Genomic DNA, 141,854 nt, shown 5'->3' with positions numbered 1-141,854 from the left:
TGTTTATGATATCATAATTATTATATATTATTTTAAAATATTTGTTTATTTATTTGCATAGAAGTGTTGAAGCACCTATTGATCTTTTTTTCAACAATGCAAGTCTGTTTTTCTTTCGTCTTATTATTGCCCATATATAAGACACAGCACTCAAAACAAGCATAAATAATAATAAGAATAAATTAAATAAAATAAAATAATATATGTATAGTTTTATTTAATAAATATTTATTTATTTATTAACATATAAAAGTGTTTTAGCACAGAATGGTCTTTTTTATTAAATAATGTGGCCATGTTTTTCTTTTCTTTTTTACTATTATCCATATGGCATGCAAAAAAAGCACATCAAATAAAGATAATTATGATAATAAAAATATTTTTAAATACATATATTAAAAATGTACATTTTTATAAATATTATAATAATCACATTATTTTTAAATATATTTTTGTTTATTAGCAATGAAGTTTTCTATTTAGGTTTTACTATTACCCATATATGACACTCAGCACTCATGTAAACCAACTAGAAATTAATATCTGCCAAGAATGTTTGTTAAAATTTCACAAGATGAGTTCATGGAAAACAGATGGACCCTTGTGTGTACGGTGGCCGAGAAGTGCAAAACAAATCACGATTCTGAAAACAAAATAACAAATTACAAACGCAAATGCAAATCTAAAAAACAAAATAACAATTCAAAAAACACAACAACAATTCCGAATACATAACAATAAGAAAACACAATGACAAATCTGAAAACAAAATAACAAATCAGAAAACAAAATAACAAATCAGAAAACACAACGACAAATCAGACAAACCGGAAGAGGTAGGTATAGTTTGAGACAGCGCCATTGGTTTGGGAATAGATTACGCATCGCTGATTGGACGAGACATCTGTCAATCAAGGTGTACAGGAAGAACGAGAAGAAGAACAGCAGAGTTAGCTAAAGCATCAGTTCCAGTGGTGCAGATGAAAGAGCGTGTGTCAATGTGTTTTTGGAGGCAATCGACCCGGGTTCGAGTCCTCTTTTTGCCGAACTTTTTTTTTCTCCCTTTTCAAATCTCGTATTGCATCGGAAAGGCATTTATTTTCAATAAAAATTAAGGAAATAATCCAAAAGTTGAAAATAAAGTATCGGGTAGGGTTAGGGTGGGTGTAGGGAGAGCTTTATTGTACCAATAAGGTGGCATCCATCTGAATTAAAATTATAATTTACACTCAATACGTTATTATTGCATACTGGTTTTTTTACTACAATACTGAGGTTAGCTGCTATCGCTATTTGACAGAACTATGCCAAATTTACCGTCACTCCCATAAACACCGTATTAGAAACACCCTCGCATTAACGTTAACAAGTTTTTATTGTATTCTGATTCAAAGGTAATATAATACAGAGTACAGTGTTGTAAATGTACAAGTGAAAATAGCAGGATTTTGTGCTATGTATACCACTTGTTGCAAATAATGGCAATTATCTGCACCTCAGTATTGTAGTAAAAAAAAACAGTATGCAATAATAACGTATTATTAACTCTGCTGTTCTTCCTGTACACCTTGATTGACAGATGTCTCGTCCAATCAGCGATGAGTAATCTATTCCCAAACCAATGGCGCTGTCTCAAACTATACCTACCTCTTCCGGTTTGTCTGATTTTTCGTTGTGTTTTCGGATTTGTTATTTTGTTTTCGGCTTTGTCATTGTGTTTTCTTATTGTTATGTTTTCTGAATTGTTGTTGTGTTTTCTGAATTGTTATTTTGTTTTTTAGATTTGCATTTGCGTTTGTAATTTGTTATTTTGTTTTCAGAATCGTGATTTGTTTTGCACTTCTCGGCCACCGTACTAAGCCTAATAACACAAATCTGACACTTCCGAACAAGTATGGCAGGCAGCGATACAAATTTAGTGTGCTCAAGTGTTGATATGTCGTCCTCTTAGGTAAGAGCAGCATTAACCTCTAGTCCAACTCAATTATACAGTTTAAAATCATCACAATTCCAATCTCATTTTAATCATTCCATCCTGTACATGAGCAAGCATGCTAAATAAGAAATTCAATTTCCTCCCTGTTATCTGAATACATTGCTCCCCATTGAGAAATTAAGCTGACGATACATCCTCATTCCAGCAAGTCAAAGTTAAATTTGTGCTTTGTTTAGACTACAAGCGATTTTCATTTACTTATACAGAAATAGTTTATGGAAACTGTGAGTGTATCAGGAATCCAATTATCATATCCATGGAGAATGATGGTGGCCTGAAAGGTGGCCAATCTTTTTAATAGCCTTGCGTCACGCTTGATCAGGAACACATTTATGCACTCGCCAGTTAAAACACTGGTCTTCTGTCCCTCTCATTCACAATTTGCCTCTCAAAATCCATCATCTTTTATTATTTGTCCCATGTAATACATGTCAATAATACAATTTTGAGTACATTTTAAAACAGTTATATAATCGTGACACTCCACTATAAAAGCTTAGACTATTTGGTTTTAAACTTAAAATGTAAACTTTAATTATAAATTATGAATACATAACACTTATAGATACATCTAAACATTTCAAATAATAGCCATGTCCCCTTTAAACTCATTTTAAGTTTCCTTCGTTCGCACCTAATATCCCAACTATTTCTACAAGCAACAGTAAAAAGACAGGCTGCAAATACAGTGATCTATCGACCCCTAGTGGCCTTAAAAACCACCATCACTTTCTATGCACTCAACAAAATGACTCGATTACTCCTGAAAACCAATCATTTACAACTATTAAATAATGCCTTTATTGAATGACAGTCTCAGACTTAAATCTGGACATTAGTTTAAGGCAAACAACAGTTTGGTACGGTATTGTACATAACTGAATAATCCCAAAAACACAGATAAATTGCAGTAAAAACAATTGTGTTAATAAATTGAGCATATAAATTGGTTAATACTGCAGTCATGTCTCCTTGAATGAGATTGCCTTTACAGTATGTGAACAACTGCTACATACGTTCCAGCTATGTCAATTGTTCTAGCACAAGTATTAATTACAAAATGTTTTATTAGTCCATTTTGCATGCTTTATTACTATTTAAATTTGTAAAATTGGCATTTTTGATACTTGTTAAAACCTAAATTAGAGATGACAATGCAATGCATGCATAATTACACTTTTTTTAACTATATTTACTTGGTCAGTTAGGTTATTCATTATTGTTTTACTTAAAAATATATTTTTTAAAACTCATGAACTATGGGGAAGAAAAATCTGACATTACTTTGGTGGAAATGCACCAAAATTAATACATTCACAAGATGTAGAACATCATACAAAAAAAATTTATAAAATCACTTCAAAGCAAAGGACATAATGACACTGGAATGTTACAGTAGAGATTGGAATAGTGAGACAATTCTTCAGATGAGGTCAAGCTCAGCTTTACTGTGTAAAGTCAAGTGGCCTAGAGTTTTAGTGTGGTCCGAGGCTAACCCCACAGAGGCACTATATATATACTTCACTAGTGACTATTTACAGCAGGGGTGTCAAACTCAGTTCCTGGAGGGTCGGGGCCCTGCAGAGTTTAGTTCCAACCCTGCTCCAACACACAAACCATGTAGTTTTCAAATAAGCCTGAAGGACTTGATTAGCTGGATCAGGTGTGTTTAATTAGGGTTGCATCTAAACTCTGCAGGGCTCCGGCCCTCCAGGAACTGTGTTTGACACCCCTGATCTACAGTAACGTGTATTAACAGGACAGCAGATCTACAGACTGGACACACTACTGGGGTGTAAGAGGCCGGTTTTTCTTTTCCTGCCAGTCTTTCTCTCTCAGACTCAGTTCTGTCTCTGTGAAAGCTGCAGGTCCCCAGTTTGTGATTTTCTGAGGGTACTTGGGACCTGAAAAGACAAAACATACAAGATGAATAAGGTATGGATATCAGTTAATTCAGTAGACAATTCTATCCACATAATCACAAAATTAGAATATTATGAATGAATCATTAATTCAGTCAACTGCATTTTTAATGCTGCTTGATGTTAAGTAAACAATAATAATAATTTATTATACAATATTAATGCTAATATAATAATAAGAAGACATCTATTTTTTATTATACAACAATAATAATTTGTTTTGCATTTAAAAAATGATGGACCATTGCAGAATGATTTTTCAGATTTGGTGTAAATGGGTTCATAGAGATGCATTGTTTCATATTATTATATTTTATAATGAATGATGTAAATAAGGCTTAACCTATAATGGCAGTCATTTGTGAAAAGATTAGATGCTGGTAAATAAATGTTAAATAAATTAAAAAATAAAAATCTTGCATTCTTACAAATAATTAGAGTAGAGAAGGGTAGGTTACCTGGCTGAATGAGCCGTATGAGTCCTTCATGATGAGCCACCTTGTCCTTCCAGCTCTTTGTGTTATTAGCAGCATCTGCTAGTTTCTTCATCACTTCCTGTTCACATAAAACATCCAATCTCACCATCAGAGGTAGCAATATTTAAGACTGTGCACATTGCTCTATTCAGCCACTAGAAGGCAATCTACACAGAGCAACAAAGATCACAACTTCAGCATAACTAACCTCCAGCTATGTTATTCTAGCTTCTTACCTCATATTGCTCTAGTGCACCCTGTCTGTCATCCTCCAGCTGCTGCAGCTGCTGCATGGCAGACTGCAAAGCACTCTCCTTCGCCAGCTGCTCTCGTTCCAGCTCCTGTTTCTCCGCCTGTGTCTGGGAAATGGTCTGCTGTTGATACAGGTGTATCTGCTCCAGCTCTGCACGCTTGGATACCTCCTCCTCCAGCAGCCTGCAGCAGACACAGATGCATGCTCACATTTAAAAAACATCAAATGATATTACGTTCTTTTCTTTTCTTTTTACAAGCTTTTTAGATCTTTATTAGACAGGCAGTAGAGAGAGACCGAAAAGTAGCAGGAGAAAATGGGAAATCCTATATGTTACAATAGGTGCCTCAAAAAAAGTCACTTTGATCAAATATGTAATAAAAACAGTTATATTGTAAAATTTAAAATAATTTTAAATTTGAATAATCAAACTTCAAGCCTTTCTAAACTTTTTAAAACCTAAACAAGGCTTTGTCAAGCTAACATTCAAATTTGGTCATGACAAGTTCTAAATTGCTCACAACTCTGGCAAGCACTGACAGTTACAAATGCAATGTAAAATAAATTTATAGAAATAAATAAAGATACTTTTTACCTTGTATAAATTCACAGGTGACCTCAAATAGACTGTATAAAGCAAATACATATACATAAGTGTCTCTGTGTGTGTGTGTGTGTGTGTGTGTGTGTGTGTGTGTGTATATAGTAATAGAGCTGATTGTGCCATTTTTTGTGAGTTTGGGTAAAGTGATGAGCTGGTGATGGGTCAGCACAAATACAGGAAGAGAGTTGGGTTTCGCGGGGTGAGACAGGGAACAGGAACTGCAGACTTGAACAGATATCTCAGACATCCTTATGTGTTTGTGACGCTACTCAAACTTCCCTCGTTACAAGGAAATGGACAGCCTTTTGTCGGTTACCCCGTTCCAGGTGTCACATGACCTTACTCTGAAAGTTTCGTTGTGCCGTAACTGTGTCTATAGTATAATAATATGTTGCTTTGCCTCTGCTGGCCAGATTAGACTACATCTTAAACCTTATTCTCACATACACTACGGTGAGGAACTGAACAAACAGGCTTGCAAGAGACAGACTGGGCCATGATCATTGTATTACAGACAGCATGACCTTGTTAACACATTCAGTTTAATAATTCACGTGCATTTAATGGCTGTATATTAGCATAAAGTAATTTTTCAAAAGTTATAAAAAAGGCAGTAATCAGATATATATATATATATATATATATATATATATATATATATATATATATATATATATATATATATATATATATATACACACACACACACACACACACACACACACACACACACATATACACATATATATATACACACATATATATATATATATATATATATATATATATATATATATACACACATATATATATATATATACACACACACATATACACACACATATATATATATATATATATATATATATATATATATATATATATATATATATATATATATATATATATATCTCAGTGGCGTTCCGTCAACATAAGCTGCGGAGTGGGGGTTCAATCTTCAACTGGCTGGCAGCAACCATAAATTTTCGCCAGATTTTGTGTTTTGTGCTTAATTTTCTTATTGTGAACCTGTTCAGTTCTTTACTTTTACATGGTTTATGTTTTAGAGGATTTTAGCCAATTAAAGTGTTTAAATGGCTGTGATCCCAACTGGCAGCTGATTCTCGCTCAGTCAGACATGCGCAAGAGCGCACCATGTTTAACGCGTTCCCTTGTTCCATGGAATTCTAAAAATGTTATTCCCCTAGCTACAGTGGAAGGAAAGGAAAACACATAAATCTGCCATAAATCAATGGTTCCCGATAGTGTACTGCCAGCTGCTAGGCAGCCACTGGCAGAATCAGACTGGCAGTTGCCACCAGCCACTGGCAGTGGCGGCTCCTGTCAGCCAGTTGAAGATTGAACCCCTACTGGGGTTGCGAATGCTCCGCATACACAGGCACAAATATGTGTAGCCCCAACTCATAAAAAACGAATTAATGCGATGAAATGTAATTGAGTTGGGCCGACTCAATTTGATCAAATATAAATTAAATTGATACATTGAAGAAGTGATTTTTTTATGCTTGTTGAAACTAATACATTTAACTGGTAAATAAATCATCAGGCAGACATCCTTCTACACTCAAAAAAAAAGATTAGTTGGATTTACTTAACTTCAGGCATTAGCCAACTTGTTAGGCATTGCATAAAGTAAAAAGTCGTAAAGTCGTGACGTATTGTCAAGTATGGTGACCCATACTCGAAATTGGTGCTCTGCATTTAACCCATCCAAGTGCACACACACAGCAGTGAGTAGTGAACAAATGCACACACACACACACACACCGTGAACACACAGCGCCCGGGGAGCAGTTGGGGGTTCGGTGCCTTGCTCAAGGGCACCTCAGTCGTGGTATTGAGGGTGGAGAGAGCGCTGGACATTCACTCCCCCCACCTACAATCCCTGCCGGCCAGGGACTCGAACTCGCAACCTTTCGATTACGAGTCCGACTCTCTAACCATTAGGCCACGACTTTCCCCATAATAAGATGGTATTGTTACATCCATGGCATGCCCATAGGTTTGTTTTTTTGTTTTTTTTAATTATTAAAACAACTTTGCTTCATGTTAGCAGGTCCTCAACCCAAGCACATGCTCTACACTTTACCAGAATGGTAACCCCCCAAAACACTAACATACCAGAAACTCTTTTAAATACAAACATAAAAGAGCATTAAACATGAACAAGTCTCCCAATTTTATCATCTAAATAAAAAATGCCTAAAATAACATTTTATTTCAAGATTTACTCTCCTTATCCACCACTGTGCAAAGCATGATGGGAAGGGGAAATCCACTTCCTAGTTACACAAGTCAAATCATTTATGTTCTTTCAAAATGAAAATACTGAGTTGAGCCAAAACACAACTGTTTCAAGTCAGTTTAACACAATGCAATTGTATAAATGGGAAACCTAACATAATGGTGTTAAATGAAAAATATATTTTTTTAAATAAACTGAATAGTGTTGGAGAATATTTTTTTTGAGTGTAACTGTATATTTCCTTCCTTCCACCACGGATTCAAATCTCAGTTTAATAGCTGAGCACAAGCTTCTATTACTAATTTGAAAACGTCACTTTGGAACTGTTGGGTACGTCTTACAAGGTGTTGTTGAAAGTAAAAATAAATTCCTTGTTTATAACCCTGTTTCAGTCTCTATCAATATGAATGCTAAAACCATTCAGAGAATTGTCATGATTTAAATATATTTACCTGGCCTGTAGTTTTCTGACAGCTTCCTCATCTTGTCTGGCCTGTCTTTCTTCCTCCAGTGCATCTTCTAAACGGTGGTACATGTTCTCCAGCTCTCGTACACGCTGCAGGTACTGCTCTAACTCACTGGACTTTTGAGCCACCTGTTCCTCCATTTGCTGCCGCACCTAAAACACACATACAATTATATAATATTTTTTGACTTTCTTTATTCTGCAAAACACAAAAGATGATATTTAAAAGAATGTTTCAGCTGTCAAAAGAATATTGGATCCCATTGATTTTCATTTGACAAAACAATTTTAAAAATAAAAATATCTTTGTGTTCCACTGAAGAGAGTAAAGTTGGGTCTGGAACAACATTAGAATGATTAATTATGACAAATTTCATTTTCAAGTAACTATCCCTTTAAATAGTTTTTTTCTTTATCAACGCAGACAGCTTGGTTTTATGTGACACTGTTAAAATGTTGTGCTTCCACGTTTCCAGTTATAACTGTAGAAAGCAGAACTTATGCTGGCGCATACTTCCTGTAATATTCCAAATATGGACCTGTGGAGCTGAAGTAATCCAGCACATCATTGGTCAGAATAACCTCTCTAGGTACATGATATCAAAGGACATAGAAGAGTCAGTGCTGCAAGCCATGTTAACAATATGCTAGCCAAAGAGTCACAAACCAAGTTTAAGGAGCAAGCAACTACCATTTTCTCTTTCTCCATTTCCACCCGGTAAAGATCCTGCAGCTCGCTCTGGGTCTGCAGACGTCTGCGTTCTTCTTCTGCTGCATTGGCTGCGGCCTCCTCCAGTTTCTGCAAAACACAAAGACTTTCTTCATTTGTAAAGAAATCAGACACACATGTTGCACTGGATTTAAAGAGTTGGCTATAAAAGGAGGAAACACGCTAATTTTCCCCATTGAATTATAATACCACTACCCAGAATGCAAGTGTTCAAACCATCAAGATTACGGCCAATAAAACTTTGTATGCAAACTTTATGTAAGGCTGCTATTCATTGACTATAGCTCAGCTTTCAACACTATAGTCCCCATCAAGCTGGCATCTAAACTCACAGACCTCGGACTAAACTCCTCACTCTGTGACTGGATTCAAGACTTCCTCACCGGCATGACCTCAAGTGGTGAAAGTTGGCCAGTTCACCTCAAACTCCATCACCCTCAACGTAGGAGCCCCACAGGGCTGTGTCCTGAGTCCCCTGCTCTACTCTCTCTACACGCATGACTGCGTGTCCTCTCACAGCTCCACATCTATTATCAAATTCGCTGATGATACTGTGGTTCTGGGCCTCATCTCCAACAACGATGAGGCCGCATACTTGGATGAGGTAGAGAGACTCACATCATGGTGCCAGGACAACTGTCTCTCTCTGAATGTGAGCAAAACTAAAGAGCTGATCATGGACTTTAGGAAGAGACAACAGCAGCCCTACACTCCTCTTATGATCAGTGGGACCCCTGTGGAGAGGGTGAGTAGCTTCAAGTACCTCGGTGTAAACATCTCAGAGAACCTGACTTGGACTACGCACATCCAAACACAGGTTAAGAAAGCCAGGCAAAGACTGTACCATCTGCGACAGCTGAGGAAATTCAGGGTCTCACCAGCAATCCTGAAAACTTTCTATTCAGGGACCATATCAGTGCATCTCAGTGTGGTATGGAAACAGCTCCAATCAGGACTGCAAAGCACTACAGAGAGTTGTGCGCTTAGCTGAGCGCATCTCAGGGTCTGCTCTCCCCTCTCTGCAGAACATCTACCTCAAACGCTGCAAAAATAGAGCTGTCAAAATCATCAAGGACTCAAATCACCCTGGTAACCATCTATTCACTTTGCTTCCATCTGGTAAGCGCTTCCGTAGCCTGATGGCAAAAACTGAGAGACTTAGGAGGAGCTTCTTCCCCCAGGCCATCGGGCTCCTAAACTCTAACTCTGTGCCATAACATCACATGACTCCATGTTAACATCACTATATCAATAAGCTATTCATATTTTTTTCTACCTCATATTGCTGCTATTTAAATACCCTGTACAACTTTTTTGCACATTCTTTTGCACATTCGTCTTATATTACTATTTATGTCAACAACATACGGACCTGCACATTTATATTTATATTTTTTTATCTTTTATTTTTTTCTACTTTTCTTTTTCTTAATATTTGTATTCTATACAATTGCACTGTCCTTGGAGCGGACCTGATTTACATTTCACTGCTGGTTATACTCTGTATAATTGTGTATGTGACGAATAAAAGTCTTGAATGTTGAATCATACAGCAGGGGCCTTTCAGAAAACCAAACACACAAAAAACTACTAAACCTGACACATCCATCACACCCATAACCCTTTTACACAGTGCGCAAAAAAAAAAAAAAAAAAAAAAAAAAAAAAAATCACACTTTATCTGTATGTGATAATTTTTTTCCTTTTAACAAAACAGGTTTTAATTAGAAATCAAATAATCTTTGAGTTAAATGCAAATGAACGACAGCAGTATCCTCCGTTAACACAGCTGACCACAATCTCACCCCTCAATCACTTTCTGTATGGTTGTGGTCAGATGGCAGGTCAGTGTGAGATCCCAGGTGGCCGTGCTGAGTGACAGGGCAGGAGTTGTTTTAGTATAAACTCCTCGGGGTTTGGAACGGCCCTCCCTAGCTCTCTCCCCAGGCACCTATTGTCCTGCTATTTATTAAAGGACGGGGGAGAGGCACTGACACATCAATGCTGCACTGTTCTCCATGCAGACAACAGTTCAGACACAATTAGATCAGACAATGAGAACTTGTCATCAGCGTAAATCAAATGATTGTTCCCAGTTAGCACTATATGTACTGTGTCAGATGGGTTTTCAATCAGAGAATATTGTGTTTTGTGTAATTTACTGTAATCAGCTGTCAACTGTTAGACTTTGCAGTTTATTTGTGGTTTATATTGCATACTCTTTTAAATGATCAAAAATTCAAATCTTTTAATTATTGTTTTAAAATTTTATGCTTTTAAATGGTTTTCAAAGACAACTATTCAGACCAATTCATCCAATTAAATTTCATTTTGTACAGAAATTCACACGTTTTTAATGTATTTTAACATTTCATATATATATATATATATATATATAATTTGTTTTTATTTATTTTTTTAAATATAAAACAATGAAAAACAAAAGTTTTTGCATATTGCTATAAACAGATATCTAGTCAAAGAATCAACTCTTAATTACTGGTTTATATTTGTACGTGAAAATGTACTGTAGTCTTAAAGTCTAAAAATGCAGGTATATTAATAAATATATAAAACACTATTTAAATGTGTTTTTGATTTGTCTGAATTTATAGACCTAAAGTAAAACAATAATTAATATATATGAAACACATTTAAGTTATTAAACATGTTTAATGTTTTTTTTTGGTGTTTATATATATATTTTTGTTATATAATAATATAAAATTATTAAAAACGTATTCAGTAAAGTATATTTTTGAATGTTTTCAAATTGCTTATTTTGGTTATTTAAAATTAGTCGAAGAATCTAGTCTTAATTACTGGTTTATATTTTTATGTCAGACATTTAATTTAATATTTTGTAAAGTCTATAAACGAAGAGAAATGACAAACAAATCCCTTTCCTGCACACTACTCAATATTTGAGTGCTAACCCTTAAGATCTTACAAGCTTTTGTAGATTAACCAATGTGCTGAATCTGTAGCACAGTCATGCTTATCTTACTGATTTAAATCCACTTGCCGATGACAAAACTCATAGGGGATAAGCCTGGATAAACTCTGATTTAACAATATTAAAACACTCAACCAGAAAAGATAATCAGAATAACGAGAAATTAGATGAAAGAAGGTTAATAAGGGTTAAATGCAAAACCACAATTCCTCACCCAGCCCCCAACTCTCACACATACATGCTCAATCCACATCTCGATATATGGTGTGAAACCACACACTTGAGCTAATCTAATTCCAGCTTCACTACAGGCTGTTTAGGATGAAACAACTTCTGCTGACAGGTTTCTGTAGAGGGCCTGAATAGGGAAGGTGGTACTTGAAATCAAAGATGAGAGTTTCAGTGAAATCTGAATTCATGAATAGCAGAGAGAGATTACAAAGAGCCACCATGGGTTCCTGGGGAAACACTGTTTCTTGAATGGTCAGTGTGGCAACAGACACAGTTCCTGTTTCACTCGTTAAACTGCCATGCAGGAGGTATGTTTGTAGTTTTGTTCCAATACCAACAGTTACAGCACTTTATCTTTTCTTTTTAATCGCAAAATGTTGTGTTACCATTTCCACATGCATAACTAAATACCAGTCTTTCTATAAGTCCAGCAATCTGTGTTTCCTGATATGGTGACATCTCAAATTAATTATTTTTTTTTATCACCAAATAACAGCCATATTCTGTATATTAAACTGTAGAAGGAACAACGTGACAAACCATCCAATTTCCACTAAAAGTGCTGGGAGAGACATGTTTGTGAGAGTTGCTAGAAACACAGGGAGATTGGAAGCTCAGCAGCTGTTGTTGTAGAACATTACAGACCTTCCTCATGGCCTCCAGCTCTCTCTGTTTGCTCTCATTGGCCGTCTGCAGCTCTCTCATCCTGAGCTCCAGTTCTTCCTGCTCAGCCTGTTGTTTCTGTCGTAACTCTCGCCGCTTCTGCCGTGCCTCGTGGTGTGGAGCTGGACGTCCCACCTTCAGGAGTGTGATAGAAGTCTGAATAGCTGAGTGGGCATAAAGGACAGAAGTTATATACTTTAATGATTATAATACTTTATGAACATAATGTAATACATGCAGGATATATACAGTACTAAACACTGGTTAAAAAATTCAAATTCAAAGCCTTTCAAGCAATATGTCGGGGAACAGGTTTCATTGTCAGCCGTAGACTGAATCTTAGTTCTAGCATTTTTATTTTCAGTTAAATTCGATTGTATCATACTGATTGTGCATTTCTTAAAACACTGAATGTGTGCTGGACTCTTGTTAGCTGTTTTCCTTTTTTATCCAGCCCAATCCATTCATTAACTTTTTAAATAATTTTATTTTATAAAGAAATTCATGAGCTGCCATAGTTTTTAATAATTTTAAGCAATTTAAACATTAATATTTAAGGGTAGTTGACGTATCAATGTGTCCTATGGTGTGACGGAAAAATGTAAATAACCTCTAACATTGAAGATAAACCTCTCTCATGCTATTTGTAACTCTAAGAATGAAGATCCATTTTTTATTTTTCAGTAAAAAAAAAAAATCCTATATTTTTGCTATGTCACACCATAGGACACAGTCCAATTTTTATTTGTCAACTAATAAAAATGTTTGAAATCATAAAATAAAACAATGTAATTTCAGTGTGACCAAACATTTGACTGGTAGTCTCTATTTTTTTCTGTGAAAGCCACAATAGAATGAATCATCGGGATGATTCAAATCTCACCTTGAATCCACTCTTGTTTTTTCTTTTTATCGGAGGCACTGATTTCAAAGCTTTTGTCTGAACACTTGACATAGAAAAGGCACTTCTTCCCCTCCTTATCAGGTAAGGACTGCAGAGGAATGCGTGAGGTCATCACAATAAGAGGAAAAGGAAATGTATCCATGAGAATGATGTCACCATAGAAATGACACATTTAGTGTTACTTACAGTAAAAGCCAAGCTGAAATAATATTTAGAACAAATCATTACGGAAAATTATTCTTTGATGAGCCCTTACCTCAACACAACAATTTCCATCTAGTAATATGTCTCCTTTCTTCTCTGTAAGATCTTCACTGACATAGTATGATATTAAGTTGGGCTTCAACAGGAACCACCGTTCAGTCCAGTTCTTCCTTTTGTGGCCCTTTTTCATCATGTAACCCTGTAACAGGTCAAAGGAAAAAGTCACCTTGCAGTTCAGTTGACGGTTTCCTGTTGGTGGAGCCAACAAGTGGAAACAACGGTGAGTCCTGCTCCTCAAATGATCTCTATGAGTAATTCTGTATCACTGCTACAAGTGCTAAAAGTCTGGATCCTGCATGCTGACTCACATATTATTTTGGCCTTGTTAAGGCTAAATGTGCATTTCACACCATACAAGTATTGCATCCCGTTTAAGCATCAGTTTACTATGACTTAGTTAATCTGTATCTGATCCTGACTGTGGCTGCACAGCTGGCCTTGGCACCAATCTCTCTCTCTCTCTCATTCATAGTCAAAGCAGAAAACAACACTGATGCCAGTGTGCTTTGTTAACAGTGCTCTCAGATCTCCAAAACATACAGACTTCAAAACACAGCCAGCTAATATCAAGTCAGTCTACTAAAGGTCATTATTAGCAGAAGCATATTGCACAGGCTACATTCTGGTTAAGACATTAACATACCAAGTATGACCTACTTTCTTAAACATGAGGAAATGGAATAGTAACAGGTTTGACAACAACCTGCTCAATTAAACACAGTGATTATATCAATCCAGATTTACCTCGTTCATTCAAAAAAAGAACGCACTCAATGAATGTGCTGAAAAGAATATACAATTCTGCTCATATATTCACATACTTATTGCTCATTGTAGAACATATTTAATAACAAATGTGCTTAAATATCTGATACACACTATACCATTCAAAAGTTTGGGGTCAGTAACAAAATGAATACTATACATAAATATATTTATGTTACAAAAGATTTAAAATAAATATTGTTCTTTTGAACTTTCTATTCATAAAACGAAGCCTGGAAAAATAATGTATTGGTTTCCACAAAAATATTAAGCAGCACAACTATTTCCAACATTGATAATAAGAAGAAAAATGTATTGAGCACCAAATCAGCATATTAAAATGATTCATCATGGGATCATGTGACACTGAAGTCTGGAACAATGTCATCACAGGACTAAATTACATTTTAAAATACAAGAAAATAATAAATATATTAAATTGTATTTCACTAGGCCTATACAAAGTGTTTATTTACAATCAAACTGTTTTTGCAAAGATTATGTGAATTTATGAACACAACTGTCTATAATATAATAATAAAATGTACATATGTACGCAGGGTTCAAAATTAACACTTGCCAAATGCCACACTGTAAAACATGATAAGTTAAGAATACTTTAAACATTTGAGTAAACAAACTTCTTTAATTTCTTTAAATTAGTAGAGCTTAAATTTTTATGACAAGTGGGCCGGGGCTGAGAGCAATGGGAGATAAGCCAAGCCTCGTTTCCATGATCCCACCACACTCATCACAATGATAATTATATACAACTCCCTTCCATAAACAACACATTCATTCAGATCTTCATAGTTAAGTGCTAGTTAGCAACAGCACACTGGCACACGCTAATGTAGTTCTCTAAAAGACTCACAACACTTGCATGAAAATAGACAAACAGCATGCAGTATAAGTTTTGCTGTCCATCCTCAACCTAACCACAAGCTCTACTCTTCATCACAACGGTAACACTACAAAACCAACATAACAGAAACCTATGTTAATCCTAACATAACAACATTTAAGTACTCTCTATGCTAATCTTGTGCAAAAACTCACAAAATAACACTTAATTCCTACATTTATTTACCTTGTTGTCTGATGCAAAGCATGCTGGGAACTAGAAAATGCAATCATTTTAAGTTCACCTTACTGCAATGACATTTTGAGTTTACAGTCAGAACTTATTTTAATTAAGTCCAATGAATTTTCATTATAATTTGAGTGAAATTAACTCATTTCACTGTTCGGTTTTACAGTGCTAATGAGAGGAAAAATGTACGGTCATGCGGAATATTCTTTTATGCCATCAAAATGATAATACGAGGAAAAAAGCTTTTGTGACAAGTTCCCTTTGGAGATGAACACTGGCTCGAGAGAGTCACAACAATATTTTTTGTCAAACATTTGCTAGGAAAAAACAGCCTAGTAATTCCATTTTTATAAGTACAACATAGTTTGATGGCTGATTAGAAGTATTTATGGCCAGTAGATTTTCTCAATTCACTGCCACTGGAAGACATGGTAAAAAAGTACATCTTAGACCCTGTATGTGTGCATATACTGTATACAGTTTCTATTTTACTGGAGCCGTACTCCTCTTACCTGTTTGAGCATATCCAGAATAAGTTCCTGGAACACTTCATTAATGCCCATGGAGAGGGTATGGCGGTCCATGCCCTTACTGAAGTGACCCATACCCACCAACTCAATCAGCTCCCACACATTCAGACACTGGTGCTTGCTGCTCAGCTGGAGCTTATAATCTTCAAACTTTTCCTCGATCCAGCTACCACCCATGGCTTCTGTTAGCTTACGAAGGAAGTACTCTATCTGAGGGTGAGAGCATGAACATATAATTATATCAATCATTTCTGATACATTTAAATATGAGAAAACTGCATGTATTTCCGTGCATGTTTGTTTTTAGATACTAGTTATTTTTGTGCAACAACATAGACAGCATATTCAGAAAAACACATAATGACTGAAGGACTGCTTTGATTTAACTAAGAGTAAGTATAATAATCCTGATATAGTTCCCTCTTTATTAAGCAAAAAGATATCACAGCCACATATAATAACAGCAAGCTGACAACTTCCTTTTTAAAAGACCGTTCACAATCATAACCCGAATGGAAGAACTAAACAGAAGTTTTTAAAACAGAAGTATCAAAGAATAAAAAAAAATCTTATTTACATAAAAATATCATGGGAGATTAGAAATGGGAACTACACTATTAATCATGAAAAGAGGTCTGAAAAAGGCTGTTCTCTTTTTTTTTTTCTTTACAGGGCTCCCAAAAATATATGGAAATATAGAAGAATTTTGAATGAGTAATGAATAACACATTTTGTTGAATACCAGTTGTTGTTGTTATGCTCTAAAATATTTTGTCAGAAAGGAACTGCTATTTGTGTCCAATTTCATAATTACATAGTTACATTTGGAAAAATCTTTATCTAGTAATAACTACTGGAAAAGTCACAGAAAATCATAACAAACAAATCTACTTTTACTGAATACGTTTGCATCACTTTGCAAATGTTTCTACCAAGCATTCTTGCTCCTTTTTGTCAAATTTTGTTGCAGAATTTGTTGCAAAAATATAGTTATCCTCACCTCCTCTGAGACCATGACCAGTGGATATCTATCCTCAGAGAGGAAGTTAAAAATGCACCAGATCTTAAATGCATCATCATCTGAGATAAGCAGGTGGTTTCTGTTGAGGTTTTTTCTGGCACACAGAGTCCAGCACATCCTGTTAAAATCTATCCGGTCAAAGTTATCCTGGACCTGTGGAAAAAAAAAAAAGTCCTCATGAGACCTTATGGAACTGAGAAATGCAAAAACAATGGGGAGATGCCAAACAACAATAAAAAAAAATCAAATGTTAGAAAGGTTCAACACTAATTAAATCTGATATACAGATCAAAATGAACAAAATGTCCTGATTCTGGTTTACAAGTGCAAAGGAGGCCTGAAACCTATTCAAGGCACACACAACACTGCAAATAAGACATGTTTTCCCCCCAGTACTTAACTAGAGTTCCCATGGATACTTTTGGAGCGTTCTGGGCACCGTTTTGCATCCAGTGCCCATCTGACTAGTGCTGAACATTCTGTTGGGAAAACTGCAAAACATTTTAGCAAAGCAAGCTTAACCCAAACTTAATTATGTCTTCAAATGGCAAAATTCTAATTATAAAGTACTAAATGTGTGTTGGACACAATAAGTCAAAAGCGAATGGAAGCTAGTCTACTCTAACACGTATTACAATCATAATTTAATATGAATCAAAAGCATATTATGCCTCTAAATATTATTGACTGTTGTCTGAAAATGTTGCATGTTGGGTTTTCAGATGTTTTGTGTAATTTATCCTTTCATCTCCAATGAAAAAAAAAAAAAAAAAAAAAAAAAAATCACATTTCAATCAATTCAACAGAATTCCACATATTTTATACAGAAATAAGCACTTAAAGCGTGCAGATTTCATCTGTGGCTGCAAATGACAACTTAAGCCTACAGCTGGCTTAAACTTAGTTCTAATTAATTCACTGCTATGAACTCATACTTTAAAACCAAACCACAAGAAGAAGCTGAACTGCTCAAATTAACTATCATAGCCCAGCACTATTTGTAGTCCTCCGTCTGGTGGAGCAAAGTTTGCAACAAAAAAAAACCAGACAACTCTCATGAAACAGTCACTGTATTCCACCAACTCAAGCGCTGTCTTGGTTACAGTGGTGTAAGTATGTTTGTTTTGAAATGGAAGCTCCTCTTTACAAGTATATGTGCCAGATTTCATCCCTCGCTTGCACACGCACCTCCCATCGCGCCCTGGCTTTCTCTGGGAGGCTCACAATAGGGGCCTTGTGGAGACCTGAGTGGCCAGTGGAGCCTCTGTTCTTCTCCAGATGAAGCTGTTCATTTGTATTCAGTGGAGCTCGGGCGCCATCACATTCATAAATAGACTTTATCACGCCTGTGAATAACTGCTTTATGGTTTCTTTGACTGTGAGGGGTCTTGAGGGTGAGAAAGTCTTAAGTTTTACGGTAGGGAGTGTTTGGGATGAGCAAGACTTCATGGGCTCTGACAGCTAGTCAATGCAATCAGTTCTCAAATTTCTAGCTATAGAGGACCTACTTGTACAATCAAATGTCACTGAATATTGTAAGCTAGAAGTCACATGAAGTCAACTATTTAATATAACAAAGAAGAAAAGGATGAAGTCGCCTGTCCATTATCCTACTTTACACAGATACTTGGAAACTAAATAAATGGACTTAAAATGCTGATTTGAGTTTAAAATATTTCAGTATTTTATTATGCAAGGAGAAAGACAGAGCTGAGTGAACTAGCACATTCAGGAAATGAATTGCTTGGGACAATGGTCAATTATTCCCATTAGTGGTGATTATTAAAACCTATTTAACTGTAAAATGCTGCGATTGACCAATAAGAATCAAGCATTCTAGATAGCCGTGTCACTTTCACAAATATTAAACAATGTACACTACTGTTCAAACTTTTAATGTCTCAAAAAAGTCTCTTATGCCCATCAAGGCTGCATTTATTTGATCAAAAATAATTTTTTACAGTTTAAAATTAATATATTTTAAAATGTCATTTATTCCAGTGATGGCAAAGGTTAGCATCATTTCTCCACTCTTTAATGTCACATGAACCTTCAGGAGTCATTGTAATACGCCGTTTTGCTTTTCAAAAAATATTTTTACAACAGTTGTTAAATATTTTTAAACATACCCTGATACAATTTTTTCAGGATTCTTTGAGAAATAACCAAAAAAAGCATTTATCTGAAATAGAATGTTTTTTGTAACAATTATGTACTTTTTTTAATCAAATGAATGCATCATTACTTGAATAAAATAATTTTGTTAATAAATAATAATAAATCTTACTGACCTCAAAAACAGTGTATGTTTCTTGTCATTTAGACATGTTATTACCATCATCTAACCATCATCTCAAGTAAAACATAGCTGAGAAACAAACACGTTTTCAACCTGATCATACTGTTGTCACAGCATGTCATACTGGAGCATAACCACACAACGTATTAAAAGACGTGGGTCACAAAGCACAAGCCCGTTTTGATAGCATCACTCTATTTTGGTCTTGTGTTTGTGGAGGGGGTCTACGTCTTTTGTTCCTCATTTGACATCAGAGCACTTTGCAGACAATGCATTCCTGGAATCAAGAGAGCTGAAAGGGTGAGAAAGAAGTGGGGCATAATTTACCGAAAAATCACAATCATACATCATCTTAAAACGAGAAGTAAGATGTGTGACTAAGCTGTTAGTGTCATGTCTCAAACAGAAGCCAATGGCTAGCATGTGTGTGAATGTAGAATTTTAAGCAAGTTAAGCACTGTAACTTGTTTTCTCCCAGACCACAAGTTAAATTGCTTGGCTGAGAGTCAAAGTGGAAGGCAGAGAAAGGGGAAAGGCGGGTCTCTCTGCAGCAGGGTGGAGTGTGTGTTTGGTCACTCACAACTATACAAGTGTGAACAGAGAAAGCTGACAATATGTGGCTAGTGATTTAAATCCCAAAAGTGTGTTAAACACCAGACCTCAGACAAACATAAAATAGGCAAAGGGTATAATTTGCCTTTCCATTGTAGGAATTTTAAGCACTAAAATTCAACATGGCATATAATACCTTTCAGCAACAAATTATTTTTTTCTATACACCAGAACTGAATGCTTTGTGGTGCATTGTGAAATCTCTTCCCTCCTTCTGTTTCATTTTTGCACAAGAAAATTAGAAATTACAAAGAAAGCAATTCTTCCATGTAACTTTCAACATCATTTATCTTGCAAAAAGAAACGAAATCTCATGCCCAGAAGTCTTTCATTATGTTATCTAACATTTACTTTCAATAGATCTACAGTAAATGCATCAGTTGTTTTAGTCAAATTGGGGTTAGTCTACCATGAGAATGACAAACTTTCACATGAGAAAATGAACATCCATAAAAGAATTACAGCATTTATGAAAAAGTGCAAAGCTCAGCATGTAAAACCACAAGCGGTTTATAAGAATGGCCATCAAAAAAAAAAATTAACTCTGTCAATGCAGTCTACATACATTTTATCCAGAGAAAGACTAATATAAATATTAAGTAATACTTCAAATATATTGTCCCAAGACTAAGGACCCACAATCCTCAAAACCCTGACAACTGAAAAGTCCTATTTGGACAATGACAAATGTGCTCACCTTGTCCAGAATGAACCTGTTCAGGTAAGGCATATATCCCTGATTGGAAACAGGACCTTCATCGTCATCTCTAAAGTGTTGCTCTAGAGCTACAGGATCATGAGGGATCTTCATCACTGTGCACAGGTTATGGGAAAGCACCTGAAAGACACCAATGAGTTTAACACCAAAACATATCCAATAATAATTCAATAATGTAAATTAAAATGTAATAATCATCTAAATCAGTGCTTAAAGACTTAGAAGTAGTTATTTTTTTAGCAGAATTCATCATAGCATTCAGTAATTTTCTGTTCATTATATTTTTTTGGAAGAACCTGCATACAGATATTACATTATACACAACTATTCCTTATATATTCTTTTCACCTTAATAACTTAGACAAAATATTGATATAATTAGTTTAATTTGCGAATCAAAACTCTATTTAAATACACATTTTAAACAAATTCAACGTTTTGGGAAGGATTCGAAAATAACTAAAGGTGTGCAGTTATTCAGGCTGCCGCTATATATTATCTAACACCTCATCCTTAACACACTACAATAAGGCACCAGAAGCAGGTTTGAAGTTTCGAAACTAGTTTGAAATGCTAAAGGAAAAAAAGTCACTTGAAACATTCTTACATTTACATTCAGTACAAATGATTCACACGTCCTTAAACTGCACCGAGCCATTGAAACAGCGTTTACACTCCAGTGCCCAAACTTAAAAGAACAAGAGCGTTAATTCGGTGGCAAAAACAAACCTTCAGCTGTGACTTAGACACTTTCCCACTTTTATCCACATCCAGAGCTGTGAAAGCATGCCATATTGCTTTGAGGAGCTCGTCCCTTAGTCCCATTTTCAGAGGTAGTGTCTCTGAGCTACTGAGTGGCGTCGCACTTGATGTGAACTGTTTTCTCATGAGGTTTTACAATAGAGCGGTCACATGACCTTAGAACCAGAACTACAGAACTCGCGGCACGAGCACCACTCAGCGATGAGCGCGTGCTGCTGAAGGACTTGGATGGAATCTATGACATCATTAGGCGTTTACCAGACTAAGAATGATAAGCCTCCCACAACGAAAAGATGTTTACATATTCATGTTCAAATGTGTTTACAAAGTTTCAATAACCGCAAAGGTAGATGACAATCAAAATTAGTCTCTAACGACTGGAAGTTGTGTTCGCCGGAGGTTAACAACAGAAACAGTAACCTGTTGAGTGCTTTTGCGTCTTTTGCGTGCTGTTGAGTGTCAGAATGCGACTAAATGCACAGAGGAAAGCATTGTTCACCTTACTGTAGATTTAAATGACAAATTTTGTTTAAAATACAAGTTAACTGAAGTTGAGGCGGCAGGCATCAAACGACTGGACCCCGAAGTACTGAGCGAAAAAAAAAAAAAAGAGACTCCCCTCATTCAAAAGTAATATATTAAAGTTCATATAAAACAAACCAGGCGCGTTTAGGTGAAAACAGTTTATTAAAATGAACGTATTTACAAACAAAAAGAAGTTGAGGATTAACAAAACCAAAGAATCTAAACAGTACCCTATCAATGTAGTTGAAGTAACACAAAAGTCAGAATGATACATTATTAACTAAGGACATTAGATGAACTGGACAAAGATTGTTTTAATGCTACAAACAGGGTTGGAGATTTGAAAGGCATATGTACATTTAAATCATCTTTTGCTTCCAGTTTCAAGCATGGTTTGTCACATGGTTAAATTCAAGATTTGACAGAGCAAAATAAATGTCTGGATGTAAAATCTGCAAAAAAAAAAAAAAAAAAAAAAAGTTACTGGAGCTTGATGAGATTATGATGAGGAATATTGCTTGTTTGAAAGGATAAAATGAAAAAAAAAAAAAAAAAAACCTTCCAACCCTAACTGGATACAGACGAACATGAATAGCAGCAGGCTTTCTGTGGCAAGCTCACCATTGCCTCCAAAGTGCTCATTTTAAATGGCAATCTAACTCAAGCCCCAACTTCTGTGGCCCAACAGGCATTTTTCACAGGCAGTAAGGTGCACAAATCTTTGATCTGGTACATTCACATATCAGGGCTCAATAGAGGCACACATCTCCCATTTGGTAAAGAGCAACACTGAACCTCTGAGAAAGCAAGTGCAGGGAGACCATTCTGACCCTTACCTATGGAACTTAAAGCAAAGATTAGGAAGACAGAACTATACTAAAAATATGTCCATCTTAAGGCAATTCTGTCAAGAGATTTTGAGAAGGCAAACCTAAATAGTAAGGCAGATCTGCATTATGTACTCAGACGCTAGTGCATATACAATGCAGAAGGACCCAAGCTTCAGTAAAGACCATGGTACTTGAACCAAACAGTATAAGCACTATAAGTCACAAATAGTCTGTGTCATCCTTCTGGCTACAGACAGAACTGTCTGTGTGCTCAAGTCTTTAAGCACCCCTGTAGTTCCCATTTAGGACTAGTCATCTCCTTTGTAGGGGTTCAGTTCAATAAATGGTGAGACTAACAGAACGGTTCATCTTTTTCCCGATGAGTCGAGAAGCTCTGGAGCTGGACTGGATTGTGGAACGTGTAAGAACACGGTCTGTGGACAGAACCCTCTCTTCTGCTGCAGCCTTTGCCATCTGAGCTTTCTTTAGCTCCCTGAGAAACGAAAACCAGAATTATTTCAGTTACAATTTCAAACAATAGCATTTGATAGGTCTATAATAAGTAAAATGCTTCTAAATCTAGACTGAAATCTGCCCCTAGAAATGGAAGAATATATCATACTTTTGCAGAAGTGCGTTCTTGAATCTCTCAGCGTTGAGCTCTACACGCAGCTGATCAGCACTCATTCTGGAAGCAGTCAGAAGAACAGGATGTCTGACGAGGTCAGAGGTTGAGGGTCGCCGTGTTGGGTCAGGATGGATCATAAGCTGTCAGGAAGATATATGCACATTTTAATCAAACGTTCAAGACACCATTCAATGCAGATCTGTCAGAAAAAGAAAGCACCAAGGAGAAGTTTAGGGGATTCATTTGTAGTTGAACCCTTACCTTTAACAAGCTTAAAAATTCCTGAGAAAGCACTTGTGGGATATGGGGCAGGATGCCCTGTCGGATTTTATGCCACTTTTCTCCATTGGTAGGAAGGGGCTCTGCTCCAGAGGCACCGATTACAGTCAGAGCAAGGGCAAATATGTCTGCCTTTTTCAGGTTACTGTAGTCCTGTGGGCAAAAACAGCAAAAATAGTGTGTGGCACTACACAGACCATTGTGACCTGCTTGGAATTTCTATAAGACCAATAATAAATAAAAGTATATACCTCTTGAAGAACTTCATTTGCCAGGTATCTGCTGTCACCTTCTTCAACTTGTGGATTGGTAACCGTTGTAACATGACCTAGATCACCTGATATAGAAAACATTGTCAAAATCTCATCCACTTCATAAAGCCAAATCTGTATAAAACATGTTCCCATTACAATCATCTGGGTATACAATTTGAGTATCTAACCTATTTTGTACACCACGCTTGTGGTGGGACCATCTTCTTCATCTTCAAATTCCTCTACACTAGCAGCAGGTTTGCGTGAAATGAATATATTGCCTGAAAAAAAAAAAAAAATTAATATTACAACATTATAACTAAAATACATCTAAAAAATATTTTAAAGGGTGTAACGTGCATATGCATACTTGGCTTAATATCCATGTGAACAAGTGCTGTATAGTGAATGTACTTGAGTCCACGAGAGACTTGTAACAGCAGATCCTTCAACTCCATCTCAGAAAGGAAGTGCATGCGTCTATTGTGCTCAGCAATAACATCAGACAGGGTTCCTCCGTTGCAGTACTCATTTTGGATCAGCATGTGGTCATCTTCTGCCCAAGCAGAATAATACCTCACAACGTGGGGGTGCTGTCCAAGAACTGCATGTGCATATACCTCACGAAGTGCATTTTGCCTATTGGGGGAGAATTCATAGGAATAAATAAAAAGCAATAAGAATCTCCATTCAATAGTTACATTTACATTTAGTCATTTGGCAGACGTTTTTATCCAAAGCGACTAACAATTGGGGATAGTGTTAACTATCTATATCTATAATAGTTAGTTACTATCTATAATAGTTAGTGTTACGGAGTATACAATAGTATTAAAAAAAAAATGTTATGTTTACTTACTCATCCACAGAGCCTGCCAGGGGCTTTTTGGAACGTTTGATGGCGTAAATACAGCCGTCCAACCTCTTGACGCATTTGAAAACTGAACCAAACTCTCCAGAGCCGATCTTCTCCAACTCATGGAATTCAGACGCATATCTGGACATCATGTTATTCTCCATCATTGTGATCCTCTGTGGAAAATATCAGTTTTTATTAGACACAAAAATAAAGCAGTACTTAACTAGAAGGCAAAGTAGGAATGCACCAAAATTAATTCCATAAGTGTTCCAAAGCTTAAAATCCTGGATGAAACATCAAGTAACAATCTTTGACATAAAATATCCAAAGTTTGATATATGTATATAAAAGTTACTTTTCAGTTTCAGTGTTGCATTAGATTAAAACTAGTCAGTAATAAAAAGTGAATTAAATTTTACCTTTGAGGGCGGAATGAGCTCACTCTCTATTTCAGGATCACTTGCATCCATGTCCTCTCCACATGAGCTACAGAAAAAGAGGAATTCTTAGAAAGAATAACAGACATCAAACACTAGGGGGCAGCAGAGAGGCCTGACTAAGCACATGGCGCGGTGAGTGAGCGAACACGAGGAACTGGTTCCTCGCCAACTTTTTGTCTTGGAACAGAATTGGTAAACGGATTTAACGAACGGTCCTGCAAACCTGTCCCACACCTGTTCAAGATGGCCATAGTGTTTTATTCTACTAAAACTACTTCACGGTAGTCTGTAAACTAGAGGTTAACTCGTTTAGAAAGAAAAAGCACGAGGAAAGCCTAGAAAAGACGTTTAAACTATGGTCAACATACTCATTCCAATGTGCTCGTTTCCTGTTGTTTCGTTGTAGTGTTGATGACTGCACCAGAATGGAGTCCGGGGTGAAGGGGTTGATGTTTACTAGAGGTGTCTGGTTTCGTCTTCCGTCCAGACAGGCTTTGCTTGTGGAATCAACATTGTTAAACAGGGCGACTCTCCGGCTCGTCGATGCCATCGTCCTGGCCTTCGACAATAAGCTCTGCAGATACAATGACATGCATAATTAATATTCATTTTATAGAGCATTTAAAACGCATTCTTAAAGCCAATATCAAAGCAGAAGAAACTGACTTCAGTCAACACACAAAAACGGGGAAAGCCAGAACATTACACATTTCAGATGATGTAATGATGTGCTAGTATCAATAGACTGATTCACTGTTGTTACACAACTTTGTACAGTTAGTCCAATATCTGGGTCACTCTAGGTGAACTCATCCACCTAGTAATAGCTCAGAGCTGATTTTCAAATCATAACTACTTCAGTTTATTTTCGAAAAAACACACATATATACATACACATATATATATATATAAAAAAACAAAGTAAAAAAATGCTCTATTCTGTGTTCTTTTAGAAGTCAGAAGTTAACAGAATTAACTATAGAAAGTTAACAGAAAATACCATTTGTGTTTACAGTTTTTGTATATCAGTGACTAACGTTACAAACCTTTGGGGTATGAGGGGTATCAAACAGCCGGAGTTTTCTGAAGGTTTTATGGGGTGGAGTATCAGGACAGTCCGGGACAGGAGAGCTGGATCCTTCCATGTCATCGTGAATGTAACTCCTCTCAGGGGAACTGTCGTAAGCCTGGGGACTTTTCCTTGGCGATGGAGAGCTTTTCATGTAAAAAGCTGGTTTTGCCCGAGACGGTGAGCCAAACCCCTCCTCGTCCCAGGACTCGTCGTCGTCTCTGGTTCGGCTGAGCGGGCTGCTGCTGCCCAGGTCCACCGGCCTCTTATCGCTGCTGCGCCGCACGGACACCGGCGAGTCCAGCTCAGTGAAGCCCGACTCGGCTCCGGTGCTACTGTTCGCGTCTTCAATGCCGTCTTCTTCGCCGTCACTGGCCGAAAACTGCAACTTTTGGCGAACAGGTTTAAGATTTGGAGACTTGCCGTGCCTCCGTGTAACGAAACTCATCTTTCCATGCAAAAGTTCAGTGTTTGTAAAAGGATAACTTAATAAAAAACACAAAGCAAGTAATTTTAAACTATAAAAACCAGCCCAAATGGCTGGCAAATCAGGCAGAGATTATGTAACGTTAGTTTAGATAAACATATCTAATACTGGCCGTGCAATGCAACAACCTTAACGCTGATCAACAGTCCAGAAAAACAGCGATGTGATTCCCAACTTGTCTGCAACAGATTAACGTTACCCAAGGAAAATATCTTCTCTCGCTGACCGATATCTCCGTGACCAGTCCAAACAAGTTCAGTTCAGTCGCATAAAAACTGATAACGACGTTGTAATCGTATTAACCAGCGTCCACCGCGACGTTTCGGGTGAAAAAAATGGCTGCTCCACAAACTTCCAACTGATATCTGAAGAACTAGAAAAAAATTAATTCCTGATAGCAATTACGCGATTTATAAGACGCCGAACTAAGGTAAAACTCTCGAAACATGTCAAAGCGTTCAAAATCGTGTCGTTTTAGACAATAATGTTTACAAAACTAGTTTGAATGGCGAGCTACTCCTCCCACCAACAAGCGTGGTCAGTCTTCCCGCGACCGTTGGTCATGTGACGTGGTATGTACCAATGAGCGCCGACTTCCAAAGTTTAAAAGATAGGAGTTTCTGGAGGTGCTACGTCATCAAGCCCCTCCCCCTAAATGCTCAGGACTGTGACCTCAATTTGGCGCGAAAACTTTTCTTTCATCTACTACGACGTAACGGTCTCGTTTGATCTTGCACTTGTTCAGTGAAATGCTTTAGTAAAGATAGCTTTTCACATTCTACATTGTAATCCGTTCTTGGTGACACAGGAACACATTACAATAATTGCATGGTATTATATTTGATGAGATTAATCCTTTTATAAGTGTTTGCATGGTATTGTAAATTAGCCACATGGATTTGTTTTGACAACAGAGCTTCAGTGACTGGCAGTCCCTTAACAATAGCAATCACTTAAGCAGTATTGGTTTCAATAATGATTTTTTTTTACACATCAACGGGGCTTTCAAGTCTCTTAGTGTATTGTACATAAACCCCATCATGTTTGGAAAGTCCCTAGAATTTATATGGTGAATATAGAATGAATGCTACCAGATTTTTTTAAGTTTATGATTGTTGTGCTTGAAACTGAAACACTGAAATCTGTAAACTGCACTCTGCATTATCTGATGTTAAGTCAAAGAATACAATACAATGAAATTATTTTTTTATCATAATTGTAGACTTTTTCTTAACAGCTTGCAAAAAATAGCATAATCAAATATATACAGAAAAACTCTACTTTTAAAACAGTTATGTACATATCCACACAAAAATATCTTCTTGGTATATAGCGATCATGATGTCCGCATTATGAAAAATGATGCTTGACAGATTTTCAATAGCCAGACTTACATACATACACACGTGCGCGCACACACACACACACACACACACACACACATTCACCCACCCTTGAGACGTTTAGTTCACAGTGATAAGTTTTACAATGCGAGTTAATCGTCCATGCCTGGGGTTTCTCCTTGCTGTATTCTTGATGCTATTCTGATGGCTTCTTCTAGAGAGGGCTGATCACTGAGCTAAGAGGGAAAAATGAAAAAGAATTTTTTTTTATAAAATATGCAGTACAACAAATAATTTCAAAATAGTCAGTCTTGCTTAAATGGCACTAACCACCAAACACAGGGTCACCCTCTTCTAAAAAAAACAACACACTCACTTACCCTTTGTAGGCAATGAGGGCTCATTAATCAGAACTGAATGGCACATCGATGTAAAGACCAATACAAGGTTGATTGGACTAGACCAGTTTGCTCAATTAGTTGTCCATTAGTGCAAAAAGACAAGTGATACAATCACTAATCATAATCATTAAATCATTATCTGCTACTGATCTCAGTTATTATTACACTAAGAGCTGAAATCAATGCTTAATTAAATAGTTTTATTTACAAGCCACAATTTTAGATATGAAGAGCATAAAACTGGTGACTGATTTTGTGTACTTCAATTTTAAGTTTACGGTTACACCCATTTTGCACTAATTTTCTTTCAATGATCCACAAAACTGTAAATCACATTCATGCACTTAAGTCATCAGAAAAAAAAAAAAAAACAGTAAATGAATGCCGGCTGTGTATCAAATACATTTGATCTGGCTTAGTTTAATATAATTTATATCATGCTGAAATGCGTAGCGCATTTAATTTCAAAAGTTTCCAAACATTAGACCTACAGAACCAATACAAATTCAGTTGAGACCTACATCTATAACACACATCCTAAAAACACACACCTAATGGAAAGAAGGTTGCAACACACCAACAAACAGTCTAGTCTTTTGAGAATAATTGCATGTTCCCACCTTAAAAGGGGCTTAAAGGTTTATGGCATTTACTGCAGGTTTTATGTACTCTCAGGCAGAGTAAACACATGATTTAAGCTTTTGCGACCCCTCCTTACTGAGCATGTTAAATGTGACTGTGAGAGGAAGATTCCATAATGTGTGTGGCGTGTATATATTCTATACCTGCACTGCTATGTGTGTGCCATTAGAAGTAGCCAGCAGTGTGACTGGGTGTGGGCTTGTGGAAACCACATGCTGTTCCTGATCTTGTACAAGCTCCCCCTCTTCTGTCTGGTACGCAGACAGATCTGGCGTCACAATAGCCACCTAAAAAGGAAAAAAAAAGTTTACACAATAAGCTCAACTTGTGTGTGTATTTAGTAAAGTAACAGAGTTCCTCCTCAGTAGAATGCAAGCTATTTAAAGGGATAGTCCACCCAAAAAAGAAAATTGTTATCTTTTACTCATCTTGTCATTACAAACCTGTATGCAGTTGTTTCTTCTGTGGAAAAAGAAAGATCATATTTTGAAGAATGTTGGTAACCAAACGGTTTGGGGTCCCACTGACATCCATGCAATGGAATTCTGAAATGGTAATCGATTTCCAGCATTCTTCAAAATATATATTTTTTATGTTCCACAGAAGAAAGGAATTCATACAGGTTTGGTACAACATGAGGACGAGTAAATGACAGAATTTTTATTTTTTGGTGAACTATTCCTTAAAGTAACAACACATACCTGTCCCTCAGTGCCGTCTGCAGACACCATAGTAACAGAATGAGCTCCTCCTGAGGAAAGCATCGCTTCATGCGCTGGGATGGTTATGGTGGTTCCTTCTTGTGTTACCATGGTAATCGTGCCTCCCATAGCCTGCATATCTGCTTGAGACAGAACCTGAGAGAGAAAAGACAACAAGTATCTACCTGGAAAATAAATGTATATCCACCACCTTTCCATAGATTGTACTCTAGTTCTACAAAGTACAAGTACAATACTGAAATATGGAATAAAATAGGCCCTGATGATGTTGTATGTGATCAATATAGGACTTGTGGGAATTTATTTAGGTCATCACTGACCTGTTGTGTGCCATCCTGAGATATGAGAGCCACATGCTGTTGTCCCATGACTTCTGATCCTGACACCTGCTCAGACCCAGAGTCATCTTCCACCACTGTTGGAGTATACATTAACCCAGGGTCATCAATAGCCTCTGAAAAAAGATGCAAATTAAAAATTCAGATTTTTAGTTAATATTAGATTATAATAGTTTGTAGCTGGAGGTTTAAGTAAACAGACCTGCTGGGGGCTCAAAATAAGCCTCTTGTTCTTCTTCTATGGGCTCGGTGTCGTTGTGCGCTGTGCGTTTATGCATGGCTAAGGTCGAAATCTGCTTATACGTCTTTCCGCAGTGATTACAGTTGTAGGGTTTGCAGGGAGTATGAACTACATGGTGCTTGTACAGGCTGGAGTACTCAGTGAAACGCTTGTCACAGCCAGGAACAGTGCAGACGTAAGGCTTCTCACCTGAATATGATGAGACAAACATACTTTTGAGCTTATGGTATGAAATTATACCTATATTTGTGTGAATTTTTTTTTTAAATAATTTCTTTCAAGTTTATGCTTTATTAGATGTTGGAAGCAGTTTGAGCAGATAGGACAGGTACCTGTGTGAATCCTCATGTGATTTTTGTAATTGGTGGCACTTGCAAAGGCCCTTCCACAGTTGGGTTCAGAGCAGTAGTACGGCCTCTCGCCTGTGTGAGTACGGATGTGGACTTTACGAATGTTGGATGTGGTGAAAGATCTCCCACAGCTTTCAAATGGACATTTAAATGGTTTTTCGCCTACAAAATGAATAGTTATGCAACATAAACAACAAATTTAAAAACAGACCAAAATTTAAAAAATAGTTTTAAGACAACTTAATTTTCTAAACGAGATTAAACCATTATTACAGGCCAGTTAAATATGACAAACACCTGTATGTGTTCTTGTGTGTTTTTGTAAGTCTCCAGAAGTTTTGAAAGACTTGAGGCAGTTGAGCTCCAGACAGCGATATGGTTTCTCTCCAGTGTGTGTTCGGACGTGACTCTTGAGACCATACCCTTGAAGACAGCAGAAAGAAAAATAATGCATGTACAAAAAGGTTGGAAGCTAAAAAACAACTGTTTTTGGGAAAAACATTACCTGTTGCAAACTTTTTGCCACAACCCATATGTTCACAAATGTATGGCTTATCCCCAGTATGCGATCTTTCATGTACCTAAAAATATTTAGAAAGCCACAGAGTTCAGAAGTAGATCAATTACTACAGAGACAATGGACACATTCGAAAACAAAACTTTTGTGAAGTATGTGTACTGTATCTCTTCTGTCTAGCATGAATTCACCTTCAGATGGTGAGCAGTAGTGTAGAGTTTTCCACATCCCTCATGTTCACATCTGAAGGCCTTTTCCCCAACATGCTGGATTCTAGGTGACCGGTCTTGACCCTGCAGTACAATCTAAGTGTACAAAAGTGAGTCACTGTCTCATGAACATTCAAAGCATTAATTTTACAAGTTACTTAATAAATGCAGAAAATAGTATCAGTAGTGACAGTACCTGCATATGCACACCATCAGAGTCTCCTCGACCAAGAAACCCAGTACTGCATTCTGTGGCCTCCATCTGTACACACACACACACACAGATAACACTTCCTCTAAACTAACATGAACTGTAATACAAACTAACATAAGGAACATCATATACAGTACACAAAGTATATACACAAGTATAAATTGGTTTAGCATTCAATTTCACATTAATTTCCGTCATAATAGGGGAACTAAACCATATAAACTCACACAATAAATAATAAGAGACATGATCTTAACCTTTGTAGAGTATTGCTCAAGCACACTGATTGTCTCAGCGTCAATTGTGCCCTCTGTCTGTAAGTCTGCTACAGTACCATCTGCCTGGATGGCCAAGATGGTGTTGGATGGAGGCATATGCTGAATATATGCAGTGGTGCCATCCTCCAGCTGAACAGCCTGTAAGCTGCCCTGATCATATATTTCTAAAAAGATTAAACACATTGAGACTTACTCATTTGATTCATCATGAATCCAACATTTATGTCTGTATGAGTAACATATAGCTTTTTAGAGACAGACCTTTGGGTGCATGAATGTAAGCGGTTGTTCCATCCTCCAGTTGCACAGCTTGCCCATCTTCTAGTCTCAATCCTTCTCCACCTAAGAAATAAGTTTAAAGCATAAGGGCAAATGTTGTGTTGTCTTTATAACACAGAAGTCATCTGTGTCTTATCTAACGCAATTAGACAGTCACAGATCATAAAGCTCCATCTATCAGAATGAAATCCATATGAAATACCTGTTTTAGACATTGGTAGGTGCTGGACATAAGCAGCAGATCCGTCCTCCAGCTGAATCACTTGTCCTTCCATTATTTTGTTTTCTGTGAAAGAAACTATTATATGCTGTAAGATTTGAATAGTGACCAACCAAGAAAATTTGTACCCGTTTTATAACTACACAATATTTATTGTATGCCAAATGGAAAACAGGATGACTTCAAAAGAGTAAATAAAATGTCTTAGTATTTTTTTCTACATTTATTCCATATAGAAATAGTCAGTCAGAAGCATAACCTGATTAACAGCTTAATGTCAAAAGTAATGCTAAGTGTGTAGTTTCAGTACCTTTAGGGCTATGTTGTATGTATGCTGTGGAGCCATCCACCAGAGTCACGGCCTGCAAGCTCACCGTGTCTATACCCTCTATGTTGTCATCTGTGTAGTAACAGTTGGCCATTATGAGTCTGCATTGCACTATGCACAAAATATAATACTGATGCAGAGATATTATACGCATCCATCTCACCTGCAACTGTTACTGCCTCTGTTAGGCAAAGGGTGACCTGCTGCGGGTCCCCATCCACAGTTTGAAACTCCATGCCCTGGGTGTCCCGATTCACCTGGGCTAAGAGCATGATCTGCCTGTACAAACCAACCAACAACCATTAAATATTTAATGTTAAAACCCAGAAGCATTCAAGGGCCTTGATTTTTGGGGGTTTGTTCAGTACTCTCTTGTTATTTTACAAAAGTCAGACTGTCCATTAACTACTCGTATGTCCCTAAATTTATTTTACAATTATTAACAATACTAATTTTACATAATGCAAACACAGATTGGGGGGATATTATTTTCTTAGTTATTAATAGTTTTGTACTCCTCCTGTATAGCCTGATGTTTTAATATTAGTACTGTTACTACTACAGTACTATACTGTTTAGAACTGTACTTGGTCATGTTGCACCCTATATAGTCATTTTAATATGCATTTCTTGAAATTAGTCATTTTTGACATCCTAATACTTTTACATTTTAAAAATACTTTATTCATTTTATTGTTGTATTGTAACTGTGTTGCGGCTATGGATTTGCGATTCAGACATCAACTAGTATTAGTCCAAATGTTACAGGTACCTATCCCATTTCTAGGAATTATTTATCTTGTTACAGCATAAATTCCAGTTATTACTAGTATCTCTTTCAGCTGTACTTGGAAAATTCCTCATCTCATTATTATTATGACTCTTGACATATACTGATGAGTCAATGTTATAGGTCAAAAACTCTATTTACTTGTTACTTGTACCAACTGGAACATATTCTAACATCCATTAAAAATGTTTGAATAGACACCACCAGCAACAAGTACAAACCCTACTAATCAAAAGTTAATGTTAACCACATATCCCCAAAGGATTCAATGGAAAAAATTAGTAATTTTCCACCAGTAACGGAATATTACGTGTCACTATTAAAATATTACTTTTTTAAAAAATAATTTTATAAAAGTACTAGCAATACAATAATAGACAATTGTTATTTTGTGGAATAAAAAATAATAAAATGTTAAAACAGCATGCCATAGAATATATTGTACCCATTTTTTGATTCGGCGAGTGTGCGAATTAAAAATATTGTGCTAATACGGGCATTTCATCACTTATCTAAGTAACATTTTCGCCAAACAGCAACGAAACCACTTATATTTGTATATAATTGGAGTATATAACTATTTAGACAGGAACGCAAAGGCAGCCCGGCTAAAGTTGCTCATTTTATTATATTGACAGAAACATCTGTCATGCTAACTCTCACATGTTAGCAAATATGCTACAAATAATGCTCGCGTTTTACTTTAGCCGCATCCTAATGTTTACGCACTATAATCACCGTTGAGATTCGTGTAACTATGCCATCCCCGAAACTAACACAAAGCAATACTATCCTTTATAAAGTCGTTTAAAGATAAAGAAACGACCGTTAGCCCCTGAATTCGTTGCTGCGGAAACTTGACAATCACAATCGGAACAATCGTGTAACAACGCTGCGTCCAACTGCCTTTAATAAATAAAACGCCGCTTCCGATGCATTTTCACTGTTTTATTTCGTTCTTCGTCCCACATCGAATTCCAACACACTCCCATCGCCGCTCTCTCCGGCTAAGCGGTGTCTGAGGAAATAAGGCACACTGGGTAAAAACACATTTATATACGAACCTCCGAAAATTTTCCAACAATCCCTTCGTTCGACCACCATGCACCAGGGCAGGAAACGCTATGTAGAAACTATAACCCCAGAACCTGAATAACGGAAGAGTTCCTCCACTGATTCTTAATACGCGTATGTGATTGGCTGAAGCTGACTAGTGCCGCGCTCCCATTGGCTGAATTTCCGTCAATGCGAATTCGTGCTGTCAGAAATTCATGTTCAGGGGCACCTTGGGGACGCCATTCGGGTCTGTTGGGTGTATTGTTCAAGCGTGAATAAGCAAATCTAGCGCAGCAGTGTTCATATTCATGACATATTCATTTGGCGGATAGATGCGGCGGGGTTTGTGTACATTTCTTCGAACGTCATAACGTGACCAGTGGTTTTATTGTTTTTATAACAGCACATTTGTACAGTGTGTCACGGAAGGCTTGGTAGCCATTTTGAATTGCATTATGTCATGGCTGGAGTGAGGATGCTGGGCAATGCAGTGCAGGAAAGGCTTCAACTTTTGCTGTTGGAATAGACTTCTCTGTTTCTCTGAAAAAGAATATTAAATACTCTTGTTTCAAATTATGAAGATTTTTATTCCAGAAGAATATAAATTCATATTCCTTGCTTATTTTTATATTATTTTAATATGACATCTTTATGCAAAAAATAAAAGCAATACAAATCAGTAATGTTTAAAAATAAACACAATTAAATATAAATACAAATATTAAAGTATTAAAATATGTTCATATTGAAATATATATTTTTTTATTAATATTTTCTCTCAATTTTAAAGTTGCGCAATAAGACAATTTCTGAGAACATTTTGAACGAAACATGAGGGATGTTGCGCAGCAACAGTATGTATTGCTTGGCAAAAATAATAAAGGTGAAAGACAACAGTTCAGTTTTAAGTTTTTATATAAAATATGTGTAAATTCCAATACAATGTGTATTGAGTCCATTTTTGCAGGAGACTTGCAAATGAAGGAATGATTATTTGAGTTTTCTCTGTGATGTCAGAGGGTTACGTTTCTACATTTTTCACCTCAGTGTCTTCTTCACATTTCAGCTTCTGTGGAAGAGGAGATGAAAGCACATGAGTCTATTTTTGGACTGAGAGTCTGTCACGGGACAGACATCATAGCACTCAGGATCAGGTTCAGGTTCCAATTTCTGGTGTAGAATGAGATTCAGTGGCACTTCTCATCAAACCACATTTATTAAAGTTTCACCCTTTCTTTTTGCTATTGCTGCAGCTTCTTGAACCCGAAATAATCCTACTGTCCAAATTCTGAATTATAAATAGAAGGTAAAAGTCATTTCAAGAGCTTCAATAAAAGCAGTGGATCATAAAAACATATAAATAAAACCATAAACATTCAAATCAATCACTGTACTTACTATACAATATTTCAAATAGAGATTTAAATTATGCATGTAGCTGTGTTTTTAGTAGCAAATTTGCATGTACATTATGTATTGAAATGATACATCGAAATTCTGTCATTTACTCACCCTCATGTCTTTCCAAAACAAAACAAATATATTTTGAGAAATGTTTCCAAAAAAAGGTCGATGGTTAATAAAACGGTTTGGTTATATTCCACAGGAAAAAAATACATAAATAAATGCATACAGATTTGGAATGATATAATGGATAGTTCACTCAAAAATGAAGATTCTGTCCTCATGTACTCATGAATGAATTTCTTTCTTCTGCTGAACCCAAAAGAAGATATATTGAAGAATGTGAGTAACCAAACAGTTGTTGGTCCCCATTGACTTCCATAGTATGAAAAACAAATGTGGAAGTCAATTGGGGCCAGAAATTGTTAGGTTATCCACATTCTTCAAAATAATTATCTTCTTTTGTGTTCAGCAGAACAAAGTAATTTGAGGGTGAGTAAATTATGACAAATCTTCAGTTATTTGTGACCTGTCCCGTTGTGTAAATTATCCCTTTTTTTGTTATCCCCAAGTGCACATCAGACGCTCTCTGCCACCACTAGATGGATGTAATGACATACGAATAGTTTAAGGCTGGTGAGTGGCTCACTATGGCAACTTCAGTACACAGTAGAGACAGAAATCATTGTTCAGTGGATCATTGCTAGGTACAGAACTTGCTACAGTTTGCAAGTGTGTTCTAGGAATCAAAAAAGGTATGGATACTTTTTTGTGTGTGTATTTTCTCATTCTTACATTTGCTTACTATCCAAAAAAGATGAAATAAGCTATTTGTGTTATCAGAAGCTAGTCAGATTGGTCTTTAAGTCAACTATAACTGAGAAAAATCAATTGTGTTGCAGGTTACTCTGTCAGACTTTACAATGTCGTCAAGTCCTCAGGTGTCTCACAGCCAAAGTGTCCTTCCCTTGTTCATGGGTCAAGGTAGAAATGTCACCTTCGTTTTGGACTCCTCTGTGGGAATGAATGGCTTTCTGGGTCTAGTGAAGAATCTTATTATTCAAACCTTGATTACTAAAGCTTCACTCAGAGATTCACTCTTCAACATTATCAGCTTTTCATACAAGGTAAATTTACAATGAATCACGCTGAAGAAAAAAAAGATAATTTGTCCAGTATTATTGTCTTCAATACTGATTATGCTATATGTTTGGTTTATTAAAAAAAGTTTTAAATACAATAGAAATGATTTTTTATTTATTGTTTAATATATTCAAAAGTCATATCAAATTCAATAGGGATACTTTAAAAAGCCAGTGTTTTCCAACCATCCATCCATTTTTCAAACTGCTTATTCCGGTTGGAATCTCTGGATGGATTGCCAGTCCATCGCAGGGCTAGACTTATGCTATTTAATAACAATTATATTAATTTCTTTTTTAAATCTATTCATATTTTACTAGTCAACACCATGGTCTTCTCACATGATGGCCTGCTCTCCTGATGTAGTCTATGAAGCCTTGAGCTGGATCCACACATTACAGACAAGTCCTGGCAGAGACCTCCACTCAGCACTGGCCTTAGCATTCTCTGACCCTGCCTGTCAGTCTGTCCACTTGGTGACCAGCGGTCTCCCAGACAACCCACCACAATGTCTAGCTTCAGTATCAACCCTGGTGATGCGCCCTGTGAATACATTTTACATATCTGACAAGACTCCCATGAACACTGACATATCAGACTTCTTGCAGTGCATCACTTCCATCACTAGAGGAAGCTGTTATACCATGCCGCTCAACTCAGCTGGCAATGTGGACCAGGTAAGATGTTGAATCAATGTTTGTATGGTGTCCACTACTTATACTGTCCATTCAGATTTTTTTTTGCCATTTAATTATTTAAAATGTCAAACAGCTCAGTTTGTTGCATTCAACGGATGACCTGATTCAAAAGAAATCACATTCAGAGGACCCATGGCGTTCTGTGGACTTCAATCAGGTCCAGTACTACAACTGCACAAGCTGTGTCTGTTCTGTGCCATGCTGGTAAGTTTTTTTTGTCATTTTAAAGAGTGAAAGACAGAAAAAAAACGCAATATATGATTACAGTGTGGAATATATATCCCACAATGTGATTATTTTACAGGTGTTCCCCTATGAATCCTTTTAGTACAGTATCATGTGTATCTGCAAGGGTAATGCGAGGTGCTGAGCTTTTTCCTGGTTGCCGTGTGTTAGCCAGGAGAGAGATAGATGGGTTTTACTACATGGGGACAATCATACATCAGGTACTGAAAACATACAGAACATCATCATAAACACTACCAGTCACAACACAAAACAAAAACACAGTAAAACAGTAATGCTGTGAAATATTATTTCATTTAAAATAACTTTTCTATTTTAAAATATAATAAATGTAATTTATTCCTGTGATGGCAAAGCTGAATTGTCAACAGTCAGTCATTCCTTTGACACATGATCATTCAGAAATATTCTAATATGCTGATTTGAGATTCAAAAAACATTTATTATTGTTATTTTTGAGGAAACTGTGATACATGTAACATTATGAACCATGTAACATTATAAATGTCTTTACTGTCACATTTGATCCATTTAATGTATCCTTTCTGGAAAAAAAAGTATTCATTTATTTCAAATAAAAAAAAAATATTACTCTTAGGTATAGCATATCTTTAAATATTGACAGCATTTCAATTCAAATTGAAATTTTTGTTCAAATTCAGATGTATAATCACAATTTATTAAACATTTCTTGTCTGTCTCTAGGCCAGAGGCAATCTTTATTCGGTGGAGTTTGATAAGTTTGGACGTGAAGGAAATACTTTTATGGAAACATTAAATACAGTTCAGCAAACTTGTCAGCCTGATATGGTTAGTCTAGCCAGTGCACACAGGCACAGTATCATACCAGGAGACACCGTTCTAGCACCATGGGAGCCAGACATGAGACGATATGGTCCTGGAAGGGTAATTTCCGGTATGGAGCAAAGAGATCTGCTTAAAAGTACGATTTATATACAAATTTTGAACCAATACTTGTGAGCATCATATTAGTGATATGCATAACTCTATAAACCTAGGAAAATGGCTCAGAACTGTTGTCTCATAACAGGTGATGAAGGTCTTTTGGGTCTCCAGGTTCTCTTCTGGAACGGGATGACAATTCATGTCCCCAAACACCTCGCAGTATGGATTCCAGCCTCTCATTATGAGCAAATTATCAAAGACCTCCAGCATTATTCATCCCGGCCATGTGGCTGCAGGGTTTCCCACTGTGGCACCATGAATTGTTTTGAATTTCCATGTCACCGGTGCAACCAGCACAGTCTGTCCTCCATTCCACCATGCCACTGTTTAGTGAGGAGATGCTGGCCAATGTTCATGTCATCTCCACTACTGAATAAACAAAGGAGAGATGAGCTGGAGAGGAAAGTTGATCTCCAACTGAAAGAACTACAGAGCTCTCAACAGACACAAGTGTTTTCATCTTCCTCCTCATCAACCTCTGACTCTGAGAATGAGGAGGATACTGCAGCTGGAAAACACAGGCCGTCAAGGTCAGAACTGGTGAGCCGTTCAATAAACACAGAGATTTCCTGCATGAGAAAGCCATACACTCATCCTGAGACCAGACCAGCCTGGAGATACTGGAAAAGGGGTTCTGCAGAACCACAGCACAAGCAACCAGGTAATGACAAAATATGTACGATATAGCCATGTAAATGGACAAATTCAATACAATAATAAAAACACTTCATGTATTGACTTAGTTTTTTAGCATATACACTACTGTTAAAATGTTTGGGGTCAGTATTTTTTTAAAGTAATTAATTATTTTATTTGGAAAGGATGCATTCGATTTATTAAGATTTACAGCAAAGACATTTATAATGTTACAAAAGATTTCAGATAAATGCTGTTCTTTTTAACTTTCTATTCATCAAAGTCCTGAAAAAAAGTATCAAAATATTAAGCAACGCAGCTGTTTTCAACATTGATAAGAATAGTTTTTGAGCACCAAAACAACATATTAGAATGATTTCATCATATTACTGTTTTTACTGTATTTTTGCATAATCATTAAAAATCATTATCATCCATAATAATTATAATCATACTGACCACAAACTTTTGAACAATAGCTACATAGTACAAAAGTTTGCAAGCAAACTAAATGTTGTTTAGAACCATTTGGTCTTAGAAGGTTACTCCACCCCAAAATGCAAATTTTGTTATTAATCACTTACCCCCATGTCGTCCGTAAAAGCTTTGTTCGTCTTCGGAGCACATTTTAAGATATTTTGGATGAAAACCGGGAGGCTTGTGACTGTCCCATTGACTGCCAAGTAAATAACACTGTCAAGGCCCAGAAAAGAATGAAAGACATCGTCAAATTAGTCTGTCTGCGGTTCAATCTGAATGTTATGAAGTGACGAGAATACTTTTTTTATGTAAAGAAAATAAAAATTACGACTTTATTTAACAATTTGTCTCCTCTGAGTCACCGTAGCGCCAATTTGGAGAATTTTCTTTGCATAGAAAAAGTATTCTCGTCGCTTCATAACATTTAGTTTGAACCACTGATGGCAGATGGACTATTTTGAAGATGTCTTTCATTCTTTTCTGGGCCTTGACAGTGTTATTTATTTGTTAATATCTTAAATTGTGTTCCGGAGACGAACGAAGCTTTTACAGGTTTGGAACGACATGGGGGTAAATGATTAATGACAAAATTTGCATTTTGGGGTGGAGTAACCCTTTAATACAAGTGCCAGAAAATACAAAATATATTTAATTTGTACTGACTCACTGAGTGTTCTTGGTATTTCAGGGAGAGCAGTCAGGTCTCCAAATGTCAGCCATTCTTGGCCTAAAGACACTGGGAATTCTGGGAGCTTTACAGATAACTCTATGACGACCAATCACAGCTCTTTATTTAAGCTGGTTCCCAACTCACCAAAACGAGGAGTTAATATGAGGGAAATATTTGGATCAACTGAACAACAGTTATCACCATCACCACCAGCTGTAGCAATCAGCTCAAAGCCAACTAAACTGATAGTTCCACAGCCAAAGTTCAGAGTGTTATGAGTATTGTCAGTGAGCTTTTGCAGATTTGTTTTTTTTTCATAGATAATGTTTGTTTGTAAATCAAACATCCTATGGTTGGTGTACTAATTAAATACAAAAGACTATATCATGTAAAATCATGCAAAACTTTATTAAAACTTTAAAGAATAAACAAAGTAAAATAAAATGTATATTCTGTATTGCAGCAGAATCTCATTATGGCTTCTGTGGCTCAATATATATTCATGATTGTTATTAAAAAAATAATAAATATTCCTGAGTATTAATAACACTTAACAAAAACAAGATATCAAGAAGATTCAAAGTCAGTGCATTTAGTTTTAGTTGTAATTTTAGTGCAAGTCCTGAAGTCCTCAATTAAGGCACTGAATTTGACCCATATAATACACAGGTGCGGTTCAGAGGTTGAATGTAAGGCTCATGCTTTCTCCTGCATTGATGCGGACAGTTTTCGTCTGTGCCTTTGTGTCCTGCATTGCTGCTGTGATGGAATAGGTGCCTGGAGACACTTCAATAAAGAAATCCTCTGGTTCTGATGAGCCCTTCAAACAAATATGTAGATGAACCACTTTAAAGAGTTGATTTGCTGAATACATGTAGTACCTATGGCCTGGGTAAATATGGTTCCTATATGCTCAAAATCAACTTTTTAACAACAAAAAATGTACAAATTTTTATGGTTTAAGTTTCAGGCTTCATGTAAACAGGTGGCATTCTGCATTCGTCCAATCAATGACACTTATACTGCAAATATGCAAGTAAGAACATTAACACAGGTTTAGGAATATACAGTGTGAAATGTCAACGAATACCCAGGATTAATTGTTAACCCCGGGTAAATTATGAGCAGTGTGAAACGTGAAGCAAGATAAACCCTGGGTTTAAAATGACCCAGGGTTATCTATTTCACATGTAAAAATCCCTACAATGGCAAAAAAGTATGATATATATTTGTCAAGGTCACTACTTACAATGTCTCGTTTGATAGCTGGACTTGCATTCTGTTTTTGGTCTGCAGTCCTCAACATCTGCTGGGAATGGTAGCGACAGATGTGCTCTTGCTCATTGGGCTGAGCCAGGTGCACAGTCTCATAAAACTTCTGTTAAAGACGTACAGGCTGTTTTTTTCTAATTCAAATCTCAATATAGTTAAATTAAATGAATAAAGCATTTTCACCTTGCATTGTCTGGTAGTTTCTGACATGTACTCCGCTATTTTTGCAAAAGCATGGTCCAAGTTTGAATGTAAAATGTCTCTCTGTAACACAGGGGGAAGAAAAATTAAAAGCATTTGTGTCATGGGCATCACTCATTTAGCGATCAAACCAATTGAGTCTACACACCTCGGAATTCCGTTCATTGTGATCGAGCACGGGTGGTCTTGGTCTTGGTCTTGGTCTTGAGCAGCTTACAGACCGTCTTTTTGCTTTTTCCAACACCTCCTGCCCAAGTTTAGATGAACGGCGCAGGGAAGACTCCAACCAGGATTCACTGGCCATGTACACAAGCGTCCTGGACTGCACTGAAACTGAATATGAACGAAATTCCATATCATATCCACAACTATTGCACGTGATTGCATTCATGAAAACTATGCTACAATTTAGAAGCAGAAAGCAGATGTTTTAACTTGTTTTGTTTTCTCCAAAATTTTAAGCGTATAGCAATCACATAACACTTTGATATTTTGTCTGCATCTTAAAACTCACAATGCAAAACTTACGATCCAATGACGCCCAAAATGTTCGTTGTTTGCTCTTTGATCTCTATAAACGCATTCAAATCAATAAATCCAAACTGTTGCTGCTATATGTTAGCGATGGGCGTGTGAAGCTAAAGTGAAAGTTGAAGAGTATTTCCTCCTTTCCCACAGGTTGCTGGGAAATGAAGTCTTTTGTCCGTGGCTAAAATGCGACACGAGCAAGAACACCAGTATCATAACATTTTTATCTTCTTTTTAAATCTACAAATCTACATTCGTTTTAAATAATATAAATATTAGTAAAATATATTGCCACCACTCAAGCTGTCAAGTTGTTCAGTACAATATTCTTCAAAAGTATTTTTATATTGAATAATCTCCGTTTAAAATACATATTTTGTTTCAGTCATGTATGACACATATAGGCCTACACTCTAGAAAAAAAAGGTGCTATATAGCACTAAAAGTGGTTCTTGGCTCGTAATCATAGGGGAACCACTTTTGGTGCTATGTAGCACCATATCTTTAAAGATGCTATACAGCACCTTTGTCAAATGGTGTAGAACCATAAGAGGTGCCACATTGCATTGTATTTCTTCAACAAAAATGGGGCTAAACAGCACCAACAGTGGTTCTTTGGTTCGTCAAGAAACTTTAAAGGGGCTTACCGGGTTCTTTGTACAGCAGTGGTGCTATATAGCACCTTAATCACCCCAAAGAACCGCTGAAGAACCATACAGGAGAGTAACAGGTTCTGTAGAGGTGCTATATAGTGCACTATATAACCACTTTTAGTGCTATATAGCACCATTTTAGAGTGTACTGTATGTCTACTACCAAATTTACACGGCAAAGAAGTCACAGAAGTGCATCTGAAGTGGCATTTAGATGTCTTTATGCTAAAATCTGCTCAGAGGTGGTATTAATGCATTTATACAAATATGCATTATTAGCCTAAGTCTAGACAGAATTCTGAGCATGTACAGAGCAGCCTTAACTTGACTGTGTAAAGATGCCTTACGTTTATCAGCGGAAACAGAGATGTTGAAAAAATGTTGATCATTTGATTTGATTCACACAGGTCACAGAAAACATTTTTAAAGATCTCAAGTTAGCATAGACCCAGCAAATCTAATATTTTACAATCCACCTCCGTATATAGCACTGTATACAGAGTACAGACAATGCAATATATGAAGATGAGTTGTGGATGAATGGATATATGATAGGATCTATGCTAATTGTGTTAATATCACCACTATTACCTTGCCCTGCTAATATTCATAAATAGATGCTTTCCATTCAGTGCACAGCACATCTCATCGCAAATGACTGACCTATGCTAAAAAAGTAAAACAAAACAACTCAGATTTATAGATATAAAAAGATTTATATGTTTCGCGCATGGAGCAGGTGCATATTAAATTAATTTGTAAGGTTGAGAGCATCTTCACAAGATTCAAATCCTTTTTCACCAAACATTTTAATGCATGGAAACATCTTAAAACTTGAGAGGATTACTACGGCAGATGCTTAGTAATTATTTTGACATCTATGGCCAGTCATTGATTGACTAGTGTGCCATCAGGACATCTGACATGTGAGAAAACACAGCATACTGCTTCAACAACAAATCAGTTCCAATACTCAAAAAATGTCAAATGTAAACTCACTGAATGCAGCTGAGAAAAGCTGTTGTTATTTGGTTGTGTCTCTGGGAACACAGCCATCCTGTGACTGCTCCTTGATTTATCAAACATTCATAAGGCATTCTACAGGAAGACAGACCAAAGATGGGCAAACAAAACAAAAGAGGAAGTGCCAGCACTGAATGCATCATATCTGGACTTGTTAGAGTAAATACTGATATATATAAATCTTGACACTGTTACCAAGGTTTCAGTGCTATGCAGGAAACCTCCCAATAGCATCCTTCTTACACTTCCCACGCAGTCTAACAGGCTCTCTGCATTGAGATTGAATCCCACTGTGCTCATCCAAGTGAACAGAATTCATTCAACCGTACTGGTCTTAGGTCCACGTGCCACCTATAAACACCATCTGCTGCAACACACTCCGTTGATACACACGTTTATTATGCTTTGGGGTGCACAAGAAATCGTGACGCACTATAAGTCAACATGTTGAATTGACTATATAAATATATAATATGCCGTGTGCCTGCAGATTGTGGCTCTGTTTTCCCTCTCTCTGCAGATATGGGACAGAGACTCACATGCACACAGCCACATGCCCTGATTCACCCTCGACTGTCCCGAGAGAGAGAGAGAGAGAGCATGCACGAGTTACTGGAGAGATGAGATCAGGGATTTGCACAAAATTACATCCACACGTGCACTTCATGTTATGTAAGAGCCTTGACTGCCTCACTGTATGCTGTAGGATAGCAGCAGCAGTGAGCGGACAGGCAGAGCAGATGCTGTGTACATACACAGGGAAGCCTACGCTTAATACAGCAGGAGAAACAGAGAAGAATCTGCCATTTCAGGCGCTATGGGCATAAGCTTGGATGCACTAAGCTTGGATGAGCTTGGATATTTACAGACACCTCAAGGAAAAGGAGCTATTTGCATGATTACTTCTTGTGGCACTATGAATGGATTATAATCAGCAATGTTTAGTTTGCTATGCACAGTATTGTGATCACCTCAGGACATTTCTGCTGTTTTGATCCTTGTCCTGTGGCCCCTGGGGGCCTTTGATCATGACATCAGCGTGGTCCTTGATGTGGGTTGTGTGTGGACTGATGGTGTGGTTTCCCCACACTCACGCAGCCTCAGTGAGCCCCAATCTGCTCATGACCACCTCTGATCCAACCACTGATGAACAACCAATCAATCCAGAGCATTCGACTGAATCTACAGATCCACCCAGCAACAACACAGGTGAGAACAACTGAGATAGATAGATAGATAGATAGATAGATAGATAGACAGACAGACAGACAGACAGACAGACAGACAGACAGACAGACAGACAGACAGACAGACAGACAGATAGATAGATAGATAGATAGATAGATAGATAGATAGATAGATAGATAGATAGATAGATAGATAGATAGATAGATAGAACTTGTTTTGTGTGTACTGATTCTATGATTTCCTCATATTCAAGCAGCCTCCGTGAGCCCCAATCTGCTCATGCCAACTTTTGATTCAACAACTGGCGAGCAACCAATCAATCCAGAACATCCGATTGAACCTACAGATTTTTCCAGCAACCGTGATACAGGTAAGATGTGAGGTTTTATCTATATCTTTATGTACATTTTATGGATTATAAATATGTATGAAAATCAAATAAAAAAACATGGTTTCTCCACATTCAAGCAGCCTCAGTGAGTTCCATTCTGCTCATGACCCCTTCTGATGAAACAACTGAAGCACAATCAACCACTCCAAAACTTCAGAATGACTCTACAGATCCACCCAGCAGCAACAACACAGGTGCAAACAACTGAAGACACTGCAGCAGACACAAGGACGGACGGACGGACGGACAGACAGACAGACAGACGGACAGACAGACAGACAGACAGACAGACAGACAGACAGATAGATAGATAGATAGATAGATAGATAGATAGATAGATAGATAGATAGATAGATAGATAGATAGATAGATAGATAGATAGATAGATAGATAGATAGATAGATAGATAGATAGATAGATAGATAGATAGATAGAGACATCTAATATAGAGAGATAGAGAGATGACAGACAGACACTTTTAGCACTTCATATATACAATTTCTCCTCACTTGTGTGCAAAAAAGTCTGACATGTCAGCTGATGGCCTAAGTGCACTTCACAGGTACTTGATAATAGGATAACTGTGTGGAATTAATCAATATTTGATAAAGGGCCTTATCTTTATTTAATCAGTTGCTATTCCAAAAGCGGAGAGGAACTGGGAGGATTTGATAGTGATCCTGGATGGGCAAGAGGCTGGATAGGGAAGACAGTCACTGATATGCTGGCACAGATACAAAGCAACATATACTCTCAGAGCATTATGCAAATAAAGACAGACATGTACACATAAATGAAAATTCGTTGTGGTTCACAACCGGATACAAAGATGTGTGAGATGTCTCACTGCAAAGGAAACAGATATCTGCAGTGGTGACAGCAAGATGCATAATGCAGTAAAAAATCTATAACATATGCAAAGAATGTTGGAACTGGAATGATACAGTGGCAGTCATGTCCTCAGAGGGTTTCATGATAATGCATTCATTAGATTTAAAATCTTACTGAATAAATTCAGCCATGTGTCATGAGTCAATGTACTATTTAATCACAGTTTAACACATCATAAAATATTCAAAGCCTGATTGTTTTTATCTACACTTACGTGTGTCAATGTGTTCCTCCAGGACTTGCGTGTATTTCTGTGCTTCCCCCACGACGAGGATCATACTATGTGGAGCACGGAACAGGGGTGTCTGTAGGCTCCATGCTTGTGTTCTGGTGTAAGGAGGGCTACCAGCTAGTTGGCCATGAGAAAATCACATGCATCCTATATGCAGGTGTCCCTCGATGGAGCAGCTACCTGCCAGTCTGTGAGAGTATGGCAAACATTGTTTATTCAAAGAAATCATCCTAGTTATCCTAATATTAAAAAAAAAACCCTGATTATTGTTTCCATAGCTAACTTTGTCCATTTCCACTGGATGTATGCAAACACATGATTTTATGAATATATAATTAACTGGCCATCATATCTGGTGAAACCAACCCTATTTTTTTCAGGTATCCCTCGGCCAAATGACCAGGGACTTCGCATTGCTTTACTGGTGTCTGTTGTGAGCGGGGTGGTCATTCTTGTCATGACTGTCTGCTTCATCGTCTGCTGTTGTCAAGAGCGCATGAGTAAAAAGAAGGAAAAGCATCGGATGGGGAGAAGTAGGTTAGTCACTTTAATCCTTAAAATAACCATAAAAAAAATCAGTAAGACTTTATTTTAAGGTGTCCTTGTTATACACGTTATGTACTTACTATTATAATAACAATTAATTATGCATAAATACATGCAAGTAACCCTAAACCCAGCCCTAATCCTAAAACCTAACCATATAGTAAATTGCATGATGTAGTTAATAAATATTGCTCAGTACTTTTGTGTATAATTACACTGTAACAAACCTAAAATAAAGTGTAGCCAAAAAATCTAAATCATAAGAAGAATTTTTTTTACAGGTTACACTTGTTTGATTTTTTTTTTAGTGTACAAAATTGTCAAAATTTAACAGATATGCAGTGTTCTAAAGTTATAATGATTATGTTTAAAGTTAAACACCATTTTGTAGAGACAATATGCACTATAAAAGTATTAAACAATCATTATACTAAATGTGGCGGTACTGTCTTCACCTTCAGGAGAAGAGAAACACGGAGCTCTAGGTCTCGGAGGAGCCCGTCCTGGTTGGAGAGAGAGCATATAGACTGGGAGGCGTTCCCTCCACCTAAACTTTTCAGCTTGTCCCAGCGTCTCGACCTACCGCTGCCTCCTGGCAGTCCTGTTTATTCAGAGGTCGTCAGAGCCTATGAGAACAGAGGGTATGAGAGGTAAGGAAAATCGTAAAACATTTCTGTTTTAAAGAAATGAAAGAAATGCCCCCTGAGCACCAAATCAACTTATCAGAATAATTTCTGAAGGGTCACATGACAATAAAGACTAGAGTAATGGCTGCTGAAAATTTCACTTTGCCATCACAGGGATAAATTATATTTTAAAATGTAAAAATTGAATACAGCAGGAACTTACAACAGGAATAGTCTCTCTTCTGCCTATATGTGGCACAATACACCCCTTACGTGTATTGAAACCCACAACCTGAGCCCACTCTCTACAACCACACCACATTTTTTAATATTATGTAATGCGAGGGAGGACGTATAAAGCCATATTACATACTAAGATGTGATTCAGTTTTTGTGATTTTGTGCATCACAGAATTCTCCTCCTCTTTCCGCACAGGAGTCAGGAGAGTCTGCTGAGAAGCCCCCATAGCACATACCCTACATACCACGCCAACAGCCAAATATACCCGGCCCTTGTTTTCCAAAGGGTTCAAACTGAGCCAAACCCCTCCACCTCGTCTACCACCCCAGTTTATGTACAGATTTCTACACCTCCCAAAAACAAGACCCCACATGCTCTTACTGTCACCCACCCATAGACTTGACTAGGCATTTTTCTCATCAGCAGCACTGAATGTGGCCAAGACAGTACAGACGACATTGCACAGATGTGTGGGCAGGTTTAACTGGTTGGTATAACCAGAAGCACTTTGATATTTTTCATGATGATGATGTCTTTTAATATTTGCTATATTGTAAATATATTCCATTCTGAGGTGGACCTGGTTATTCTTGTCAGATCTTTGATAACACTAAAGATCCATAATTTAACCTACTTGTAAATAGAAGTTTTGATGATATTGTATTGTATGAACATACAATTGAAACCAGAATCTTTTTGTTTTGCACAGTTAAGAAATTTCCTAGTGGTGGTCAACTACCACTCATTTTCATTAAATTGCATCCATAATGTGTTGTAAAACACCAATATATACTCTTAGTTAGAATTAGCCATTTGTAACCTAACTGTAAAATTTGCACTTTATCGCACTGATTGATTTGTAATAAATTGTTGAGTCAATCTGTTTTTCTTGTGACCTCAATTGAGTCTGGATGCCCTTGTCGATTTGTGTAAAATTTGCTATATGGGTTTTTCGAAACCAGAACAGATGTGGTTAAAAAAAAAAAAACTCTTTCATTTTCATTGGGTGGTGGACACCATACATTCAATGAACCAACTCAGAAATTCAAATAATTTGACTTAATTTACATGAACACAACTGAACAAGGATTGATATATTTAAGATCTGTCAAAAAAGAGACAAGAAAAAGGACAGTGAACAATTAAAGTGATCTCGTAGCAAGAAAAGGTCAGTTTTAATGTCAGTTTAACTTTCACAACTTATTTTGCTTATTTTATTCACATCTTACTTCTGATATTTTGTAATTGTTTATACGTTTATTTATTATTTGTGTGTGGGTGTGTGTCTGTTACAGTCTATGGTCTGTATACATTAAATACATTCAAAAGTTTGCGGTCAGTAAGATTTTGTTTTAAATAAATATATGTTTATTCAGCAAGGATGCATTGAATTGATCAAAAGTGACAATAAAGACATTTCTAAAGTTACAAAAGATTTCTATTTCAAATAAACACTGTTGTTTTGTACTTTAAAATCATAGAATTCTGAAAATTGATTCCGCAAAATGATTAAGCAGCAAATGTTTTTAAATCAATAATTAGAATAAATGTTTATTGAGCACCAAAATAGCAAATTAATGATTTCTGAAGAATCATGTGACACTAGAATGACGATTGCTAAAAATTTAGCTTTCCTATCACAGGGATAAATTGCAATTAATTTAATTTTATTTATTTAAAATTTTAATGATACTTCACAAAATAGTTTTATTTTCTAAATGCATACATAAGGATCTATCTAAATGCATTTGAGAGTTTAATTCATTTTATTTGCCATGTTTTTGTACTACAAGCAGTGTTCTTTGTTGTTTCTCTACAGTGCTCAGTCAACATGGCAAACATAACAGCAAGTGAAAACAACTATACAAGCGATGCTATTTCTTACTATTGTGGATAAGTGAAGATTATTCCTATATTCGCTTGACACTAGAAATGTTAACTTTTGTGGTGGGCTTTCCAACTAATGTGGTTATGCTATGGATGCTAGTGAGGGGCGAGAAAGGTCTATCACCCTCTGAAATTTTGGGGCTCAATCTTGGCGTGCTGAACATCATCTTCTGTATCAGTCTTTCTTTTGATATGTACATTTCTATGACTGAACGCACTGGACAGCTCCTGACAGTTTCAGAAGCCATTTCAATCCTCAACCTGATCGGCTGTCCCCTTCTCTTGACCTGTATGTGTGTGGAGCGATACATGGCCACAGCACATCCAGTCCTCTACATGAAACTAGGGAATAAATGGGAGTATCGTGTTGTCTGCTTGGCTCTAATTTGGATTGTCACTTTAGGCGTTGCAGTGATTACCTACCAAGAAAGGCTCCCTAAATTAGCTATGTACTTGTCAATCACCCTTGATGCTTTCTTACTCATAATGCTGGCATGTCTATTGTGCAAGTACTCTGCAAAAAAGGTCCGGGTGAAGGGCAAACTGGTGGAAGAGGTGGGTCATCTGAAAGCAGAGCACTAAAGAATCCCTTGCTGATTCTGATCCCCTCAGCTGTTATCTATGGACCTCTCCTGGCTATCGCCCCTTACTTGTTCACACTTAAGTGAAGTGAAGTAACATACTGCCAAGTATGGTGACCCATACTCAGAATTCGTGCTCTGCATTTAACTAACCCATACACACAGCAGTGAACACACACACACACACCGTGAACACACACCCAGAGCAGTGGGCAGCCATTTATGCCGCGGCGCCCGGGGAGCAGTTGGGGGTTCGGTGCCTTGCTCAAGGGCACCTCAGTCGTGGTATTGAGGGTGGAGAGAGCACTGGACATTCACTCCCCCCACCTACAATCCATGCCAGCCCGAGACTCGAACCCGCAACCTTTGGATTACGAGTCCAAATCGCTAACCATTAGGCCACAACTTCCCCCAGGACTTCCCCCAGGATAAATTCCCCCATTTAAGGATGGGGATGAAGAAATCAGTCACACACACAGTTTAATCTTGAATCTGATGTATATCTTTTCCAGTCTTGGGACCTGTATCGGGCCTGTGTTTTACTTGTCCCGCGCAAAACAACTAGCCTGCTGTAAGAAAAATGCTGAAAAAGAACAAACAACGACTCAAGACCTACAGCATCCAAAGTGAAGTTTCTATTATGGCTTATTTATCTGAAATATGACATATAAAAACACTTCTGTTAGATTATTACATTGAAAATTATGCATAGTATTGTTTTAGTTGATATTTTGCTTGCTTTCAGTGTTGGGGAAATTTACTTTAAAGGGATAGTTCATCCAAAAATTTTAATTCTGTCATTAACTACTCACCCTCATGTTGTTCCAAACCTGTATGACCTTCTTTGTTCTGAACACAAATTAAGATATTTTTGATGAAATCCGAGAGCTTTCTGATCCAGCATAGACAGCAATGCAACTACCACGTTCAAGGCCATGATAGGTAGTAAGGACATCGTTAAAATAGCCCATGTGACATCAGTGGTTCAACCTTAATTTTATTAAGCTACGAGAATACTTTTTGTGTGAAAATAAAAATAAAATCTTAATTTGTGTCCTGCGTCAGCAGCACCACATGCATGCATCATGTTACTCTCAAAGACTGAAATGGAAGAGAAGAAATTGTTGAATAAAGTCGTTATTTTTGTTTTATTTGTGCACAAAAAGTATTCTCGTAGCTTCATAAAGTTATAGTTGAACCACTGATGTCACATGGACTATTTTAACGATGTCCTTACTGCCTTTTGGACCTTGAACATGTCACTTGCATTGCTGTCTATGGCAGGGTCAGAAAACTCTCGGATTTCATCAAACATTCATTTGTGTTATGAAGATGAACAAAGGTCTTACAGGTTTGGAACGATATGAGGAGTAATTAATGACAGAATTTTCATTTTTGAGTGAACTATCCCTTTAAAAATAATTTTTAATAACAAAAGCCTCAAAAGTTATATTTTTGGCCCTTTCACACCAATCACTCCCAATTTCTGTCAACACAGGGACAGGAGAGAAGTCAGTGAATAAATAGGGAAACAAAATAGCTAAGGTGCATTATTATTAGAAAAATTAACTCAGGTATTTCATTTTAAATTTAAAAGTAATGCATCACTTTACTAGTTACTTGAAAAAAGTAATCTGATTATATAACTCATGTTACTCGTAAAGCGTTACCCCCGACACTGCTTGCTTTTAAGCTCATGCATATATGCTTGAATATACAAATACTCAAAATGTATTTGACTTCCTTTTGTTTAGAATGTAGAACAGGATGAAATGAGCAAAGTAAATTCTTAATGTTCACAAATAACCACAAAGGTTAACGAGAGCACACATGGGGGAGAAGAGAAGGTGTTAAAATCAGAAGCGGAGGTGAGACTGACTATACTGAAGAAGTGGACAAGTGTGAGAAGAAAACAAAAGCGTAGGTGACAGCGGAAGGACCTCCAGTGAATTAGACATGATTTAGAAAGCCTGATACTCATACAACAGAAAAATTGGATCATACAGGAGATGAGTTGATGGATGAGATACAAGTGGAACTGGCCAAAATAAAATATAAAGAGCCAGAGGTGTAAAGTTCTCTTTAGATGCTTCTTGAATTAAGCATAAAGGATACCTGAAACCCTGTCACCAATACTGCTGTTTAGAGTTTGATTATAGAGCTTTTATTTTTATTTTTATTCATTAACTGCTTTATATTTTAACCAATAAAATAAGTCTCAATAAATAAGCACAAGGGAGTCTTCATCATTCCTGAAGAGCTTCAACTTGTGGGAGCACTTTATGGTTTAGGTTAGATTTGACTATCCTTTATTCCCTATCTTAATATTCATAGGGATAAAAAGACACACCAAGACAACAATATTAACTAGATAAACAAAGTTTGTCAAGACAAACTTTAGGTTGGCTTGAGAAAGCCTGAAAGTTTAAAGTAGTCATAAAAGCCTGAAGTTTGAACATTTAGCATGATTAGCAAGGGACTAGCATGTTTTTAGCATGATTAGCAAGTGACTAGCATGTTGATAGCATGAATAGCATGTGACTAGCATGTTGCTAGCATGATTAGAAAGTGACCAGCATGTTGCTAGCATGACTAGCAAGTGATTAGCATGTTGCTAGCATGAATAGCAAGTGACTAACATGTCGCTAGCATGTTTCTAGCATGATTAGTCTGTTACTAGCATGTTGTTAGCATGATTAGCATGTGACTAGCATGTAACTACCATGTTGCTAGCATGATTAGCTAGTTACTAGCATGTTGCTAGCATAATTAGCAAGTTACTAGCATGACTAGCAAGTGACTAGCATCTTACTAGCATGACTAGCAAGTGACTAGCATGTCACTAGAATGTTTCTAGCATGATTAGCATGTTACTTTACTAGCATGTTTCTAGCATGATTAGCATATTACTAGCAGGTTGCTAGTGTAGCAGAGGCAAGCGGGTAAGTGCTGTGCAGGTTAAACCTCACTCCCCGATCTCAAGTGGCGCTCTAGCAACTGACGCTAGAGGCCGTGGGCTTTAGCCTCCTCGTTAGAGCGCCCGCCTCCCACGCCGGAGACCGCGGTTCGATCCCGCTCGGAGCGGGTGGAGTAGGACCGCGACATTTGGTGCCATGACCCGGATGGGAGTGAGGTTTAGGGGGGTGAATGTAGCAGAGGCAAGCGGGTAAGTGCTGTGCAGGTTAAACCTCACTCCCCAATCTCAAGTGGCGCTCTAGCAACTGACGTTAGAGGCCGTGGGCTTTAGCCTCCTCGTTAGAGTGCCCGCCTCCCACGGCGGAGACTGCGGTTCGATTCCCGCTCGGAGCGGGGTGGAGTAGAACCGGTTACACTAGCATGATTAGCAAGTCACTAGTATGTTGTTAGCATAATTAGCAAGTTACTAGCATGACTAGCATCTTATTAGTTTGACTAGCAATTGACTAGCATGTCACTAGGATGTTTCTAGCATGATTAGCATGACTAGCAAGTGACTAGCATGCCACTAGAATGTTTCTAGCATGATTAGCATGTTACTAACATGCTCATCTGAACATTCCTTCAATGTAAATTTTTATGATTTTTAATCTTCAGTTTTATGAAAACCGTAAGTCCGATCAGTTAGAAAATATATAGCAACTCGAGTCAGAACAGTCTGAAGATCTGGGCTGAGTTTGGAGTCTGTAGAGTTAAAGCTCTAGGAGGAGTAGCAGTCAGAAATTTTAGTCTCAGAAGGATAATAATAAGTTTAAATAGCATTTCAGTAAATTGGCTTTCTCAAGACAACATAACTACATTCTTTAAATACTGTCTTCTTCCAGTGGATTCAACTTTTTACTGATATAAACACTGTGAAATGAATTTAGTAACTAAAATGCAGATTTTTTTTTTTACCTGGTTCTGCAGACAAATCGCAAAGAAGGGTATTTAGTCTACTTTATCATTTGTGTTAGTAGTAAAGTTTGTTAGGCCTAGATGCGTTTTTATTCGACCCTATATAACAATAGGCCAACAAAAATACGTTTTTAAACATTGGCTAGCTGAGGCGTCATAATTATTTAGCTTATTATGAACACACATATTAACATAAACAATAATGTGAAAGAGGACTCGAACAGAAAATGAAAGCAGCAGTCACAGCTGTACGTACAAACGTCCGTGCACGCAATACGTCGCAAATATCCTGACGTGCGTGCGTACAGTACGTCTCCAACTCTCAGGAAAACGTTAAGTTTGCCGGTAAGTTTTGTTGTTTATTTTCTGTTAAGTTAATAAGAGATCACATCGCTTTTACGTTAATTCAACAGACTTTATGTAGTCCGATTAAAGAACTGGAACCATGAAATGTGCGTTTTGTCATTTAAATTTCTGAGGAAATAACGTGACGTCGTGAAAAGTTTAAACTGTGACGTTTGCTTCATAACTCTTTGCAGCTTACAAACCGAAACAGTGCAGTTAAAGTCTTTTTAGATATGAAATGTTAATAAGTTCACGTCCTGATTCTTTTTATCTGATCTGCAAAAGCCAGTGGTTGTTTCACATGATGGACGGTGACTCACCTTTAATAACTTGTAGTGATGAATATCGATTGCTTGAAACATATTGCCAGAAGAAGAAGAAGCCATTGATGCAAAGTGCCTGTTCGTGCAGACTGGAGGCACCATCAGGTCAGACCAGAGATCTGTATTTGAGATCTGTGACTCTTTCTGAGATGATTATAACATTTATTCTAATTTTATTGTCATGTCTGTTGAAAACAGGTGATGAGAAGTTTGGTAATGTGGCTGAAAAACTGGCCCAGATTGCAGCCAAAGGACTTTGTTTTGATGAAGGACTAGAGCCAGACAGTCCTGGTAAAGTGTATTGTCTGTTATACACAACACAAACACCAGATAATAAGTTAGTCATTGAAATATTATCTTCTATAACACTATTGATTATACAGATTGTAATTCTGGTCTTTCCTAGTTGCGAAAGAGGCTAACTCAGATGTAATAGTGAGGCTTGTTGAGTTGTTGAAGACATCGGGGGACGAACTGAATAAAACGGTAATCATCATCATCATCACTTTACAGACTGTAGTGTTACTAACTGATTAGTTTTGGTTTATTGGATAGTTCTGGATAATCCACTTAATTAAATACAAATGTACTTATTTTGATATCTGGAACTTGGTGGAAACAAATCACATGTATGTTGGGCGTCTATTAAAAACTGTGGAAAATATGTGCTAAAATATTATGAATATCAATGATAAAATACCATAATTCTCATTAAAGAGCCACACGATTATGAAAATCAATTATAAAATACTATAACTCATTTAAGAGTCACATCAAAGTGTTAAAAACGCTGTTCAGTTTGTAGTCCTAAAAGCTTAAATGTCCCGTCTGCCTTCTCAGATTCAGAGCAACCAAGAGCTTTTAGGATACCTGCAGCAAACTTTCTCTTACGACTTGTTTAAGAAACTGACTAAAGCCTTCATCACGAGTAGTGTGCCAGAATTTCTGCAGAGCAGAAAAAAACGTGAGCAGATCGCCCTGGCCTTTGAGGTCACCAGCAGACTCAAAGCCCTGGACCTACACCCCATGAACAGGGTCATGGGATACGGAGCTCAGTACCTGCAGGAGAAATTCACTCCCTGGGTTAAAGAGCACGGTGGTTGGGTGAGAGTTTATGCACCAGTTAAATTTAAATAAATCAGTTTACTAGAAATGAATGCAGTTTACTGAATGAAATAATTACAATAATGCTGAACACACTAATTATCTGTCATCTCTGACACACTACAGGAGAAAGCCTTTGATGGCGATGATGAAGAGGTCCATTGACAAGATACTGTGAAATGGATGGTTTTGATGAAATATTGAAATTACCATCTACCATTATAGATTTATAAAATCTATATTTGATAAATCTATAAATATCTTTTAGAAATATGTCCTTGTTTATATACATTTAACGTAAAAATCTAATTTTGTGTTACTAATGAAATGTTCTTAACTCATTGCTGCACACTTAAAAAAAAAATCAGCCCAAATATAATGCTTTATTGACTGAGAAGTTGGCTTTTCAGCAACACAAACATACTCTTTACAGAGAATGCCATTGGAATCAGAAGAGTGCCTAGTGATTTTTACATGTAGGCTAATTTTTATCATGTATAATTTTACATATCAGTACGTTATAAATATGTACTTGTTTATATATACATTTAATATAAAAAAAAATGTTACTAATGAAATGTGTTCTTAACTTATTGCTGCACACTAAAAAAACCCCCCAAAAAACAGGCCAAAATATAAAGCTAAAATATAATGCTTTATTGACTGAGAGGTTGGCTTTTCAGCAACAAATAAGCAACACAAACATACTCTTTACAAACAGAGAATGCCACTGGAATCAGAATAGCGCCTAGTGATTTTTACATGAAGGCTAATTTTTTTTTTATCATCTGTAATCGTACATATCAACTGCCTTCACTTGCTGCAAGTCTTACGCACAACATTAGGCACAAAGAGGCAAAGACTAGATACACTGAACAAAATTATAAACAACACTTGAATGTTCATTTCTCTACAATAAGCCGTCTCCAAAGGCCTTTCAGAGAATTTGGCAGTACATCCAACCGGCCTCACAACCACAGACCATGTGCAACCACACCAGCCCAGGACCTCCACATCCAGCATCTTCACCTCCAAGATTGTCTGAGACCAGCCACCCCGACAGCTGCTGCAACAATCGGTTTGCATAACCAAAGAATTTCTGCACAAACTGTCAGAAACCGTCTCAGGGAAGCTCATCTGGATGCTCGTCGTCCTCATCGGGGTCTCTACCTGACTGCAGTTCATCGTCGTAACCGCCTTGAGTGGGCAAATGCTCACATTCGATGGCGTCTGGCACTTTGGAGAGGTGTTCTCTTCATGGATGAATACCGGTTTTCTCTGTACAGGGCAGATGGCAGACAGCGTGTATGGCGTCATGTGGGTGAGCGGCTTGCTGATGTCAACGTTGTGGATTGAGTGGCCCATGGTGGCGGTGGCGTTATGGTATGGGCAGGCGTATGTTATGGACAACGAACACAGGTGCATTTTATTGATGGCATTTTGAATGCACAGAGATACCGTGACGAGATCCTGAGGCCCATTGTTGTGCCATTCATCCACGACCATCACCTCATGTTGCAGCATGATAATGCACCGCCCCATGTTGCAAGATCTGTACACAATTCCTGGAAGCTGAAAACATCCCAGTTCTTGCATGGCCAGCATACTCACCGGACATGTCACCCATTGATCATGTTTGGAATGCTCTGGATCGGCGTATTACGACAGCGTGTTCCAGTTCCTGCCAATATCCAGCAACTTCGCACAGCCATTGAAGAGGAGTGGACAACCTGATCAACTCTATGCGAAGGAGATGTGTTGCACTGCATGAGGAAAATGGTGGTCCCACCAGATACTGACTGGTTTTCGGAAAACTTCACATTTTAGAGTGGCCAGTATTGTGGCCAGCCTAAGGCACACCTGTGCAATACTCATGCTGTCTAATCAGCATCTTGATATGCCACACCTGTGAGGTGGATGGATTATCTCGGCAAAGGAGAAGTGCTCACTAACACAGATTTAGACAGATTTGTGAGCAATATTTGAGAGAAATAGGCCTTTTGTGCACATAGAAAAAGCCTTAGATCTTTGAGTTCAGCTCATGAAAAATGGGGGCAAAAACAAGTGTTGCGTTTATAATTTTGTTCAGTGTAGATACTAAATCCTTTCTTTTGCTTTGTTGCTCCTTTATTTGTTGTTCCTAATAATACCAAATATTTCATGAATATCACTTTAATACATTGTAATAATGACTGAATTTTTGAATGCCATATGATGACTAGGGTTGCAATCTTTCACACCTTAATTTGTGTGGCATACATCCTCATAACAAGGCAAGACTAATGGACATTTGGCCCTGATAATCAACAGCACTGCAGATGTTACAGTATTAATGAAATTTGAATTGAATAATGTAAAACAGTAGCAGATTTATTCTACAATAAAGCACTGATGATTTTAATTAGCTAGATACCGAGGTACGTGTTCATTTTTCCCAGGGCGTCACAGACAGTGGTTAGGTCACTGCGTAGATCTTGAACTACGTTCTCAATGCTCCTGGTGTCCTTCAGTAAATCGATGCTCTGGGTGTATGGGTTGTAGTAGACAGAAAAAGGCCTTTTTATTGTTTTAGCAAATTCCCTGTTTAGAAGGAACAACATCAATTGACATTATGAAGTCTAATTGTGGATTACAGTCCAATTTTACATTTGACAATGGATATTTACCTCATTTTCTCTTTTGCCTCTTCAAAACTCTCAGAGACAAAATAAACATCTTGAAATGTTGTAATGAGGCACTCCTGGTAGCATGTGGTTTTGGGATCAAACATCTTCACTGTTGCTTTGTCAGATAACGCATGCTGCATAATCAAAGAAAATTATTCATTCACTTAAAAACTTGACATTTTAATACATGAGGTGCTTACATATAGATTACAAAGGGCTTCATACTCTCAACTCTCCAATAGAAGACAGAAGACCTGCTCCATAGGCTCTCAACTGGCCATCTTGTTTGCAAAGTCCAAATTCAATTGTGAAGAAATAGCACTGGAAAAAAACCCACAGTGGTTTATTGCATATACTGCAAAGGCTTAGAAGCAAGATTATCTACAAGACATTTCTTCAGGCCTTAATGAGATATACCCACTCATATTGAGACCACCAAAAACCTTATACCCAGATCTGATTGTCTCTCACTGAAGTCTGCCATACAGAGCCAGTGATCTGATTTCAATGCAAATGCATGTGACTCAACACCATAGATCAAACTTTATGCCATGAAAAACTTCAGTGACCTTTTTATTTCCGTATTGACTGCCAGTCAAGTTTGAAATGACTTTTAAGAATTCAATAAGCTGCTGTCAAACTTACTGTTGCCAGCTTCTGCACATCCTCGTCTGAAGCGCCTAGAGATGCAAGGCCAATCTCTTGAGAAAACTGAGCAAACTTAGGATCGGCTAGGAGCGGTACGTGACCCAGCAGTTCATGGCAGGTGTCCCTGAAAACATAAAAACAGTTTACAGGTTAGAGGTGATGAAGAAAAACATAAGAACATAAGAATCATTGGTGTTGTTTTATACTCACGGCTCTGGTGTGTAGAGAGGATCAGTGCTGTGACGTATATACTGAGTGCAATTAAACACTCGATAAGCCAGACCGGCCAGGAAGTCTCGTGGTGACAGATATCCAGCCACAGGTCGTACGGTAAACCCTGACCTCTCTGCAAGGTTCACAATCAAAACCTCCAGATTAAATAGTGTAGACTATTGAATCTAATGAATGCACTTAATAATGCAAGTAGAATTGTGTGGATGTGACTTGATGTGACACATTTTTTACCTCGTAAGAATTGAGACACATCTTCCAGCTGTGGGATGTTGTCCTCTCTGTACCCACAATGCTTTGTGAGAAGAGGGAGGTTTTTTAAGTACTCGTGACAGGCATGAGTTGGATAGAGTTTTGTAAGTTCTGTGAAAATCACTCCCCATGTTTTCACTTCCTCTGGTGTGTACTCTATCCATGGGATGGGCTGCCCACTGAACAGACAAAAAAAAATATATTCTGATTAATATTAAGCAAGAAATGCAAGAAAAACAAAACTCAGCAATTTCTGTGATTTCAGTTAGTTTGTAAGACTACAACTTGAATTTCATATTGTTTGCATTTATGTAACTGTATTATGCATCTGCTTTTACCTTTTTTAGCCAATTTCAACTAGTTAACAATTGAGCTACAAAAACCCAAAATCAACTACACAAGAATATAAACTATATTATAATCCATACTAACAATTTGTAGTTCATTGCAACCTCAACAAAGTACTTCCTCCTTTCCCGATACACTTTGTCTTTAAAGCCCTGCAACAATGAACAAAGAATCACTTTACAATAATAATTATTATACAATAATACACTATTAATAATACCACCATTGAGCTACTACACAAATGTACTAAACAGATTTACTTACTGGATGGTCAGCATCCAGTTCTGAGCCGTACATTAGTACTCGATGAGAGCATTGGTCCAGCTCTGAGATCTTTTGGGGAAACCATGGTATTCCTTCCCCATCTGGCAACCCACCCAAAACGCACACACAGTCTAAACAGTCTGGAATAAATACATCAGATGAATCAGTAACATTGTCACAAAGCCAGAGCATAATTACAATGGTTATTCTAAGTTCTGGCTCACCGGTGTCTGCAGACCACACATGTTGAGGTGTGTTATATGACACAATGTTGACGTGGTCTTTCAGGTGCTGCACCAACTCGTTGAACTCTTTCTTTGTGCAGTTGCACTCTGCATAAATCTCCACCTCATTGCTGACTTTCTTGGATCTCCGAGACTCGATGTGGGACAAATTCACATGCTTCTCCTTTAAACATACAACGGCAGGATGTCGCTTTGCTTTCAATCAAAATTGTTATTAAAGAAGTACTATGCATTAGATATACTTATTTAAATGTACTATTAATCTACCTCACCAAAAGATGAGATGTTCACTAACCTGAAAGAGCCTCAGCGCTTTCACCAGACAGCCCACTTCATTCTTCAGAGAGAAAATCACTGCTAATTTCCCAAGGTCATGAGTGGATTTTGGTTCTTCTTTGTCAGGTCTTTCATCTATCCGATTAAAGGATGTCCTGCGGAGCTGTGTGGAGGTGTTGCTTAGTGAATATAAAACTCTTAAGATGGACAAATGGGTTAAGATAAAGGATTAATTTCTTTTAAAAAGTAATTTAAAATGTTTATTAACAAGCGTTAAGCATGCAAGGGTGGTAATTAACAACCTCAAAAGGAGAACTTGTACTGAGAGACACTTTAACCTTAACTGCCTTTGAGCAACTTTTTTTTTTATTGAAACATTTCATTAGATTTCACCAACGGCCACTAATTACATTTTCCAGTGTAAACATTCCATATTCCAAACATTTTAATGAATATCATGGCAATTTGACTATATAGGATGTGGTGCCCAAAAGAGGGTCCATCAAAACTGTTCAGTACTCACCATGGAGGCTGCAAGGTGTTGTTGGTCATACATTGCTGAATCCAAAGATAGACCTCGCCGAGCCCAGTATTTGCTGGAGAACATCATCATAGCAGGTTGCATCTTTGGAATTGTTTCTTGACCTCTCTTCCTAAGAAGCCCAATGGGTGATTTAGGGGCTGTCTGGGGCCCCTTCGGTTTAGTTTGTAGTTCAGAGGACATAGTTGCTGTCTCTTGAGATGTCTTCTTTCCCTGCATTTCATATGGCGAAGGTGCTGTTGTCTCAGACGATATCTCCTTAAGCTGCCCCTTCAGAGATCACTGGGAGCTCCTTGCATGTGCCACAGTACCTGACACTCCTCCCCCGGCAGTATCAGAGCTGGGATTATATACTGTGAAGAATGACGTTGAGAAGGGCCACTGTCTCACGGGGCAGGCAATCGCTCATATTAGCTTTTGAGGGGATGGCTGCTCCATTAGGAAATGTCGACACGTCCAAGCCCTGATTGAAGTGGATAAGCTCATCTCACCTTCTAGGAGAAATGAATCTAGAGCAAAATAATTCAGATTTCAAGATTTCCATAAATGGGGCTTCATTTTACAGCTAGTGGAAGAGAGGGAGATAAAAGCAAACACCACCCATCATTTTTTCTAAGATATAGAGGCCTTTGCGCAGTTTAACACCCAGAAACATGTTCTATATAGAAAGCAAGAAAAAAAATGTAGAGATTAAAACCTTAATTTTCATAAAATATAAACTGAAATGCCAGCATTTTTATGAAAACATCATTGTAAACAAAATGGTTTGAGGGCAATTGTGGAAACTGCCTTTTGACCACACATGCATATTGTTTATGGGTATTGGTAAATGAGTGCATGTTTGTCAGCGCACAAAATGCTGCCGTTTCTTTAATGAAAGGGAGCTAGAAGAGAGATAACATTACTGCGGTGAGCAGAGAGCTATCAGCTTCCTCTGAGGCAATTTCCTGTGGAACAGGAAATGAAAGAGATGGAAGTCGATTCGGTGTGTCTTTGTTGTGGGCTGTGGTTACGAGTGGATAAAAGACATTTCATCCTCAATCAGTATTTTCACCGTCTCTCCATCTCATCTGCAAATGTCATGGTGGGCCGACTGAACGAAGACTACAGACTTTGAATCTCAAACCACATTTACATGCCAGTTGGAACTAGTGATTTTAGTTCATATGGCCAAGCAAATGTTCTCCTCTGCTCACAAAATGATGGTTAAATTGTTTTGTTTTTGAGGATTTTATCTAAGGTGACCAACTAATTATAAATTACTCTTAACTAATTAGTGTAATGCATAATACAAAATGGCTTTTTTTCACTGGACCAAAAAAAAAAAAAAAAAAAAAACCCAGAAGGCATAATATAAATATAACTCACAATCTAATGGAAGGAAGACGGATTTTAATTTGAATCTGAATTATTTAGGAAAAGGGCAAACTGATAAGAACAAAAAATATATAATATTCAACAATGGATACCCCACCTCTGAAATATTATGAAAACTCTCTCAATACAATGAGAAGGAATGATTATTTCAATGAAAGACAATATGGTACAAGATATTACAAAAATAATGCTTTAGGGATCCTTTTGGATCCTAGTTTTACATTCATATATTTTCTCTGGGATATTTTACATTGTGGCATTTGGTAGCAAATATCTACATGACACCCAATCCTGTTCATCTTGCTGGAATACAGGGGCCATAAAATCTGTACTATACTTCTTGTAGTGCTGTACACTATGAAATGAAGGCTACTTTGCAGCCGTTGTGTGTTGTTTCTTTTAAGTGGCTGTGGCCGTTTGAGACGACGTGATCTTGTCTGTCTGTGGATCTTGGTGAGGTCTGAGGTGATTCAAGAATTCCATATTCACTGGTTTCTAAAGCTGCTGAGGGTTCAGTGACTGTGTTGAGACCCAGAATCTCGCTCACTGAATGGGGCAAGTCCTTAGAGGGAATCGGAAGAGATTCAAAACTTATTAATGGGATAAAATAGTCACATATTACTGAGGAAATAAAAGTGTTATAGATCACATACCCCACTATCGGCAATCATGCTTAGGACATACCTTACAATGCTTTATCTGCATACAGATAGCTTCAGATTTGCTAAGGATTTCTTCGATGTCCAGTTTCATGGAGAGCTCGTTTATATGCTGTAAAGAAATCATAATAGGTGTTCAATTTCTCTACATGCTAATTTAAAGTGCCCCTAATATGCCATTATTAAGGTTGCTAATATTGTTTTATGAGTCTCCTAAAACAGGTTTACATGCATCCAAGGTCAAAAAACACTTTAGTTTTCTAAAAAAAAAAAAGCTTTAATTTTACCACATTTTTAAATGACTCCCCGTGAGCCCTCGCTGCTGTGATTGGTCAGATGGCACAGTCCTTTGTGATTGGTCTACCGCGTACAGCGCGAATGACAGCCATGGGCGGACATTATGCAAATGTGTTACTTCTTGACGTACAGAAGTAACAGATTAAGATTCGAATTCCTGACGACTCATTTAGACGATTGCTAGCCAACTCTTTTTTTTTTATAGACAATAACTTTATATATCGTGCACTTTCGGCTTCACAACTTTGCAGAAAGTTTATGTTCACATACTGCTACATGAGACACTGCATAAAAGGTAATATTCGAAAAGGCATAATAGGGGCACTTTAAGTATGTTATAAAATGTAGATGCACACAATACAGTTCAAAAATTGCATTTGATTAAAAATACAGTAAAAACTAATATTGTAAACCATTATTACATTAAAAAAATAAAAATAAATGTAGTTTAGTTCTGTGATGGCAAAGCTCTATTTTCCACTGTCTTTACTCCAGTCTAGTGTCACATGATCCTTCAGAAATCAAAAATGCTGATTTGGAGAATAAAAAAAACATTTTTTTATTTAATCAATGTTAAAAATGGTTGTGCTATGTAATATTATTTGTTGAACACCACATATATTTTAGGATTTTTATTAAGAATATAAATTTTAAATTAGAAATTTTTGATTTATAAGTTTTTGTAACATTATAAAAGTTCTTTACTGTCAATACATCCTTGCTAAATAAAAAAAAAACATTTTCATAAAATAAAAAAAAACCTTTGAAAGGTAGTAAAATACAGTTAATGCTAACCTTTAGGATTTCATTGAATCCATATTTTCTGTCCATAATTTTTTGTTTCTCTGAGTCTAAAATGGCACAGCACACCAGAAGGTGAAAGTTTTGGCAAGGCAGTCTGGTCCACATGACCTGAAGGAGAAAATTTCAATATCAATTGAATAAAACTTTATCAAATGCCACAATAACACTTAATCAAGTATTATCAAAATTATCACAGACAATGGCTACATTGTACTGAGAAACAGAGAAATAGTACAGATGGCCAATATCCAAAAGAAAAAACAACAACGGATAGTTATTACACACCTCCCAAAGGCGAAGGACGTCCTGAAAATGTAGCTCTCTCTTGAATCGGATCAATAACCAGCGAAAACAGAAATATAAGTACCCAGAATCCTGTGCCTCTGTAAAACCAAACAAACACATAAATAAACACAATGGCTCCTTATGGTTACAGAATCCTGTGAAATTAACATTTATGAAAAAGACTATTTCTAATAAGTCTTCCTCTGGGTATATTACCTAGGTAGTTCCAGAAGGCCAGGTCTAGCAACCGAAGCAAAGTGCTGAGTTGGATTAGTTGGGACTTCATCCCCTGCATCTGCTCTTCAAAGTTTTCATGCTGTAACAAACATGAGTGGTTTTAAAAAAATCTCCTACAAGATAACTACAAGTAAACCATTTGTAGGCTGACTAGATCCATTTAACGGGCTTGCGCACAACAGCAATAGCGTGAGGACAGAAACATGCTTTATTGATGCAGCCAAATCTTCTCATACACAGCAGACCCAAGAGTGCTAAAGAGAGATGTGCTGTAATGAACACACTGCATTACCATTTCATCCATGAAGGAAACAAAGCACCAGAAGGCATCCACTTCATTCTCCATCACAAAGAGAATGGGAGAGAGCAGATCACTCATGCCCTGCACGTACCCTGCACAGGAAAAGGAAACTGGGTAAATAAAAGCAACGCTACACTGAAAAGCACTTAAGATTATCCATAATCTAAATAATTGAATGTGCAATTAAAATCACATTGACAAACCAAAGGATTTTAGATTATTGGTAAAAACAAGGTATCAGCATGGGAGTACACGTAACAGTAGATTATATTTTTTATTAAGAGAAGCTGCACTGAATGATGAATGATGATTCAAACACGTGTAGTCACTTGCCTAAATCAAAGTCATACATGCAGTACGTCATCAGGATGTCATGTAGTAATATCAAGCCAGGGTTGTCCAGGCCTTCGTAAAACTTGTTATTTCGGTCAGTTCGGTTCACGTCTTTTTCTAAAGAGATTCAACAACCACAAATTGTGTTCAAACCACATTCAGGTAATGAAAAGCTACTCTTGTTTTAAAAAAAACATAAAAAAAAAAAACTAAATAAAACTTCTGATCCATTTAAATACATACCAATAAGGCTCCTATAATCTCTTAACCTTGAGTTTCTCCTTTCTTGCTCCTCGCTAACTGACTTCCACTGGAGCTTCATTCTGAAGTATTCATCACTGTTGATAGATGAACACATGATCGTATGTATACTTAATCTGATAATAAGAGAGCTTTAAAATCAACAAACATACATACGTTTTTCTCTTTTGCAGGAGCTTTCTTTCTTCATGAGTGCTGTTCCATGGAAAATAGCCGAGCAACAATTTCCAAGCCTCCCTCCTAACCGCGTAGCAAAGACCCTGTTGAGAACAAATCAGCAGCCTTTAAACATCTAAACAGGTCTGGTCTAAGTGAAAGGAGGCGGACAAGAGGTCACAGGAAAAATGGGACACCACAACAGCTCGTCTCAGACTTGTCTCATTTCCAAATCAAGCAGAGTTTGAACATATAAAATATTGTATTTATATTTAAATATAAATGTATCAGACTGGGATACTGAAATGCTGTACCTTTAATGTATCTATAATACTTTGTTTTGATGTAGAATGAATGAAACAATGTACCATTCAAAAGTCTCAGCAAGGTCAGTAAATAAATTCATTTATCAAGAGTGCATTAAATTGATAAATAGTGTCAGTAGAGACATTACATTGTTACCAATAAAAAAACAATTTCAAATAAATGCTGTCCTTTGGAACTTTATTCAAAGAATCTAGAAAAATGTGCTGCTTCATATTTTTGAAAATCCTTGATACAACGGTTTTAAGTTTAATTATGAAATGTTTCCTGAGCACCAAATCAGCATATTTGAATGATTTCTTAAAAGAATCATGTGACACTGATGACCAGAGTAATGGCTGCTGGAAATTCAGCTGTCATCACAATAATAAGTTACAAATATGTTACAAAGTTAAAACATCTTATCTAATAAAATAAATGGTATGCAGGGCATGTGATTTCTTTAATGATGTAGAACAAAGACATAGGTTAAATGTGTAAAAAAGATTGTGACCTAAATATTTGCAATCTACCACAAAGGTTAACAAGAGGAGAAACAAGGGCAAAGGTGAAAAAACAAGCAAAGAGAAACTGAAGGCTACAGTGAAAAGGGGGAAGAATGTTAGAAGACCACAACAGACAAAGGATCTCCTGTGGGTCAGATATTAGGTAATGAGCTACAGGAAGATATTCAAAGTAACTTCTTACCCCTTTAAATATCAAATCCTTTAAGTGAGGTACGTTGGTTATTCTTCCCTCTGAGTCCTGGTACTTTGCCCATTCTTCCATTGTTACTGGCCCCCTTCTTTGCACCTCTGGCCTCGGTCCCAGATCAAGCTGGAGCACAAACACCTCAAATCAATTTACCATAACAGTATTTTTATACAGGATTGCTCATATAGTCTGTCTGTGTCTAAACTCAACTAAAGGGCTGTTTACACGACGTTTTCAGCCAAGAACAGGAAACTTTTTATGCCTTTTGCCTGTTCGTTTACACGCCAACGGTGTTTTGGGGACTGAAAACGCATCATTTTGAAAACGGGTTTCAAAGTGCAAGTTTTTGAAAATGCCACCGTTTTCATTTCTGTGTAAACACGCTCCCATTTTTGGGAGTTTTCGAGGATGTGTGTAAACGCGACGTGTTTTTTATTTTTAAACGTTGTCATCTTCTATATAGATATAGTTATCTGTGACTAGATCTGGTCCACACTCCAGTACAGAAGGTGGCGGTAATGTATCATTGAAGTTGGATGTCAACTGCCGTTAAACATCAAAGAAGAAGAAAACATCATGTATACGTGAAACTTTTTTAAAAAACGCAATGGAAAAACTTTTCCGTTTTTGACTATATTGTTGTCATGTAAACGTAGCCTACGTCAACGTTTGGGCTGCAATTATATCTGTACTCACTCTGGTGATGACTTCAAATCCAGGCTCTTCCTGCTGGTTAATCTCTAGTCCAGGAATGAGTTCTCCCAACAAATCTGCCACCTCCTCAGCAGGCCGCTGGTGACACTCTAATTCAGGCACCCGAAACGCGTCAAAGAGGTAGTTAGTGACTTTAGAGAAGCCACCCAGTGTTGTTGTATAAGGATCTTTCTTGAATTTCTGGTTGGAAAGCGAGATAATGGTGTGAAGATTACTTTCAATCACATAAATGAACATTTTTACATGGTCTTACGATTTGCAGTGTAAATCACAAACCTGTACAAAGCCATAGTTTGTATCATCCAGAAGATTCTCAAAGGACTGTGAAAAGGTTTTGCTGTAGGTGCTGACAATCAAGATACTTTCATCATCAGGACTCCTTTAAAAGACAGAAACAACTATATTAACATTCATTGTATAGCCTTAAAGTAATACCATCAATAATTTCAAGAGTACAAATAACAACAAGTATTCGAATTGTAAACATATGACATCACTGGCCATATCGCTCTGTGGTTTGAATGACGGGAGAAGCCGAGCAAACCAAGCCAAGCCTATGTTTCATTATGGAGACTCAGATAAGAACTTTAATAACAGCTATCTTTTGCTCGGCAGCACTGAATTCAGCGTGCTTAGTGGCGGATTTAATCTGGTGTGATATTTAACGCAGGGGAGAGGAGTGTCTTCCTGTCCCTTTCATAAAGCCTTAACTCCAAAGGAACAGCTGCTGTTCGACCTTACATGAATCACACTCGTGGCCTCTCGCCACAGAACACATGCTAGACTTCCTCAAAGGTGCTGAGATACTCAGTCTCATTTGCATGCAGATTGGGTTACAGTTTGATGTGTTCTGATTTAAAGGACAACATTTTTGGATAAAGAATTCTGTGAGTCACAGAGTAATATTAGTGCCTGTGGTATTTAGTGAATTAAAAGGTCAGGGGTCACTTTTAAGATAAAAACAGGAAGAATGAAAAATTTAAGCCATATTCATTCAGAGGAAGATCTCTGACAGTCCACACAAAATTTTTTAAAAGCTAATATGCTTATTAATGCTCTCAGAAACAAAAAGACATAAGGTGCATTTCAAATAGTACCCTTTTCTATGCCTTTTATTTAGTATTCATAGTGTGAATAATGAGTTCACTCTGAAAATACCAAAAAGAAAAAGGTGCAAAAACACTCAGGTGAACCCTGGAAGAAAGGAAATTTTGTCCACTTTGCACTCGGCTGTTGTAGCTTTCTTTACGTGGAAGTTGAAGGGGAGAGAAAGGTGTAATCTACTAACAACAATTGCGCCAAAATGGGTTAATACATGACATTTATGGGCGTTAATTAATAGCACAAATGGTAGTAAATTGACAACCGCAAACCTTAGTAAATCACCTTGTACGACTCATTTAAATACTCTCCTCCCATTAATAAAAAGGGTTTGAGTTGGCGCAAGCTGTTAGTAAACCTGGCACCAAATCTGGTAATTTTGTACAATTTAACCCGAATTTAAAATCATTCCGTGGATCTAACCCCACACCGTGCACAGAAAACATTAAATAAGTGTGCAGGTTCTGTGCAGCACTGTTTATAATGTATTCAAATAATTTATAAAATGTCTGTAACTCATGACTGCACTCTACTGGGCTAATGCGGCAATAAAAACAGCATTGGCAAACAATTCATAAATAGAATGATATTGAAATAGATATTACGGAATATTTGCCTACAGCTGAGTCACAGATTATGCCTGACATATTTAGACTAAATCAACCCCTGACACTTCACTTACTCGTTGATCTGAACAGATTTCCTCAGGCTATCCAAGAATGGTGTGCTCCCTCCCTGGTGGAAATGAATAGCTGGCAGCGCTGTGCCATCCTTCAAGCGGAAAGTGATGTATGACCGGCCCTCACATTTGACTGTGATAGACCTGAGGTCACACACATTAAAAGAGAAGGCCCACTTGTTCCGGTCATTTGTGTGGTTTGATCCACCTGTGACAATATGACAATAAATAATAAGCTTGGTTACTGTTACAGATTTCCATCTTCTGGTTTAGGAAAAAAGTACCAGACATATAATTCACTGACTGATACACAAGATAACATGCTGAAATTTTCTGTTAGGTACTGAGTAAAGTGCATAGTGACAGCAATTTTGATTTTTAAAGCATTTTTAACCACATTTGACTCGTAGAAGTGCAATTGTTTACCATCTCCATGTGCGTGGACTTTTCTCCGGAATGAAACAGCATTGATCATGTCCCACTCTGTTTCATAGCTCAGCTGATGGTCAATAGGACGGTGAGGGTTGTCTTCTGAACTCTGAGTCCACTCCACCACTGAGCTGGAGTCCTTCATACAATCAAACAAACAAACAAACAAAAATCAGGTTATCCTCATCCAGAACTATGCACAATCATAAAATACCAGTACAGAGCATAGATGAACTGCAGAAGTGATTTGAACTCACAGTCAACCTTAACATGCAAACTCTCACAGATAAAACAGGAAATGCATAATTTATGAATGAACTAACAAACCTTGCAGGCACACAGCATGTTTGAGGGATCTGCATCCTCCAGTGGTTTGTATTCCACAAGGGTTTCACCATCCTACATTTAAAGAAGAAAAAAAAAATGATATTGGGAGATACTGATAGACAGATACACTACAAGTTTAATTTAAAAAAATAAAATTTATTGAATACTTTTTTCAGCAACGAAGCATTAAATTAATCAGAAGTGATCGTAAAGACATTTAAAATGTTGCAACAGATTTCTATCTTAAAGGAATAGAAACTCATAGCTTTGGAACTGAGTAAATTATGATTTTGGGTGAACTATTAATATTAAACAAATGTTGTTCTTTTGAACTTTCTATTCAACAAAGAATCTTGAAAAAATCTACCATGGTTTCCACAGCAATATTAAGCAGCACACCTGTTTTATTCAAATGAACAATTACAATTTGTGAGCAACAATATATTAGAATGATTTCTGAATAATTGTAGTGTATTAGCTGTCCTAACAATGACACAAGAATGTGGTATCACATCTTATGTATGTCACAATGACCCAGTTAAGGTGAATCATAATAATTCTAAAACAATACACTCGTTAAATCTAAATGATATTACTAGCAAGAAATAAAGCACCCAACAAAACCCATACCTTATCTACAATCCTAAGGAACCCTGATATTAAATCCTGATCCTCAGATTCATCTGGAGATGAGTGAATGAAGACTCCCTCGTGTTCAAACACCACCTACAAAACAAAGACAAACTAAGTATATGTTAACAGAACATTACACAGTTTGATTTACACTGACCAAAGATATTATTCTCTCTAAATAGGTCACTAAAACATTTCAAGATCCTGTTACGGTACTCTGCGCCCTGTGCCTTAAAAGGCAATTTAGTCTGCAGCCTGAGGCTTGAACTTAAGGAACTGGAAGCTCCTGTCATACTGACACAAACAGAATGTTCTTGCAGGGTCCCTTACAATAAAAAACATGAAACTGATCACTGCAAAACTAAATATACCCCTTGTGAAACACAACCTTGCAATAACTTGCACCACTTCAGCACTGCACTATGTGTTAACATGTTATGATTTCCATATTAAATCTGTGTAGTATTGATAGTTTTAATTGGTAAGTCACTCAACCACAAAACATTTAGGTGGTAAAGGTACTTGCTCATGCATAAATAACAGACACGAGAAAACCATACACAAAAAGAAAATGAAGTTCTGTAGGGCCAAGAAATAGCTCATTATGAGAATTGGAAATATTGAAAGCTAGTTTCCTTGTGGACTGAATTCACCTGAATCCGTAACTTAGATAAATGATCGGTCATCTAACGTTAACTCAAAACATGCTTATGATCTAGATTATGGTCTTCATTAACCTGCCAGATAGCTCATGACTCAACACTAGTTAAGCACAGACACAACTGTGATTTTTTGTTTGTTTTTACTGTCTAAACGGCCCAAACACCATTAAAATTGTAGTCGTGGCGTAACTGGCAGCGTAAACGCTGCTTCTGATGCCCGTGTTTTTCGCAGTTTTATCAGCTGTATGTCAGGGTGTTTGGGTGTTAGCAGCCAGGCTAACTGTTGCTAAACACAGCAGTTTATCAAGACCAGTCTATCATCTATTTCCCAGCACCGACAGCTCAATAAGCTAGTCAAACAGAATATCTACGCCACAACCCACCTAAAAACACCGGCAAAATTGAGCTATTTGTCGTTTTGCCCGTGTATTGACTTAGAAAACTGCATGCTCTGTACCTTGGGAGGAGTTGTGGCCGCCATGTCGACTGCTAAATAGACTACGTAGCACCGCTCACGTGCCTGTCAGCGATCCACAACAACACTGACGAGTCATTTTCCGCATGGCCAACGCCACGCATGCGCACACGCACACATTTAATAATAAGTGGTTGCCCTGAAACTGCTTTATATTTAAAATAATATTTTATTTATATATTTACTTTAATAATATTATATTATATATTATATTATAACTTTTTTTAACTACCGTTAGTGAAATCAGAAACAGTAACACTCTGAATAAAAAAGCTATATATAGAGTTATGATGTAAGTTGTATAACTTTTCATAAATTGTTTATGTCTTCTTGTGTCTAGGTTGTGAGTCATTTTATCTTGCTTTCTTTCTCTTGTTTTCTTGAGAGTTACTTTTTGAGTTACAGCTGTTTTATTTGATTTAACAAGGAGAAAGAGTTACAAAACATACATCTATGCATACTAATCGACTAGATATAGGGCCTACCTCTTACAACAAAAATTAGTCATAGGCTATAACTATTATGTATTATCTTTTTTTTCAGCCAGAAATGTCATCTCAGCTTGACTGTTGTTCTTTATAAAAAAATATGGAATCATAAAAATCTTTAAGTTAGTGGAAAACTCACATTACATCTTATATTGGGTACAACTGACATATATTTTACTTTATGTATGTTTTATTTTCTGGACAAAGTAAGAACTTTAATTGTATTGTCAGTCTCCAGTCTCTAATAAACAATGGTATCAAAATTCATAAACAAAACTATTGTATCAGTTATCTGAATTATTTAGTCAGAAACCTCAAAAACAAACAAAAGACTTAGTATAACTACACCTGAAAAAAGTCAAGCCTTACGAAAGGCACCACAGTGTTTGCAGACGAGCCTCGTTTGCCCTCTAGTGCTTCACACCACCGCGGGACTTTTATTGTGAAATCTAACACAAACTGGCGGGAAACCTGTGTGTCTGTCAGCAGAAGACCATGCACAACAACAGATCCGAGAAGTGAGTGTATTTACGAATGTAGTATATTTCTGTGCATTCATGTAGACAGTTGTGGAGTGAAGGTAATATTTGACTTGTTTATTCTTGTCAACGTTTCAGACGAAAAGGTCCACAGAGCAAGAAGAATTGTGTGATTTTTAAATCCTAACACAGAGGAAACAGATGAAGGAATGGTTCAAATTGTCATCTCGAGGTTGGTGCGAAGACTTAAGCTATGTTTTTACAGGTCATGATCTTAAAGTGTTTGTTGAAAACGGTTTTGCAGTAAAGCTGGTGAAGGTCCAGCTGCATGGCTGCTGGTGGAGCTGCAGGGAGAAATGGTGTCCAGACAGAATACTGGACTTGCAGGAAATCTGATGGGAGACCTGCACTATACAAAAGAGGTTTGTCTTTAGTATAAAGAGAAGAAATTGTATTTTTGCAGTACATTAAGTACTTTTTATTTAACACTATTTGAAAGACAGTTTGGACTAAATATGGAAACATATAAAATGGAAAAACACTAATATTCAAATATTCACCTATGGTAAATTCTTGACTTGTCCTCTCTCCAAGGGTGTACCGGTGCTAATAGTCGGACATCACATCCTTTATGGCAAACAGGTCAAACTGGAGAAGCCCTTAGCTGTTCTGATGAAGCACTCTGGACTCCCTCAGGATGAAGAGGAAACGATGGAAACCAACCAAGAGAAACCAACATCTTACACTGTTTCCGCCCTCATCAAAAAGAAGCTCATCTTTAAAACCCGACCCAAACCCATCATCACTAATGTGCCAAAGAAGGTATAACTTATGTTCAGATATCAGAGACCGACTGATCAGCACAGAATTCTAGATTTGTACCTATATGTGAATATAAATGTTGTTTTGAATGGTGGATTAGTATCTTTGTACATTGTTGTCAGGAACGAGCAATTGACAATAACATTGAACAAAATATAAATATTCAAAGTAATGCAAGTAATAGGCCTAAAGTGAATTTGAAAATCAGAAAAGAAAGAAAATGCTCTTTTGAATGGAAGTTTATTGTATCAAAACATCAGTTACAAGTGATTGCAAAAATAATTACATGGGAAATGTCCAAATTTAAAGAATCCAGCTTCTTTTGCATATACATAAATACATAAAACATAATATGTAAAGTTCATGTGAGATTAAAAAGACCATGATGGCCATTTCTAGGTAATGTACAGGTTAGCTGTGACATACAGACTAAATGGTGGTGTTTCATCAAGGTGTTTCATATTTTATTTTGTGAGTAGACATAAGCTGCCAGTGGCGATCTTTAAAACAACTGCATTTTGGTTAAAAACACTTAACCTCTTCTATTATGGATTGTGAATAATTTATTATTCTCTCATCTGTACAGTGTTATGAAAATAACTTAACATGTTTTCCATAAGTTTCCTAGGAAAATGCGTCAGGATTCTTGCATGTTTAAAATATCTTTGAATTTTACATTACAAAAATATATATTACTTTACAATTAACTTGAAAATGTATGACCTAGTTTTTTACTGAAATTAAAATGACTCATCTACATATTAATTGGCTGTGTTTGGCAGAGTGAAACTTTTGTATAATTTTGTATCAATGTATCATTTTACTCTGTTCCTGAGGAGCATATCAGTCTTAAAAGTTTGGCACCCAGTCTACAACTGAATTGCATAAAATCCGAAAACACACAGATATGAACAATGCAATTCCAAATTTGATTGTAAACATGATATAGCTCTGGTTTCATAATTGCATTGTGTCATCAGTCATCTTATTTTTGCAGCCTTAAAGGACGCTGCAGTCCACAGCAGTTCACTGTTAAGACACAGTTATCACATGTAATGCACAAGCAAAAGTGTTTCATAAACTCAAAGCTTCTCTCGAAACTTGCACACATATGCACACTAGCCTCAGTGTTTAGATCTCTGCCAGAGTTTAATGTGTGTTTTGGGGGGAAGGGAGCAGAAAAAGTTAGCGTTTGCATTCACGGTGAACTGCTACTGAAGTAAATCTACTAATTGTTGCATGGGTGGGCTGAGGGTGGAAAAACAGCCCACTGTACACTTTTGATTCATATATAGTCATCTTTAAAACCACCTAACTTTGCATACCATAAATAAGTTACTTCAGTTCACTTTTTTGTATTTGTCTCTCTAGCTAACTGAACATCTTAATTAAACTAATGGGAATATTATAGTAAGCTTATGTATTACAGGAAAGGGTCATAAGAATTTGCAAAGGTGGTCAGATTCTGTAACATCTGGCTGACATGCAGAATTAGCTAACATATACTTTTATCAGTTTGGGGTGAGAAAAAGCTGTAAATATCATGACATCACAAGTCTACGTGCCTCTTATGTTAAAAATGATCTCAATAGGTAATGAAACATTAATGAAATATTATATTATAAACCTCAATAGAAAATGACTATTAAAAATGTTTTTTAAAGTCTGTAAACAAAAATGTCATCTGTAAAGGCAGTATAACTGGAAAATCTTTTTCATGTAATGTAACACTGTTTGTGCTTTGAAGTTCTCAAGACTGAGGGGAAAAATGTAGTAATTTAAATATCACTGTCCATGTTAGTTATGTCACTGGTTTCACCACCTATAATGAAAATAATAATAAAACAATTATCATATACTTCTACCAAGTTTGTTTTATAGGTAAATGGGAGAATGGGAATTAAAATTGGTGACCAATCTTTCCTCCTTTTTTTTTTAACCAAACACGCTGGAACAAAACATTCTAGATACTCTAGAAAATCCTCTTTGGTTGCCTGACATTATCCTTTTCACTGGAACTGGATGTTACTTGATATTCTTAAACTGTAAACATGTACAGTGTTGTAAATATTTGTGGAGAACCATAAAATTCTCATTTAAATACTGTTGGTTCTATCTATCATGCAGATAGAAAAAGTATGGGTAGCACCACTATAATAAAATACAGAATTATGCTGGATTGTCAGATAAAGGACGTTAAAATACTGACTGGGCTTGGCTAGCTTAGTGTCTTACGCAGGTTTCCTCAAGTGTTTGCACACACCTCTCTATTCTCGACAGTTCACATTCTATAGAGTTATAAGTGCAAGCACCAAAATAAACCATTAACCTAATATGAGTGTGTCAGATTAATTACATTAATTTACCACTCTTACACTAACCTTTGGCTCAACTTTTTGTTCCCACCTTGGCTGGCCGGCCACCTCCTTATTGTGTGCTTTATAATCACGAGAAGCACCATTCCTGATTTCAGCTTATGTCAATTATGGCTCTTATAAAAACCCCACGGTTTGAAACTTCTCAAGTAGCCATAGCTAACAACTTGGCTAACATAGCTAAAAAAAATAACCACCTAACAACCGACTTTCTTGGACTTACACATGATCCATAATTATAACCAGGATAGCAGCACCAGGTAAGGAAGGGGCCATTTCAAATGAGCCCTGACAGCATGTAGAGATCTTTTGGAGAGACCATGCTAGGCTTCAGCATAGGATAGGTGATACTGTTCCTCTCTTTTGTTACAGCGCTTGGCCACTATGGCCAGGTAGAGCACCAGGAGTATGAGCCAGTAACAGGCATAGAGGATGGTGCCTGCGATGAGAAGAGCCTTTTCTGTCTCACTAAAGGGCTCTTGAACCTCACAGTAAATGGTGTAAACCACGCCACCGAGCAGAATGGCTGCCCACACGGTCACAGGCACAGCCCCAATAAGGTTTACCACTATCTTTTTCCTGCCTGATGTTCCCCAACCTGCTTTGTTAATAGTCAACAGGGCAAAGATCTTAGCAGGCAACAGGCTTGACATGTAGAGTAGTGAATACAGTGACATGAAGATCATGACAAGCCTACCCCGCAGGAAGCAGGCATAGGTGGCTTTCACCATGCCCACCAGCTGGACTGTTAGCAAGAAGAGCAAGATGTTCCACAACCGGCCTCGGTAGAACAGGTGAATGACTGTAGCCACCAGAAAGAAGGGGAAGAACCCGGTGACCACAGATTCATAGGTCATCCAGAGGCTGTGCTTGTGGAACCAAAGGGCGTTGTAGAGCCACTCTCGAAAATAAGACTTGCTCCAGCGGGTCTGCTGGTTGAGCCAGCGCAAATATTGCGTGGGGGTCTCGGTTTGGCATTGTGAGCGTGCCGTGAACTTGGTTTTGTAGCCGAAGCTGAGGACGCGGTTGGTGAGGTGCCTATCATCTCCGAAGCTGCACTTGCTTCCTAGGAAGGTCTGGTGGTACCAGGGCTCCAGGAACTGCTGGAGGAGAGAGTTGCGATACATTCCCAGAGGTCCACTGATGCACTGCACACATCCGAAGTAAGACTGACAGGCCCGCTCCACATTGAAAGCCATCCAGTAACGGACACTGCTCAGGAAGGAGATCCATGAGTCGTACTTATTCAGAATCTGAAAGAGACAATGGAACTCTTGGTAGGTGTTCTATAAAGAGGAAACTTGCTGGAAAACTTCTCAGTTGTTGAAAGTGACATAAAATGGCTAAAATAGGCAAACTTCTCACCTGAACATCTCCTCCAACCCCACCCACTTTTGGATCTTCCTCTAGAACCTTCAGCATCTCAATAGTGCATGCTGGATCAAGTACAGTGTCTGAATCGCATACCTGCAAACAAATCCAAGAGATATATACAATGATTTAGAAGACTTCTCAACTTCAACTCATAAAAAACTCATCCTTTTTTCAAGTGAGGCTGATGTTGGCACTGATTGGCTGAACAATGCAAGGACTGTTGCAAAGAACTAGTGGCACCAGAAACATTTGCTCACAGATGTTTCAAGGTCATCTTTGTATCTAAAGATATCAGTCATATGTTGAACAATGAAAGGCTCATGACAGCACAGGTGTGCTCAGGACTACAGGTGAAGGTAAGACGACTGATCTTTGACCTGCAAGGATTCGGATTACAGTGACATTGAGGTGACTCGTGAAGAGTGACAGTAAATGGTTGGCTCACCAATATTAAAACCCAATGTTTTTGAAAGTCTAAGGGCCAGATTTACAAAAAATTGTAAATTAGCGCGGGAGTGCAATTCCAAAACAGCGCCAATGGGCATGGAAATTTCTGGAAGCGATTTACTAACAATGCGCAAATTAAAGAACACCGATGCAAAATGTCATTTACGTATCGACCAACACAATATACCCGCAAATTAGCGTAGTTGCAAATAAGCAGAGCCGACACTCATCAGGTGCGGGTGACCTACTTACGACACAGCAGCAAAATAGTTTTAAGACATGCTTTCTTTGGGTGTTAAAAAATTGTGAAAATACCAGTAATTTGACGAGCGCAAATGTTAGTAAACTGTTGCATGATTCATTAATACTCCCATAAATTTAGCATCTGAAATGGAAACTCCTACAAATGCATATTTAATAAGGTCAGGCACAAAAATAATTTTCCTAGCCTTTTCAGCGCTAATTCTTCACTGCGTGTCTTTAGTAAATCTTGACAATACTGTGTTAATGCCAAAAGACGGTTTGCGCTGGCATTTGCAGGGGTAGACAATAAGGGAAATTTGCCACTGGCCCTCCGGGCCAGTGTCTTTTGAAGTTCACTGGCCCAGGTCAACGCGTCGGGTATTGATCCCAATAATCACGAAAAAGAACAGTTTGCTTGAACAACATGAATAACATTAATTTTTTTTAAGGTAGGTTTAGTGCAAAGTGCAGCAAAACTGTGCAAAAACATGAAACAAGTGCAAATAAACCTATTGCATAGGATTCATTCTCCGTAGTCACACAGCAATTCATTATATTATGTTCATACCATAGGTTTCATACACGTTAACTTTTCTCTAACTTACTTGTCTGCATATGTGGGCATTGATCTGCAGAGCTCACAGTAAACCTCTTTTTTTCTTGATCGTAGCCCAGCTAGGGGTGGGCGATATGGGAAAAATATCATATCACGATTTTTTTTTAGAAATATCACGATTCACGATTTTATCACGATTCTTTGTCATGTTGGTTTTACAAGCTGTCTGAGCATTACAGCCAAACTAGAAAGACAAAGCCTTTCAAGGTAACAAAAAACAAAAAAAAAGACATGGCAGATATTTAGGTCAAAGTGGGCGAAGATAAAAATCTTTGTCATCATTCTATCTTTCTTATTAAAAAATAAGAACAAAGATACACATTACAAATACACATAATATACAAATAAAACAAACTTCTTCATTTTCAGGTACAATAGGTGTATTTAGCAGAGCATTCAATGAAATTGAATGAACAAATATAAAAATAAAACTCTACATAGACTGATTCCTAAAGCAACTGTATTAAAGTTTTTCAGTCAAGAATAGAGTGATTTTTCTCTTTGCGTTTTGTTGTTTTGTTAACGTTAAATGAATAGTTCCCCCACAAATTAATATTCTGTCATCTGTCTGTCAATTCTGTCATAATGTTTTATTTTTATACCATCATTTACTCAAAAGTTGTTTTAAACCTGAATGAGTTTCTTTCTTCTGCTGAACATAAATGCTATTTTGAAGAAGGTGGAAAACCAATCAGTTGCTGGTCCTCAGTGACTTCCATAGGATTGTTCTTTCATATCAAAGTCAATGTGGACCAGCAACTGTTTGGTTACCCTCATTCTTCAAAATATCTTCTTTTGGGTTCAGCACAAGAAATTAATAGAGGTTTGGGACAACATGTGAGTGAGTAAATGATGACAGAAATTAAATTTTAGGGTGAACTATCCCTTTAATGACAAGCGGCAGCATGTTTAGTGTCCTGTCCCTTTAAGAGCTGCACGCATCTAATATACAGGCACGCATCCATTTCTCTCTTAACTATTCACTTTCATTTTAGAGATAACCAACTGAGTCTGTATGTAAACCTTGTGTGTTTTGACAGTATTAGCGCAGAAGATAAGTTAGTTGAGTAATCAGGCGCTGTTAGACAGGCTTTTTAGCGCACGTGCTTCAGGTGTATGAGCGCACGTCAGACCAGCGCGTGAATTAAACATTTAACCAGCAAGGCTTGTGTGCAAATAATGTACTTTTGCGATCGCGAATAAGTGCAGTGTCCTGTCAGAGTAACTCTACTGCTGTATGTCGTGTTGTACAGTATATAGAGACCGCGGCGCCAGAACTGTATTTGACATAATGTGTGCTGTAGCACGATACTACCATATTTCTTCAAAAGCAGATCGTGGAGACATTTTTATCGTCCACCCCTAAGCCCAGCCAATTCCAGCGGTCTCGCCACTGGGGCTGAAACTTTCTCTGCCTTTTCTTTTCGTATTCCCTTTCGCTTTCCCTCAATTCCTCTGGTGATTTTCTCTTCCTTGCCTTCTCTTTTTTACCCGGCGTTTGGCCGGGTGATGGGGGTTTCAGAAACATGTAGCCTAGCTTAATAGTAGCTATAGGTAGGTGCTGAGCAGCAGTGTGCAGTTTGCGCGCGTAACCGCGGGAGCGAGCATAAACCCGCTGCATCTGTAAGGCTGTCGGGATCACGTAACCTGCTAGCGGTGGTTACCGAGACGATTTAACAGAAATCAAAACACAGAACCACAGGTAATTAATGTGAAATTAGACTTTTTTTTTAATCGAGGCATTATTTTTACTGGCCCCACCGGGCTAGTGGTTGGAGCGATCTGGTGGCCCTGACGGTTTTAAAAGGTTTTAAAAGTACGTCCGGGCCACCGGGCCAATTATATTGTCGACCCCAGATTTGTAAATCTGGCCCCAAGTCATTCGGCCTTCTGAGAGCAACAAGTAAGCATGTCTGGAATGGATGCCGTTTATTACTATTATTTTAGACGTATTATTGTGTGAACATTTATTCAGGCAGGATTCTTTACGTTTTATTACATTTTCCCCCGGTTTCACAGACAAGGCTTAAGCCTAGTCCTAGACTAAAATGTAAGTCTGAGCTGTTTCAAATGAAAGAAACTTGCAATGACTAAAATATTAAATATATCAGTGCCTTTGTTTTGTCTCAAGATGCACACCAGTAATGTTTTTTCCTAAGCACGTTTATAAAAATTACTTAATGTCCTAATTGAACTATGGCCTAATCCTGGCTTAGTCTAAGCCCTGTCTGTGAAACTTGGCCTTTAGGTTTTTGTGGGGTCTAGACCTACCTGTATGTAATCCACAGTATCTCCCAGTGCTTTGAAGGCTGTATACATGACCTCCCTCTTGCCGCCCCACTCTTGCATGATGCAGGAATAACGGCAGCTTCGCACCACCCTGGCCACCCGTGCAGCCTCCTCGGCATGCAACGAGCCTTTCCCTCCTCCCCCATCCCCGTCGCAATGGTAATTCCCCTTCCACACCACACAGCCTGTCTGCTCCACTCCCCCCATCACCTCCTGGAAGATGTCCATCATGTAGCCATCCTCCTGCCGATTCCCATCCACCACCAGCACTACTTTAAGCCCGGGAAAAGAAATGCGGCGAATGCTCCGAAGACACTTGCGAAGGTAGTCCGGATCCTCCTGATAGGCTGCGATGCAAATGGCCACAGTGCGGCGCAGGTGCTGAAGTCTGGAGGGGCCACGCATTTGCCGGTGCTCCAGGTAGGCGAAGAGGCTCTGCAGGAGGAGGTGGAGGGACAGAAAGGCACCGTACAAGCCAAAAGACAGGTGGTGCTGCTCGGTGTGGATGAACTGGTAACCGGTCACATAAGCCAGTAGAATGGCAAAAAGCACCACTGCTGCGAATAGGGTGGTGATGAAGATCCGCACCGCAGTGCCAAAGCGAGAGGGCATCTGAAAAGAGAAAAAGAGATATCATCTCATCTCTCTCCTTACCTGACCATTTCCTCTATTCTCCCTTCCTACCAGACATTTCTCTACAATGGAATAGTGATGTTTAAGAGTTTTGAAATGTCACAAATCTAAATATCTATAGCAAGTATGTTATTAGAGAGAGACACAAAGGGAGATCTAATGTAGTTTAGTAATGAGAATTTTATTTCAAATTAGAGTGAATCTCATGATGACACTAGTACCCCAAATATATATATACATACACAAACTTTTTAATACTTAATCTGATGCATTTATGTAATGTTGTACTTTTGAGTTTGTTTGTAATTCCTAATGTAATTATTCCCAATTATTAAATAATAATATTTTATCACTAAATATTATATGAAAATCATATATATAAATAAACAAATAACAAAGTGTACAATCAAATACTACCATGATGAATACCCTTATTTATTTATCAATAAATAAATGCGTTTATTTGACAGGCTTTGTGAAATTCACCAATTATCAGAATGATTAATTTTTTATGTATTTAAAAAACTTGGCAACAACTGACATTTTGACAATATTAGAATATTACAAACTCCGTGTAAAACTCTCAATCACTCTCTCTCTCTTTGCTCTTTGTCTTTCTCACTTTTTTCTCATTCTCTCAGGTTAATGACCTTAATTAAAGGCTAGGCTGAGTTTGGCAGGTAATCAGTGGCACCCAGACGAGGGAACAATCCCCCCCTTTCATTCATTCAATTGCCTCCTGCTCCCCCTTTCATGAAAGAAAGAGCCGCTTCACTCAGTGCCCTTATATCATAACAGCCACTGCAATGGAGAAGAGTGGCAGAAATAACGTTGACTTCCACTGAAGTCGTTGTTGATTTTTCCTCCACAGTACCTGACTGTTCCCACAGTTATTTACAGCTGTGCCAGACCAGTTCTTAGCTGTTTTACGTCATATAATTCCAAGAAATACATAACTGATCCTTTCACATTAGCAATTTGGGTTTAACTTTAAGCAATGTTATAAAAAACAAATATTGCTTTTGTGCTATAATGGATTTAGCCCCTTCTCATCTGGTACATTTTCCTGTGATGTGAACAAAGAAAAACAGTATAGACCCTGAGGGTTAGATAGAGACGGCAGGCAGATACAGAGTGGTATGTTTGACCCTAATTAGAGGGAATTTTCCTCCGGAGGCTTGTTAGCTCAGAGGGATGGGTGTGAAGAAGAGCCCCATGTCAAACAGGACACTAACCATCACTCAGTCTCCAAACATTAGATACAAACCCACAACCATATGTGTGATGAAAGGTGTTCAAACTACAGCCTTTGATCACTAGGATTGTTACAGCACCTCAAGATGCACAACCAAAATTAGTGGTAGAATGCAATGCAGCAAATAAATGCATTTATGTAACCCTTGTATGTCACAGCGTATGCCAGTATATAACGACTGAAAATTAATAATCTTAATTTTCGACAAATAAAAGAGGTCAGAGGTCAATGGTTACTCACTGTTGTCATGATGAAATATTCACAGCCCAAGTGGAGATCAGTCCATGTGAGCTCAATTATCTCAGATCCTTAGTTATGCCTTTAATAAATCTATTATATTCCATAAGCTGCAGGACGTTGTTCTCAGGTCTGTTTCTCTTGTGAGTAATGCTGGGGATGATCATGGGTAATCATGCATTCTCAGCCCTGACAGAAGCAGACAGGATCCAGAAGTGCTGTAGGAAATCACAGGTGCATTGCAGGTTGGTTTGGGGATGACCAGCCGAAGCCTCTTGCCCTGATATAGTCTGTATTCTCAGGTGTGGTCCAGATAGAATGAGGACTTTGGATGCAGGACAGGACACTGACAAAGGGAGGAGGTGGGAGAGGAATGAAGGGGGGCTGGGAATCACCAGGATGGAAGAGGGGAGGGCAGCAGGTGAGAGGAAGTGAGATGAATGGCTGGAAGGGAGAGCATGATGTGTTTGGGTAAATTGAGAATGTGCCTATACAATGAATTAATGTGCATTACAATGGAAATAATGATCATATGAGACTGTCAGATACAGAATACGTGTTTAAACTTTTTAAACCGCATTCTCCACACCACAGTCATGCGTGATGTTATTGGTGTCATAGCTATTCAATGAAATGTCTTGGCTTGCTATATTGGTAATGGGTCAGTGATGTTTTTTTGTTTTTTTTTTGCCCTGGGATCTCTTAAGCTATTCAAAAATACATGAAAAATATAATTAATTTAAACATGTAAATTAATTGAATAGATGTATTTTATGATAAACATGGCTTCAGTTTCTTAAATTGATGAATTAAATTTGGATACTTTTTAAATTCAAAATTGTCCAGGTAGTGTAACTTAACAGAGATTCTACGAAATAAAATAAATACAAAAATAAGAAGTGACATTCAAAAATATTAAAAAATATATTAATATTGTTAACATTTGTTAATGTTTTATAAAATTTTTATATATTATCTTAAATATTATTGATATTTTAAAAACTTTCATATGCCAAATCAAAGTTAATGTGGCATAACCAACATGAGGGAAGCTGTTTTGTCACGTGACAAAAAGGCAACCACCATGTAAACAAAAAAATACATTTCTAAATTCAAAATTACATTTGGCACATTTTTTAACAGGATTTTTAAATGATTTCTCCTTATTTGTCACTGACCCGAATAAAGATAATATTGAAATATGTAGAAATAATAGAAAAGAAAACACTAGGGGGCACCTATAGAGCCTCTCACATCCAACATCCAAAACACCAGGAGTCATGTATTTCTCATGTTTTAATAATTTAATGTTCACATTCAGTTTTATAAAACTGATTCAACAATAGTTAAGTTGCTGGGATAATATTCAGAATCATTATAATCCTGTTATATAAACTTATTAAAACATCAGATTTGCATGTTGAACACATTGAACTTGCATGTAATATTTACCAAGTCTTTTGTAAATTATGTGCTGGGGTGAATCTTGAATATTTGCTCATTATTCTGGTCCCAAACAAACTGTATGAACTCAGAAGCATTTTTCAAAACTCTAACCAGACCCTTGTGTTGTCAATGTACTGTATGATGGCATGGAAAGCTAAACAGAGGTCAATTTCCTTAATCGGGCAACAACCCTTAAAACACAAATTCTGAAGCTTTCCTGTTTTACCCTGTCCTGCTGCCCACTTATTTACTCAGCCTCAGGGCACTAAGAAGGGTGCCAAGAAACAGAGGGCCTTATTCCACTAGAACTAAGTTTCTAATTACTAAAAACACACATATGAGGATCTTAAAAATCCCACACATTCTCTTGAGTTCAATACTAAAAGCTATCCATAACCATTTGTTTTAAGTTATAGTTTTTTTAGTACCTCGTACAAACACAAGCTTACAGTAGCCTATTTGTGCAAAAACACACCTACCCACCCAACCAAAAACTCCATGCTTTGACTCTCTCTCAATTTTAGTATCACACACACATACAACCACACAATGAACACATGCCAGAGCTCTCAAGCTGCATGCTTTCATTTTTCATCCACTGCCACAATATATACAGACACAAGATGAAACTCAAGTTGAATTAAACGTCTCTTACCTTCCCAGCCCCGCAGCTGTGACAGTGGGCTCTCTCTCTCTTTCTCTCTCAGTCTCTCTGAACCGGTGTGTGTGCGAGTGTGTGTCTGCCAGGCGTCTGCTCCGCTCCTCTCCACCACAGTGGAGCACAGCACCGTCCTTGTTCAGCCTCCTGCTCACACTACATCTTTATTCCAGCCACACTTAATTCAGGAGATCCCTCTTCCAAAAATACAGCACCATTACCCTCCTCCTCCTCTGCTTCCCTCCCCTTCTTTTTGTGTCTCTCCCTCCCTCTCCTCCCGAGGCATGAAGGCCTCTGCTATCAGCTGTGAATTAAGTTCTCACCTGGTGTGAGGAGGCTGGGGGTCTGCCGGTGGACCTCGTGCCTCTGTGTTGGTGCTGTACTGCAGTGGCATCGTTCTGCAGTGCAGCCCGAAATCCTTCAAGGTCCCTTCTCTGTGATTTTCCCCCTGCTCTGCAGTGCAGCCAACCTTCAGCAAGACTCAGGACTGTTTGAGCAGGCACCCTCTTCTCTTGGCTACACACACACCCTCTCAATGCATCCTTTATTGGGTTATTTATTTATCTATTACCCCTCCCTGCACCCCTCCTGCTGGCAGCCTGCAGGTCCAACACCGGCTGATGAAGAGATCTGCGAGAGAAGGAAGAGAAAGATAGACTGCTGCAAGATCTGACATAATCAATATCCACGGCATCTCCAAACATTCCAATCTCAGTTGTGTCTTCCTCCGGCACCCAATGAAAACTTGCTCTGTTTTCGAAACGATCCCTCCGAAATTCACCGGCCAGGTAAAACATGCTCACGCCCTTTCTCTTTCAGACTCTGCTGCGTGGCAGGAGGAGTAATTAGCGTAATGGCTCTTTCGTGGCTGAGTAGCAGTCGTGGGAAGGTTATTATGGGGGTTGTGGGGAAGGAAGGTGAAAGTGTGACTCTCCATCGGCCTGGCTTCAGTGCTGCGCAGTGGCGTCACTGATTTACCCCTTACTGTGGAAACGTCCTTGGATCCTAACCAGAGATGCAATTATAAGAGACACCTCAAGAGCCAGTGAGGTTTCTTTGCAGAAACACGAAGATAAAGTTTACGACTTCCAGCCAGCAGCTGAACATTACACAAGCATTATATTAGCCAACACATCCTGAATATGGCTTTAAATACAAGTGCAACAAACAAAACAAAAAAGGAGACTTATCAAAACGTGGACAAAATCCATTCTCTCTGTCTCTTAGAATTAAACAGGCTGTTCATTTGTGCTATTATGCCTGTAAGGCTGCAATATAAGCATTATATTTACAGGCAAAGTGAGCATCCCTACTTTGCAGACAGCTGAAATTTACTGTCAGGTGCAATATAATTTACACTAATACATAGAGTAACTGCTCCAGCCATCAATAACTATTCGCAAAGTCTGCATTGCATTGTGACAGAATCACAAAATAATGCAATTCAACATGGTAGTTTACTGTATCACACTGAAGAAGGCCCAAAACATGTCTTTTTCCTCTTTGTGATTAATAAAAACAATGAATAAGCTCTGATTTTGGCACATGAATCACCATTGAGGTTTTTAATGCAAAGTCACAAAACAATCCAAACTAAAATGTTAAAACTGGACTAAAACGATCAAGGATACTTCCAATTGTTAGCATCCTACGGAAGTATCTGCAGAGCAGTAGGTGCTACACAGTCAAAAAAAGACAAAGTTTAACAAACTACCTCTGATTTTTTTGCTTTGATTGTTATTCAAATGTTTAGGAATGATATCTATCCCAGTTTCTCCTCATTCTCTAAGTTTCTAAACACATAAAGTGCATTGTTAACATGTAAACATGGTCAACATGAAATCTAAATTGGCCTTTAGAATTCTACTAAATTTTTACTTTCTAAAAGAGCATTACTGGTCTTGTCAATGTTTCATCTGTGCATATTTTTTTTTTTTCAAAATGTAATAACTGCAGCATTTAGGCATTGTTTTAGCTGACTCTCATTCGGTCTTGCTCCATTGTTATTGAACGCCCCCAAAATTCCTGTCCTACATTTTTTCCTGCTTCACTCAGAAATACTTAAAGGGATAGTTTACTCAAACATAAAAATTCTGCCATCATATACTCACTCCCATGTTGTTCCAAACCTGTATAACTGACTTCTGTGAAACACACACGCACACACACAAAAAAACATTTTAAAGAATGTTTGTTACCAATCAGTTTTGGTATCCATGGACTTCAAAAAATTCAAGACATTACTTAAAATATCAAATTTTACAATACACAGAGGAAAGAAAGTCGTTCAGTTTTAGAACAACAACACGAGAGTGAGTAAAGAATGACAAAATGTTAATATTTTGGGGGCGAACTCTCTCTTTAATATTACAATCCTTTGCCAAGATCAATCCATATTGATTTTAATACAAGCAAATACAATAACCGCACAAATGCTTTTTGTGCTTCATGTGTTTTTTTTAACAGTGTGAACTACTTTTAGCAGGTGAATGGTTGGTTCACTTCCATTACCTTACAGCACAGGAACTTGGGGCACTGCAACCTAACCCAGATGTTCAGACATGTGCTTACACGTAAACTGACTTTAAAACAGTCCTAGCAAAGGGAAAAATACACTCTTAACAACAGAATATAAACACATTAGACAATATTTGGAAAAATAAGCACTTTTATTTAATTCCAGAGGCATCTCATGACCAAACTAACATTTTGAGTTCGTATAAATGCTAAAACTTGTATTTACATGATATTTAACCAGCTCTGCTTTGGTGCAGACCCAAGAGGTCAGGCAGCCATAGAGATGGTTAACATGAATGGAAAGTTTCAGTATTGTGAAGAGGGGGAAAATTTGGAAGAATGACTAATTGCCCTGTCGTATCTTACAATGATGTCATGACCTAGCCGTCTTTATATGTTCCACAAACATTCGATAAAAAGCAAACAGGCATTTTATCACCGGTGCAGAATAGAAAGGAAACCAGTTACACAGATATATAGCTTGTGGTGCCCTCTAACACCAGTGTACTAGATAACAAAAGCTACAATGCTAGTTTATCAATGCTTTTTTTTGGCTTGAGAATGAAAATATAGCTGTGAAAAAATGAAAAACCCTGAAATGTATAAATCTTTCAATAACTACAAGTATAAATTTAATGGATGGTGGAAGTCCAAAACAAAATCCTCTGTCTATAACAAGGCTTTCAAGGTAGTACCACAATCTTTTTCTCAAGTTTCTGCTGAGGGAAGATGAACCTCCTCATGACATCATCCAGCTCCTCCAGAGCAATTTGAGCGTGGAGTACGGTAACCTCATCTGGATCCGACCGCACCACCCACTTCAGAGCCCGATACAGCTCCAATAAAACATCCTCAAGAACCTGAAAAGGTATAAGGGGAGAGAAAAACACTTAGTAAGCAGATGTGCTGTTTTACTGTACAGCTCAATGTGAGAAAAAGAACAAACGAGGAAGAGAAAATAATGAGTACAGTATATGTCTCATGAGGCAGATGGTCTCTTGACCTTATTCTTCACAGCAGGAGAGTGCTTTTGTGAGGAGTCAGCTGTTTTAACTTCACACTAAAAGGACACCGGGCGCTGTGACTTATGGTTTACCTGGATGAGCCATCTCATTACTTACTGCAACAGCTGTACCAAGTAACAACTGTTCCTCATACCAGAAGGACCTTTGTGAAGTCTGCATCCTGGGAAACCCAACAGACGGTGATGACAGATATGACTTTACACCCGGGCCAATGTCAAGGTGCATGCAAGGGACAGCACCGCCTGAGCCTGTCTGGTAAAAATCTGTCCTATAAAGTGCATGTGAAAATATTTCAAGACTGAGGGTACTAACAAGGGTGGACACTGGAGCTGTAAATCAGGGGGTCATTTGCAGCAGCAGTGACCAGTTCAGTCGGCTCTGAGGTCACTGGGATCAGTGTGTTTATAGTGGGAGTTTAAGATGCGTTTTATGTGGACAAATCCCAAAAAAATTCAATGTGTTGCAAAGTCAAGTAATAAAATGTGTCAGGCTGCTAAATCTTCATCTACTTTATCCTTTTGTGTCAACCTAACTACAAAATTCAATAAAAACTTATCTAGAGGAATGTTATTATTACAAAAATATTTTTGTATAAAACACAATTTAAAAAATACATATATGTATATATTCTGAATTTAATTGTATTATTTGCATTATATTTGTTTTGTTTTGATTTTGTTAAAATGTAATTATTAAAAGTATGTAATTATTTAATTGTTATTTATTTGGGTTCATTTATGGTTAGTTTTAATCTCTAACAATAATAAAGCTGGACAAATCTGGATGAAAATCCCAATGCATTATCAAGGTTTAAAATCATTCCATTAGAGGAAAATTATGGTTAACATAAGCGGAATCAAAGATCAAATATCTCCCTTTCATATCTCCTATGGCATTCTTGTGATTCATACCTCATTATATTACACAAAATATATTTAAATAAGTTAACTGAAATATGATTATCACACTGCATAATGGGAGAACAGAACTGTAGTCTGTAAAGTTTGAATGGCAATTGACTGCCAAGTCTGATGACAACATTAAAAAAAACATTTTTAACAATAACATATTTAAATCAGTCAGTGGTGTGATTCATATGATCTTACAACAGGCTAAACATCTGTTAAACATGGTTGCTAATAGTCCAATGGATCATCATCCTAGTAAGCTGTTACACAGCTCTGATTGGTTAATACAGTTACAGCTGTAACTCTAAACTTGTGATACATAATACTTTATAAAAGGGTTCAAAGCAAACTTCTAACCCTAAAAGGTCAATTTTATTACCTTATCCTGGACAGTTCATGTTATGGACATTCAACTATGTCTTGGCAACAACACTCTTAACATAGCAGGGACCATTTTTGTATGACCAAGGACAACCTTTTCTTCTGAAAAAAGTAAAATATATATATATTTTTTTAAATCCTATGGTTTAGATGTATTATTTTTACTCATCATGTACCAAATGACCTGTAGGAGCTATTATCCACAATGAAAGCCATCTTTGGGAAAGTGATCAGGGCCGTGGGAACAAGGGTGTCTGCTGATAGCGATGATTAGACAGAGCATTGGTTGTCTACACAGCAGGTGACCTCTAAATAAGAGAGCAGAAAATTACAGCTGCTGTTCATCAGTCCAGATGCTAGAAGAATTCCTCCCACTAAACACGTGTTGATCTGATGACACCAGATCGGGAGACCTAACAACCTACTCTATAACCTCACAAACAAGACATATTCTGTAAACTCAGAGAATGCCTTTCTGTTTTCAGAATTATTCTGAAAAAAGTGGATGTCTTTGCACATTCATAATTTGAACACAGATGGGATTTTACACCTTAAGGAATATACCAAGTTAAAAACAGGTTGTGGCATGTTGTTGAATACCACAAAACTATCTCTGTTTCTTGAGGATCAAATCAGCATATTAAGAATGATTTCTGAAGGATCATGATACATGTGAAGATACCAGGAAGAGACGTGATGCAATGATCAAATAGTAGTCTCACCAATAAGAACATTTTATTTTATTTCCCTTTTCAGATTAAATAAAAATACTAATTAATTTTACTTAAAAAATATATGCATACAAAAAGCCTTTTATATTCCTTTAACTGCACAATCACAAGTTTCATGATTAACTGATCACAAATACACTCACCTGAGTGGTTTTATCACTAAGGCCCCTAAGAACAAGAGCAATGACGTGGACCGCAGCTCTTCGAACCTCTGCTTCTTTGTCCGTCTTTATCAGGGCGGTGAGACATGTGCTCAGCTGCAGGAACCAGCACACAAACAGAGGTCAAATACAAAGGACGTACACAGGCCGCAAAGATCTGCAATGCTGCACTAGTTGATCTTAATGTCAATGCAGAGGGTCGATTGATGTCTAAACACATGCACACAGGTTTGCAGAAGGCTAATCGTCAAGACGGTGGAGAACAGCCTGTTGCAGACAGGCTCTTTCATGAATAAGCAGCCCAGTTAGTCACACTGACAGAGATGCTTATTCATGAAGATCTCTAGACCACTGCTGCAGCTCAGCCGCTTACAGTAGATTTTCTCAACAACCGCATGTACAAGCACTGAAAAAAATAAACAAACTGCTTTCCAACTGTGCAAAGCAGTCACACATTTCATATATTGGCATAAGTTTTAAAGAATACTAGATCTGCATTTCCTAAAGGAAATATCAATGCTTGCAAGGCAGCAAAAGTATAATGCTAAAAGTCTCAGATAAGCTTGTATGATTTACCGCATAAAAATAGTTACATGGTACTTTAGGGCTGGGTATCTATACAGATTCATTTGATTCTGATTCACAAGTTCTCAAATCGCTTTGATTAAATTTCTGATCTATTTGGGTATATTTCATTTATTAATGTCCATTTCACTTCCATATGAAAAAAAAATCAACAAATTAACCAGCTCACAAGAGACATTTGAATCATGAACTGTACAAATGCTGTACAAACACGTTTGCATCAGCCACTGAAAAGAGTAAAAGACCAATCTTATGATTTTAATGGGATAGTTCACCCAAAAAATAATTACTCGCCCTCATGTCATTCCAAACCTGTAAGACCTATTTTTGATGAAATCCGAGAGCTTTCTGAATAAAGTTATTTTTGTTTCATTTGCACACAAAAAGTATTCTTGTACTCTTTATGTTCCGAAGATGAACAAAGGTCTTACGGGTTTAGAACGACATGAGGGCGAGTAATTAATGACTTTTCATTTTTGGGTGTACTATCCCTTTAAGAATAAACGAAACGCATTATTTTTCTTCCTCTTTTCTGTTGGCTGTGTAAGAATCAACAACGCATAATCAACACATTCTGTGCCACTTTTACAGACGGCTAGTCACTATTTAAAAAAAAAAAAAAACTAAATCACAATTTAGAATGCAAATTAATTCAAGAAAGAAAACCAAACATAATTCAGTATGCAAATACTGTCATCGCTTTCAGTTTAAAATCGCAAATTCTAAAAATAATCTTCTAAAAATAAAATGTGATAATTGTGAATTGTAAAGATTCTAAAAATGGGATTTTAAATTTTTAAATTTTAATTTACAGTGCCATTTTAAATTAGAGCATAATCGATTGCTACATTAAGATTTGTAGTCAAGAAATTGATTTTAAAGAGCAAATCAGTGAAATTGATGCAGTTCGGGTTCATCCATCCATCACCCAGCTGCACTAGCAGAAATCCTGATCTTAGCACTAGACGTGGTAATCATGTGTTGTGAGATGTACATGTGTACACACACACAGCTGTGCAGAGTAAAGAGAATGATGACATCAGACTAGAAGCAGCCTTGGGGGTCTGCTTAAAAAGAACTAATTACAGATTAAATGACACACAGATTCAGCTTTTCATCAGCTTGACTGGTTGTCTTGACTATTAGGTTTTGAATTCTAGAGTGGTACTACCTCTTGCGCCAGTAGTCCGAGGGAAAAGTTGAGAAGTTGACAGAGTTCACCCAAATTAGAGAGGCTGCTGGCACGCACACTACTGTCCTCGTCTCGTGTGCTGCTCAGAAACACACCTATCAGAGGGCGGCCGTAGTGTGGAGCAAGATCACCTAAAAGATTAATGACAAGATTTTTTATTTTGTACCGATATATAAAGTAATAATATAAATAAATAATAATAATAATAATAATATAAAGTCTTTAAATAATACAAAATGAATTCTTTCTAATACCACATATACAGTGCACTGGATGAGAGGTCCAGTCTGAACACATCAAACACACACACACACACACAAACACAAAGCTGAAATCGCCACTCCTCTTCCAATCTCTCCATCTCGGTGTGAAAGTCTGAGAAAGTCCAAAGCACGTTCCTACAGCATGAGCAAAGTCACTAAACTGGGATTTTTTTGGCTTATATGAAAAGAACTCAGATAAAAAAAACTCGTCCTCACACTAATAGGTATTAGTGTAAGAGGAATTAGCATTCTTTATAGGAAATTAATAAGGATAAAACAAGACAAAAGCAATTAAAATGGCTGCTAGGTGGGTCCAGAGGGTCTTGCTATCCACAGCTGATTTTTCTGGCTCTGTTTGAGATATCATTCAAACTCCACAAAACCTTCCAGAACCCATGTGCCAGGACCTATTCAGACATGAATGTCCACTTCTTCCGCTGACCAATCCTCTAAAGAGATCAAAAGAGCTTTAATGGCTATTGTGGGCTAGATCTACGAGAAAAAAAGTGTCTGAGGGGAGGAAAAAGAAAGCGGTAAGAAAAAGTGTACCAAACACTTCCTTGATCCTGTGCTTCTTGTTAACTGTGGCCATCTGTCCAAGCCCCTTATTAAGTGACAGGTTTAATTAGAAACCAGAGGTACAATTTTCTGCAGGAAAAGGATTTTTTTAATTACGGACTGGATGTGTACATTTTGAAACAGTATGTTGTGGTTAGATATTTAGTTATTACAAAAACAAGGATTTTGGGATTGAAATCAGTGTCCCATTAGATAATACTCAGAGGTTGAAAATGTAAATTGAGCTCAAGTGTGCGGGTGAAGTGTGTGATGCCCCCTGCTGTGTGTGAAGGCGCTATGAATGTGACAGAGAGCTGTGAGACTCATTGTGCAGTTTCAGCGGACTGTAGCAGCTGTTGGGCTTTTTCAGAGCTCGGTCTGTTAGCGTTAAGGAGCCGGGCCAAGACGACATGTCTCAGACCCAGACTGAATGATCTTGAGACACAATGAATAACCACACACTTGTGTTGAAGACACGGCACTGCCCAGATCTGACAAACAGGTCCTGAAATGGAGCATGTTTCTTAAAAGGAAGTATTTTGAAAGAAATACAGAAAGAAAGACAGACTACAGACAGACAGTGACTATGCTCACCCATGGCCCTGCTGGCTCTCATTAAAACCTCGCCCACTTTGAGGCGTGTCTCTAGGGAGCGCTCCCTTTCGGGGGAACCGACAGTCGCCGCGGTCTGATACTCTCCCAGCAGTTTCTGCAGAATCTGTTCAGGAAAAGAGTCAGCCAACACTGCCAACCCTGAAACAGAAAAAAGAAACAACAGCTTAGAAAAAAAGACTGAACGTCTGACAGATCCTCTTTAAGACTGGATAAATAAAAACCACAACAGGCTGCCTGCCAGAGCATTAAAACTTTAACTCAGCTATTCCTCAATAGGGCTAAAAAGGGTCAAGATGGTCCTGTTTGACTATTTATGGACAAGAGGTGCGATCATATTGGTTCCAAACAGAGCTGGTTTAGTTAATAAACCCAAAATAGATCACTCTAAATCTGTTTGCTGGCCCAGAAACAATATTCTTGTAAATCCCAAGACAGCTCTTAAAATAACCTGAGATTGATCCAGTAATTTCTGAGAAAGACACATATACAAAGAGAATCCTCCACAAATGCTGATCAATATACACTAATGTTCAAAAGTCTGAGGAAGAATTTTTTATATTTTTAAAAGAAGTCCCTTATGTTCACCAAGGCTGCATTTAACTAATCACAACACAGCAAAAACAACAATATTATGAAATATTATTACAATTTCAAATAACCGTTTTATATGAATATATTTTCAAATATAATTTACTCCTGTGATGGCAAAGCTAAAGTCAGCAGCCATTACTTCAGTCTTTAGTGTCACATGATCCTTCACAAATCATTGTAATATGCTGATTTGCTGCTCAAGAAACATTCTTTTTATTATCATTGTTAAAAACATAAACATCTTTAATGAACAGAACCTTGAAAAGAACCACATTTATTTGAAATGGAATGTTTTGTAACAACGTAAACTTTTTATTGTCAATTTTGATCAATTTAATGTCTTCCAAAAAAATAATAAAAAGAAAAACTCTTACTGACCACAAAACCTTTGAATGGTAGTATATATATATATATATATATATATATATATATATATATATATATATATATATATATATATAATAATAATTATTAGTGATTTCGTATATATTAAATTCTATTCAGATTTAACTGAAAACATAAGAACTACCATAATGACTACATTGATGAGCTCAGGAAATGGATGCTTTGTCTATTTATTATGGCAAAGCAAAAGTCTGGTCATTTAACAAGTGAAAGGTTTAACCGAAAGTCTGTATTCTTTAAGAACGAGTAACGTGGGAGCTGAACACATATTATAATGTGCCGAGGTAAAGCTGACAGTGAGTTCTGCTGGCAAAGTAAATCAGGTCAAAGTAATGTCTGTGCTTTACGCCTCCATTTACAACAAAGTCATTCAACCAGTCAAAACCAAGCTGTTCTATTATGTACCATCACAGCTACAAATAAATCAAATTTTGATATTCATTTCTAAAAACATCAATTAGGTGTGATTGTCGTATTTTGTTGTATTTCTACGAAATTCAGGTTGATTTCTTTCTTAAGCTAATGAATGAATTACCTTGAATGGCAGACAGATACACAAAGGAGTCTTCATGTTCCAGGTTTTCTAGAAAGAGCTGCAACACATTGAAATAATTCAGTGAAAGCTGAGCAAAGAATTAGGGCAGAGTTAATTAATTCCTTCGTCTAATTATCACTGACAGTTTTTCAATGAGCCATTAGCTCGGCTCTCAGCACGTTTACAGTAATGCAAATTAAAACATGTCTATGGCCTGCGGATTTAAGAGATTTAATGAGTTCACGTGAGGTAAAGTGGTATGACTTGAGAGAGAATTAAAGAATAACCTAAATGTGTTAATAACTCAAATAAATATCCAAAACATAATGAATGCATCAAAAGGGAAGAAAAAACTTAATCGACTTCCCAGAAGTACACCTATATTACTGGATTACTGGGTGTTGTCACAGTTGTGACACTTGTGTCCGTGCTTATGTGTGAATTGCTTGTATTTATGAAGCGATGGACACAGAAGAGGCTCTTATTACAGAGAATATTAGATGAGACACTGCAAAGCCACTCATCATAACTAGATCCCATGGGAGTCTTCAGGCGCCCTCAAGCAAGAGGTTTTACACACCAAACATCCCACCTCATTTATAAAACATGGTCTAGACCCTCACCCACCCTCAGAAACAGCACACAGGAGAATGAGGAACACTGAAAATCACTGGCCCATATAAACAGTGTCACCCAGGGAAAAGTCTACACATACCCCAGGAGAGATGTGTACGTGACACCTGGCTTTTAGCATCAGAGAGAATAATGCATACTAGGAGAATAAGTGTTTATCAGATACTATAATGATCACTGGCATCAAAGCGCAACTCTAGAACTCAAAATGACCCACAAAAACACTAAGGAGAAAATATTTTTTATAATCTAAATGCAAAGAAAATTCACCATTTAGAATAAACGGTAATAGATGAACTGGAAATGGTACACAGGAATAAATAATTTTTTTATATTTATAGAAATGTGTGGTCACAGCAAAATGTGAATATATGTGTAATATAAAATGTGAACAAAATGTGTAATTTTTATATATATATATATATATATATATATATATATATATATATATATATATATATACATACAGTGCCCTCCACTCATATTGGCACACTTGGTAAATATAAGCAAAGGTGGCTGTGAAAATAAATCTGCATTGTTTATCCTTTTTATCTTTCATTAAAAAAAAAAAAAAAACACAAAATTCCAACCCATCACTGAAGTAAAACAATTGAGTGGGGGGGTTCTCAATCCTAGTTTATGTTGGCCACAATTATTGGCACCCAATTGTTGCAATGTCCTAGTAACAGCTTTGAGTTTTCTCCTATAATGCCTGAAGAGTTTGGAGAACACCTGATCAGAGACCATTTTAATTCATACAGAATCTCTCCAGATCCTTTAGATTCACAGGTCCATGTTGGTCCTTCTCCTCTTCAGTTCACCTCACTCATTTTCGACAGGGTCCAGGTCAGAGGACTGGATTGGCCATAGCAGAAGCTTGGTTTTGTGCTCAGTGACCCATTTTTGTGTTGTTTTTGAGGTTTGTGTTTGGTTTATTGTCTGGTTGGAAGATCCAAACATGGCCCATTATAAGATTTCCAACAGAAATATAGGCCCACAACATCAAAAATACAGCAGTATATTTCATTGTACACATGGGGTACTTTTTTATCCCTGTGTTCACCAAACCCATCTTCAGTGTTTGCTGCTAAAAAGCTCATTTTTAGTTTCATCTGACCATAGAAGCCAGTCCCATTTGAAGTTCCACTCGTGTCCAGAGGTGGGTAGTAACGAGTTACATTTACTTCGTTACATTTACTTGAGTAAATCTTTTGGGTAACTAATACTTTTAGAGTATATTTTAAAATGGGTACTTTTACTCTTACTCAAGTATATTTTTAGAGAAGTATAAGTATAGTTTGCTAGAGCTATATGAAGATCTTTTATTAGATGAACACCGCGTGTGCTGTCTACTGTTCCACAGGTATAGGCCACGATACCACTATGACATTACCAGTTTGTTGTACATGTACCTTACATTAAATACAATGTATAATTTATACATTAAATAAGCTGTCACAGAGTATGAAATGAACACCCGCGGAACCCGCGTTAGCTCTGTGCAGTGGCGCGCGGCCTGTTCTAGACACAATTATTCATATTTTTACAATATTTACGCTTGCAAAAATATAGGCTACATTTGTTTACATTTTGCAGAACAGAAGATCTGTCAATATGCATTTGTTTCGTTATGTTCAGAGCAGTCATGTGAGGCGTTTTCAGAGGTTTCAGTGTCAGAGGTTATAGGATAATACATAATTAATTTACTTTAAAATATAATTTAATTCAGTGATGCAAATCAGAATTTTCATCAGCTGTTACTCCAGTTTTCGGAGTCATATGATCCTTCAGAAATCATTATAATATATCGATTTATTACCAGTGTTGGAAACAGTTTTGCTGCTTAATATTTTTTGGAACCTGTGACATTTTGTTCAGGATTCTTTGATGAATAGAAAGCAAAAAAGAGCAGCACTGATAATAAATCAACATGATTTCTGAAGGATTATGTGACTCTGAAGACTGGGGTAAAGGCTGATGAAAATTCTGATTGGCATCACTGAAATAAATTACATTAAAATATATATATATATATATATATATATATATATATATATATATATATATATATTGAACGGCAGTGTGTGTGTGTATATACACATACACATTACATAAATGTAATCTATATATCTAAATAAAAATAGACTATATTCAGTACCTATATGATCCAAAGTAACAAGTAACTAACTACTTGAGTAGTTTTTTTATCCGGTACTTTTTTACTCTTACTCAAGTAACTATTCAGACGATTACTTTTACTTTTACTTGAGTAAATATTTCTAGAAGTACTTTTACTTGAGTACAGTTTTTGGGTACTCTACCCACCTCTGCTCGTGTCTGATAACTGAATATACTGGAGTTTGTTTTTGGATGAGCTAGGAGAATTTTTCTTGAAACCCTCCCGAACAACATGTGGTGATGTAGTTTTTTTTAAGGTTTTCTGACCCCAAGACTCAACAATTTTCTGCAATTCTCCAGCTGTGGTCCTTGGAGAGTCTTTAGCCACTCAAACTCTCCTCCTCACCGTGCATTAGGACAATATAGACACACGTCCTCTTCCAAGCAGTTTCGTAACATTTTATGTTGATTGGAAATTCTTAATTATTGCCCTGATGGTGGAAATGGGAATTTTCACTGCTCTAGTTCTTTTCTTAAAGCCACTTCACTAATTTGTGAAGCTCAGTTATCTTTTGCTGCACATCAGAAATATATTATTTTGTTTTATTTTTATATTATTGTTATATTTTTGTCTCATTGTGATGGATGATTAAGGGAATTTGGCCTTTGTGTTGCTCATATTTATAATCCTGTGGAACAAGAAGTCATGGCTGGACAATTTCATGCTCCTAGTCACCCTCGTGTGCTAAAAAATATAAATATAAATGGGAATATACTTCAGAGATGTTTTACTCACAAGAATTTCTAGGGGTGCTAATAATTGTGGACAACATCCATTGGAGAAAAACATTTATTTCATCATGAGATTTTCTCCCCACTTTCAATTGTTTTACTTCAATGATAGGTTAGAATTTTGTGAATTTTTTGAGTGAAAGATCAAAAGAATAAACAATGCAGATTTATTTTCAGAGACGGCCTTGCTCTTATTTATCAAGGGTGCCAATATTAGTGGAGGGCACTGTATTATATATATATATACTGTCTCACTTACTGTTAGTAGTTTGTCCTTGTTCTGCAATGCCTCTTTGTCTCCATCTCTAACAGAGCGGGTCAGTGAACGCAGAGCTACAGCTCGAGTGGGCACATCCGGGTCGCAGGCCTCCAGCAGGCACTCAGAGAAAGCTTTACTGGATGAGGGTTCAGAAATACCATAACTGGGTATTCCTCCAGTTGTCTGAATGTCATTAACTTTAGGTGTTACACCAGAGTGTGTTGTATGTTTGGGATATGAGACTGGTTGTGAGGGGTCCTGTTGTCTGGAAGGAACTCTAGATGACTGTGTACAAGCTGGGAGGGTGTTTGAACTGTGGCCCGCAGGTTGAGCAGGACTGTGGGCAGTGCTGGGCTGGGTGGCTGTTTTGGGGACAGTTTTAGGGCGATAAGCCCCATGTGTGGCAATAGTGGCTCTCAGATCAGACGCCAGCTCCTGGATGACTGCCTCTGGGTGCTGCTGGGAAATCTGCTCAAGGTGGGGCAACAGTTCACCCATTGACGAATAATCATCTGCAGTGAGCTGAAAGAAGATATACACAGGTACAAATTGGTAAAAAAATAACACATAAAAGGTCCACAAACATTTTTTCCAACATCATTTACATTTAGTCATTTAGCAGATGTTTTTATCCAAAGTGACTTACAAATGAGGACAACAGAAGCAATCAAAACCAACAAAAGAGCAATAACATGTAAGTGCTATGACAAGTCTTGGTTAGTCTAACGCAGTACATGTAGCTATTTTTTTTATTAATTATTATTATTATTATTTAATAAATAAAAAGAAAACAATTAGATAGAATAGAAAAAAGAATAGCGAATGCTAGTGTTAGAGGGTAAATTTTTTCAAATCAAAATTTTTGTTTGAAATTTGCCCATAAATTTGGACTGTCAATTTATAGCAATTTTTAAACCATGTTAATTTAATAATATGCTGATTAATTAATTACTAATTATGACATCAATATTGCTAGGAACCTCTCCAAATGAATATTATTCAACAACATTATTATTATCATTATATTTTTAATTAATTTATTATTTTTGCCTTTTTTGCATTTTTTAAATAATTAATCACACCAAATTAACTCTACATTAGTATATAATTACTAGTACAGAGTATTATGGTGTTTCTTTTACATTTTTCACCATTTGAATAACCTTTCAAATTTTATGTAGTTCTTTAAAAAAATGCTGTGGTGCGACAAACATATTTTCAAATTTTTCAAATATAATCACTCAATTAATATGCAGTCATAAAAATTACATATGTAATAACTACACAAAAATAGAACCTTTTTGTTAAAAATAGTTTTTGACTAAATGTAACATGCAACACTGCTGGACTAAATGCAGGATTAAACTGCAAGATGTCAGCTCTCCAAAAATGCAGCAAACAGCTTTTTGCTAGGAAAAGTCTCACAGTAGAGTAAGCAAAGGACAGCAGTAAAATGTATAATAATACACTACCTCAGCAGCTCCAGAAAGTAGAGTGGCCACAAGCCCCATTCCCATACTGAGAGTCTGACTCTCCACTGGGCTGTCAATGCCACACTCCAGACTAACACATGCCCTCTGCAGCATGGATACTATGAACCCAACCACCTGCATGGAGAAAGAGCAATGTATTGCTGGCATATAAATGTCACTCCTTCTCTTAGTATCACTACATAAAGTAGCACAACTGATGAAATAGCAAAACCGTGCCAAGAAAGTCTCATACTCGTGTCCTAAATAACCCTCAGAGAGAAGATATTCATTGTTGTGAGTTAAGTGGAACAGATCTGGCCAGGAGATGATGTGCTCTATTTTTAGATGGCCCATGTTTCCCCCATTACAACCTCAGTCGAATAAGAGCAGAAAATACAAAATGATAAAACAGCTTAAAAGATTTTAAAGGAAGAGAAGAGAGGGAACCATTTCATATGCTTAAATAACAATGTTTGCACGATCTCTTGTATATCACACCTGAGTGGGCTTGCGGAGCAGCTGTGTATATGGAAGACCCTCACACATGATGGCCAACACCTGCAGCAGAGCCAGTCTCTGTCCATGTCCACTCACACGCCCCAGCAGGTGCTGCTCTAACTCCAGCAGGGTCATAGATGAGGTGTCCACTTCCTGCTCAACCTCCTCCTGCTCAGCAGCCACAGCCGTTAAATCCTGGAAACAGCATGAAACAGACATATCAGATGTTGAGTGAGGTTTTACCACAGTGTAGCATGCTAAAAAAAATCTGGTGATCTCGGCATCCACTTTCAAATTCAAACCACTTTCACAGCATCAACAAAAGTCAGTTTATTTAGAGAACTCTGAAAAGGAAATATCCAAATCTTTAAGGAAGCAGATAAGTTCTTTTAAATGTCTACATTTTGAGGCATTCTTGAGGCCTCATAATGAGTCATAAAAATTAGCTTTAGGACATTAACATTGTGTTAAAAGTTTGGAGCAGCAGCTACAAATATTGAGCTACACTGGAAACCAAGGGGTCAGCACCTGCAGCAGCAGTAGAAAAAACTCTCCAGGCAGGTCACTGTCCTTCATCTCTCCAAATAACTGCACCAGACACTGCACTCTCCACTGCTCACCAAAGACCTTCTCATACAGGGCATCATCTTCATCACTGCTAAAACGCACAGAAAGAGAGACCGGTAATGATAATGATTTGATATGCTTTGCTACATACACTACCATTCAAAGCTTTCTTATGCTCATCAAGGCAGCATTTATTTAATCAAAAATACAATAAAAATATTTAATAATATTTTTTTAATTTTAAAATCACTATTCTCTAATTTAATATATTTTAAAATATAATGTATTTATGTGATAGCAAAGCTGAATTTTCAGCAGCCAGAGCTTCAGTCTTTAGTGTCACAAATTCCTTCAGAAAACATTCTAATATGCTGATTTGGTGCATAAAAGAATTATGCATATTATTTTATTATTATTATAAGTTTTAAAAATAACTTGCTAACCCCACATTTTGGAAATGGTAAATCAGGGTAGCTGATGATTGATATTATACTAATATATTATAATTCCTGCTTAATTTAATGAAAGCAAATGAGATGCACACAAATTTACTGAAATCCAAATTCATCACACATTTAAAAACAAGCATTGTTTGTTTCAAAGCTCTCTGTTTATTTTGGAGCTGACAAAAGAGTCATCTAGCTAATCGATGTAGCCACAAAATAGTACATAATTATTATTGGGTTCTCAGTTAATAATACCTGATAGTAGGGCTGCAACTAACGATTATTTTGATAATCGATTAGTTGGCCGATTATTCTTTCGATTAATCGATTAATCGGATTAAAAAATATTGACCAAAAAAAACACTATTCCACATTCTGCCCAACGTTCTTCAAACAAACGTGACAACTGAATGCTATGAAAACATACAGTGCTTAATTTATTAGACCACTTATCATAATAAAGAGAAAACATATTTTAGAAATTTGTCAAAAATTTGTTTAAATTTAAAAATGTTATTGTCATTTATTGGACATAATAATAAAAAATGGCCTCATAACAGCTTGCATTCTTGCTGGTATTGTTTATGTACTTTTTGACTGCAATTGGGTATCGCGAAAAAAAAATACTCAAAAAATACAAAAAAAAAAAAAAGTGCTCTGGTTTTCTTTCATAGATAACAGCAATAATGATATTATAGCATTAAAAATACTACTGTTACTAAAGAGCTTACACATATTGGAGTACTAACCAGTACAGAAAGCCGAAAAATGATTTTGGTTATCACCAATACTGTTACTTTAGAACAGCAGTGGCACAAACCTTACATAAACACATTGTTAAAAAACTTACATAAATTTGTTAAGCATTGTAAAAATTGAATATAGTTTAAACCTCTATTAAAAATTAAAATAATAAAGATAATAATAAAGAGGAATAAAAACACAAACTCAGTGTTAACCAACAGGTAAGAGTAATGTTCTGCAGGAACTACTTTGATCACAGTCACCTCGTCATTTCTTTATCCTGTAAAAGGCCGTTATGGAGCGTCTCATGTTTATATTCAGACAGACAATTACACGCTGTTATCCCTTTAAAGTTCCTACTCTCATAAAATATTTTAATTTATTTTAAACCTTAAATTAACTTTCAACAACAGATAATTCAGCACAGTGGATATGTTTGCGCTGAAAAGCATATTAATTGTCTCCCTCTCTACTGTGTTCTGTCCGTCTGACGCGCGTGCGCGCGCCCGCCGCGCCGGCGCTCATTCGGTATTTTAAACTTAACACAGACTGTCAGGACGGACCTTTATGCAAAAATGGAAATGCTCGCGTGAATTTGTGGCATTTATAGATAAGGATATGACCGTAAACTGAACGTTTTTGCGGTGAGGACGCACACGCATCTGTCAAAGCGCCTGACAGGGCAAGCCATTACTCTTATGCATTAACTTAAAGCTTAAAATAAAGAATTATCATGTTTTGGGCAGCTTAGATCACGTGCTTCTCCGGCAGAATCTCATTCTGTTTCCTCCACTATTTTTAGATGCATTTTGTCCATAGAAATGCATTATTCAGTGCCGTAATTTGACTAACCAGCTGAAGTTTGACGTACACTGTGGGCAGACCCGATTAATCGATAATGAGAATCGTTGTCGATGATTTTCATAATCGATAATAATCGATTTTATCGATTAGTTGTTGCAGCCCTACCTGATAGGCTGTCTGACTGTTAGTCTGGCCCCTCCTTCACTGCCAGGTGAGAACTGAAAGCCGTGTCTGACTCCACTCACTTCTCCCAGCAGTCCACACAGACGTTTCAGCTGCGAAAGAGCAACCGAGTGCTCTGAGTGAGACAGAAACCATATCAGGATCTCCTGACATGATGTGCTATAAGGAACAACCACTTTTAGTCCAAACATATAATGTTTTATAAATACTTCATCCATAAATTCAGAATGCACACTGACCGTAAATGAGAGACATTCTGTTTGGTGAAGCAAAAGAGACTGAACAGTGTTGAGATGACATCTGCTAGAGCTTTCAGCAGCACTTCTGATGGACTGTTACCCACCACACAAATCTGACCAGAATGAAACACCGTTCTTATGTAAATGATGATATTGTAGTTTCATTGTTTTTGCTTAATATAATTGATGATATGGTGCTTAAACAATACAGAATGCTTTGCTTACTTTATATACATCCTCAATACAGCGAGTCAGCTCCCACTCCTGCACTCTATCCTGGGATAGGTCATCTCCTGCAAAAGCTTATCAGTTAATTTTATAGTGCTCAAAAGACTACATGCTTTGCATCTAAACATTATTTTAGGCCTGTGTATTGAGACAAACATTAGCAAATTGATGCAGCTTTATCACTCAGTCAGAGAATAACAACCTCAGCCACTAAAGAACGCTTAACCAATCGCCTAACACTAATACTAACCAGTTCCCTCTGCACAGCGGTGAAGGGGGGAGAGAAGAGGAAAGAGCAGGAATCGCAGTGTAAACTCAGGCCGATCTTGGACCATGGTGAGCGCCGCCCTGGTGGCCACTCTCTGGAACTGCTGTGCAGTCAACTTGTCTTTGAAATGCAGAAGCTCCAGGACCTAAATCCAGTGACATTACATACCATAATTAGAGTCAATCTTAGACAACCTGCATAGCTTTTTAGGAAACTGATAACAATACATTGTTACTTTTGTTATTATATAACTATTACTATACTTTGCAAACCAAACACAACTTTAAATCACCATTTTGGCAATAATGCACTACTTTACCTGTGGACACACTTGACTGTAATAACTCTCAGCAGAGAGAGACTGCTGAGGACAGGCAGCAAGGATCTTGGCCACAGCATCACATTTCCTCCAGTCAGAGTCGCCACCTGCTGGTCAGAAATGTGAAACACAGGCAAAAAAGAATGCCACATCAAATAGCATGATAAATCCACTGGAAACACATTGGGAATTTTTAGCTATGTACTGGATGAAAATATACATGTTTTCCACCACCATTAAAAAAATTATGATTCCATAACTTGGCTGAATCTGCTGACACTTTCCTGTTTACAGAATATGCAAAACACACTTGCCCACTCATTGCCATATCTCCTATTTTTTTTCTCTCCTATCCAGTCTAACCCAGGCATCTACCCTGGGGGTAATTGTTGGGGGAAACACAGTTCCAGGATATTGCATTTCATTAAAATTTGTGGACAACAAAAACTGAGAGCAGGAACACTGGTGTATTTGTAAATGTATTTATAATCATGCATAAGGCATAAATAGGGATGCGCGGTATACCGGTACTGGAAAAATACCGGTATATATTATATTTCAAATGGTACGATATCATAATTTTGCTCAATTCGGTATTTCATACGCTGCAGTTGCGAAATGCACCTGTAGGTGGCAGTGCTTCCCAAATTGCTGCGCAACCGGTAAAATGTGACAACAGAACAACGCGATGGATCAAACAGATTAAACTCTATCAACGCACCCGAAATTAATAAACAAAGAGAACAGTAGAAGTGAAATATGGCATTACTTTGGATACAAAACAGATGACAAAGGTGAACGAACTTACCTTACTACACCTGTATGCAAGCGTTGCTATAAATCATCCGTTTCCACAGAGAACACATCAAACCTTTTTAAGCACTTGTCACTTGCTCATCCTGATCTTTTCAGGTGAGTGCATCATTCATAAATTCAGATTTAATTTGAACTTTTATTTACAACTGATCAACGCACATACAGATGTGATACAGTAAGATCAAACGTGCGTGTGAGACACGCTAGAACCAGTGAAGTTTTGGTCATATAATATATGTACTTGCATTTCATACAATCGAAAATTAATTGGATTTGAATTGAGCAATAATTTTGCTATATTCATTTTAGTATCAATGATATGAAGGGAATATTTCTGCCGCGCTGTCGACCGCTAATAAGCAGCAGCAGAGAGAGAGATTTATTTCATGCTTTTTCTTTGGTTGAGTCTGAAATCTGAAAACAATCTGAGAGAGAGAAATAATAATGTGATTTTGAATATTACTTTGACTGTTAGAATAACACTTTACAATAAAGCAATATTTATTGCCTTAATTGCGCAACTTCAGTTGTATTTTTTTTCTTCAAACTCAGTCAAAATGTAACCTCTGTTCCCGGTAGACCAGACATTTTGTTTGCCTACCGGGAAGATAAGAAGATTTGAATATATTTTCATTTTTCATATTTTCAAATATTTTCATATTTCACTTATTACTTCAGTTAGCCTATTTTTTTTTCTCCAACATCAAAATGTAACCTATGTTCCCTGTAGGTTTTTTGTTAGTTTGATACAAAGTTATTAAGATATGAATCTGTTTTTATTATTATTATTATTATTATTATATTTAATAAAACTGTTCTAAATTCACTTATCTTTTGAGGCTGGTTATTTGTCACCTATGGTATCGATTTAGTATCGATACCGAGGTATTACATTCTGGTATCGTACCGAAGCCAAAATTATGGTATCGAGCCATCCCTAGGCATAAAGGACAAATATATTACCAATTATATGTAACAGTCATAAATTATTAAAAAAGTAAATAAAAGTGTATTTATAGACATGTTTTAAAATTTTTATTTTTAACCATTATTTAGTAAATATACTATATTTGGGTTGCATCACTGAACGAGTGTTGAAACAAGTTTTGAGGTCAGTAACAAAATAAATGGCTGGTATAATTGTTCTTATTAATCATTTAAATGAATAATAGCAAATACAGCAAACAAAAAAATTCCTGAATTTTACGAAAAACTTGTTAAATGTCTTGTAAACTTGATTCCATTCCCTCATACACCTTTTCAGATGTTAAAATGACAAATTCATATGTTTGCCATCTGATCTCTTTGCTAAATGCAGCCTTACCTCCGGTCCCTTCTAGGATGGCCCTCACCACTGCCTGGACGCCTTGTGGTTGCATTAACCTGTCAGAAAGCAACTGTCCGCACAGTCGCCTCAGCCACGCGGGAGCTTGGGTTAGAGCCTTGCCTCCACCTCTGGAACCTGATGATGCCTACAACAAATCGCAGATTACACAATACATGATTACTCCAAGTCACACAAACACTAACACATCAGAAAAGAATACAAAAAGATAGTGGGCAAAACACACCTGTTTAGGACCCCCTTGCAGAACAAGCAGCTCTTTGATGACGATTGGCTGATACACTTTCCCAAGAAGATTGTGGAGTGCTTCTTTGCAGGACTTGCGCTCCTCTACCGTCAACCCCTGTGGTAGATAAGCAAGGCCAAAATGGTTAAACATTTAGCTTTGGCCAACATGAAACATGAAAGAGTGACCTACAGGATTTGCAAACCTACTTTTTGAATTTTGATATCATACCAATGAGTTTTCCTATCATTCTTATTGCATGAGATTTATAAAAAATATATTTTTATACATTTTCTTAAGTTATTTTAGCAATATTTATATACTATTAAAGTAGTTATATATATTTTGATTAGCTTTAATTTTTATATTTTCAGTTTTTATTTGAATTTTAGTTGTTTCATTCGTTTCTGTGAGCTTTTCTCATTTTATTAGCATTTTTTTCAATTTAGCCTTAATTTATATTTATTTCAGTTTTAGTTTTGATCATTTTAGTACTTCAACTTAAACTTCTTTAATTTAATTAGTTGCCCACACAGCATTTATCATTTATATCTCAGTTTTTCATCTAATATTTGTATTTTTATATTAATCTTTATTTCAGTTAACAAAAAGAATTGAGATTTTTTTTTTGGTTTAGTTTAGTTTAAGTTTGGTATGTGCTTTTGTCATTTTTATTAGTTTTTTATTATTAGTTATTTCTATTTAGCTTTACTATTTATATTTTTCTGTTTTAGTCATTTTAGTACTTTGACAAACTTATTTCAGTTAGCTGCCAAGTCAACATTTCTAACTTTCTTTTAACACTTGTTACACTTTTTACCATGATTGTCATAAGTTGTTCATTAATATATATTTCTAATTCAGGGTTAACTATTCAAATAATTTTTGTTACATAACTTTTTTCATTACTGTTCCGGCCTTGGAACAATTTAAAATTTCCCAAATAAATCCAGATTTTACATGGTTTTAGAAACCCAGGACCTAAAGTGAGACTATAGGATAAAGTGGTCAAAAAAGGATTAAATATGTGTGTATTTTTACCTTATTACTCTTTTTGCCATCTCCCTCAGGGCGCTGGGGTCGATATGCTAACTGACACAGAGCTGCCATGATGTCACCCAAATGGCGTGTAAACACAGGTGTTGCTAGCGATGACAGTGCAGACACCTCCAGCAGCACATTAGTGGTGGTAAGTAAACGCTGTTCCCCTGCAGGGGCCACATCGTGTCGGACTGCCCCCTCCACTGCTGCCCCGAAAGCTGAGCGCAGCCCCAGGGCCACCCCTACACCAGGAGATAAATATGGACACAGACCCAGTGTGACTACAAACTGCAGCACAGTGCCCATTGTCTTTAGCTGGGCCACACTGAGAACATCTGGAGGAAGCGCTGGAGCTGCTTCAGGGGTCGCAGGATTTAGTGCAGTGGGATTCTGGTGAAAGGCTTCTAGGAGACGGTTGAGGTGACGTGCCAGGCAGAGCAATAAGAGAAGACATTCCTGGACAAAGCTCCAGGTTAGGTCATCCGTATCACTGAACACCCATGTGATGTCTTTTCTGACCTCCTCCAGAAGTTGTCGGGCTTCCTCCAGCTCTTCACCCCCAGACATGTGCTGCTGAAGCTCTGACAGGTTCCTCTGAAGAGCCGACACAAGGGTTGTTTGTGTGCTTTGAACATCGCTCAACTGAGCCTCTAAAAAAAGAGTGTGCGTCCATCATTGCATGCAATCACTATTTAAAAATGTGCAAAACATAAACATCACACAAACATGCATGACTTTCTTTCTTCCGTGAAGCAGAATATTACATGTTGGGCAGAATGACAGACAACATTCAATTGTTAATTTATTGAAAATATATATTATATATATATACTGAAAGTTAACTACCTAAAAATGTGCCTGACAGGTAAAGAAAGAAAGTCATACACATTTGGAATAACATAATAATGAGAAAGCAGCTAAGATTTTTTTTCTCTCTTAACATGCGACTGCGAGTAATGTTTCTGCCAGACTAGACTGATTGACTTTAGCCAACACACAGAAAATTGTGCTTTGACACTTTTTACCACGATTGTCATATATTCTTTCTTACCTCGAATAGGTTTCGTTAATATACTGAGAGACTTTATTAGTGCTGTGGTCATTTTCATCCACACTGCAATGTGTTGTCTACAAATACTTTGTCGCGCAGCTTTAACGTGAGTACAGTAGAAGCCTTTCAAAATAAAAGTCCCACAAAGTCCGACAAATTAAAAGCCTCTCTCTCTCTCTCTCTCTATATATATATTACACAGCCAATCATTTTTATGACAATTATCATCCACATTTTAGCAGCATTTTTCCACATTCAGGAAATCTCTGTAATCTCAGAGGAGGTTAGTTATTATACTATAGCCTAAAACAAATGCAACCATAATTTATAAAAGCTTTACTTTAACTAATAGGCTATATTAGTATTTTTTTGCAAAACAGTATTCAGAAGAATGCTATTATTTATTTATTCATTCATTATATGGTGAAATATCATTCAAGTGCATTTGAAATTTACCCACAGAGGAATTTATAGAGAAGGACAAATGAATGAGTAAAGATCAGCATAGACTTTATTTTTGTTTTACACAACATGAACATAATGCCATCTGGACAAAATGCAAAGTTGAGTAAAAAAACATACAAATACATTTTATCGTTATCACTGAAACAAACTTAACATAACCATTGCTGTCACTGACAGAGCTCAAATTCACACCTGATTCAAACAAGGACAGGTAGGCGCAAGATCACAAGTTCACATATTTTCATAATGCACATAACAGTTAAATAAATAGTAAATAAGTTATCATATAAATAAATAAAGTCTAAATAAAGTAGTGTTTTACAGTAATACAAATACATCTTCCTTTCAAGAAAGATTATGTTGGTTTGTAAGCTTAAAAAATAAACCATGTGACACATGCAACCTTCAGCTTATAAATATAAGCATATCAAACAATGTAAGTACCTTATCAAAAATTGCATTTTAAAACAAACACGACATGGTACATGAGACTCGTCTCTACAATTTTGGTCTATATAGTATTATCCTCTCTTACTGCTGAGGAACCGCACAGGTACAGGCTACAGTCACTGACACAAGTTTATACTCCAAGGAGTACTTTTTCGGGTCAGACGGGCAAGGAACCTTCTTCAGGAATAAGCGAGTTTGCTTCACAGGCACTGAGTTGTAGGTCCTATCTTCAACCCCGTTAATGATGCATCCATCACACAGACACTCTGCCTCCTCGTATTTGGAGGGGAACATGTCTGCATTTTCCACTGTTCTGAAAATACAAGGTATAAAGATGCATTATTCATGTGGCTGAAACTGGTTTGACATATCATATTTACACACTTGTTTTATTTTATGATTTTGTATTATTATTTCAACACTAGCCTACTAAACATGCCTCATAATGCTCTCAACAACCTTGATTCTGAAGGCTTTTTCCTAGTCTTTGTTTTCCAAAATAAATGTACAAATAAATATAGCCAGCCTCAGGGGTTAACTGCAACATTGCATACTTTCTTTTGAAGCAAAAAAATAATAAAAGGTTTTGAAAATTAGAAGTAGGCTACAAGAGGCAACCTGGCAGCGCATGATGCACTGAAAATGACCATACAATATTAAACTGTTTGTATTAAAGTATCAAATGAAATATATTTGAAGTTTACTGCAAAATATCCAAACAACTAAATCAATAAATTTTTAAGGTCATAGGAAGGATGGTTCGATTACGTCAAGATTAAATTTGCTGCTGAGGTTTTTGCAGGGTGTTCTGATTTCTAAGGTTTTGTCAAAATGCGTGATTTAGGGAGCTATATCTACCTTATCACCCAGGGGGACAGTGAGCGATCATTGAGCGCTTTAGGTGAGGACCGAACGAAATCTTCACAGGATTTCTGCGCGTGACGGACGGGCTGGAGACGCTGGTGTCTGTGCAGGTGCAAGGACTGAAGTAGCTTGTTGTGAATCTTGCTGAACCCATGTTCACATTCACTGAAACATCCCAGATTCTTTCCTTTCACGATGTTCTCCGACAACAAGACGACAAATATTCCAAAAAACAGCGGAGACTGCAAAATAAAGAGATAAATAAAATAAGCAGAGCGCAAAAACGATATTAAACATTTTATAGATGAAGATATCCATTATTTTGTCAAACATGTAGCCTACGTACATAAAACATTTTTTCTACTTACCCACATAATTTGTTCAAGGTTTATTATTAAAACTCCGTTGACCCGCAGCGATGCTGAAGTTTAGTGCTCAGGTTGTGTCGGGCCTGACTGTTATACCTTTTCTGTCTGTCGCTGCTAATTTATAGTCTACCTGTTGTATCCCATCATCAGGGAAAATCCGACTCTATGAGGAAATAGTAATAAATATTTACTTCCGTACTTCCTCTTTCAATTGAAGCGCTACATACACAAGCGCATTATATTGCAAAAACTATTTTCGATATCAATCAGTCTGTAAAACGATTTGTTGACTAAAATGATATATATAGCCAAATTAAAAAACTTCAGGGTAGGATCTGTGATATCTGAACGGGCAAGTGAAAGTTTCGTCTCTCGCATGATCAGTAACCCATTTTTTTCCTGATTCTGAAGTGATCCGTAAAAGATTTCATTCATTAAACGCAGTACTTCAGTCATTAATACTTCTGCATTGTGCTCTTTGATAGGAAAGTGGAGATGTAAGTCCCCGTAGCTAACAGACCATTAATATTAAAGAGAAATGATGCAAGACAACCCCTAGATCTGTTACACATACTAAACATTTTCCCAACTTGCCCTGCATTTCACTAAGCCCAAAACTAACATTATTTAACACGAAGAGGTATCACCAATATTCTGCTTCCGATGGAGAAAATTCCCCTTTTTTGGAGCATTTTGTGACCTTTTCAAATCCCTGGAAGAGTAAATGTGGAGATAAATTGTGGGAGCCCCCTGGATGTTTTAGACATGACAAACGAGCCCTCAATAACAGGTACTGTGAGCAGTTGATAGCAGATTTGGCTGCCTGTGGGGCTGCCATCACGGGACAAGACCAAGTGAATTTCCCAGCATCATCAGATCAGCCAATCTGAAAAACATCTCCCCAGGAGTCCCCCAAGCATCATGCATAAATCCTATACATTCTACAGAGAATGTGAAACCGATGAATTTGACTATCAATCACACATGGTGATGATTAATTTCACTCACATTCTGACAGAAATGCTAATATAATCAACATATACATATTCATAGCAGACTGCACATTTACACTTTCTAAAATGTATTTAACATTCTAATATTTATTAATAAACTATTGCATTTTTTTATACTAAACTTAATTTTTATACAATGACCCAATAGTTTGAAGTCATATGTAATTTATTATATTCAGCTACACTGACAAAATCAAAAATGCACAACACCAACTGTACAAATCATGACAGCTTAATTATTTAAAATGACTTGTGGGTGTGTCATGGAAGCTTATTTAACTTATGACGTATAAAAGCACAAACAAGGGAAGATGAATAATGTTCCAAACCTGTCAATAAATGATCTCACTAATTTGCCGTAGGTATTGATTCTAAGCAGGATAATGGATCAACAAACACAGTTAAGCAATAAAATAAACCCACAAGCATTGTTGCACAATGTAGAGCATCAGACTTCATATGTGCACAGGTGGAAAAGTCCTCCATTAGATGCGATCTTTTCATGAAAGAGGAATCATTCCAACAGATTTATCTTTATCAAAATAGTTTATTTAGAAGCTTTTTTTCTGTCACAAAAAGCAAGACGGAATTATTCCTTATCTCTGGGTGTCCCCGTTGCAGCCTCTCACACTTTCAACTAAAAATGAGGGACAAATAAAATGCAGGTTTTCACTTGAAAAGCTAGGGGAAAAGCAATACTTCACATCACTGTCATTGGTTCTCTAGAATCATACACTTTAAGCAACAGGTACTCTGTCACCTGACTTTGTAGTTGTACATTGTGAAAAACAGCTAAACACATGGTGGTGGATAGACAAATGCATTGGTTAATGTGGACTTTCCTAGCTGTAAGGTTATGAAAAGGCAGTTTCAGATTCTTTGAGCAGGACCAATGGCAAATGCGCAGATTTGTCCAGGATAACAGGAGTGGGGATAAAGCAACTACAATATGAGAGAAGTGATTGTGGCAGGATGAAGAGCAAAAATGTGCGCTGAATGTAGTTTTTTTTTTTTATCTTTGAGACACACTACAGCAAAGATTCCATCTTCCTGCGAAAACAAACAAGTGAACAGGGCCACTTCTCAACTTTATCACATCAATATAAAATCTAGACAACCTCTCTCTGAGGGCAAAACAAGCAGAAATGTAACGGCAGTCTCCTTTCCCTAGGACATTTATGCCCTTAGAGTTCAGAACAGCGACCATTTCCCATTTCTAGCAAACACTGGGCGTCAAGAAAACAGATGTCCCAGAAGTTGGATGACACCGGGTTTATTATTTCCCAGGGATTTTGGCCCTTTTGCGGGCTATGGCATCCTCGACAGCCTTTAACTGTTTCAGCAGCTCCTCGCGACGAGAAAGGGTGCTGCTTGGTTTGCCCGATCCGGAACTAGAAGCGGAGCCAGAACCGGATCCAGCCCCTGGAGCAGGTGGTTTACCTGCAGACACAGCAGCAGGACCTTTCCCAGAAGACTTGGGTGGTGGGGATAAAGGACGCTTCCTTGAGAGAGAAAATATAAGGAATCGAGTGAATTACAAACATGGGATATTTTTTTAAATCTCTAGTCTTAGTCACACAAAGATAAAGCTTTTGTTATAAAACACCTTGATCCACCATGCACATAAAAAGGGAACTAATGCTGAACAAACATGGGGATTTTTATTTACTTTATTTTTTTTTTAAATAAAAGCTACATTAATAATAAATCCCTACTCAACATACAAAATATGAGACATCTGTTATTTATACAAACAGACCCATATTAAAAGGGCAGTTAATAGTTCTCATGTAAACAAATCGAATCAACAAATTTCATTCAAACATTATTCCCTACATGAACGTATCAATTGACTACGGGAAATCACCACATATTTGAAGGGATATTCAGAAAGTGTGACTGAAAAGAAAGTGGCAGTGGGTACCTTTCTCCTTGTGGTGGCATGGGCCGAGGACCCTGTCCTTTGGGCCGGTCCATTCTGGGGGACAGCAAGGGTCGACCAGGCATCCTCCTGTCTCGACCTACAGAGATATCAGAGAGTAAAGCTTGAGGTGATTGAGATCTGGTGCAGATCGAGGTGCAGATCTGACTGAACTTCCGGGCATCCTTTGAGCAAAGAGCTTAACCACAACCATTTTTCTAGAGGGGTTTTCTAATGGACCGTTAATGTGCCATGTGATGATGTGTTGTTTACCTCTGTCAGGCGAAAGTGCTATCCTCTTGCTGAGAGGCGAAGGGGGCCGCTCTTTATCGGCAGGAAAGTACCTTTTCCTATTGCCCCTGTCGGTTTGCTGCTAGCCAAAGAGGAATAAAGAAGTCAATCAACCATCGTATACTTCTGCGCAGCTACATGACCGTAACGACACCTCCCCCATTTACCTTGTTGAGCAGTGTGAGTTTGATGTCCTTGTGAGAGCCGTATCCTCCTGGAGGCCCCATAGGTGGGGGCTGCATGGGGTGACCCCTGTTCCCGGATCTAGGCATACCGGAGCTGGTTTTGGGAGGGACACCGGAGGGGTCCACTCGTTTTCGCTCATCTTTGAAAGGCTCGTCTTTCTTTGGCGGTTTTCCTTTAAGGCACACCAAACAAAACAGCACTGTTATTTTTAGTAATATTTATATACTATTAAAGTACTTAACGTTTTAACTTACTTTTATTTTACATTTTACATATTCAGTTTATGTGCTTCCCATTTTTATTTCTTTCAAGTTTTGATATCTTTCCGTTTAGATTTATTTTGATTTCAGTTACAGCTCAGCAGCCATTTCCAAAGCGACATTTCTATATTTTCTAAAAAGAAATTCTATATTTTAAAGTTTTTCATGTAATATTTATATTTTATTTCACAGAGACCTCATTTATGTTCATGATTTTTAATTTCATTTTAGTTCATAATTACATCGCTTCAAAAGAGTAATGTTAAAATTATATTAACGGCCTGTTGGAGTCTCACACGGCAAGGCCACAGTACCTCTGTCTTTGTTGGGGCCCCTGTCCCGTGGAGGGCCCCTTTCCCGTGGAGGGCCCCTTTCCTGTGGAGGGCCCCTTTCCTGTGGAGGGCCCCTTTCCTTGCGGGCATGGCCTGGAGTGGGTGATCGGGAGCTGGCGGAGGACACGGGGCTGGCCAGGTCAGCGTACATGTCATCAGAGTCGGCGCTCCTGACTGAGCTACTGCTGGAGGAGGCGGATGAGACAGACGACACGCTACTGACCGACAGAGACCTGTGAAACCACACAGACAATCTGTGATACCATGATATTTGCATTTGATTTTTAATTTCCAAAAACAGGTAAAGATAGATTTGGTTTTTTGTCCGTCTCTGTGCATTGCACACCTAGATTTGTGGGACCCGGAATGAGACCGGGAGAGTGAGGCGGAGGAGGAATGGGATCTTGAGCGCGAGCTGGAGCCAGAATAACTGCTGCCACTTACACTGCCACTCACTGTTTGCCTGCCGGAGAAACAAACAGGAAGAGAGAAACAGAAACATAAAATGTTGGTTTATACACAGTAGATGAAACTAGTGTCACTAATTAATGGAGTTCAAGAATGAAAAACTCTTTAGAACTGATTCTTTCAATGAATTGTTAAGAAACTCATGGATTATAGGTTAGGTTCAGTCTAATAATTCCTTCGTTGAATCAACTCACTGAATCCATCTGAACAGTTTTCGAATCAATGAATCTAATAATGAAGCTTCAAAGGTTCATTCAGACCACAAAGTATTTCACAAAGTATTACAAATCCACAAGCGAAAAATCCAAAGCAAAGGGAAGAACACACAAAGCATCCATGTCACACTTGATGTTCTTCTGAGTCACAGCCCAATGTTCCCCTTTGACAATAATAACTGTGGACAGTACAATATAAATCTTTAACAGAAAACAGTTTTCATAATATAAATGTATCTACAGAGAGTAATCACTATAGCACGTCACTACAAACTTCCAAAAGATTTCTATTTCATATAAATGCTGTTCTTTAAAACATTCTATTCATCAAAGATCTTGTGATAAGAAGTGTTTCTTGAGCACCAAATAAGGATATTAGAATGATTTGTGAGGGATCATGCGACACTGAAGACTGGAGTAACGGCTGCTTATTTTCAGCTTTGCTACCACAGGAATAAATCATGTTTTCAAAAATTATTAAAGAAAACCAAAAAAGTTATTTTAAATTGTAATATTACACACTTTTTATATAAAAAATATTTGCATTCTATATTTTTAAGGCAGCCTTGGTGAATACAAGACTTTCCAAACCAAAAAAAAAGTGAAAAATAAACATCACATGCCTTGACAGCTGAGTGAAGTGAAAGTACAGATAGAAAATCTGAACACATTACAGGCAAAGCACACACCCAAATTCTTGCCAACTGAAATGATCACATAGTGTTCCCTTTTTTGTCTTGAGTTTATTTTTTTAAATTGTTGAAGGGTTTATCCTTTGCCCTATTGTCTTATAGAGCCAATACAACATTACAGGACTAGTTTCTACATGATCTTCGCATTTCAAAATGACAGCGTGCATAAAAATATAAATCCAAACAACGGTGACTTCTCAGTATAGCATGTCCTTAACAGAAATGAATGATGCTTCATAATGTTGATTGGTGATTTTCTTCAAAATAATTCTTGTAGACATGACCGGTTATAACAACTGCCTAACAGCCACCCACAATACTCAACCGCAGAGCAACAACCTACAAGTTTTGCATGGGCAAGCACCAGCCACATTGCCTTAAAAAAAATTACTTACTGATATTAATATGAAATATTAAAGGTTTGTCTGTATCAGATGTGCTCCTAAATACCAACAACATCTGGCCAAATGCCAATAACATAATGACAGTTATGAAAACTATGATAAGTCCACAAAAGCGTCTTTGTTCTGAAGCATTAGAACAAGCGGGACAGAAGATTTTCCTGAAGACCCACGCAGGGTATTCCACATCCACAGTGAAACTTCACTCTCACCTCTACAGATAACAGAACTTTGTCACATGCTGCTTCCCTGTGCTGAAAAGCGCCTTTCTAGACACTCACACAAACACAGAACACTGGTCATTGGGTAATGGTTCATATGCAAATACACTCAAAACACAAATGTAAAAAAAAAACACCACAAAAAAAAAAAAAAACACAAGCACACTATCAAGCCACAAACAAAATCTCCAGCTCTTATGGTGATGCAATCCTTAACCTTAAAGAAAAGGTTATTTACTACTAACCCTCATGTCATTCCAAATCCCTTTGACATTCTATTCCATGGAAAATCAATCAATCAATCAATAAAAAAGCTAAATTATATAAAACACGAATTCAAAATAAAAATAGAAAAGTATAGATTCCTGCTCTATATTTCAAGCTTTGTGTGACAAACAGACAGAATTCAAGAAAACAGAGAACATTTTAAGTCATTATTCACAACTTAACATGCCACTAGCAGAAACGGGATTGCAAACATAACCATTTTCAAACAGGCATCAAACTCTCCTGGTTAAAAAGACCACTATTACTGTTTGTTTTGCTGTTTGTTGTTTTGGAACTTGACAACCCTAGCCATCATCACCTCATGTGGAGAAGGGAAAAAACCCCTTTGCATTTTACAAAAGAAATAAATGTGAAAAAGTTTCCAAAGACCAGAGTAAATAACAGAATTTTCGTTATTGGGTGAATGATCCATGTAAATGACCGTGAAACAAACAAACAGAGCGATAGTGTGTGTCAGTGGCAGAATGAACACGTAACCTGTGCTGTACCTGTTAGGTGGGTTGTGCTGTTGACGTTCTTTCTTGCGTCCTTCTCTCATGTTGGGTGGTTCTCTCGGCTCTCTGGGTCCAGGAGGTCGTCCAGCTGGACGGGGGTTGGGGGGTTTTCCCGTCTCCGTGATTGGCTTGGGTGGTTTTCCTGGTTGTTCAGGCAACGAGGGACTCGGCATTATTTTGGGGGGTCCTTTCTCCCTGCGAGGAGGGGGCAGTGCACCAGGCTTCAATGGGAGGCTGTAAATGAGTAATTTGTAAATGAGAAGAGCAATACTGACAACTATAGCTAGAAATAGGCAAAACACTAAGGCTTGTGTTGATATAGACTAGTACACTGTCATTCAAAAGTTTGGGGTTGGTAAGATTTTTGAATGTTTTTGTAAGAAGTCTCTGGGCTATTTTACCATCTGGTCACTTCATGCATTCTCTCTGATGAGTTAGCTACCTGATCGTGAAAAGACCTTGTGTAAATGCCGTACGAAATGCTTTCAAAATTTATATACAAAATACGATCGCTCAAACCACTTCAGGAGGTGGTCTGGGACACATTCCAGACGAAACTAGACAAGCGTAAATGCACCTGGTTGATGAAACCACATTTTAAAATAATAAACATGTGAGAGCGTTAAAGGCTATATGACATGTTATAGTCAGATATGACAGCGATAATGCTACATGCATCACTGCAGATGAGAGGCTGAGCATCTCTTCAGAAATCCGACACACAAACTGCCGCAAATGAAACCGAAAGTAAGTCGCAGATGCTAAACACAAAATCATCTTCATTAAAAGTATTGAGACTCAATTATCTTATGAGTGCTAATGCCATGCTCTCTCCTATTGCAGTCTTCGATCTTGAAATGAGCTCATAATGAATAAAATGCAGTGCATATCTGTTGCTTTTGTTGACGTGAACCGTTAATTATGCATATAGTGCAGGAATTGAAGATCAGATTTCAATCCGTTTTGCAGAGAGACACATTTATGTGGCAAGTGTAAATGGAACCATTTTAACAAATCATATAGATATCCGATAAATAAAAACATATAAAGTAACCAGGTGTAAACGTGCCGTCTGATGCTCACCATGTTTGCATTTACTTGATCAAAAATACAGTGAAAACAGTACCATTGTAAAATATTAGTACAATTTTAAATAATTTTCTATTTTGATATATATTTTAATGCCACCCTCCCTTTCTTCAAACTTACTGAGCCCAAACCTTTGAACAGCAGTGTATAAACCAAATGTGTTTTGAGAGCATGAGTGTGTATTTACCCTTTCAATGAACCAGGAGGCTGCTCGGCTTTGTTCTTATTAGTGTTCCTTTGTGCTGAGGGGGTCGGGGAGGGTGAGGAAGAGAAGGATCGCGATCTAGACAATGGAAAGTAAAGTTATTAGTAACAGCAAACAGTCACAGTAAAAGCCAATCAATTGTAAATGTAGTATTCTGAATGTTCTGGAAGTCATTACAGCAAATTAGCATGGCAAATCAAGATACTGTCGTGAACTGTGATATCTTGCCTAGAGCGGCTTCCGCTGAAAGAGCTGTGCTGAGAGGAGTGACTTGAGTAGGAACTCATTGAAGAAGAACGAGATCGGGAATGGGAAGAGCCAGAACCTGTGAACGATGAGGATCGGGATGAAGACCTGGAAAATTGGAGAAACATATAAATAAAGCATCACCGTTTAGCTTAAAGGAATAGTTCACCCAAAAATAAAAAATTATTTATTTTCTCATCCTCCTGACGTTCCAAACCTGTATTTCTTCAGACTTTTTATTCTTTTGGAACGCAAAAATGTTTCAACTGATTTTGTCCATCCATATAATGAAAGTCAATGGGGTCCAAAACAACACTGGACCTCGATGAAAGACTTTACTCAAAATATTGTTTTATGTTCTAAATGAAACAAAGTCAATTTGGAATGACATTGAGGGTTTGTCATGACCTATCCCTTTAACTTGCAAAAAAGCAGGCAAAGTCTCCATTATCAAATGACACCAATGTCTCAATAGTGCCATAGCAGGTATCTTACCTAGACGAATTGGAAAGGGAAACTGAAGATCCGGAGGGCCTGTGTCGTCTACGGCCACGGGGAGGCGAGCCCATGAGACCATGTCTTCTCCTAGGGGATTTAGACCTGCGCCAGGGGTCTTTCCATTCATCTGGCCTCTTGGGCAATGAGACCATCTCCTTCTTAGGTGGTGGCTCCATTGGCCCTCTGAAAAGAAAAACAAGGGGATTTAGGAAAAAAATAATAAAAAAAATGCACTATAGCGTGACTTTCTTTAACGTGGCAAACATCTCAATGACCTATTGCCTTTAAAGAGTTTTAACATCTGCAGTTCGCTTAATGAAAGCGAAATGTTTACAATTAGCAGGTAGAATTTCCACATTCACTGTCAAATAAGCTGTGTCACTGACATGGTAAAGTCAGCATAGATTTGTCATCATTTAATCTAGACTCAACAGAAACACAAGTCTTCCTTAAACGTGAATATACCTGTTAATTTCCTGAAAAACAATAGAAAACCCCGAAAATATGCATGCCAACTGACATTATCAAATCACCATTAGGTAAACATAATACTAAGCAATGTTAACATTAAATGTCATGCGTTAGTGATTTTACAGTGTTCAAGTGTTCACAGGAAGGAGTTGCTATAATGATAAAAATTGAATTATTTTTTTGTGAAATGACAGAACTGTAGTGTATCGAAGTAATTGAATATGGAGGCAGTAGACTATATCCTCTTCACTGACTTTGGATGTCATCCAACTGTTCATCAGGAAGCTAGTCCTGCCAACAAACTTCTCATAAGTAGTGTCAAATGTCTCTTTATTTGAATCACTTCAGAGGCCTTTGTATCCAAAATTATGCATGACTTTCTTACAAAGCAGATCTTGCATAAACTTGAAAACCTGATTCAGTCAGCTGTTGTTCAAATAAAACGTATTAGCTTTACGCCAAATTACCATCATTGTTGTCTTTACCCCACTTTATTTGCACCAGGAAATATAGTGCTCTCAGGTCACGTTTAGTAATTAAATAACTTTGAAGCAGCTGGCTACCATTCAAACACCACACCAGAAAACAGAGGTAATATGAATGAAATGGAGAAACTACCTCATGTTTCCCACACAATTCCTGTATGACAGACTAAGTAAACTGTTGTTTTCCGGCAACTAGGTATCTAGTTTATAATCTTTATTAATGTTTGTTTCCCTTAGAAGAGCCCTAGATTTCCCCTGTGTTTCAGTTCATAAAAGCATTGAGAACTGTTAATAATATTTCAAAATAATGCCTTAATATTCTTGGTTATTGTTGGATCTCCTAAAATCCCAATTGGATGTTCAATTTTGTGGATATTCATGGATGTGGATGTTCATTTTATCTGGATATCCATGGCTTTAGTTGTGCTAAATCAGACTGTCTGAAAAGTTCCTCACCGGCTTTCAGCCCATTAAATGTAGTGAGCAGACCTTGACGGTCATGACCATCTGACCCTCCGGTAGTCCCATATGAAAGTTTAATTTCTCTGGATATTCCTTGTCTAATTTTACCAAAGCTGTTTGGACAAAAGTTCAAGTTTGGGAGTTTTTGAAAAAGTTGCTCATTAATCCTTTGGTTAATTAAAGATCATTACATTATGCTATTAGTTAAACTCAGGGCATTCCACATCATTTATACTAAAGTATGCCTTCTAATGAGTAACGTGATCCAGCCTAGGACTTGGAATGTCCTTTTTGGTGATGTCAGAGAGTAAACAAACCTCAGGCAAGTATTGCAGTGTACCTAAAAATAGCACAGACAACTATAAACTATTTTTAGAAGTGGAATCTGAGCTCACCTTTAATTTCCTGTTTTTATGGAAAAAAGGAAGCGGACCGTTCCGTGAAGAGAGATTTATGCAGAGCAGTAACATGGCAAATCCCCAAATAAAAAATTTAAATACAAGTAACAGAAAATGGGAGACAATTTAAGTATTTTATCAGTTTAGTCATACCTGAATATCCCGTTTCACTCTTAACTGAAAATGTGATTACAAAAGTTATCTAGCAATGTGTTAAAATTACTGCACACAGTATTACTCAAAAGTTTGAGGCCAGTAAAATTTTTGCACCAAGGCTAAATTTATTTGATTAAAAACACAGAAAAAAATTGTTATACTGTGAAATATTAAAATTTTACTCCAGCCTTGTCACATGATCCTTCAGAATTTTAATATGCTGATTTGGTGCTCAAACATTTCTTCTTCTTATTATTATTATTACTACTATTAATGTTAAAACACTTAATATTTTTCTGGAAATAATTATACATTACAGAACTAGATGAACAGAAAGTTAAAAAGAACAGCATTTATTATAAACAAATCTTTTGTTACATTATAAATGCATTTACGGTTAAATTTGATCAATTTAATGCTAAATAAGTGTTTACTTTAATTTATTAGCTCTACACATGCTTAATGCATTTTGTCAAATGCATTATCAGGAGAAAAATAACAGCTGCAAAATATTATCTGGAATGTTTACAAACGTAAGCACGCACATAAAGATTTACATATTTCATCAGCGCTCCATAGGGCATGTGTCAAACAGCCGGGGTGTTTATCTCATCAAAACCAGCATACTGTCAACAGGATGACGCCAGACTTTTAACCTTGTTCATGTGATGGGATGCCCTTGTTGTCATTTTTCACAGTGTGAGTATGATAGATATCAATGTTGCGCTAAATCAGAAAGGTCCTTAGAAGAGCTCCAGGTCAAACCACAGCTAACAGAGGTTAGGAGCTGTGTCAGGCCTTTCCAAGAATCACTTACGAGTTAAGACTTCAAAATGTGACTACACTGCAAGAATATCTTTAAAAATTACACACTTGCATTATATTCTGACTGATACAGATCGATTCCAGCATCAATAAATAATTCATTCATTTATTCATAAAAATCTGTAAGCTTTAAAAGTGAATGCAAGATTGACATTCATTCCAGGAAAGTACGCAGATGCAGAGACATTTGTAATAACAAAAGGATTAATACAACGCTTATTCACGTCTAAAAATAATATTTAAAAAAATCTATTACGAAAAGATATTTGAGTTTAATGCTTCATGCTTGCAGAAAAATTCAACCATCTCTAATCATGACATCTGATCTCTGCACAGAATATCGGAAAAGAAGTCAAGACCGTTTAAGACTGAAGGCATTGCATTGTTTTCCTTGTCACAGGAACCGTCATGATCTGAAACTCGACTCCTGGAAGAATTCAGCCGATGATGTAACTTTCAGTCACACCTCCATGAGCAGGTTATAAAGGTGTGCTGTACTAAAATCAGACTCCGACAGGAAGACAGCCATTAAGGAAAAACAGCCTGTAACAAAGCAGCTTGGAAGATCACACAGGCTTTGTGAAATGGCAAATTAAAACAATTTTTTTTTTTTTAAATGTTTTAAAATTAACTGCATGAACACATTCAGCTATTTTTATAATGGACAAGCCCTTTCTGACATAACTCTTGTTTACAAAGAACAAACCGGTAACAAAATACCTGTCATTTCATCATTTCATCCTTTTTCTGAATGTATCACCTTTGTGACGTGCAATAATCAACGGCAACATGAAAACTGACTCTGAAGCACAATTCCAGTATCGCAAGAGCCGCCCGTCATAAGCGGACAAACAATAAACAGGGTTCTACCTGTTTTGCAGCATAATTAACTATTGTGCTATACTGTGCTATAAATAGAGGGAAAAAAAAAAAAAAGTTTGTTTTGATTTTTAACCTCCCATTAAATTTTATTTTTGGCTTGGCATAGTTCCAGTTCTACATCTAAATGTCTAAGTACACAAAATGTGACAATGAAAGTCAGCGTACAGTAGAATAACTGCTAGGTCAGCAAAGACACAAAGGGCACGACATCTAACAGTTCAACTAATGTTTCAAAATGCCCTGACATTGTAGTGAAGTCTGGAATATCACAGGCAGCAGAATATTACAAATTAAGGAGAAGCAGAACAAAAGATCAATACATAACAATGAAGGGGCCACACAGAGGAATATACCAGACATAGACACAATGGAAAAGAGAACCAGGATCAATTCCTCTTCTGGGCTCTCCACATCTTTGGACAATCCTGATTCCATAAAAATACATTTCCATTAAAGAAAAAATTAAAATTCACTCAAATGCATACTTCAAAATAAACCTTTTTGAAAAAAAAGGACCTGTGATTAAAAAAGGGGGTTTTATGGAATAATAAAAAAAAAAATTAACAATTAATACTTGAACAAAATAGATTATAAATTGTAGGCTTATGTTCAATAACATGAAAATAAACAGTATATTAACTTTTAAAGCCACATTTTGTAATGTATATTGAACTATTTGTTCTGCCAAAATCAATTAGGGTTTTTTTTTCAGCAGATACTGATGTAATTACATGTGACAATTTTTAGTATTGCCCCATTCCTTTTTTTTTTTTTTTTGAAAATTTGTCACACTTAAAAGATTCAGAGCAAACAAATTTTAATATTACACAAAGATAATCCAAGTAAATACAAAATGCAGTTTTGAAATAATGATTTCATTTATTAAGGGAAAAAAGCTGTCCAAACCTGCCAGGCCCTATGCGAAAAAGTAATTGGCCCCTAAATCTATAAACTGGTTGTGCCAACCTTTGCAGCAACAACTGCAATCAAGCATACAATAATCATTGTCCTGCTGCATAACCCAGGAGCGCTTGAGCTCACAAATTGACATCTGGACATTCTCCTTTAGGATTTTCTGACAGAGTGCAGAATTCATGGTTCAATCAATTATGGCAAGTTGTCCAGGTCGTGAAGCTGCAAAGCAGCCCCAGACCATCACACTACCACCACCATGTTTGACTGCTGGTATGATGTTCTTTTCATGGAAATCTGTGTTGGTTTTATGCCAGATGTAACGGGACACACACCTTCCCAAAAGTTTTGTCTCATCACTCCACAGAATATTTGCCCAAAAGTCTTGGGGATAATCAAGATATTTTTTGCCAAATGTGATACGAGCCTTTGTGTACTTTTTGGTCAGCAATGGCTTTGACCACCACTGTTCTCCATTTGTAGATAATGCCTCTGACTGTGGCTCGCTGCAGTCCCAAAGCCTTAGAAATGGCATTATAACCCTTTCCAGACTGATACATGTCAACTATTTTGTTTCTCATCTGTTCTTGAATTTCTTTAGATCACGGCATGTGTTGCTCTTTAAGCATGCTTCACTTTGTCAGACAGGTTCTATTTAAGTAATTTCTTGATTCAACAGGTCTGGCAGTAATCAGGCTTGGGTTTGGCTAGTGAAATTTAATCTAATTTTTCACATAGGGCCAGGTAGGTTTGGACTTTTTTTCCCTTAAATGAAATCATTTAAAAACTGCATTTTGTATTTAGTTGCATTATCTTAGTGTAATATAAAAATTTGTTTGATGATCTGAATCTTTTAAGTATGACAAATATGCAAAAAATAAAAAACAGGAAGGGGCAAAAACCTTTTCACAGCACTTTATACATGTATGTATGTATGTATGTATGTGTGTATATATATATATATATATATATATATATATATATATATATATATATATATATAGTGTTAAAGTGACTACTGATAGACATTCTACTACATGTATAATCGTGACAAATATAAATGCACAGCACAGTACAAAACATTATTCACAAGTTGATGAAACATGCATAAATTACAAAATTAAGTGAAGAACGTGCCTGATTTTGCCATGTTGTTGCCATGAGGACGTTGCAATAGTCTTTTACATCTGAGTGACTTGAGTTTGTCCATCAGCAATTGATTGGGTCATTGCCATTTCTATTGCTGTGATATCAATCGAGTGAGTTTGTCCCATTCTTGCACCAGTAAACACGTCAGAGAAGAGATGTCGTTGCAAGTTATTTTGATTAAATTATGAGGGCACATCAGTAAAATAAATAAGTAAATATGATAAATATAAATGGTAAATATAAAACACACTGTTGCTCTTATGAAACATTATAATGTAAGTATACACAAGTGAGGTACAAAGCTTTGTTTATAAGATAAATAATTGGTTAGCAGGCAAATGTTAGATCGCAACCATGCTTTTGGATTCATGCCGTTCGAGCTTCATACATTTAAATCAAGCCATATGCGGCTTTTTGTTCTGTCTTGGTCACGAATTTCCACAATCTTAATAATATTTATAGTTTCTTTTCCCAAATCCTCACCATCTCAGCCTCTAATTTCTCAGGTTTATTTTATTGCCAATCACTTTCAATCACTGTTTTTGCATCTCTTACAGTGGTAAACAGTCGGAAATTAAATATTTCATGGCCATGAATTAAGAATTCGTTCCTATCCTACGACTTAATTCTTTACTTAATTTCTATTGCTTTCCATGTTGAATGACTTTGTATTTCAAAGTTTGGGTTATATTAAAAGCATAATTTGTACATTAGTGTATTATTTTCTCAAAAGACCAAGGCTTGTCACCTCACTGCTACCGCACGTGTTTTGTGCATGAGCATCACGCAACCCAAAATGAAACTGCTTAATCGATACTTGATAGCTTTAATCGATTGCATCTCTTATCGACAATTAATCGATTGTTGATTAAAGTCTTTGTTTACATAGTGTGTGCGTGTACTGTGTATTTTTGTATGCATGTATGTATATATACATATACATACATACATATATATATATATATATATATATATATATATATATATATATACACACACACACACACACACGCATATATATTTAAGAAAAATGTTACATTTATATATTAAATATTTATATACGATATAATTTATATGAATATAAATATATGTAAATATTTTCAAAATATGTGCTGTATGTGTGTCTTTATATATAGGCTAGATAAATATACGCAGTACACACATACATTATGTAAACAAAAACTTAAATTTTGGACGCGATTAATCATTTGACAGCACTAATACACATGTTAATAATAAGTTATTCAAGATTTAAGATTTTTGAATCAAGATTGCGAAAAACATTTACTTCTATCGTGAACTGAGGGTTTGCTCATATTGGCGCACATATACACCCCCCCCCCCAGTATCAGTTCAAGTGTAGTATCAGTCAAATGCAGTATTTAGGTACAGTTTCAGCCATTGGCAAAGTTATGAAATGCTATTGCAATTCCATTATTGCCATTTCAAATGTCAATTTCCTTAAACTAATCAGACTGAATTTACACATCAAAGCAATGACACAACACATTCAGGTAAAGCCTGAAACGGTGATAACACACCTCTCAACGTCACAGAGAATTGTTTGCGAGCAAACAGCATAGATCTTAGCTCACATGGTTGTGTTCACCACACCTGGGAAATGGTTCATGCAGTGCTTTAATGATTTCCTTCCTGCATTCCTTTGCCAAGTCGAGAAATTCCCTTGTTTCATGATCACGTGATTGTAATAAAGTGTTCTGAATCATTTACGTCAGCTTGTTAGGTAGCACAAGGATCAAACTTTCACCAGTGATGCAGGTAATGCAAAGCTAATGTAGTAATTCCAAAATCATGCAACATTTTCTAGTTGCAGAGGCTTTATTTTCCATACTGCATTGACAAGTTTCTTGAGGATATTAAATAAAAAAAAGTCCTACCTTGAAAAACTGACAATGTATGATGCATGTTGCACAATTACACACATAAAATAAAATAAAATAATTGCTAAGCCATACCACCGAGAACAAATAAGGACCTTTAAAACCGTTTTTTACTCTAGGTGGTTGAGCCGATTAAGCTAAAATTGTGTCAGGCAAAATACACAATCAAACAAAAAAAATAAAATAAATAAATAAAATTTTTTTTTAAAATAAATAAAAATGATAAAAATGTTAATCAAAGATTACAATTTACATCTGTAAAATACAATTCATTAAATTTCTGACATTTTATAATTACTATGATATAAGAGCCCCTTTTTCCCCAATAGATGCCACAATACAATACGAAATTACATTATAAAATTAAAATTGCAATACGAGACTTGAGTTCACTGTTCATCACTATGATAATTTTGTGTTGCCAGATTTTTTTTTTAGCACTGAAAGAGAAAAAAAACCACTTCAGCTGAACTTGTTGACAGTCATGCTTGATTTTCAGTGTTAATTTCTTCAACAAACAATGGCCTTTGGCTGTAGAAGCAACATGGTCAGGTGGTGTAACTGGTTTGTGTCAATTGGTGTAACCAGTATTTTTCATAAAAAATATAATTATATACAGGAAAAATTCATGTGGAATAAAATGTAATCATTAGTTTAGTACAATAATATAGTTTTTAATTTTTTTTACATAATTTGTCAGATTATTTGGAAAATAATTTGTGCTTTCACACACCATAGATTGTAAAAAAGAAAAGAAAAAGACACACACACACACACACACAAAACACATCGGTTCCAGCATTGCTAACTTGACAGCGCAGTTGATACTTTATCAAAATAAAATACAGTGAACCCGCCTCTGTGTCACCCTTGGAACGCGACTGAAGTACAAAGCCTATAATTTACATAATAAATAATAGTATAGCATTCAGATACGTTACATTGCAAATATCAAAATATTATGGAATATTTGGATTTGTGCCGAATGAGAGAGGTAGGATACACGAGCACCAAGCTCCATTTCACAAACAGTTGAGTGCGCAAGCCTTTAAAGTATACTCCTTTGTCAGTCTAAGTGAGAGACGCATTCAGAATCAGCACATGGTCACTGTCTAGTGGGCTTTTTTTTCAAGTGCGCAACTCATGGCATTCGCTGTTCTTCTGCTTCGGTTATCAAACAGCGTTGCATTACTGTGGGCGCCCCCTTCTGGATTGGGGGTGAATTGCGAGATGGTTCGGTACAAATGTATTGTTCCACCCCTAATACATATACAAATATATATTTTATAATGTAATATAATGTAATTTAAAATGATAGCAAAGCTGAATTTTCAGTATTATTTCTCCAGTCTTCACTCTTGAGTGCAACATAAAACTTCAGAAATCATTGTAATATGCTGATTAGGGGCTCAGTTATTAATAATAGTTCTTATTATCAAAGTTGAAACCCATTTCATTATATGCATATATTAATGTATACAATTACTGAACAAAAATTGTTCAATATATTCACAATATAACTATTTTGAACACTGATGCTTGTAAGAAATGCTTCTTGAACACCAAATCAGATTATTAGAATTATTTCTGGATCATGTGACACTGTAGACTGGAGTAACGGCTGCTGAAAATTCAGCTTTCCCATCACAGGAATTAATAACATTTTAAAACAGAAAACTTATTTTAAATGATATTTCACAAAACAAACAAAAAAAAGCTCTTTTGTTGATTCTGATTGCTTCCATTGTCCTCATTTGTAAGTAGCTTTGTATAAAAGCATTTGTTAAATGACTAATTGTAAAGCCAATGTAAATGTAAAACACATTTTAGCCTTCGTGAACATAAGATTTTCATTATTCCAAACTTTTGACTGGTAGTAAGCATAAAAGTGGTCACACACCAGATACAATACACAATCACCCCACGATACACAACTTTCTAGCCTAAGGTAAAGTTATTATGTTCATTAACAACCATTTGGAGCCAATATAATGTAATTTAACATAACATTTAATTGAATATGAGTGGTGCTAAGGTAGCATTATTGCCCATTAGAAGACAGGTCCCAAATAACAATGCTGTATTGAGTCTCCAGCATTGTCAATGAAACACAAAGCACTTTACTAACCACATCAGAAGTGCTCAGTAGAACTGAAACTCTGTTTATAGATTAGTCACAAGGGCAAAAAGTATGATCGTGCATTATTACAAGTTTCAAGCTGACCTAACTGTTCACACGAAATTGGTTGTGTGACACGAAGTTTAGAAATTTGAGACGCAACAGAGTTCTTTGAAGTCAAAGAAATCACGTAGGTGTGAATCTCTCCCTATACTGCTCGGTAAATGACTCCATGCAAGTATCGTGGGACATATTCACAAGCATGTCACGGTCTCTTTTCGTGGAATTCTGAGAACACAAGTCATTTAACTCAACAACAAGTGAGCCGGAAATTTGTCCATTTTGTGTGGGATTTTGGCTTAATTAATGAAATGCGAATCTCTGTTTTTTTTGGGTTTTTTTATCTTGGAAAAATGAGAGCTGACTTTAAAAGCGCAGCACTGGTGTGGCCATGACATACAATCCTTCTGGAAATTTCCCATAAAGTGACCATAATCAAATATGCAATCTGAGTCTTTGAGGTTATGCAAGTGAATACAGCAATGAAGAAATTACTGTTAAGGGAAATAATACTAACAAGAGAAGACTATTGTGAAAATGTCAGGAAAGACCAAAATGCCGTAAAATTCGAAATGAGCGATAAATTTGCAACTTGAAGTGTGCTAACGCAAGAACAGTCACCCTGCAGTGCTTTCCACATAGAATTAGTCAAGTGTGAATTTCAGCCATAGATGCGTTTTCAATTAATTTTATGTTCACTGACAGTTTAAACGTAACACCAATATACAGCTAAAATAGATACAACTATAATGATGAGCCTTATGCAAGTGTACTCACTTTGAATGGGTGAAAACAACAAAAATATTAAAAGTATTATTTTTCTACATTTTATCCTCTGTTTATTTTAGTTAGTTTTACTTTATAAAAGATACATAGCTAAAATTTCTACTTCTCAGTTCCTCAACCTCACAATTTGATTTGAACTTGAATTGAATGTCGTCACCTGAATAGTACACGCAGAGGCTGCACATGCGCATTAACTTGGTTTTGCACTAGACAGTTATTTCACAAGGTGGCAAAACTGGCCCGGAAAAACGAAACTAAAGAGACTGTACAACAACAACAAAAAACAGCGGAGACATTGATAATCACTTGTGTGAGAGGGTTATGAGACAGCAGCAAATTTAGTTTAAAGGTGTACAAAGACATTTTTATCAGTTATAACTTCTGGAGAAAAATAGAGCAGACACTGGACAAAGATTAAGATTTCCGGAGTGCATGCATTCGCGTACACCTCAAATGGACTATACTTCGAAGGCTAAGTATACTTCAGCTTTTAGTCTGAATTTGATCCTATCACTATAATAGAGCAGCATGCAACAAAGGGGAATTTAAATCACTTTAAAATGCAGCAGTCTCTGTAAATGATTGCACAGACAACACCTAAATAATTAGTGGAAATGCATGTAGTTTTTTTGGTCAGAATTTCCATTCCAAATTAAGAACCAACTGAACAAACTTCACAAACAGCAGCACACACTTCCAAGTCCATTCACTGCAGCAGACTTTAAAAGAAAATGTCTTTACAGACTAAAAACCTGAACACCCCCAAAACTGCGTAGCAGCTAGGCATTCAAACTGGAACTGCCATATTTTTCAAGATATGTGATTTTAGTGTGCAATATATATCAGACGGTATGTGACCTCTTAGCATCCCCTCTAAGACTGAGACTTGTGTTAAGCAGGAAGCTTTAAACTCACCTGGGTGGCATGTTCGTGGGTGAACGTGGTTTGAGTGGCTTCTCCTTCTCATCCTTCTTCTCCCGTGGCTCTCTGGGAGGCCGCTCTCTAGGCCGTCCCTCCTTTTCGTCCCGTTTCAGACGATCCCTCTCCCATTCCTCCTTCCTGCGGCGGCTCTCCTTCTCCCGTTCCCTCTCTCTTTCTCGCTCTCTCTGTCTGCGCTCCCGTTCACGGTGGTCTCTCTCACGCTCCCGTTCCCTCTCGCGGTGGCGCTCGCGTGGATCTCTTTCCCGCTCTCGGTCCTGAAGCAAACAATAAAACAAATCTCAGTTGTTCAGTAGTACAAATACATGCACGTATCTCTCAGGAATACTTCATTCTGATCAAATACAGCACTGAACAGTCAACTATTTTTGTATAATAAACATTTAGGTAATTCCCGTTATACAATTTGGCCTAGACATTATGTGCATGCACACTGTAAACATTTAAAAGACCCAGCATAAGTAACTTTGCGCTTTAGTTTTCTAATAAAAGCTTTTTGGAATATAGTTAACAAAACAGTAAAACAGATGTACACTCCATCAGTATGTACTCACAGGGTAGTATGGCAGTGGGGTCTCAGTGTACTGCACTCGGAAATTCTCATACTGGCCTCCTCGCCAAAACGCTTCCATCTCATAATCATAGTATGGGTCACCATATGGATCACTACCACAGAAATAGTTGTTATAAATGTACAGTTGGGAAGGACAAGTTAATATGTGCATTCTTGGGCCCTGAGGGAAACTGATTTATGATACTCACCCATAACTTGGATCTCTGAACTCAATATCACTGCAATGCCGAAAGAGAAAAGAAAAACATTACAGTATGGGTCAGAGCTTACGTCCATCTTTTTTAATAAACAAGAATAATTTAGGATAAAATTTACATTAATTAATAAGGGGTTCTGAAAATGGATCAACATTTTGTGCACTTTTCTTTACCATTTTAACCACCTTTTTGCCATTTTAAAAGGTCCTGCAGTGTAACAAATAAATTCTCAAGAACAAAAATTCACAGTTAAAAATATAACTAGGTCATAGAAACTAATATGCATAAGACTTAACAATGCTTTTAAAAATAGTTTTAGATCGATGACAATTACCTAAGTATGTAAACTGCCCACAACCACATTTTAACTTCATGACCCAGCAGAAACAAAGTAACAAATGGAAGAGATCACTCTCTGATTAAATTCCTGATAAGTCATTGTTTCGTACCCAGCATCTCTGATTTCTCTGGTGATACGATAGCCACGTTCCCTGAAGAAGTCATTTTCTTTGTCAAAGTCGCGGTCATCTTCACCTATGGTTACGGTAAAACGTTTTTCCTCAAAGTCGGGTTCCTGCTCTTTACGGATGGTGGCTTTCTTCAACACCTAAGGGAACATTTTTGGAGTTGGAACAAGTTGGATCAAGGCATTCAGTTCTTAAATTTAACTGGTAACCTTTCTTGTCTAACAAGTCCTCCCCGCAGTAAAGCAAGCATTGTATATAGCATAGCAGCATGAGTATCAAAATACATAACATTTTATCTCAGTTACAAAGTTGACCCTTTTTTGTTATCACAAAACCATTGCAGAACACACTACAGACTCATTTGAATGGATGAGTTCCCCTCAAAAAACCCATAGACAGTATAACAATACTTAGAAATGGAACTTTTCCAATTGTTCACTCAAAAACAATTTTAAAACGGGTATGGTGGTGATAACCGTACCTCTTTGGCATGTCTAAGGCCTCTTTCCCAGGCGCTCTCCACCGGAGGATCTAGAGGAGGTGGAGGAGGCGGCAACTCTTCCACGGCAGGGGCTCCCTGGAAGAAAACAAGATTCAAATGTTGTACTGAAATCTTAATTTTAACTTAGGAAGAAACAAAATAGTAGAAAATGAATCACAAAGGATGTATACCCAGGGGTTAGCAGGCATGAGGGGGTGAGGTCCACCTCCTCCAGGAGGTGCTCCGTTAGGAGAGAAGGGATCTGGCTTGGAGATGAGGGAGTAGTTGCCTTTATCATTGACTCCTGGATGGATGAACCTACAGATCATGCCCCAGGTGCAGTTACCTGCAAGAGACCAGACAGAAACCATTGTAATATTTAAATATATAGTTTAAAAAAATTTAAATAATGACAGCATCAACATCAAAACAATCCACTGCTTTGGAATATGTGCTCTGAAGACAAATTTACTCATAGAAAAGATACTGCACTCAATTGCTCCCCCTACTGTTGTAATTTAGGGACATGCTGAACAACAAACTAAATGTGAGGCTTATCAAACTTCAAAGCATGTTATCATCAAGGTATGTTGTTAGATTATCGCTACATAAACACACCATTTGATATGTAGAAAAGCTGTATCAGCAGATTTAAACTATTAAGGAAATCACATGAATGAAGAACTACCTTTCATAAAAAACCTGCAGATGGGTCGGGGTCTGATCTTCCTGTCCATGGGGTCCTTCACCTCGCCCTCCTCAAGATCATCATCCTAAAGAATTAACAGAAAAACTCACTACAGCACCTATTAATGACTGTTTTTTTATTCTACACTAAAAGGTAGGTGATTTACTGTGTAAAAGTTCGGAGTCAGTAAGATATTTTGGTAACATTTTACAATAAGGTTCATTAGTTAACAACATTAGTAAACGAACATTCTACAGCATTTATTAATCTTAATTTCAGCATTTACTAACGCATTATTAAAATCACAAGTTGTGTTTGTTAACATTAGTTAATGCACCGTGAACTAACATGAATAAATACTGTATTTTCATTAACTAACATTAGCAAAGATTAATAAATAGTGTAATAAATGCATTGTTCATGTTAGTTAACTAATGCTAACAAATGACACCTGATTTTTTAATACTTTACTCTGCAAGGATACATTACATTGACTTAAAAGTAAAGACTTCTAAATTGTTTTAAAAATTATTTCAAATAAATGATCTTTCTAACTTTCTATTCTTAAAAAAAAAAAACCTTGAAAAAAGTATCATGGTTTCCAGAAAATAAATATAAAGCAGCCAAACTGTTTTCAAATTCTACTCGAACAGCAAATCATCATACTAAAATGATTTCTGAAGGATTGTGTGATGTTGAAAATTTAAAATTACATTCCAAAATGTTTTTAAATAGAAAAGTTATTTTAAATTTGAATATTGTTTCACAATATTACTGTATTCACTGTATGTTTAATTAAATGCAGCCTTGGTGAGAACAACAGACATTTAAGAACATTTAAAAATCTTGCTGACAACAAACTTTTGAATGGTAGTGTAACTACATATTTTATTTACATAGTTGACAGTAAATTAGTTAATCATGTGATATAATAATATAATTATGTTTTCTGATTTGGCAGCATTGTGTCATTTCAATTCTAGAAAAAAAAAGATATTGCATTCAATTGCTCCCTCTACTGTTGTGGACTGGTCATAAAAAATTCTCTGCGTCATGCAAAATATAATTACACAAATGTCTTTGGATTTCATAAAATTAAAAACACAGACTACTAAGGTAAAAAGCAATGGTTTTATCAGCAAAAAATAAAACAAAAAAAAGAAATGTCATTATTTGCTCTGCAGTGGCAAACTGAGATTGAACAGCTCCTATTATCATATGCTAATCACAAATGATTTCAACATACTTACATCTATCTCTCCCTCATCAATCTCTCCATCATCTTCCTCTTTCTTTTTATCACGGAACGAATCTCTCCTGCCTCTCTCCCTCGAGTCCACAGATTTTCTTAGCGGTGTGTCTTTGTTATCTGGGGGCAAAATTGGTTTTCTTTCCTTTTTCTTCCGTCTTTTCTCCTCCTCTTCATCATCCTCTTCCTCATCTTCTCCATCCTCCCCGGCGGGACCCTTCTCTCCCTCGTCCTCCTCAGGAGCAGCAGCACTCGGCTCTTCTGGAACCTCCTCATCATAATCCAGCTCATGTTCATCCAGATCTCTGGAGACAGAAGATTCATCTTTCAAATCACTCACTACCATCGCCGCCCTCCTCCGCCTCCTCCTCTCTTCTTCCTCATCATCCTCTTCCTCAAGCTCAGCACGGCCAGACTTGGTGGTTGCCTCATCTTCCTCATCTCGCTCATCTTCTGCTGGGGTGAAAGGTCGCTCGTGTTCTGGCCCTGGCGAGTCAGGATCAGGTGATCTTGGCGTCTCAAGGATTTCCTCCTCAGGAGACTGGCTAGCATTCTTTCTGCTTCCTCGGACCATCAAACCAAGGTCTTGTTGGTGGACGTCTTCTCTCTCCTCCCTGTCCATCTTGTAGTCTTCCAAGTCTGATACCTCCTCAGGATCTTCTCGTCCAGCTGCTACCCTGTCTCCATCCTCAAAGTCTGAGTCTTCTCCACCCTCCTGTACTTCATTCTCATCATCATTCAAAAGCTCACTGTCTGACACTCCCTTGTCTACTTCTGCTGGGGACTCAGGCGACTCCAGCAGCTCGTTGTCAGAGAGACCCTTCTCCTCCTCCTCAGGAGATTGTGGGGACTGGGTGGGGCTCTCAGGCGTATCCATTAGCAAGAACTCTGAAGCAGATGTTTAATATCAGCCAAACAGTTAGTACAGAATAGGGAAAAAAACTAAGTTTAAGTTAACACCTCATAAGACCCACTCTAAATAATTAAAACACTTACTAAAATAATATCCATTATTTGCAAACTACTGGAAACCTAACACATTTATAACAAATCTACTAAATACTTATTTGGCAGGTAATGTTTTAATTAACATTAATTAATTATATTTAATAACAAATACATTAAAACACAACATTCATAAAGATAAGAACAGATTATTACATTAAAATATGCTTTTACAATTATATTTTAAATATTGACATCCTAAAACCAGCAGCTTCCTAAAACACTGCCTACAACAAATTTAGTAAATTAATATTTGGCATATGATCTTTTTTTAAGTAATGTAATTCTAAGTATTAATAAAAAATATTAATTTACAAAACAAACAATATATACGTGTGTGTGTGTGAGAGAGAGAAGAGTTCAGATGCAAAATCCTCCAAGTTCCGTCTGAAATTTTAAAGTGAGCATTGCATTGAAAAGGACCTATACATTGCCATTATAATAAAACTACTGAACCTAAACATAGGAGTCTGATAAAAAAAAAGAAAAAAAAAAAGCTAATTTTAGGTGAAAATTTTAGATGGCACTTAGAAGCTTTTGCATCTGAATATATATATGAAATGATACCAAGATAAAGTCAATGCTGAAACCCTGAGGGTTGACTTAAAGCTAAATATAAAACTACAACTATTTGTACTTGTCAGCTTTTAATTATGTTAACATTGTTCAAATATTAAAAATGTCATACTGTTTGTAAAATTACCGAAAATAAGCTTTACTGCGGCTGATATCTTACATGTTAAACGCTTGTCACACTTTATTTTTGAAGGACAGTGTCTTATACAAAGCTAAGTTTTTATTGTAGCAACAATAATTTTAATACCAATGGTATTTAGGTGAAAATTATACAGTGGTGATTTTATATAAACTAAAAATACACTTTCATAACAAAATCCCTATTAAAACGAATGAATAACCTACTAGTCCTTCCATAACAACACCTCAATATTAGCCTGCTAACGTAAAATAGCTTAACCGCATTCAAAACTTAAACTCATAAACATAAACTCTTCCATACCACACAAAGGCCAGTCATTGAATCATCTGGAACTTGTTTACCTTCTCAGATTTAAGGCAATGGATTCATGAGAGGGAGACCGACACATGTCTTACTAGCCGCTTTATCTTTAACGGGAGAGCTCGTCGATGGCGTTGCGGCTAACAGGCCCGAATCCTGCCCGCACACGAGAAAACGACACCATTTCCGACATTTTCCGAACGATCGCGCCACTTAAACGCATAGACTTGAGCTTAAATAACACATACGTTACTTTCTAAGTCTAAATTCACGAGTTACTGCGTTGCACGATGTTTCTTCGATGCACACTGGCTAAAATCTCATGCAACAATAAAGCGCTCCCTACTGTACAACAAACGGACATCGCGTATTAAAACACATTCGGTCACCTTTCAAACCACAGAGTCTCTGGAGACAGGGTCTCAGTGTAGGGAGTCACCCGGTCTCTCTCCTTGGGGTGACTGTGTTCAAATAATGAGCGATCTGTCTGGGGTACTTATTTTTCTCTACCGGAGAAATTCATAAACCCTGCACTACACAGTGAGAGCGGCCATTACCCAGACGTCATCAAAGCGCGACCAGATGATTTTTTTTTTCGTTGCATAAAATACACAAAGTAAAAGAAAGGAAGTATTATTAAATTATTATTAGAAAACAATGTAAAATAAATATATTACATATTCAATACACAAATATACTGAGGCATACACACGGGGACAATATTTATATAGCCTACTGAGGTCATACAGGAGCAAATGATACAATTATATAACTTATCATCATTTATACACATTTCTCAAAAGTAATATTCATTTATTTAGGAGTAGAACATTTTGTGAATGCATCTTTAATTACAGCCTACAGTGTGCCTCAAATCACTCGACATCACCGGCTACTTCTTCCACTAGGGGGCGCTATTGTGATGAAGGGACCAACAGTTAAGAAGACTTACAGGTAAGAGTGCATTTACTGTACAAGATTTGCTCGTCATGTCAAATACTTCATATCAGTGCATTTTGTTTTTCATCTGGGGTTTACAGCCGACACTGCACCAGAGCTGTTTTGGTTCCGAACTACAAGAAGGATGTCTGGTAGGAGACGCTTTATTCTCTATCTTCAGAAGTTATCCATGTCAGTTTCCTATAATACGCAAATTTTAAGTGATTTCTTTAATCAGAACTTCATTCCTAAAAGTGTTATTTTTGAAGACAAAGGTGTGTGTATAATATGCACTTATATTATAGGCTAAGTATTTTCCAAGACAAATGGTTAAAGAGCTGCGCGTTTTACAAGACTGAAATTCTTCTAGCTTGTTTCGTTCAAGTCTATTTTAATATAATATATAAAGCTGCTCAGGTAGAAAATCGCTGCTAATGTTTACTAACGTTTATATAATTCTATAAAATATCTAGTTGAACGTTTTTAATATTGCGATATAAAAATTACAAGCTGAACGTGTTTATATATATATATATATACTTCATATCAGTGTATATATATATACTATATATATATGTATATATATACTTCATATCAGTGTATAGATATACTATGTATATATATATACTTCATATCAGTGTATATATATATATATATACACTATATATATGTATATATATATATATACTTCATATCAGTGTATATATATATATATATGATAGGCTACATCGAGAGGTTCATAAGTTCACATAATCTTTTAAGGCGCCAAAATATTTTGCAAACTGGATGTTGCTTTAACAACTTGCTTTAAAAAACGGAATGTTGCTTTAGAAATGTTCAAAACTCTAAATTATTCATTTTACTCGAATTATGAATATTTCCGATGTAGCTATTAATGAAACGTCTGCTTTCCTGTTCAGGAACAAATTTATAAGAGAGACTGTGATTTTCGCACGGACAGTATATGCTGTGTCTTAAATCTAGTGAGATAGCTACCTAGACAGCAGTTTTAGGCATGTACTATTTTGGAAGCAGCCTGTGGCATCCCAAAATGCAGTCTAGGTAGGCAGCTCACTAGGGGTTGGGACACACCCGTGCTGTTTGCCTTAGAGTGCATTCTACTGATTTATGATTCTGGTAGTGATAGTCAATTATGAGAGCTAAACAAATGTGATTGACAGCCCGTTTCATAGCAGCACGTCTGAATCTCCCATCATGTTCAATCAAGCTCAGAGAAAGAAAAGGAAGAACTCTCTTTTATAAAGGCTAAGTGACAGCAGAAATCTGATGGATGTTACAAATGCTGTAGTGCTTCTGAAAAACAGGTGTAACCACTCATTATTATTTGCCATTTACTTTATAATATATATTTTTTAATTCTAACATGTCCCTTATATGAAAATCATCTTTTTTTTTTATTCAAGCAAAGACAGCATAATAAACATTGAGGGACACACACACACACACACACACATTTGTGTTCCTCTTCAGTATACATGATTGGAAACCGCAGTGCTCTTATACATATCTGCACTGCCAGAGCAGTAATAATGGAATATGAAATAGAGTAAGATGAAGTCCGAGCAGGGTTTTGCAGGGTTGGGAAGTCGGGATTGAGTTAAATTACTTTTCACATCGTGTCCACCTCAA

At 37.0% G+C, this 141,854-nt stretch overlaps 13 protein-coding genes across 26 annotated transcripts; 3 read left to right on the top strand and 10 right to left on the bottom strand.

Moving 5' to 3' along the window:
* Positions 1–2,776: 2,776 nt before the first annotated feature.
* On the bottom strand, positions 2,777–21,724 carry LOC306842978 (switch-associated protein 70-like). Of its 2 annotated transcripts, none has more exons than XM_079374219.1 (13): positions 21,499–21,724; positions 20,749–20,889; positions 17,120–17,293; positions 16,102–16,329; positions 13,724–13,870; positions 13,447–13,555; positions 12,546–12,727; positions 8,675–8,782; positions 7,970–8,136; positions 4,631–4,829; positions 4,377–4,473; positions 3,704–3,900; positions 2,777–3,574 (listed from the first exon to the last, which is right to left on the bottom strand). In XM_079374219.1, exons 1-12 carry the CDS (start codon positions 21,655–21,657, stop codon positions 3,782–3,784), a joined length of 1,830 nt encoding a protein of 609 aa, XP_079230345.1. In that variant the 5' UTR covers positions 21,658–21,724; the 3' UTR covers positions 2,777–3,574; positions 3,704–3,781. The 2 variants fall into 2 exon arrangements, with proteins under 2 accessions (XP_079230345.1, XP_079230344.1); XM_079374218.1 differs by having other exon boundaries at positions 3,801–3,900.
* Positions 21,725–22,195: 471 nt separating this feature from the next.
* Positions 22,196–27,476, bottom strand: LOC306842970 (wee1-like protein kinase 1-A). Its single transcript, XM_079374207.1, has 10 exons — positions 26,393–27,476; positions 25,715–25,920; positions 25,326–25,392; positions 24,907–25,079; positions 24,418–24,686; positions 24,236–24,328; positions 24,045–24,130; positions 23,776–23,946; positions 23,509–23,654; positions 22,196–23,379 (listed from the first exon to the last, which is right to left on the bottom strand). The coding sequence occupies exons 1-10, from the start codon at positions 26,861–26,863 to the stop codon at positions 23,223–23,225; spliced, it is 1,839 nt and encodes a 612-aa protein (XP_079230333.1). The 5' UTR covers positions 26,864–27,476; the 3' UTR covers positions 22,196–23,222.
* Positions 27,477–28,004: 528 nt separating this feature from the next.
* Positions 28,005–34,882, bottom strand: znf143b (zinc finger protein 143b). 3 transcript variants are annotated; one of them, XM_079374776.1, is made up of 16 exons: positions 34,839–34,882; positions 33,148–33,263; positions 32,967–33,056; positions 32,639–32,734; positions 32,419–32,499; positions 32,137–32,321; positions 31,862–31,927; positions 31,648–31,761; positions 31,445–31,520; positions 31,237–31,362; positions 30,922–31,101; positions 30,551–30,778; positions 30,331–30,464; positions 29,990–30,145; positions 29,432–29,575; positions 28,005–28,481 (listed from the first exon to the last, which is right to left on the bottom strand). In XM_079374776.1, exons 2-16 carry the CDS (start codon positions 33,254–33,256, stop codon positions 28,398–28,400), a joined length of 1,869 nt encoding a protein of 622 aa, XP_079230902.1. In that variant the 5' UTR covers positions 33,257–33,263; positions 34,839–34,882; the 3' UTR covers positions 28,005–28,397. The 3 variants fall into 3 exon arrangements, with proteins under 3 accessions (XP_079230902.1, XP_079230904.1, XP_079230903.1); XM_079374778.1 differs by having other exon boundaries at positions 32,639–32,722; XM_079374777.1 differs by lacking the exon at positions 34,839–34,882 and having other exon boundaries at positions 33,148–34,651.
* A 6,576-nt stretch (positions 34,883–41,458) lies between these two features.
* Positions 41,459–43,220, bottom strand: akip1 (A kinase (PRKA) interacting protein 1). 2 transcript variants are annotated; one of them, XM_079374030.1, is made up of 5 exons: positions 43,061–43,186; positions 42,695–42,879; positions 42,529–42,609; positions 42,323–42,451; positions 41,459–41,893 (listed from the first exon to the last, which is right to left on the bottom strand). In XM_079374030.1, exons 2-5 carry the CDS (start codon positions 42,848–42,850, stop codon positions 41,750–41,752), a joined length of 510 nt encoding a protein of 169 aa, XP_079230156.1. In that variant the 5' UTR covers positions 42,851–42,879; positions 43,061–43,186; the 3' UTR covers positions 41,459–41,749. The 2 variants fall into 2 exon arrangements, with proteins under 2 accessions (XP_079230156.1, XP_079230157.1); XM_079374031.1 differs by having other exon boundaries at positions 41,460–41,893; positions 43,075–43,220.
* Positions 43,221–45,330: 2,110 nt separating this feature from the next.
* On the top strand, positions 45,331–50,292 carry LOC306842873 (uncharacterized protein). Of its 2 annotated transcripts, none has more exons than XM_079374023.1 (7): positions 45,331–45,959; positions 46,192–46,308; positions 46,407–46,523; positions 47,457–47,648; positions 47,833–47,989; positions 48,460–48,648; positions 49,061–50,242. In XM_079374023.1, the coding sequence occupies exons 1-7, from the start codon at positions 45,779–45,781 to the stop codon at positions 49,260–49,262; spliced, it is 1,155 nt and encodes a 384-aa protein (XP_079230149.1). In that variant the 5' UTR covers positions 45,331–45,778; the 3' UTR covers positions 49,263–50,242. The 2 variants fall into 2 exon arrangements, with proteins under 2 accessions (XP_079230149.1, XP_079230150.1); XM_079374024.1 differs by having other exon boundaries at positions 45,448–45,959; positions 46,195–46,308; positions 49,061–50,292.
* A 4,136-nt stretch (positions 50,293–54,428) lies between these two features.
* Positions 54,429–57,533, top strand: LOC306843105 (apoptosis facilitator Bcl-2-like protein 14). Its single transcript, XM_079374375.1, has 6 exons — positions 54,429–54,499; positions 55,888–55,979; positions 56,073–56,165; positions 56,281–56,360; positions 56,715–56,978; positions 57,105–57,533. The coding sequence occupies exons 1-6, from the start codon at positions 54,447–54,449 to the stop codon at positions 57,141–57,143; spliced, it is 621 nt and encodes a 206-aa protein (XP_079230501.1). The 5' UTR covers positions 54,429–54,446; the 3' UTR covers positions 57,144–57,533.
* Positions 57,487–63,827, bottom strand: tph2 (tryptophan hydroxylase 2 (tryptophan 5-monooxygenase)). 2 transcript variants are annotated; one of them, XR_013781807.1, is made up of 12 exons: positions 62,432–62,804; positions 61,928–62,071; positions 61,612–61,795; positions 61,388–61,527; positions 61,208–61,275; positions 60,758–60,954; positions 60,503–60,638; positions 60,290–60,416; positions 59,870–59,965; positions 59,645–59,778; positions 59,077–59,558; positions 57,616–57,849 (listed from the first exon to the last, which is right to left on the bottom strand). XR_013781807.1 is itself a non-coding variant. In XM_079374374.1 (11 exons), exons 1-11 carry the CDS (start codon positions 62,666–62,668, stop codon positions 59,384–59,386), a joined length of 1,638 nt encoding a protein of 545 aa, XP_079230500.1. In that variant the 5' UTR covers positions 62,669–63,827; the 3' UTR covers positions 57,487–59,383. The 2 variants fall into 2 exon arrangements, 1 of the variants encoding a protein (XP_079230500.1); XM_079374374.1 differs by having other exon boundaries at positions 57,487–59,558; positions 62,432–63,827.
* On the bottom strand, positions 62,877–73,265 carry LOC306843103 (TBC1 domain family member 15-like). Of its 3 annotated transcripts, none has more exons than XM_079374373.1 (17): positions 73,179–73,233; positions 72,057–72,152; positions 71,427–71,498; positions 71,097–71,238; positions 70,674–70,878; positions 69,167–69,269; positions 68,873–69,070; positions 68,171–68,299; positions 67,160–67,263; positions 66,986–67,080; positions 66,743–66,859; positions 66,401–66,501; positions 66,088–66,187; positions 65,872–65,969; positions 65,578–65,694; positions 64,511–64,597; positions 62,877–62,958 (listed from the first exon to the last, which is right to left on the bottom strand). In XM_079374373.1, exons 1-17 carry the CDS (start codon positions 73,200–73,202, stop codon positions 62,944–62,946), a joined length of 1,803 nt encoding a protein of 600 aa, XP_079230499.1. In that variant the 5' UTR covers positions 73,203–73,233; the 3' UTR covers positions 62,877–62,943. The 3 variants fall into 3 exon arrangements, with proteins under 3 accessions (XP_079230499.1, XP_079230497.1, XP_079230498.1); XM_079374371.1 differs by lacking the exon at positions 62,877–62,958 and adding an exon at positions 63,825–64,388 and having other exon boundaries at positions 73,179–73,265; XM_079374372.1 differs by lacking the exon at positions 62,877–62,958 and adding an exon at positions 63,825–64,388 and having other exon boundaries at positions 73,105–73,228.
* An 870-nt stretch (positions 73,266–74,135) lies between these two features.
* On the top strand, positions 74,136–76,848 carry LOC306843102 (chromosome transmission fidelity protein 8 homolog). 2 transcript variants are annotated; one of them, XM_079374369.1, is made up of 4 exons: positions 74,136–74,202; positions 74,302–74,395; positions 74,468–74,585; positions 74,758–76,848. In XM_079374369.1, the coding sequence occupies exons 2-4, from the start codon at positions 74,373–74,375 to the stop codon at positions 74,989–74,991; spliced, it is 375 nt and encodes a 124-aa protein (XP_079230495.1). In that variant the 5' UTR covers positions 74,136–74,202; positions 74,302–74,372; the 3' UTR covers positions 74,992–76,848. The 2 variants fall into 2 exon arrangements, with proteins under 2 accessions (XP_079230495.1, XP_079230496.1); XM_079374370.1 differs by having other exon boundaries at positions 74,806–76,841.
* Positions 75,216–86,716, bottom strand: has3 (hyaluronan synthase 3). Of its 2 annotated transcripts, XM_079374367.1 has the most exons (5): positions 86,556–86,713; positions 84,458–84,898; positions 82,312–82,941; positions 78,726–78,827; positions 75,216–78,613 (listed from the first exon to the last, which is right to left on the bottom strand). In XM_079374367.1, the coding sequence occupies exons 2-5, from the start codon at positions 84,464–84,466 to the stop codon at positions 77,684–77,686; spliced, it is 1,671 nt and encodes a 556-aa protein (XP_079230493.1). In that variant the 5' UTR covers positions 84,467–84,898; positions 86,556–86,713; the 3' UTR covers positions 75,216–77,683. The 2 variants fall into 2 exon arrangements, with proteins under 2 accessions (XP_079230493.1, XP_079230494.1); XM_079374368.1 differs by lacking the exon at positions 84,458–84,898 and having other exon boundaries at positions 86,556–86,716.
* Positions 86,717–88,894: 2,178 nt separating this feature from the next.
* Positions 88,895–111,180, bottom strand: tango6 (transport and golgi organization 6 homolog). 2 transcript variants are annotated; one of them, XM_079373512.1, is made up of 18 exons: positions 111,075–111,180; positions 110,024–110,673; positions 108,983–109,099; positions 108,736–108,883; positions 106,596–106,702; positions 106,259–106,421; positions 106,006–106,073; positions 105,781–105,893; positions 105,524–105,700; positions 103,326–103,455; positions 102,798–102,992; positions 102,300–102,434; positions 100,828–101,349; positions 97,026–97,083; positions 95,474–95,632; positions 94,038–94,189; positions 92,264–92,377; positions 88,895–89,935 (listed from the first exon to the last, which is right to left on the bottom strand). In XM_079373512.1, exons 1-18 carry the CDS (start codon positions 111,130–111,132, stop codon positions 89,759–89,761), a joined length of 3,243 nt encoding a protein of 1,080 aa, XP_079229638.1. In that variant the 5' UTR covers positions 111,133–111,180; the 3' UTR covers positions 88,895–89,758. The 2 variants fall into 2 exon arrangements, with proteins under 2 accessions (XP_079229638.1, XP_079229637.1); XM_079373511.1 differs by having other exon boundaries at positions 88,903–89,935; positions 106,596–106,705; positions 111,075–111,176.
* A 384-nt stretch (positions 111,181–111,564) lies between these two features.
* On the bottom strand, positions 111,565–113,349 carry LOC306842812 (interleukin-17C-like). The gene is made up of 3 exons (XM_079373890.1): positions 113,222–113,349; positions 112,848–113,095; positions 111,565–112,302 (listed from the first exon to the last, which is right to left on the bottom strand). Exons 1-3 carry the CDS (start codon positions 113,225–113,227, stop codon positions 112,071–112,073), a joined length of 486 nt encoding a protein of 161 aa, XP_079230016.1. The 5' UTR covers positions 113,228–113,349; the 3' UTR covers positions 111,565–112,070.
* A 1,035-nt stretch (positions 113,350–114,384) lies between these two features.
* On the bottom strand, positions 114,385–139,845 carry LOC306843194 (zinc finger CCCH domain-containing protein 18-like). Of its 3 annotated transcripts, none has more exons than XM_079374511.1 (19): positions 139,655–139,828; positions 137,244–138,130; positions 135,994–136,078; positions 135,497–135,651; positions 135,306–135,401; positions 134,807–134,964; positions 134,349–134,378; positions 134,141–134,252; positions 133,563–133,843; positions 122,039–122,224; positions 121,526–121,651; positions 121,280–121,375; positions 119,998–120,237; positions 117,571–117,687; positions 117,207–117,457; positions 116,614–116,804; positions 116,429–116,528; positions 116,159–116,255; positions 114,385–115,736 (listed from the first exon to the last, which is right to left on the bottom strand). In XM_079374511.1, the coding sequence occupies exons 2-19, from the start codon at positions 138,117–138,119 to the stop codon at positions 115,511–115,513; spliced, it is 3,423 nt and encodes a 1,140-aa protein (XP_079230637.1). In that variant the 5' UTR covers positions 138,120–138,130; positions 139,655–139,828; the 3' UTR covers positions 114,385–115,510. The 3 variants fall into 3 exon arrangements, with proteins under 3 accessions (XP_079230637.1, XP_079230638.1, XP_079230639.1); XM_079374512.1 differs by having other exon boundaries at positions 114,386–115,736; positions 139,307–139,845; XM_079374513.1 differs by having other exon boundaries at positions 114,386–115,736; positions 116,429–116,525; positions 139,655–139,845.
* Positions 139,846–141,854: the final 2,009 nt, after the last annotated feature.

This window comes from Barbus barbus, assembly GCF_936440315.1.
Source record: "Barbus barbus genome assembly, chromosome: 23".
Taxonomy (NCBI): Eukaryota; Metazoa; Chordata; class Actinopteri; order Cypriniformes; family Cyprinidae; genus Barbus; species Barbus barbus.
The sequence above is the reverse complement of the archived record's forward strand: the minus strand, read 5'-3'. Positions and strand labels throughout refer to the sequence as shown.

Coding starts and splice junctions, on each gene's coding strand:
- akip1 (XM_079374031.1), bottom strand. CDS start 42,850: ATGGCCAGTGAATCCTGGTTGGAGTCTTCCCTGCGCCGTTCATCTAAA. Junction 42,452..42,528: donor AAACTACCAGACAATGCAAG/GTGAAAATGCTT, acceptor CGTCTTTAACAG/AAGTTTTATGAGACTGTGCA. Junction 41,894..42,322: donor CAGCTATCAAACGAGACATT/GTAAGTAGTGAC, acceptor ATTTGTTTGAAG/GGCTCATCAGAACCAGAGGA.
- LOC306842873 (XM_079374023.1), top strand. CDS start 45,779: ATGACATCAGCGTGGTCCTTGATGTGGGTTGTGTGTGGACTGATGGTG. Junction 45,960..46,191: donor TCCACCCAGCAACAACACAG/GTGAGAACAACT, acceptor CTCATATTCAAG/CAGCCTCCGTGAGCCCCAAT. Junction 46,309..46,406: donor TTCCAGCAACCGTGATACAG/GTAAGATGTGAG, acceptor TCCACATTCAAG/CAGCCTCAGTGAGTTCCATT.
- LOC306842978 (XM_079374218.1), bottom strand. CDS start 21,657: ATGAGAAAACAGTTCACATCAAGTGCGACGCCACTCAGTAGCTCAGAG. Junction 16,330..17,119: donor TGGTCATGGTCTCAGAGGAG/GTGAGGATAACT, acceptor TCTCACCCTCAG/ATAGAGTACTTCCTTCGTAA. Junction 3,575..3,800: donor TGGCAGGAAAAGAAAAACCG/GCCTCTTACACC, acceptor TAAACTCTGCAG/GGCCCCGACCCTCCAGGAAC.
- LOC306842812 (XM_079373890.1), bottom strand. Junction 112,303..112,847: donor CTGTCCCCCTGGGTGATAAG/GTAGATATAGCT, acceptor TTGTATTTTCAG/AACAGTGGAAAATGCAGACA.
- LOC306843105 (XM_079374375.1), top strand. CDS start 54,447: ATGACCCGGATGGGAGTGAGGTTTAGGGGGGTGAATGTAGCAGAGGCA. Junction 55,980..56,072: donor CAGACTGGAGGCACCATCAG/GTCAGACCAGAG, acceptor TGTTGAAAACAG/GTGATGAGAAGTTTGGTAAT. Junction 56,979..57,104: donor TTAAAGAGCACGGTGGTTGG/GTGAGAGTTTAT, acceptor GACACACTACAG/GAGAAAGCCTTTGATGGCGA.
- has3 (XM_079374367.1), bottom strand. Junction 78,828..82,311: donor ATACTGTGGATTACATACAG/GTAGGTCTAGAC, acceptor ATTTGTTTGCAG/GTATGCGATTCAGACACTGT. Junction 78,614..78,725: donor GGGTTGGAGGAGATGTTCAG/GTGAGAAGTTTG, acceptor TGTCTCTTTCAG/ATTCTGAATAAGTACGACTC.
- LOC306843194 (XM_079374512.1), bottom strand. CDS start 138,119: ATGGATACGCCTGAGAGCCCCACCCAGTCCCCACAATCTCCTGAGGAG. Junction 121,652..122,038: donor TCCCTTTCCAATTCGTCTAG/GTAAGATACCTG, acceptor CCAATTTTCCAG/GTCTTCATCCCGATCCTCAT. Junction 117,688..119,997: donor CAGCACAACCCACCTAACAG/GTACAGCACAGG, acceptor TTTCTCCGGCAG/GCAAACAGTGAGTGGCAGTG.
- znf143b (XM_079374776.1), bottom strand. CDS start 33,256: ATGCTCTTAGCCCAGGTGAATCGGGACACCCAGGGCATGGAGTTTCAA. Junction 31,928..32,136: donor TTGAGCAATACTCTACAAAG/GTTAAGATCATG, acceptor GTGTGTGTACAG/ATGGAGGCCACAGAATGCAG. Junction 31,102..31,236: donor ACACACAAGAACACATACAG/GTGTTTGTCATA, acceptor TTCATTTTGTAG/GCGAAAAACCATTTAAATGT.
- tph2 (XM_079374374.1), bottom strand. CDS start 62,668: ATGCAGGGAAAGAAGACATCTCAAGAGACAGCAACTATGTCCTCTGAA. Junction 60,955..61,207: donor GTTGCAATGAACTACAAATT/GTTAGTATGGAT, acceptor TTGTCTGTTCAG/TGGGCAGCCCATCCCATGGA. Junction 60,639..60,757: donor TGTGTCTCAATTCTTACGAG/GTAAAAAATGTG, acceptor TGAACCTTGCAG/AGAGGTCAGGGTTTACCGTA.
- LOC306843103 (XM_079374371.1), bottom strand. CDS start 73,202: ATGGCGGCCACAACTCCTCCCAAG. Junction 69,270..70,673: donor AAATCTGTTCAGATCAACGA/GTAAGTGAAGTG, acceptor TGTCTTTTAAAG/GAGTCCTGATGATGAAAGTA. Junction 67,081..67,159: donor CTCCTGCAAAAGAGAAAAAC/GTATGTATGTTT, acceptor ATCTATCAACAG/TGATGAATACTTCAGAATGA.
- tango6 (XM_079373511.1), bottom strand. CDS start 111,132: ATGAAAATGACCACAGCACTAATAAAGTCTCTCAGTATATTAACGAAA. Junction 108,884..108,982: donor TGCAAGGGGGTCCTAAACAG/GTGTGTTTTGCC, acceptor GATTTGTTGTAG/GCATCATCAGGTTCCAGAGG. Junction 97,084..100,827: donor ACAAGGACAAACTACTAACA/GTAAGTGAGACA, acceptor AATGTGTTGCAG/CTCTTTCTAGAAAACCTGGA.
- LOC306842970 (XM_079374207.1), bottom strand. CDS start 26,863: ATGAGTTTCGTTACACGGAGGCACGGCAAGTCTCCAAATCTTAAACCT. Junction 23,947..24,044: donor CAAATGAAGTTCTTCAAGAG/GTATATACTTTT, acceptor TTTTGCCCACAG/GACTACAGTAACCTGAAAAA. Junction 23,655..23,775: donor AATTTTTAAGCTTGTTAAAG/GTAAGGGTTCAA, acceptor TCTTCCTGACAG/CTTATGATCCATCCTGACCC.
- LOC306843102 (XM_079374369.1), top strand. CDS start 74,373: ATGGTTCAAATTGTCATCTCGAG. Junction 74,396..74,467: donor GTTCAAATTGTCATCTCGAG/GTTGGTGCGAAG, acceptor ACGGTTTTGCAG/TAAAGCTGGTGAAGGTCCAG. Junction 74,586..74,757: donor ACCTGCACTATACAAAAGAG/GTTTGTCTTTAG, acceptor CCTCTCTCCAAG/GGTGTACCGGTGCTAATAGT.